The sequence below is a fragment of the Hypanus sabinus genome, chromosome 27 (genome assembly GCF_030144855.1).
Source record: "Hypanus sabinus isolate sHypSab1 chromosome 27, sHypSab1.hap1, whole genome shotgun sequence".
Taxonomy (NCBI): domain Eukaryota; kingdom Metazoa; phylum Chordata; class Chondrichthyes; order Myliobatiformes; family Dasyatidae; genus Hypanus; species Hypanus sabinus.
In genome coordinates, this window is record NC_082732.1 from 34,848,521 (window position 1) to 34,972,945 (window position 124,425).

General features: G+C 39.6%; 1 protein-coding gene across 7 annotated transcripts; it reads left to right on the forward strand.

Annotated features, from left to right (window-relative positions):
* The first annotated feature begins 45,498 nt into the window (after positions 1-45,498).
* ttc34 (tetratricopeptide repeat domain 34) lies at positions 45,499-119,638 on the forward strand. 7 transcript variants are annotated; one of them, XR_009508234.1, is made up of 10 exons: positions 45,499-45,702; positions 61,006-62,653; positions 67,196-67,421; positions 77,664-77,856; positions 90,450-90,616; positions 93,279-93,549; positions 95,848-96,062; positions 115,760-115,973; positions 117,858-118,030; positions 118,154-119,638. XR_009508234.1 is itself a non-coding variant. In XM_059952213.1 (9 exons), exons 2-8 carry the CDS (start codon positions 61,056-61,058, stop codon positions 115,964-115,966), a joined length of 2,877 nt encoding a protein of 958 aa, XP_059808196.1. In that variant the 5' UTR covers positions 45,499-45,702; positions 61,006-61,055; the 3' UTR covers positions 115,967-115,973; positions 117,858-119,638. The 7 variants fall into 7 exon arrangements, 5 of the variants coding, with proteins under 5 accessions (XP_059808196.1, XP_059808197.1, XP_059808198.1 ...); XR_009508235.1 differs by having other exon boundaries at positions 119,250-119,638; XM_059952213.1 differs by having other exon boundaries at positions 117,858-119,638.
* The last annotated feature ends 4,787 nt before the right edge of the window (positions 119,639-124,425 follow it).

Consider the following 124,425-nt stretch of genomic DNA (forward strand, 5'->3'; position numbering starts at 1 on the left):
AACCATTGAACCTTAACAGTTGATATTCTGACTCCTTATCACTTGATCTGTTTTAATCTAGCTTCCACTCTTTCTTCCAGCTCTGCTTTGAAATCTGTGAACCCTCCTTCCTGAGGAAAGGTCACTGACCAGGAACATTAACATGTTTCTCCTTCCACAGATGCTGCTTGACTGGCTGAGTTCTTCCAGCACTTGTGTTTTTGTTAGGCAAAAATAGAAATGAGCAATAAGTGTTGTCCTTTCCAGCAAGTCCACATCCATAGAAATAGATAAAACAATGGGTACACCTTCACTCAGCCGAATAATTCAATTTCCATTTCCTGTAGTCAAGTGTCAGTGGTATCAGAGAATGTAAATCTTACAGACAAGGGTTAACAGATTTTACCCATGAAAATTATTTGTTCTACTACAAATGGTAGAACTCCCTAAATTGTGAATTTTGTTGACTCTCAAAACATGTAACTCACTTGTCAACATCACAGAATGGCATAAAGCAATGTCATTTTGTGAGTACACACACTTACTTTTCACTTTAGATCAGCCTGTCATTGTAATAGAGTTATTCCACAAAGGTAAGTTGTTGGGCAGTTTCTTAGTGGACACCTGAGATCACCATTAAAGGAATTATGGTCTTGTGGTCGGTCACTGAGCATGCCATTGATGTGTTGATGCGGTATTAACAGATACTTAGTTAAATCTGAATTATTAGTCCAGAGCGACAATAACCACAAGACTAGCAAATCTGATCAGCGGTACAGGTTCACAGAAAAGGCAAGTTGGCCCATTGTACCTGCAACAACCTGCCAATACTAATCCTATTCATTTGGTTGATAACCACATCCTATTATTTAAGGAATTATTTAATTCCCCTTTAAAAGATTTGTTTGGGACATGGATATCAACATTCAACACACATGTGTCAGGGTATTTTTCTTACTGGTGCTTTTTAATTCTTTTTGTTGTGATCTGAAAAAAGCACTCTGTTGTCGCAGACCAATGATCCAAAAGAAATAATCTCACTTTTTAATTCATCAGGACACTTCATAACCTTGAAGACATCTATCAGAGCTTCTTTTGGTCGACTGAGACGCTACAGTTAAAGCTCTGGTACCCCCATCACCCCCAATTGCTATCCCCCATGCTTCATTCCTCTAGCCTCCAAGTAAATCTACACTGCTTACAACCTTCCAATCAAAGGACAGCAAAATATTGTACCCATGACATTTTCCAGTCCTGATGACAGGTTACTGACCTGAAACATTAACTTATTCCCTCCTCCTGCCACTCACTGACATGTCAGGATTTTCAGCAGGTTCTGGTTATCTATCAGATTATGTGTGTGGCATTTCAAAAAGACAACACTGTCAGCTCCTCCAAGACTATAAGCAATGACCACACCCACTGGATTTTTACCCTTGTCAAAATCTATCATTCCTTTATAGAAGATTCCCAAGTAATTTTAATCAATAATTTCAGTAACACCTCACTGATTAAAGAATCCCTTTCTGCAGCTGATAACACAATGCAATCCATCCAGCCAGGAAAAATAACCAAAGTATTAAAGACTGAAACATTCCTCCTCCTTCTCCTGACAACTTCAATGCACCAGTGCCCTCTGCAGGAGAGCCTAAATCGCATTATTTAAAAATTCAGATCCAAAGCTCTCTTCAATATGTCCATGAGATCCTACTTAATATGTTGGCTACCAGAAAACTGGCAGTATCAAGCTGCTGCTCCTTTATACGCCCTCGCTCAACTTCTTTATGTTTTATCAAAGCCAATGGAAAGACAGATCAAACAGGTGACATCTGGCTGCTCTAACGTTGCTGTTTCAAGCTAAATCAAGCTGTTTTCTTAATTAATAGCTTTCATACTTTGGAGGTTGACACCCTGGTTCTGACCATAAGACCAAAAGAGATAGGAACAAAATTAGACCATTCAGCCCCGAGTCTGCTCTGCCATTCCATCATGGCTGACTTATTATACACCTCAAACCAAACTGCTTTCTCCTTTGATGCTCTTACTAATCAAGAACCTCTACTTTAAATATATCCAATGACTTAATATCCCAGGATCTATCCTGGGCCCAACATACTGAGTTTGAGGAGAACTGGTATGTCACCAAATACACTCACAAATTTCTACTCATGGAGCGTTAAGCACATTCTAAATTGTTGCATTATCATCCGGTAGGGAGGGGGAAAGCTGCAGAAAATTGTAAACTCAGCCAGCTCCGTCATGAGCTCTAGCCTCTGCAGCTTTCAGGACACCTTCAAAAGACAATGCCTCAAAAAGGCAACGTCCATTAATAAGGATCCCTATCATCCAGGACATGCCCTCTTCATATTGCCACCACCAGGGAGGTGGTATAGGAGCCTGAACATTTCAGGAACAGGTTCTTCCCCTCCACCATCAAGTTTCTAAATTGACAATGAAACCATGAACATTTCCTCTGTATTTTTCCCTCCACAAAAACCACTACAAAACCACTACAAAAACAGATTAGAATCAAACCTTCACAAACCCACCCAGGTGTCAAAGTTCAGCGTCACCACCAGATGCCACATTCCTTTGTTACCATGCCTGAACTACACTGAACTGAGTCAAGGATACTTTGTCAAGGATGTCAGCATGACTTTGGACACAGAATATTTATGTGATAACTGTTTGCTCAGAACTTCCTGCCAGCAGCAGGCCAATTAGCCTAACAACCGACCTGCATGGAAAGTGTGAAATATCACTGCCAACTTGCTGCTCTTTACAGGGCTGATTCTTGGTGGCAAAACCCACATGGTAACAGGGCCGAGTGCAGTGTAATATGGTGGGGAGATGTAAAACAAGGGCCCACCAAACAGCTGGGAAAAAGATCTATCAGAGTTGGCTAAAAATCGTGAAATTATTCACAATTTTCCAAAAAGGCTAAAATGCCGCAAGAACATTAAAGAACACATCTACCTAAATTAAACATTTAATCAAACTCAATTAATTCAAACAAGTTATTGGCGAATTAAAAACTAGAGAGTTTAAGGTCAGAGGGCAAAGATTTAAAAATGACTGGATAGTACCTTCTTCATATAGAGGGTGGTGCATACATGGGATGAGCCACAGGGAAAGTAATTGATGCAATTACTATATCTACATTTAAAAGATATTTGGATAAATATATGAATAAGAAAGATTTAAAGCAGGGGTTCCTAACCTGGAGTTCATAGCCTCCTGGTTAATGGTAGGGGTCCATGGCATAGAAAAGGTTGGGACTCACTGGTTTAGAGGGATACAGGCTAAACACAGGCAAGTGGTACTAGCTTAGGTTGTTACCTTGATTGGTATGGACAAAGAAACTGTTTCCAAGCAGTACTATTCTGTCACTCTGTGCAAAATGTCCTTATACTCACCTTGTTCCTTCATCCTTTTTCCCTTCCTGTTCAAATGAGTGGAGGTGCCAGACTTGCAATTGATCTAACCAGACACAGGTTGAACAGGAAGGTTCTTAGCATAAGTACTGAGGGATTGCCTTTGCTCTCTACCATTGGATTCCAGGTGGAATTGAGTTAGGAAATTGTCCGCAGATTTGGGATTTCTGTTTTCGTATGGAAATACTGAACTTGATGACGCTTATGTGGAGATGTTCCAGCAGTTCCTCACAAAACTGCTGTTCTCTTTCCATTTGTGAGGCAAACTATTATTTCTCCTTTATTGTTTATCTTGGATTCCTTGAAATTTCTTTTCACTTTCTAGGAAAGGGCAGCTGTGGAAATGGAACAGTTGGATTCTGACTATCTTATTCAGTATGGCCAGCTTTGTACATTGGTTGCCAGGATTTAAAAAAAAACAGCTTTCTTCAGCTGAGATGTTCCTTTTTTATCTACTTCTGAATTGCAGTATAAATTAAAATTGTTTTCTATTCTAACATTATTTCACATAAATAATCATTCCAGTCATTAGCAAAGTCCAGAGGGTAAAGCCAAAAGTCCAAGTCAAGAGTCCAGAGGTAGTAACCTGAAAGTTGTAGAGGCTCAAGTGAGTCACATGGGCCTGGGACACCAGGGTCAGACATCCATGTGAGTCTGGAATACAAGGCCCAAAGGTCTAACCTGTGATTGGCAGGTGCTGGGATAAAGCCTGACGTTGGTGGGCAGATGTCTGCTAGTCTAAGAGTACAGGGCCAAGGACTGGAGGCCCAGGGGTGGCCTGTCCTGAGGCTGGAGGCTTGTCTGAGGGTGTTTGGGAGGGAAGGTGGGAAAGAGGTTGTTTTGATGTTGTCACCTTGTTTTATTTGTTGTTGTTTGTATTGTTCCGCTGCAAGTTGTAGGCATGTTATTTTGGCATCAGAATATGTGGTGAATTTTTCCTTGTATTTAAATTCCAGAATCATTTAATTGATTGAATTTAAATTCCCTGGTACCTTGGTGAGTTTGATATCTGGCTGCTATATCAACTACAGATTCTGCTTCTTCCCGGTTACAAACTCCTGACTTAAGTACAGCCCAAACATTAAACAAGGGTTTGGGAGCCAGGAGTTAGGATTTGCCCGCTGCTGTGGGGCTGCAGACACCTTCTGCTGCCAGAAAATTCAGCTCACAGCTGCATTTCCAACTTGCAGACTCTTGAAGTTATAAACAATTCACATAAGTTGAACCCTGTAGTGACCTAGGGAGGTCCTATCTTGGGCACTCACACTTTGGATTTCACACTATGAGAACCCATCTTGGCATTCCAGAATCTACATGCTATGGATTTAGGATAGATTTCCCATATTGTACATCACTCTCTTCAAAACCAACTGTATCAGTGTGACTTTCTATTTCCCACACAACATCATTTCAAAGTAAGAACAGTATCAAACTGTGCCAAATTTAAGGAAGTTTCATGTTACGCTATTGAGCTTAACAACAACCAGACAAACTGCTTCAAATCATTTAACAATCTAACAATGAGCCGAGTTAGTGCTGAGGGTCGAACTGAAGCTTGGTACCACCACCTCAAGGGCTCAGTGGGGGGGAAATACCGTATGGAGTTCTGCTACTGGGAAGAGAGGGGCCGGGTTGGGTGTGGATACCTCTCAATTATTGTTACATCTCAAGGATACCACTCCAGGGGGGCATATTAGTGACAGAAGTGCTATGGGCTTTAAGAAATATAAGTGGACACTGTATATAAGAATATTCTTATAGAATAGGGTTGAGAGGGATAATTTTGCTCATATGTCTTAGTGCTATTTATTTATTTATTTATTTATTTATTATTATTGATTCAATTCTGTTGTTATTATTATACAATGGATTTATTGAGTATGGCACAAGAAAATGAATCTCAGGGTTATATATGGTGACAAATAGCATATGTACTTTGATAATAAATTTACTCCGAACTTTGACTATGGTAACACATTATCTATGAAAGTAAGAATGAAAAAGGCATTGTACAGTTTATTCTTGTAAATAATTTTCAATTTCAAGCTTATTGTCATTTGACTGCAAATATACAATTGAATGAAACAACATTCTTCCAGACCATGGTGCACCCACAAAGCATATCACACACAGCAGATAAACCAAAATATTATAATCAATAAGTTAATCAAATATAATTTAAAATGAATTTAGTGTGTGGAATAGGTAAACAGTTTTATTTATCATGAATAAAGTTTATTTTGGTAAAAAAAATGCCTTCAACTCAAAGATCCAGACTGTAACTAAACCACAGAAGAAAAGTACATAGACTAACTGTGTCCTGGAAATTAACATATCCAGACACCAAACCAATCTGTTCATCCATATCTATACCTATTCTTACTATAAATTATCCATATGCTTTCCCATCTCTGTACTAAATCATCAATGTACTGAACTACAATATGTATAGAATTTTGCTCAAATGATCTGTCCTATTCTATGCAATTTTACCCATATTAGCTTCCTGTGGATGCATAAACTGCATATTTTAAATATGGAAATAATTTCATTTCTGTTTAAATGTTTTATTGAAAAATAAACATTAAACAACGGCCATTAGTCCCATTCTTTTCCATCGTAATGACTTGCTTTTTAAGTCAACCTAGAAGTTAAAGCACACAGGCAGTAATTATCTTATTTCAAACTCAATTCCAAAGAGCTATAATTATAATTTTTCTGATGACATTTTGTGATAATATGGGAGGGAGGGAGGGGGCAACAACTGTCTTTGCCAAGTGCCGCTAACCCCGCATCCTAGCTATCAGATCTATTATCTGATTGTGATTTAGCCTGGAATTTGCTCTTAGGCAGAATGGGAATTTGCCCTAGAATTTATTCCCTTTTCAAAGCTTATTGATATTGAAGCTTTGAGCAACCAATTATGAAAAGCTTCATTATGGCCAATTGCATGGAGCTGGCAGAGAAATGAACTTACTTTGCATGATCCTTTCGTGGCCTGACATGTAATGGAGCAGCGAGTTTTCAACAAATAAAACCATTGTTTTTACATCTACCTTGTGCTGTATCAGAGAGGCTGGCTCCTTTAATTAGGCTGAACGATATCCCTTTGATTGCTGCCAAGATTGCCTCGTTCAAACCTGAAAGACAGCCTGTTCATTTATTACCCAGAACTGGAGGCATCCTGTTCCTTCTGTTATTCATTATGATTAATACTTACTGATTCAGACTGCCATTTGGCGCAGAGAGGAAGGGTTAATTTTAACTCGAGCTGCATTTAAAATAAATAGCTTACTGCAAAAAAAAACAAACTATCACAAGTAAGATCTCTACACAGTACAGGAGAGGCTGGTGCAGTCAGTTTAAAACTCTATATTGGCTTCGACCAGATGATATTGGGAGTGTAGCTATCCAGCCATGACCTAGGTACTTTGACGAAATGACAGAGTTTATAGAGTGGGAATTGGATAGTGCCATTTACCAGTGCAGACCTGGGCTCACGCCAAGACTCCTGCATCAGAACAAGCAGGCTTGATCAAAATTGGGTCTCAGATCAGATTTAAGTTAAAGTGGTGAGTTGTGATATCTGCACCTGAGCAAAGCATCACATTTAGTCTCGTAGCAATTGCAGGTAAGTCTTGGAAGAAGGATTACCATGGACAAGAGATAATGAGTAAATGGCATTGTGATCACATCTAAGCTTATTTTTAGTTCACTGGCACTAACTAAACCCTTATCCAGTGTATAGCAATAACAAACATATGGTCCCTTCAATTAGTATTAGCCTCCAATTAAGATACAAAAGAGGCTAAATACTTGTTATAATCACCTGCATGGGACCTTGAAAGATTTAGAACTTGTATACTTTGCAATGGGATCAAAACTTGCAGAGATTAGATGTGGGTTATCCTGTTGCTAAATTCATAGACCTTTTAATTCATACCATCCTGCCCTCTAGATTCTCCAGAAGTCCTTCAAATTGCTTTGATTAGGAATAACAAAACCATTCTGACATGTAAGAGGGATTCACAGATGTTTTAATTCATGCCAAACTGCCATCCCAAGTTCTCATGAAGGGTCTCAGCTTGAAACATTGACTGTTTACTCTTTTCCAAATACGCTGCCTGAGTTCCACAAACATTTTGTGTGTGTAAGCATTTTAGTAGATAGGTTGAAAGAGTTCTCCATAAAGAAGCCATCGAGGTGCTTGGAGGAAGATGCCTGTGGCAACACACTAGTTATTGATTGCCATTCCAAAATTGACCCAGTTTTTCTTTTATGTAGTCAATCCTTGCCAATGTAGGACATCCATTTCCCTGCATTCTTAGCAGAGCAAGGGACTGGTTGATGCTCTCTCCTGGCAGAAATACTCAGGCTCGTGCGAACTAGTGCTCACCAGGTCCTGTTAAACTATCATTCCAATGTACACTGACCTACATAAGGTTCGAAGATCAAAGACAATTATTATTATCAAAGTACATATATGTCGCAGTATACACCCGAGATTTATTTTCTTGCGGATTTAAAAATTCTGAACCACATGCTCAAATCCTTCCATGGTTTCTACCATTATTACCATTTTTAGCACTATAAACTTACAAGGATTCAATATTCTTCCAAATATATCTTCTTTTCCAGCCTCCACTGTTGACAGATGTGCTTTTGGTTATTTAATCCTTCAGCTCTTAAATTTCCAATTCTCCAATACTTTCTTTATTTAATTTACTTCTTAAAATATGTGCCTTTTACTTGTTTATAACCATATAACAATTACAGCACGGAAACAGGCCATCTCAGCCCTTCTAGTCCATGCCGAACACTTACTCTGTTAGTCCCACTGACCTGCACCATTCCTTTCCTGTCCATATACTTATCCAATTTTACTTTAAATGACAATACCGAACCTGCCTCTACCACTTCCACTGGAAGCTTGTTCCATACAGCTACCATTCTCTGAGTAAAGAAATTCCCCCTCGTGTTACGCTTAATATTTTGCCCCCTAACTTTCAACTCGTGTCCTCTTGTTTGAATCTCCCCTTCTCTCAATGGAAAAAGCCTATCCATGTCAACTCTATCTATCCCCCTCATAATTTTAAATACCTCTATCAAGACCCCATCAACCTTCTATGCTCCTAAGAATAAAGACCCAACTTGTTCAATCTTTCCCTGTAACTTAGGTGCTGAAACCCAGGGAACGTTCTAGTAAATCTTCTCTGTACTCTCTCTATATTGTTGCCATCTTTCCTATAATTTGGTGACCAGAACTGTACACAATACTTCAAATTTGACCTTACCAATGCCTTGTACAATTTTAACATTACATCCCAACTCCTATACTCAATGCTCTGATTTATAAAGGCCAACATACCAAAAGCTTTCTTCACCACCCTATCCACATGAGATTCCACCTTCAGGGAACTATGCACCATTATTCCTAGATCACTCTGTTCTACTGCATTCCTCAATGCCTTACCATTTACCATGTATGTCCTATTTGGATTATTCCTACCAAAATGTAGCACCTCACACTTATCAGCATTAAACTCCATCTGCCATCATTCAGTCCACTCTTCTAACTGGCCTAAATCTCTCTGCAAACTTTGAAAACCTACTTCATTATCCACAACGCCACCTACCTTAGTATCATCTGCATACTTACTAATCCAATTTACCACCCCATCATCCAGATCATTAATGTATATGACAAACAACATTGGACCCAGTACAGATCTCTGAGGCACACCACTAGTCACCGGCCTCCAACCTGACAAACAGTTATCCACCACTACTCTCTGGCATCTCCTATCCAGCCACTGTTGAATCCATTTTACCACTTCAATATTAATACCTAACAATTGAACTTTCCTAACTAACCTTCCATGTGGAACCCTGTCAAAGGCCTTACTGAAGTCCATATAGACAACATCCACTGCTTTACCCTCAACTTTCCTCGTAACCTCTTCAAAAAATTCAATAAGATTTGTCAAACATGACCTTCCACGCACAAATCCATGTTGACTGTTCCTAATCAGACATTGTCTATCCAGATAATTATATATACCATCTCTAAGAATACTTTCTATTAATTTACCACCACTGATGTCAAACTGACAGGCCTATAATTGCTAGGTTTACTCTTAGAACCCTTTTTAAACAATGGAACAACATGAGCAATACACCAATCCTCTGGCACCATCCCCGTTTCTAATGACATTTGAAATATTTCTGTCAGAGCCCCTGCTATTTCTGCACTAACTTCCCTCAAGGTCCTAGGGAATATCCTGTCAGGACCCGGAGACTTCTCCACTTTTATATTCCTTAAAAGTGCCAGTACTTCCTCTTCTTTAATCATCATAGTTTCCATAACTTCCTTACTTGTTTCCCTTACCTTACACAATTCAATATCCTTCTCCTTAGTGAATACCAAAGAAAAAAAAATGTTCAAAATCTCCCCAATCTCTTTCGGCTCCACACATAGCTGTCCACTCTGATTCTCTAAGGGACCAATTTTATCCCTCACTATCCTTTTGCTATTAATATAACTGTAGAAGCCCTTTGGATTTATTTTCACCTTACTTGCCAAAGCAACCTTGTATCTTCTTTTAGCTTTTCTAATTTCTTTTTTAAGATTCTTCCTACATTCTGTATATTCCTCAAAAACCTTACTTATTCCATGCTGCCTATATTTATTGTAGATATCTCCCTTTGTCCTAACCAAGTTTCCAATATCCCTTGAAAACCATGGCTCCCTCAAACTCTTAACCTTTCCTTTCAACATAACAGGAACATAAAGATTCTGTACCCTCAAAATTTCACCTTTAAATGACCGCCATTTCTCTATTACATTCTTCCCATAAAACAGATTGTCCCAATCCACTCCTTCTAAATCCTTTTGCATCTCCTGAAAATTAGCCTTTCTCTAATCAAAAATCTCAACCCTGGGTCCAGTCCTATCCTTCTCCATAATTATATTGAAACTAATGGCATTGTGATCACTGGACCCGAAGTGCTCCCCAAAACTGAAGGTCAGTTAGAAATTAAGTTCAAGATTCAGCTACCATCTGTGGAAGGTATCCCACTGTGGTTATTGTCAACGGATCTACAGAGGTTTAATAAGATGGGTGTTAAACCTCAGAAAGATTAAGAAATAAAATTAGAACCACTGAGGTTATGCATTTCTAACTATCTTGTCCAACTGGTAAAAGATAGCAATAATTACTTCACAAGCAAGTAGCATTTGTGGTTTATATTGAGTGCAGTTTATTAATTATACAGTACATAGACAATCATTTGGTGGACATCATTTGGCAGACACCATTTCAGGTTATTCTTTAGAATAGGGACTTTTCACAAAAAGCATACCTCTCTATGCTGACCTATTGCTTGTAGTACAGTATATTCCCTTAGCTTAGAATAGGGGTAATATATGAGGTTTGAGGTGTATTACAACTACTTTGCAGTAATTCTTTTTTAAACTTTTGAAATTCAATCACTGCTAATCAGTCAGAAAGTATAGTCAGAGACCAGTTTATTAAGTACGTCTATAGCCATCCATTTCAAGGTTCGATGTGTTGTGCATTCAGAGATCCTCTTTTGCACACCACTATTGTAACACGTGGTTACTGTCACCTTCCTATCAGCTTAAACCACTCTGGCCATTCTCCTCTGACCTCTCTCAATAGCAAGTCATTTTCACCCACAGAACTGTTGCTTGTAGTGCATTTAATATTCCAGTAATATTTGAATAATATGGTAAATATATTATTTGATTAGCATTCTTTGTTTGCTTAAATAATTCATTACAGGTTATATGTAAAAGTATGTGAATGGCATACATAATTATGACACCACACCATAAGTGCGTGACTTGCTAAAAGTAAAATTGAAGTAGACACATTTATCCCTAGTTGCATGTTCTTCTTTTGATTAGTTTTGGAGTCACAATACATAACACCTCTCACTGGATGTTTGTTTTTGGCTTGCACATCATTCTCTGTAAATTCTAAAGACTTTTGTGCATGAAAATCCTAGATCAACAGTTTCTGAGATACTCAAACCACCCCATATGGCACCAACAATCATTCAAGTCAAAATCCCTTAGATCATATTTCTTCCCCATTCTGATGTTTGGTCAGAACCACAACATAACCTACTTACAATATCTGCATGCTTTTATGCATTGAGTTACTGCCACATTGTTGGTTGACAAGATATTTGCATTAATGAAAAAGTGTACTGGTGTACCTGATAAAGAGGACACTGACTGTATATCCGTCAATAGCACAGTTTGGTTTGGAATATTGGATAAGGATCACAAATATTCCAAGTAGAATTATGAGGTGAGCTATAATCAGTTAAACATGCAGGCAGAGTCTTTTTACGCAGCTCTGTTTTCCACAAGATAATTTAATTTTTAGTTCAAAGTAAATTGATCGTCAAAGTACATATATGTCACTATATACAACCCTGAAATTCATTTTCTTATGGGCATTCACATTAAATACAAGAAACACAACAGAATCAATAAAAGACCACACCCAAAAGGATGGACAACCAATGTGCAAAAGACAACTGGCTGTGAAATAATAATAATTAAGCAATAAATATTGATAATATAAGATAAAGAGTCCTTGAAAGTGAGTCTATAGTTTGTGGGAACAGTTCAGTGAAGAGATGAATAAGTTTGTGGTTTCCTCCTTCTGAAATCAATAATAAGCTCTCTGGTCTTGCTGATATTGACTGAGAGATTGATCTAGTGGCACCAATCAGCCAGATTTTCTATCTCCCTCCTAAATACTGATTTGTCACCACCCTTGATTTGGCCAATGACATTAGTGTCATCAGCAAACTTATGACACTGGATCTGTGTTTAGCCACACGGTCGTAAGTGTAAAGCAAGTAGAGTAGGAGGCTAAGCACACAGCTTAGAGGAGATGTTATTGCCAGACTGAACTGACTGTGGTCTGCAAGTGAGGAAACTGAGGATCTAATTGCATATGGAGGTACTGAGGCTTGGGTCTTGAAACTCATTGATTAGTTCTGAGGTGAAGATAGTATTGAATTCTGAGCTGTAATTGATCAAGAGCATGCTGATGTCCAGATGTTCAGGGTTGAGGGAAGAGCAAATGAAATGGCACCTGCTGTTGAACTGATGAGACAGTAGGCAAATTGGAGTAGATCCAAGTTACTTCTCAGGCAGGAGATGATATGCTTCATCATCAACCTCTCAAAGCACTTCATCACAGTGGATGTAAGTGCTACTGGATGATAGTCATTGAGGCAGGTTACCACATTCCTCTTAGGCACTAATAAAATTGAAGCCTCTTGAAGCAAGTGGGCACCTCAGACTGTCAAAGTGAGAGGTTAAAGATATCAGTGAACATTCCAGCCAATTGATCAGCACAGGTCTTTAGTACAGGGCTTTCTGTGGGTTTACCTTTCTGATGGATGCTCTCTTCTTTGCCTCAGAGATTGAAATCACATAATCCTTAGGGGCTTTGAGAGGTCATGAAGGTGCCTCCATATTTTGATGGTCAAAGTCAGCATAAAAGGCACTAAGCTGATCTGGGAGCAAAGCCTATGTTGCTTGGTTTCACTTGGTAGCATTCAAGCTGTTGAGCATCCTGCAACGAGTCAAGTTTGGTCTGGAAGTGCTTCTTTGCATGTGAGATGGCTTCCCAGAGATCATACCTGGACCTGTTGTGTCTTATTGGGTCACCAGACCTGAAAGCCACTAATCTGACCTTCAGCAAACTGCAAATCTCGGGGTTCTTCCAGGGCTCTGGTTGGAGAATATCTGAATGATATTGTGGGGACACCACGTCTGTGACTGTTTTTACAAAGTCCATGACAAATGTGGTGTATTCATTTAGATTCTCTGTGTCCTTGATCAGAGTCCAGTCTACTGACTTGAAGCAATCCTGTAGCCGCTCCTCTGCCTCACACAACGGCAACCACTTTGTTGTTGTCCTTACCTTTGGAGCCTTGTTCTTTAGCCTCTGCCTCTCTGCAGGTAGGTGTTAAGACAGCTAAGTGATCAGGTTTCCCAAGATGCAGTCTGGGAATGGAATGGTAGGCATTCCTTACCATAAGGCATTTGATAAGGTCCCACATAGAAGATTGGTGGGTAAAATCAAAGCTCAGGGCATTGGGGGGAAGGCATTGACATGGATTGAAAACTGGTTGGCAGATAGAAAGCAAAGGGTAGCGGTGAATGGGTGTTCCTCAGAATGGCAGGTGGTGACTAGTGGGGTGCCACAGGGCTCGGTATTGGGACCACAGCTGTTTACCATTTACGTTAACGATTTGGATGAAGGCATAAAAAATAACATCACCAAATTTGCTGATGATACTAAGCTGGGTGGCAGTGTGACATGTGATGGGGGTGTTAGGAGAATTCAGGGTGACATGGATGGGCTGGGTAAGTCGGCAGATACTTGGCAGATGGCGTTTAATGTGAATAAGTGTGAGGTTATCCACTTTGGGAGTAAGAACAGGAAGGCAGATTATTATCTGAACAGTGTAGAGTTGGGTAAGGGAAAAATACAAAGAGATCTTGGAGTCCTTGTTCATCAGTCACTGAAGGTGAATGAGCAAGTGCAGCAGGCAGTGAAGAAGGCTAATGGAATGTTGGCCTTTATTACAAAGGGAATTGAGTACAAGAGCAAGGACATCCTCTTGCATTTGTACAGAGCCCTGGTGAGACCACACCTGGAGTATTGTCTACAGTTTTGGTCTCCAGGGTTAAGGAAGGACATCCTGGCTATAGAGGAAGTGCAGCGTAGATTCACGAGGTTAATTCCTGGGATGTCTGGACTGTCTTATGCAGAGAGGTTAGAGAGACTGGGCTTGTACACACTGGAATTAAGGAGATTGAGAGGGGATCTGATTGAAACATATAAAATTATTAAGGGATTGGACAAGATAGAGGCAAGAAATATGTTCCAGATGCTGGGAAAGTCCAGTACCAGAGGGTATGGTTTGAGAATAAGGGGTAGGTCATTTAGGTCAGAGTTAAGGAAAAACTTCTTCTCCCAGAGAGTTGTGGGGGTCTGGAATGCACAGCCTCGGAAGGTAGTGGAGGCCAATTCTCTGGCTGCTTTCAAGAAGGAGCTAGATACGTATCTTATGGATAAGGGAATAAAGGGATATGGGGACAAGGCAGGAACCGGGTATTGATTGTAATTGATCAGCCATGATCTCAAAATGGCGGTGCAGGCTCAAAGGGCCGAATGGTCTACTTCTGCACCTATTGTCTATTGTCTATAATATAGCTGTGGTCTTCTATGTTGGGAGCCCTGATGCTGCAGGTGTTATGTTGCTGATAATTGGGCAGAGATTTCTTCAAACAACCCTGATTGAGGTCCCCAACAATGATTTGAAAGGGTAGGCTGTTTCTTGGTTGCTGATGGTAGCACTCGGTACATTGAGTGCCTACTTAATGTCAGCCTTTGGTGGTATGTAAACAGATGAGAACTCTCTTGGTAAGTTGAATTGCCTGTGTTAATCATTAGATATTCCAGGTCAGGGGAACAAGGGTATAGCAAGACCGCTGTGCCTGAGTACAACAAAGAGTTTACCATGAAACACAGCTGCCACCTTTTGCCTTCTCCAACAGCAGTCCAGTCCATTCAGTGCAGTGAGAAACCTTCAGGTATTACAGATATATCCAGTATGTCCAACGTAAGTCATGTCTCCCTAAAATATAGAACACAGCAATTCCTCATTTCCCTCTGATACAGCAATCTTGTCATTAGGTCCACAACCTTGTTCTCCAATGATTGTACATTGGCTAACAAGATGCTGAGTAGAGAGAGTTTCATCCTCCAGTGTTTTAGTCTAGCTTGAGTCATCCCTTCCTCCTCTTTTGGCCATGGCGATGTACATTTTTCCACTTATAGGTGCAGTACACATGCTTGAAAGTTAAGTCTGCCAAGTCCTTCAGAAGACTTTAAAATTGTTAGTTCATTAAGACTATTCAAAAGTATGTTACTTAAAGGAAAATTACAGGCTACAGATTGCAGTGAGAATATTTCAGAAGTAGATTTGGAAATTTTGTGACTTGCCTGCAACATGTCACAGAGTTTCACCAGTGCCATATTTTACAATTTTTTGGCCAGCTCTATACAGCTACAGTAGATGACTGGAAATCCAGATAACGCTGGGTATACTCTGCAGATCTGTCAGCATCCATGGTGAGGGAAACAGAGGTAATGTTGCAAATCAACTATTTTCATTCCTGAGCTGCTCATTTTGAATTATAATTGATGAAGAGCAGAGTTTATAATCTAATTCAGCATTGATAATTAATATTTTTCTTTGAACAGGTTGGTTCCATGTTTATTCTTTTTTTCATGACTGTCTGTGTGGAAGATATATTTTAGGGTTGTATACTTCATATATACTTTGATAATAAATGTACCTTGAAATCTTTTGTGCTAATCATTAAGGATTAAGGATTAGCAATATAAGATTTTAAAAATAAAATATGAAATTATTAGATTTTATTAAAATACTTGAACAAAGAGGAGTAAGCTGTAACAGAATAGTTGTAGTTAATATGTATTCTATATAATAAATGATTGATTTATCTTTGGATTCAATGATCTCTAAGCATTTCTCTCAATTGCTCAACATGCCAGGATGATATATATGCCCCATGTCTATAGCCCATACATAAAACTTCTAATTATCTGCTAAAATACAGGATTCTGCAATTATTATTTAAATGATGTTGCAGTGAAAGCTTTGTGGGTTGAGGCTTAGTCAGCCATCTTGTCACCTCAGCTCTACGCTGAGGATTTAACATGAGCGGCCATGCTGATCTGCTTAATTTTATGCATACTAATGTATCACTGTGCTTTGCAATTTCTTGTAAAAATGATTAAGCTGCTAATTAAAGCTGTTTATAACTTGTTTCTCCCGATCTAAGCCATCAGCCTCCATGATAATTAACATGCAAATTACCTCGGGGGAAAAAGTCACAGGGGTCCTCCGCTCTCAAGGATCGGCAAACTGATTTAATTATTGCCTGAATACCAAAACATCACAATTATGAATGGTGGCATTTATTTTAATGGGCAATCAGATTATTATCCAAATGACATTTTGGGAAAGAAAACTTTTTTTTAATTTTAATTTTTATAGCTAGTGGCTATGATGATGAAGTTACATCAAACATTGTGATGTGCAATTTGCTTTATCCAATGATGATAAAATTGGTAGTACTAATAATTGAGCCTTAGATAACATCCAAAGGGCAGACCTTGATTGAGATTAAAGACAACGCAGCTACATTTGGAATGAAAGGCACTTAACACTCCTCAGGCAGAAAAAAAACTATCCAAAGGTTGAAAATGATATCAAGCCCTATCAACGAAGCTGATAAACTCTGGAAGTAATTGTGGCCAGTGATAATTTTTGAGTATTTTTGTTTAAGTTTCTTGCTATTTATGAATACTGAATAAAATAAAAACATTACTGATTACCTTTGAACTCTGCAAAATCTGTTTTCTCTAGTCTTCACTTACATATTACATGTTGAAATTAAAATCTAAAAAATTCAACTTTAATCAGCCTTCAATCTGTGTGTGATTCCTAAATATGCATCAGAGAAGAATAATGTATTTTCAGTGCTTGTATAAAGCAGTAGAGAAGTAGCCAAGTCATAAACCAGAAACAGACTCAACACAAATTCAGTAAAGCCAGGGATCAATACCAAACTCAAGAGACAAATACTTTTTAGTTCCCCAAGCACATTGAAACAAATGTATCCCTATATAAAACTGTATAAAAATCCATCAGCTAACTTCTTTAATGTCTTTTTACAGCACATTAAGGCAAAAGCCAGATTTGATCTACAATGCTAAAAATGCAAAAACTGACTTCAACTTATAAGAGTCCAACCCAATGCTCATCACAATGCTTTTTCAGTGGCTAAGTTGAGAAACATACACCGAGGCACTGGAAATACAGGATTACTGAACATTTGGGAAATGGGTGTATAGAATAATTAGACTCAGCAGCATAAAAACAAGCCTCTTGGCTTGACCAGTCTATGTTTATGTGCCAAGCACAAGTCTCCTCCCACCATTTCTCATCAACTACAAACCCTCATCTCATCCTATCTGGCAGGCCTTTCACTTTTACCTTTCCCAAATACTTATCTAGATTTTCTTTAACTTAATCATTGTGTTTGCATCAGATATTTCCTTTGGCACTCTCTCCTTCACAACTTCCTCCAGAATTCTTAAATGGATTTATTGTATCTTTCATATGTTCTAGGTTCTTACTTTCAGACCCTCACATTACTGGAGCCATCTTATGAAACTCTATTTTTGGTTTATCATACCCTATAATGCCTTTAAATACCTCCATTGGATCACATCTCAGCCATCCCTTTCCCTTTCCAATCTGTTCTTCAGTTCCTGTTGTTTTATGGTATGAACAAAAAGCCAAGGTTAAAACAAATCCTTCAGCCTTACAGAATCAGATAAAGTTCACTTAGGCTGTATCTCTTTATAGCTCATTATTTATTTTTCTCAAATAATGTTAATTTGATCAGAACTTAATACTGACCTTGAATAAGATGAAGGTTAATACATTTGAATAAAAATATAAAGATGAATGAAAATAATGGTAACTTCCAGATTAGCTGTTTTTGTTTATTGGTCATTAGGAACCTGAGTCACCCCAACCACAAATTGTTCTAACTGCTACCATCCAGGAAACGGTATCGAGGCATAAAAGCCAGGACCAATAGGCTCCGGAACAGCTTCTTCCACCAGGCCATCAGACTGATTAATTCATGTTTGATACAAATATATTTCTATGTTACACTGACTGTCCTATTGTACATACTATTTATTATAAATGACTATAAATTTCAGATTCCACATTTAGACAGAGAAGTAACATAGAGATGTTTACTCCTCGTGTATATGAAGGATATAAGTAATAAAGTCAATTCAAATTCAAATTCAACTTGAGTGTCATTTATATTCTTCATTCTTCTACCAGTCAAAAGGTCATTCTTCATGTGAATCTACATTGGTTATTATATGATGGAGAGGGAGGGACAAAACATGAATGCTATATCTAAAGTTATGCTCACCTGATGTCCACATTTTCTAGCAATGAAGATGAATCCCAGTGAAACTTCCCTCCTTAGGAAAGTCTGGGGCCTGAAGCCAATCAATTCTTCACTGGTTGAGATCAACTAATTCTAGCTCCTTGGTATTTAGTGTCTGAGCAACTAGAAGAATTTCCATTAATGTGTTTAGTTAGATGATAGTACTTACACCTTTGATTAAAAAAAAAGCAGTGTTGCAAATGCTAAATGGGAGGGGTACCTCAAGATCAGAATCAGGGTTAATATCACCAACATAAGTCATGAAATTTGTTGTTATATGGCAGCTGTACATGGCAATACATTATAATAAAATGAATTCCAGTAAGAAGTGTGTGTGTGTAATATATAAAAATTTTAAAAGTAGTGAGGTAGTTTTGTGGATTCAAAGTCCATTCAGAAGGCAGAGGGAAGAAGCTGCTCCTGAATCTTTGACTGAAGGAATCTCTGATTTTGTGATGCCACATAAAGAAGCCTATGATGTCATCAAGCAAATGAATATGGTTCCAATGATGAAACAATCTTACATGGTGAACATGCATTAATTTAGATTTCTATATTGTAAGTCTCTGTAAACATCCTCATTGGACCAGCTCAATGGGATTGGCATTGGATTTTGGATAATGTAGATCCTCTCAGCAGGTGAGGTAAATCCCTAATACAGACAGCAGTGTATTTAAAGATTATAAGAGTTAATTAGCATTAGCAAAGTTAGGCAAGTATTTTACCTGAAGGGTGAAATTATGGTAGATTGAGGAAAAAAGTAGAAGAACATATCTTCAATGTGCAAATTTGATAGCTTATATGGAAATTATATAGATTATTCTTCTCCAAAAATTTCAATGGATGGTATGAAGTGGATTTTAAATCCTTCATCTTTGTGACCTATGTTCCATTTAGAGTTTGTGTTCAAGTGCTCTGAGCTTGAAATGTGAAATGGTAACACTTACCTGAGGAAAATGACAAGACAAGGCAATTGGAGTCAAAATAGTAAGAAGCATATCAGTTGGTATATATGGAAATTACAGGGCAGGCTTTATAACACCTGTTCTGAATGGTTTACAGCATCAGACTCAAACAGAAGATTTACATGGAATGATTTAACCAATGATGATGATTAAAAAAAGAAGAAAGTCCACAAAGAAACTTATGCTTCTCTTCCACCTCTTCACATGTATTCTTGCAGATGTCTCCTCCAGGATGTTCTTCTGCCCCATTCTCCTTCGCATTTCATCTTGTACAGTTTACTTCTTTTGATCAGATGAATCTAGTTGGACATTCGGAGTGAATTATGTTGTATTTAACTTCAACATAGCACTGGGGATTCACAGATGGGTTGGGATGAACCCATTTGCCAAAGGAGCCTAGGCTTCACTCATTTATCATGAGAACTTTTGTAAAAATAAGTTTCTCACATCAGTGGTTGTGCTTTCAGCTGTCTAGTCCTCAACTCCAGAAATCCTTTACTAAATCCTACCTTTCCAATTGGATTCCCTTTACAGCAACTTTTAATTTTTGGTCACCTCTCAAAATACATCTTCATGCATATATTCATGCAGCTTAAATTTGTTTGATAATGTTCCTGTGAAAGCCTGGGATATTTTTACCAGATACTAGATATAAGATACTAGATATAATGAAATCTGCAGTTGCTAGAAATCCAAGCAACACACACAAAATGCTGGAGGAACTCAGCAGGCCAGACAACATCTATGGATAAGAGTATAGTCGACGTTTTGGGCCGAGACCCTTCATCAGAACCAGTCCTGAATAGGTACAAGGAATTTGCCTGTGTTGATCTTTGTAGCTATATTCTGAGGTCAGTTTCTAAGGAAAGACAAGTTGGGTATAAAATAATTCTTGAGAAGTTGTGTTTACAAAGGAAATGTTGGTGGAAAATGCAGGAGATGTCAAATTCGAGAAACGTTCTTTGGCCTTCACAGAACCATCTTACAAAATGCAAATCTGGTGATAGCATGGAATAGAATATTCACCAACATTATTGGCATGTGAAACATGGCTCTCTTTTATGAATTTTTTTGAGATACAGGGACCATGTTGTTGATCAACAGAAACACAGATTTTGTGTCTAATGAAACGATGCCAGATAGAGTCCACATGCCTGATGCTATTATTTTTTAGGACTGCACTACATCAGGCCTCTCTGGCTTTCGCACAGGGCAGATCACCACCAGAACATGGGATGTGTTAGACTTCTGTGACTCCGAAACATAAAACTAATCAAAAGAAAAACAAAGGATAGAAAAAGATATGTGTAAACTTCACGTTTACTTTTAGGGAGGAGCATGCATATGATGTAGTGGTGTAATGACATATGCCATTCATGTACTTCTTACATATAACCCCTAATGAATTATGTAAACAACAGAATGTTGAATCAAACAATATATTTACAATATTACTCAAATATTACTGAAATACTAAATATACAACACTCCTCCAAGCTGAGCTTTAAATTCCAACTTGATATAGAATGCATCTCAACTTGTATTTACTATGTAATACAAATACTATATAGACATCCATAAAGAAAATTTTAAATTGTCCCATTCTCACTGTGATTTATGGTAGATTGAAGGAAAAAAATAGAAGAATATATCTTTAATGTGCAAATTTGATAGCTTTTATGGAAATTATATAGATTATTCTTCTCCAAAAACTTCCATGGATGGTATGAAGTGGATCTTAAATCCTTCATCTTTGTGACATATGTTCCATTTAGAGTTTTTGTTCATGTGCTCTGAGCTTGAAGTGATTTAATCACTGTGGAAGATTTCTTACTCTTGTGGGATAATGCCTTTCCTGACAGTGGTAGGGAAGGGTGTGTTGGCAAGTGAGACTTACAGCTGTGCAATAATCTTAGGTTCTGGGGTTATCTTCATGGTGGTTGTAGTAGTTGACTAAGATTGCAGGAAGTGGTTCCGACAGCTCTGGACACCACCCTATCAATTCTTCTTTCTTCTCCAAGATATTCTCGGCATCTTCTGGATTTGTTGGCATACCAAAAAGTGCATTGTAAATTGCTCGATTTGCTGATTTATACCAAACCACCAGACAAATCTTTGATGCTTTCATTTTGATCACACCTAGATGACCAGCATGTAGCTCCTCCAACACATTAGTTCTCAGCTTGGATGATACAATAACTCTCAATCCCCACATAAGGCAATGACCATCAAGGGCAAGTTCATCTTGGCACTGGTAAAAATCGGGGATCTGGAATTTCTGAAGCATGTTCCGTCCATTTTGAGTTGCCATGTTAATCTGAGACAGAGTAGCTCTTTCCTGGCTTCCCTTAGTGTAATTTCTGCCGTAATAGGGAGACTTTGATTTGTGTTAGGGAAAAGAAGAGTGTCCTCTTTTGTAAATTTTTCAGATATTTTGTTCTCCAAGGGCAAATGGAACAATCCGTCAGATTTCTATGATTAGTCATCCTTTTGAATTTGATCTTGAAATTATGTCCTCTAAGTAACAGAGCCCAGCTCTGCATCTGCGCTGCTGCAATTCTGAAATGTTTTACACCCCAAACCAGACTCATGGCCTCTCTATCAATCTCCGCATAATTTTTCTCTGTAGCAGTAAGGGGAATGTGATGCAAAGGTTATGAGGCCTTTATTTCCATTACTCAAAACATGTGATATGACTGCACTTATACCAGTAGGCACAGTGTCACAGGTAAGCATCGCTGGTTGGTATTGATCATAATGTGTGAGCACAGTTTCTGATGTCATCATTTCCTTTGTCTTTTGGAAAGCCACCTCACACTACTTTGTCCATTGCCATTTCTTCCTGATCTGTAGTAATGAGTACAAGGGTTGACAGGAATCTGTTATAGTGATTTGCAAATCCTAAAAACTGTGACATGACCTTTTGCTTTGGAGCATTCACCACTGCTTGAATTTTCTCAGTGCACTTGTTATTCCTTGTGCATCAATGGTATGAACATATTAAGTGATGCCTGTTTTAAAAGAATTCACACTTGTTGCCCTGTACTCTGAGCCCATAATCTTCTAATCTACACTGACTTGAAATCTGGAGATGTTCCTTGTCATTCTCGCAGGTAATAACAACATAATCCAGGTAACACTGAGTGCAGCCTTACAGCATCTGATCCATAGCTTTCTGCCAGAATTCAGGTGCAGCTGCTACTCCAAAAATAAGCCTTTTATAGCGATAAAAGCCTTAGTGAGTGTTTATGGACTTTGGACTCTTCTTCCATCTCCATCTCCAAGGTTTGTAAAGATATTCTCTATCCTCTATCCTGGGCAGAAGGTATTGATCTACTTTCAGTACTGGGTTGATAGTGACCTTAAAATCATCACAAATCCTGGCAGACCCATTCTTCTTGGCTATTAGGACCACTGGCCCATTGACTCCATTCAACCTTAGAAAGAATTTGTTAGCCCATATTTTTTCCCAATATTAATCCTATTTGTGATAGATATAATACTCAGGTGGTCACTTTAACTCACATGTTTTGGTCTTGCAGAAAGTTGGAGAATTTTTGGGAAGATGTTTTTAAAACCTTATCAAAAGTGCTGGATCTGGATTTCCATATTTGAGATTATTCCATCAGAAACAAGATATATTCATCAGTGGATATCATCAGCTATCATCAGCGGATGATAGTCTTTTCAACCTTATTGGCTAGGAAAGCCATTGTACTTAAATGGAAGGACCCTAGCCCTCTCACCACCTTTTATTGGCTTTCCTCTATCATGTCCTGTTTAAGTCTAGAGAAAATAAGAAGTCGGACATTGGATACATCCTTTAAATTTGAAGAAATCTGGTGACCTTTTATTCAATATTTTTATATGATTTGATTTTTGTACTGATTCTCTTCCAGTTATATTTTTCAGAACCTTGGATTTGATCAGAGAGTCTCTCTTCTCTTGGTTTTTCTCTCAGGATGGACTGCCCAGTCCTTTTTTTTATCAGCTTAGTGTTTTTTTTTCTTTTCTTTTATATGGAACTTTCTAATTGTTCTTTCTTTCTTCATAAATTGATGAAGAGAATTATACATTCTATATCAAATTTATACTTTGTAGATCAACATTATGTGTGATGCTGATATTGTTTATTTTACCTTCTGTATGTACTGCTATTGACATATATACCAGAGATATTCTCCTCCTGTTTGTATACACACTTTATTTTAAGATCAATAAAAAGACTGAAAAAGAGAGAAAAAGAATTCATTCAGCTTCCTTTGATCTAGCTCACTGGCTACATTAGCATGGATGATATAAGGAACCAGACGGACTTTGTAAAACTTTGGTGCAGCATTTTTATTTAGCACTATTTTACCCTTGGTATGTTTAAGTTTTCCACTGCCATCCTTGAACACTGCTGTGGTATCATCCAGTACCTTTCTTAATTCGCTTCCAGTTGACAGTATTGCAGGGATTGTGGCATGATAGGAAGTAAATTAGATTTTTTACCATGATGACATTTCCATGGTGGAGCTGGCTGCAGCTTACTGCTAGGAGCAGGATCTCAGGAGTCCGATACCCCTTTGAGAAAATTAAGTGAAGCCTCAAGTGTGGGATTTCTTGAGGAATATGCAAAATTAGTAACAATATTATTTGTTAGAGTTCCCTTTGGATGCTCCCGTTTTAAGTAGAAGGAGCACTAACTGCATGCAAGATAGTGAGATTCAAAAAGGAAATGGTTTAAGTAATGGTGCCAGTTTACTTAAAGGTTATGCTTACTCATGGAGTGATACAGAGCACTACACTGTGGACATGCTCTGGTTAAAACAAGAATGAGGAGTTTATCCTCTATGAGGATTTGAGGTAGAAAAATGTACTAAACACAAAAGCAGACTATATTAAGTGGAAGAGAACACTTCATCAACAAGAGGCTTTCAGAATTTCTTTGCAACATTCACTGAGGAGGGCCTTCTGAATAAAGGTCATCATCAACTTCTTCCCAGTTGGATGTTTGAAAGCTTTGCCTGTGTGAAAACTTCCGTGTTGGAACCTTTACTTTTCTATCTTATAATGGCACAGCAGGAGTCCATTTGCCCATAGGATCCATGCTGTGTCCCTAGAGAAGAATTTTATCAGTCCTATTCCCCCCTTCTTATTTCCATGTAACCCATGCTAGTTACTCCTTCTCACATATGTCTGTCAATTTCTCTTTGATTCTTTTTGCTGCTAAGCTACATTAAGGGATATACAGCAGCCGATTAACCTACCAACACATCTTTGGCACGTAACAGGAAAACTGAACCTACCACCAAAATCCCATCATTCCAAAAGGGCCATTCTCTGCAAGATCCTTTGGTCTATACGTACACAATCATAGAATTGTGGAATACAGTATTAAAAAAAAAACAGAATTTAGGGTTAAATTTGGGCCCCTGGAGCTCAAATTTAATCCCGACTTTCTGTACTGCAGAAGGAATCATACTGACTGCTGGCATTTTAAGCAATACACACAAAATGCTGGAGGAACTCAGCAGGCCAAGCAGCATCTATGGAAGAGTAAACACTCATCATTTTGGGCTGAGGCCCTTCATCAAGACTGGAGAAAACAGATGGACTTCATTCCATTTTTAATATGCACGGCACCTAATGCATGCCAAGGAGGATGTTTTTTCCCACTTCTTAAAGCTTTGGTCATTTCCTGTGATAGTATATTCCACATGAGACTTCCCTGTTTGAGCTCAATTAGTGAAAATGTACAAACTGTAAATGCAAAACAGATATTTGGAAGAATTTAGTTATTAAAAAGTGATGAATGGTCGATAAAATTTGCCAGAGATGATGAAAGGAGAAGAAAACAAAAGGAATATTGAAAATATGTTGGCAAATGAATAGGAAGATCCTAAGGAATTCCCCAAAATTCATTTTATTAAACTTGCCACTTAAAAGTCTCACACACAAAATGCTGGTGGAATGCAGCAGGCCAGGCAGCATCTATAGGAAGAAGCACTGTCAACGTTTCGGGCCGAGACCCTTCATCAGGACTGTTCGTAGAGTCCTAGAGTTCGTATGGATATGAATATACAATCAATGTTTCAGCCTGAGACCCTTCTTCAGGACTGAAAAGTAAGGAGTAGGGGGATAGATGCTGCCTGACCTGCTGACTCCACCAGCATTTTGTGTGTTGTTGAGAAGAAATATTTTGCAGCTTGTTAGACTCAGATATAGCACTTGAACAATAATCAATAAAGTAACATAATACTATACTGCAAATGAGAGGAACTTTGGTTCTACAGCACATCATACCTCTCTGTATCCAAATATTATTGAGAATATCATCCTCTCCCACTCTTCCAGACAACTATCACATAGTGCGTGAGAGAGTACTGCCTCTCCTACATTACTTAAAATCATGCTGTTGGATTTGATCTTCCCATTCAAAGAAATACGATATGGCCTTGGTTACTCCACTTGTCCCATCATAATTTTATGGATATAATTTAAGATTTCCCTTGGCCTTCTCCAAAAACTACTTTCCTTATAGTTTTAGTTTTATAGTGCCAAAAACATCTTCATGTACATCCACCGCAAGCTTTTCTATAATGTAATGACTGTAATCGTGTGTGGCACTCAAGCTGCAGCCTAACTAGTGTGGCATGCATTTCCAGCATAGCTCTCCTGTTCTTGCATTCTGTACCACTGATCAAAAAGAATAGTATCACACATGCCATGATTAAGCTGTTATCTACAGTGCCTATAAAAAGTATTCATCCACCCCCCTCCCCATTGGAAGTTTTCATGTTTTATTGTTTTACAATATTGAATCACAGTGGATTTCAAATCGTCTTTTTTTGACACTGATCAACAGAAAAAGACTCTTTTGTGTGAAAGTAAAAACAGATCTCTACAAAGTGATCTAAATTAATTCCAAATAATAAACACAAAATAATTGATTGCATAAGTACTCGCTGTCTTTAATGTGACACACCAAATCATCACCGGTAAAGCCAATTGGTATAGAAGTCATGTATCCTAGGTATATGTGTGCAGTCAAGGTGTTTCAATTGTTTGTAGTAAAAATATACTCGTACCTGGAAGGTACAACTGGTGGTGAGTCAGTATCTTGGCAAACACTACACCATGAAGACAAAAGAACACTCCAAGCAACTCCATGAATAGTTTATCGAAAAGCACAAGTCAGGAGATGGATACAAGAAAATTTCAAAGTCACTGAGTATGCTGTGGAGTACAGTTAAGTCAATCATCAAGAAATGGAAAGAATATGGCAGAGCTGTAAATCTGCCAAGAACAGGCCATCATCAAAAACTGAGTGACCGTGCAAGAAGGGGACTAGTGAGGGAGCTCACCAAGAGACCTCTGACAACTCTGGAGGAGTTACAAACTTCAGTAGCTAAGATGGGAGAAACTGTGCATGCAAAAACTGTTGCCTGGGTGCTTCACCAGTTGCAGCTTTATGGGAGATTGGCAAAAAGGAAGCCACTGATGAAAAGAACTCACATGAAATTTCAGCTAGAGTTTGGCAGTAGGCATGTGGGAGACCTTGAAGTCAGCTGTAAGAAGGTTCTATGGTCTGATGAAACCAAAATTGAGCTTTGCAGGCATCAAATAGAATGCTATGTTTGGCATAAGCCAAACACTGCACATCATCAAAAACACACCATCCCTCCCATGAAGCATGGTGGTGGCTGTATCACACTGTGGGAACTCTTCACTGCAGCAGACCCTGGAAGCCTTATGAAGGCAGTGGGTAAAATGAGTGAAGCAAAATACAGGGAAATCCTGGAGAAAAACATGATGCAGTCTGTAAGAGAACTGTGACTTGGGAGAAGATTTGTTTTCCAGCAAGACAATAACCCCAAACATAAAGCCAAGGCTTCACAGGTACAGCTTTAAACAACAAAGTAAATGTCCTAAAGTGGCAAAGTCAGAATCCAGACCTCAATACAATTGAGAATTTGTGGCTGGACTTAAAGGGCTGGTCACTCACGAACCCATGCAATCTGACAAAGATTGAGCACTCTTGTAAGAATGGGGAAAAATTGAGTTTCCAGATGTGCGAAACTGATAGAGACTTAAATACACAGACTCAAAACTGTAATTGCTGCCGAAGGTGCATCTACTAAATATTGACTTGAAGGTGGTGAATACATATGCAATTAATTATTTTGTTTTATATCTGTAATTTAGATCACTTTTTAGAGATTACTTTGACACAAAAGACACTTTATGTGTTGATCAGTATCAAAAATGCCAAACTAAATCCTCTGTGATTCAATGTTGTAAAACAATAAAATATGAAAACTTCCAATGGGGGTGAATCCTTTTTATAGGCACTGTACCTTTAATACATTCAGGGATACCCCTTTTGCTCAACATCACTCATTATCTTACCAAATATTGTATTTGTCTTTGCTTTGTGTAAATTTCAGCCAGCATTCAGTTGGACTCCATAAGACCATAAGGGCAGAATTAGGCCATTCAGCCTATCAAGTCTGCTCCACCATTCCATCATGGTTGATCCGGGATTCCACTCAATCCCATACACTTGCCTTCTCACCCTATCCTTTGATGCCCTGACCAATCAGGAAACGATAAACTTCCACCTTGAATACACCCATGGACTTGGCCTCCATCACAGTCTGTGGCAGAGCATTCCACAGGTTCACCACTCTCTGGCTAAGAATGTCCTGCTTACTTCTGTTCTAAAAGGGTCACCCCACAATTTTAAGGCTGTGTCGTTTAGTTCTAGATACCCCCACTATAGGAAACATTTTCTCCACATCCACCCTATCTAGTCCTTTCAACATTCGGTAGGTTTCGATGAGATCCCCCAAGCATTCTTTTAAATGTAGTGAATAAAGGCCCAAAGCTGCCAAATCCTGCTCATATGTTAACTCCTTTATTCCCAGAATCATCCTTGTGAACCTCCTTGGACTCTCTCCAATGACAACACATTCTTTCTGAGATACGGGGCCCAAAACTGTTGACAATACTCCAAGTGCAGCTTGACTAGTGTCTTATAAAGGCACAGCCTTATCTCCTTGCTTTTATATTCAATTCCCCTTGAAATAAATGCCAACATTGCATTTGCCTTCTTTACCACAGACTCAATCTGTAAATTAACCTTCTGGGAGTTTTGCACGAAGACTCCTAAGTCCCTCTGCACCTCTGATGTTTGAACTTTCTCCCCATTTAGATAGTTTGCACTATTGTTCATTTTATCAAAATGTATTATCATACATTCCCAACATTGTATTCCATCTGCAACTTTTTTGCCCATTCTTCCAAGTCCTACTGCAATCAGATTGCTTTCTCAGAACTACCTACCTCTCCAGCTATCTTCGTACTCATTGGCAAACTTTGCCACAAAGCCATCAATTCCATTATCCAAATTATTGACAAACAATATGAAAAGTAGCGACTCCTGAGGAACACCACTAGTCACTGGCAGCCAACCAAAAAAGGCCCCTTTTATTCCCACTCACGGCCTCCTGCCTGTCAGCCAATACTCCATCCATGCCAGTATCTTTCCTGTAATGCCTCAAACCATGGTGTTGTCTGTTTACTGCCACCGAGAGAGAAGCATTGGAGCCGGAGCACTCCACCAGTGGCAGTGTAGTGCATCATTCAGACTGGAGTCAGTGCCCCCCCCCCCCACCCCGTGCTCATTCGGCAAAATAGTGGACTCAGTGTCTGGACTATATACACATATATTTTGTGTGATTGTGTTTTGCTGATATACTATGTGTGCTTGCTGTCATCTATGTGTGAGGACTAGGCCTCAAGCCACAGTGTCTCCTGCTTCCAGCTGCCAGGGAAAGGCATCAGTGCACTCCACCTGGGTTTCTGTGGTGTGCTGTCCAGGCTGGAGTCAGTGCTGCCTTCCCCCTCCCCTACCCAGTGTTTGCTTGACAGAAGACAAGCTTTGTTGTGTTCAGTCTGCAGATTTTGGCAGTTTTGGATGGCTTGAGTTTGGATTCTTTCTTTGAGTGGCCATATCTTTCTATCTTATATGTGCTATGTGTGTTTTGTGCTGTGTGTGACTGTTGGTACTGTGTTTTGCAGCTTGACTCTAGAGTAAAGCTCAGTTGTTTGGCTGTATTCATGAGTATTCATGTATGGTTGAATGACAATTAAATTTGAATTGAATTGTATTTCTTCACTGTCAATCTCATGGCCAATTTTTGTATCTTTGCAAATATTCAGCCTGTAATTTGTTCAAAATTCTTTTGATTCTGCAAGCACAATATCAAAGTGTTGTATACTATACACGTTCTTGTCATTACATGTAGATGTTTTATGAATTTTACCAAAGAGATGATAAATAAAATCACCATTAGCTGGAATAAAGTGCTGGCCAAAATCTAAATAGAAGCAATATGTTGCTATCTGCTGCCTTTGCACAGATGTAACTGATTGTTAGGAGTGTGAAAGGCTGTTGCCTGGTTATAGTGCTGGAAATGGTGTTCAGTCTCACTTCATGTGGGTATGGGCTTGGTATGACATGGTGTTAGTGTGGTATCCTACAAGTGGAAATATTTTGCAGGACACCTGTTGCAGAGTTACACAATGGAGAATCAATAAGAGATTGGAATCCAGAGCAACCAAATGCTCGACCCACTGAGTTCCTCCAGCAGATTGTTTACTGTTGCATTATGGAGAGGTGGGGTGAGGCGAGCACCCAAAAGGCTCCAGAAAAGGTAAACAAGACTTTAGACTCCAATCATATCTTCAAGCAATGAGAGTTTGAAGTTATTGCAGAGAGAAACGTAGTCATTACCAAATGCATTCACTCCACTTAATGGGCCAGTTATCGATACTTCAACATAAGACCATACATAGGAGCAGAATTAGTCCACACAGCCTATCAAGTCTGCTCTGCCATTCGGTGCGCTTGTTAAACTGAGACTGTGGGGATTCCGCACCGTGCTCCCAGCGATACACCTCGCCAACGTTCGCTCTCTTCCTAATAAGTTGGACGAGCTGCTTCTTCTGACCGGAACCAGTAGAGACTTTGCGAATTCTGCGGCTCTTTGTTTCACTGAAACGTGGCTCGGTGATTCCATTCCGGACGGAGGTCTGCACGTCCCCGGCTTCCAGCTGCTGTGAGCGGACCGCGTCACGGAGTTATCGGGGAAATCAAGGTGTGGTGGACTCTTGTTTTTACATCCATGAAGGCTGGTGCACTGACGTTAAGGTTCTTCAGACACTGCGACCCGAACCTGGAGTTTCTCGTTCTGAACTGTAAGCCTTTCTATTCACCGCAAGAGTTTTCCTCATTTATCCTTGTCGGTGTTTATGTTCCACCTCAGGCCAACGTGAGCGAGGCCATTCGGCGGCTGGCTGATCATATTATGCGTTTAGAACAGGAACACACAGATTCGCTGTTGATCGTCCTAGGAGATTTCAAGAGCTAAACTGAATCACGAACTCCCGAAATACAGACATGTTAACTGCCCCACCCGGGATAGTAACACTCTGGACCACTGTTATACTATCCTAAATAATGCTTACCGTTCTATTCCCCGTGCAGCCTTAGGACTCTCTGACCACTGTCTGATCTACCTCATCCCAGTCTATAGGCAGAGACTTAAATCTGCTAAGCTTGTGGAGAGGACAGTGAAGAAGTGGACCAGTGAGGCAAAACAGCAACTTCAGGACTGTTTTGACACTGACTGGGGTGTCTTTGAAGCTGCAGCCACCAATATACATGAACTGACAGAGACTGTGACATCCTACATCAGTTTTGTGAGGATGCATGTGTACCCACAAAAACTTTCCGGACCTTGGCCAACAATAAGCCATGGTTTACCCCCAAACTCAGACATCTTCGCCAAGCTAAGGAGGACGCCCACAGGAGTGGGAATAGGGCCCTGTACAGGCTGGCCAGAAATGCACTGACCAGAGAAATCAGAGTGGCCAAGCGGCTCTCCTCCGAAAAGTTGAGGAATAATTTCTCAGCTAACGACTCATTGTCGGTGTGGAGAGGCCTGCAGGAGATCACTGGCTACAGGAGACGCACTGCCCCCCCTCCCCCCCCCCCCGCTGAGGTTAACAAAGCTTTGGCTGATGACCTTAATACCTTTTACTGTAGACTTGAGAGGGTCCATCTTACACCTGTCCCTCCCCCCTTCGGTCTCTCTTCCTGCCTTCCCTCGACCATCACTCACTGGCACTCATCCCCCAATCACTGCAATCACCTCCCCACCATCTCTGCCCAGCCCCCCTAGATCACAGTTTAGAATCAGAGAAGGAGAAGTATGTCGACTGTTCCAGCAACTTAAGACCCGAAAATCTCCAAGCCCAGATGGGGTCTCCCCCTCCTGTCTACGAGCCTGTGCTGATCATCTGGCTCCCATCTTCACTCAGCTCTTTAATAGATCTCTGGAGCTGAGTGAGGTTCCGACTTGCTTCAAGCGCTCTACCATCATCCCGGTCCCCAAGAAACCCACCATCGCAGGACTGAATGACTACAGACCTGTAGCATTGACACCTGTGGTCATGAAATCCTTTGAACGATTGGTGTTGAACCACCTGAAGACCCTCACCAGCAGCCTGCTGGATCCCCTGCAGTTTGCCTACTGGGCAAATAGGTCAGTAGACGATGCAGTCAACCTGGGACTGCACTATATCCTACAACATCTGGATCGTCCTGGGACCTATGCTCGGATGCTGTTTGTGGATTTCAGTTTGGCGTTTAACAGCATTGTCCATCATACCCTCTGCTCCAAATTGTCTCACCTGACTGTGCTACCTGATCTCTGCGATTGGATTTACAGCTTCCTGACCAACAGAAGTCAGCAGGTAAGGATGGGACAGGTCACCTCGGATACTCGAATCACCAACACCGGCGCCCCCCAGGGGTGTGTCCTCTCTCCACTGCTGTTCTCCCTCTACACCAATGACTGCACCTCCTCCAACACCTATGTGAAGCTTTTGAAGTTTGCAGACGACACCACCGTCATCGGACTCATCCAGAACAGTGATGAGTCTGCATATCAACATCAGGTGGCCCAACTGGCGTCTGGTGCAGTCGGAACAATGTGGAGCTGAACACACTCAAGAAAAAGGAGATGATAGTGGATTTCAGGAGACATCCCCCCGTTATGTCCCCCCTCACAGTCCTCAGCAGCCCTGTGTCCACCGTGGAGAACTTCAGGTTCCTGGAAACCACCATCTCTCAGGATCTGAAGTGGGAGCAGAACATCAGCTCCATCCTGAAGAAGGCCCAGCAGTGGATGTACTTCCTGCGGCTCTTGAGGAAATATGGTCTGCCTCACGAATTGCTGCTGCAGTTCCACACTGCAGTCATTGAGTCTGTCCTGTGCACCTCCATCACTGTGGTTTGGAGCCGCCACCAAGCAGGATAGAACCAGACTACAGTGCACAGTGAGGACTGCCGAGCACATCATTGGAGCCTCCCTGCCCTCTATTGTGGACCTGTACTCTTCCAGGTTGAAGAAGAGGGCGGGGAACATCATAAAGGACTCCTTCCATCCTGCGCACGGACTGTTTGAACTGCTTCCGTCTGGTAGGCGCTTCAGATCCCTCCAGACTAAGACTAATAGGCACTGGAGAAGTTTTTTCCCTACTGCGGTCACTTTGCTGAACAGTTTAACTGTCGGCTAACTATTACTTGGATTGCACTACCTGTATGTATAATCTATACTTTCATTTATATTTATCATTATTATTGTTATGAGCAGAGAGACAACATCTGCCGGAAGTAAATTCCTTGTATGTGCACAGGTACTTGGCGATTAAAGTCTGATTCTGATTCTATCGGAGCTGATTTATTATCCCTCTCAACCCTATTCTCCTGCCTTCTCCCCATATCCTTTGATGCCCTGACTAACCAAGAACCAATTAACCTCTGCTTCAAATATACTAAATGACTTGGCTTCCATAGCTCTCCATGACAAATTAATTCCACAGATTCACCACCCTCTGGCTAAAGAAATTCCTACTCATCTCTGTTTTAAATGGGTGTCCCTCTATTCTGAGGCTGTGCCCTCTGATGCTAGACCCACATATTGTAGGAAACATCCTCTCCACATCCATTCTATCTAGACCTCTCAATAGTTGGTCGATTCCAATGAGATTCCACCCCCCCACCCCATTCTTCTAAACTCCAGCACATACAGGACCAGAGCCATCAATGCTCTTTGTATGTTAACCCTTACATTCCCAGAATCATTCTTATGAACCTCTTCTGGGCTGTCTCCAAAGCCAGCACATCCTTTCTGAGATAAAGGGCCCAAAACTGCTCACAGTCATCTAAGTGCATTCTAACCAAATCCTTATAAAGTCTCAGCATCACATCCTTACTCTTATGTTCTAGTCCTCTTGAAATGAATGCTAACATCACATTTGCCTTCCTTACCACTAGCTGAAACTGCAAGTTAACCTTCAGGTAATCCTTCACATATGCTGCACCTATTCTTCCTATGGCGATAATGCTTTGTGATTGTATGAGACAGGAGTCAGATAGTTATCCAAGTCTTCCTTTAACTATTATTAAAACATACTGATATATGCTTGGGTCAAATATCACAATGCTGTTCTGTAACTTTGTAAAGGGTTGGAAGTGTAAAAAGGTAAATGTTACTTGGAGGAAAGTACAAGAAGATTATTTTAGCATGTGAGGATGGGTGAATGTTGTTGATTTTGGTTAATTAGCTTAAAGATTATTTATGAAGAAAAATCAAATGGGATCTTAAATTGATAGGATTGAATCTGTGATTACATACTTTGTTATGGGGAGTGGAAGCAGATTAATCATTTCAACAACTTTTTCTTCCTTGAGCTTTTTAATATTTTTAAAATAGTTTGTTATGTACACTCCTTTTAATTAAATTAATGACAAGTACAAGATTTCACTAACAGCCATGTTTATTTACAGGTGGAAAAGATGGGAAGTTAAAATTACAGCGGTGGACAGCATCATCGGTGCCACAAATACCAAAAGGATCATGAGACCCCTTCCAATTTTCTACCTTTATGCTTTGTATCAGTTGCCATACCTCAGAACCATAAGAGTTAAAATGTTAACTTCTCCCAAGTTCAAACACCAAGCAGTCGTAGGAGTGCAAGAAGGTCAACCATTCACGGCAATGTGCAACCTCAGCGAGGTGAGATCTGAATCAGGCTCCTTTGATGTTGAGTGGGAGCGAACCACAGATGGCTACACCTTAGAGAGGATCCTGCATCACTCCTTCAGTCCTAATGAGGAAACAGTCCAATATCTAACTGAGAAAGTCAAATCAAGAGTACGCAGCAGCTATCTCAATGCGAGTTTCTCCGTTTTGAAGATTGATCCAGCTTTGCTTGAGGACAGAGGGAAATACTTCTGCTCCATCAATGGAGTAAAGAGCCTCACTACAATTCTCATTGTTTGTATACCATTTAAAGATATTTTCATAGACTATGAACCCAAAGAAGTTGAAGAAGGAACTAATGTGTCAATAAATTGTGCAGCTAAGGAAGGGTACCCTGAACCTTACGTTCAGTGGATTGCTGCAGGTAATGACATTTCACAACAGGCAGTCACTGCAATGGAGGAACTACCCAATAAAACATTTGACGTGAAAAGTTCTATTGTGGTCAGGGTCCAGAAGGGTGTAAGATACGTTTGCAGCATTTGGAATAAGTACATTAAAAATTTACTGGTAGACTGGGTTTTACCTTTGCCAAGTATTAAGGTATACACACCATATAAGGATATAATGGGAATTGCTGGAAAAAGTGTAGAACTAATTTGTGATGTTTCCATTCCAGAAAGAGATCATGTTTCCATTGCTAGGTTGAGTTTCTATTGGTTCAATAAGGATATAAGAAGGAAAGAACATCTAATCTATTCTTTTGTAAACAAGGAAGAAAATTTAGTTGACCAAGATCCAAGATATGTAAACAGGGTTTTCCTGTATTGGGAGGACTTTCTGCATGGATCACCAGACCTGAAGATAAAGAATGTCTCAATTGATGACATGGGAGAGTATATCTGTCGAGTTAAAGACAAAGAAAAATTAATTGGAGAAGATGTTTTAGAACTTCGAGTAGCAGCACCCTACAGTAATCCAGTAATCACATATGGAAAACAGAATGCTACCAATTTCTACAACATATTTCTCATCTGTCATTCTGAAGGAGGTTTTCCTTTAGGAAGCATCAGGTGGCTAGCAAGAAATGGTAAAGATCTCACCTCTCGTTCAAAAACAGTCATGAATTTGTCAAATGGATTTTTCAGTTTCACGAGTGGGCTCCATGTTTCAATAGCTGAGGGTACTCAGTTCACTTGCATCATATCAAACCCTTGGCTTGCAAACAACGTAAGCTCAACAGTAACATTTATTGATGATAAAACCTAAGTTTAATGGCCTGTGAAATATGTGTCTGGAGAAATATTGTATGATGTTATTAAATAATTGAAAATGCTGTCTTTATATATAAGCCAATAAGCTTCCATGGTTCATTAATGCTCCACATTGCAATCCTTCAGAAGCTTCATGACAATGAACCAATGCACTGGCTGCATCACCACTTACCTTCCTCATGGTCTTTGAAGGATACATTCGTGCTTATCTCATCTTCCCGCTGCCTTAATAGTGATAGAATCCCCCTTGTCCTTACCTACCACCTCATCAGCCTCTGCATCTAACATGTTATCCTCCACAACTTCTCTCATCTCCAAAGGGATCCTACTACTAATGCAGGGATTGCTCCCTCCACAATTCCCTTGTCCATTCATCCCTCCCCACTAATTCTCCCTCCAGGCACTTATCCCTTCAAGTGCCTAAGTGCCTAAGTGCTACACCTGCCCAAACACCTCCTCCAACACATCCATTCAGGACTCCAGACAGCCTTCCCATGTGAGGCAACACATGGTAACCATTAATAACCCTGCTGGGGTTATCTATTGTGACCGGTGCTCCTGATGAGGCCTCCTCTGCGTTGGTGAAACCCGTTGTAAACTGCAAAACTGCTTCATCGAGAACTTCCGCACCATCTGCCACAAGTGGGACTTCCTGGTGGCCAAACATTTTAATTCCAATTCCCATTCCCATTCCAATGTGTTGATCCACAGCCTCCTTTTGTGCCAAGATGAGATTACACTCAGGGTGGAGGAACAAAACTTTATATTCTGTCTTGGTACCCTCCAACCTGCTGGCATGAACATTGATTTCTTCTTCACTCTCCTCTCTTGTCAGATTCTTTCCTCTCCAGCTCTTGACCTTTCCCACCCACATGGCTTCACCTATCACCTTTCTGCTAGCCTCCTTACCCCCTCCCCTACCTTTTTATTCTGGCATCTTCTCCTTTCCTTCTCTGTCCTGAAGAAGGGTCTCGAACCAAAATGCCTACTGTTTATTCTTTCCTTAGATGCTGCCTGATCTGCTGAGTTCCTCCATTATTTTGTGTGTGTGGCTTTGGGTTTCCAGCATCTGCAGACTTTCTCATGCTAATGGAAAACTTGTTTCAGATTTCCACAGAAAGTATGGTATATATTAAAATTGCCATCCAGTTGCAAAACCGGTATCAGTTCCTATTCAATGAAAATGCAAAGCTTGATGGATACTAAAAAAAAATAGGCAATCTGTAGCTCACACCCATTAGAGCTAAAAATCTAGACCCATTCCTTTTCATCATAAAGGCTATTAAACCCATACCTTATTTATGATGAATCCATTTTTCATTCTTCTTCAGAGATTACTATTTTTTGCTCTCACAGGTTTGCAAATAAGAAGCTTCTTATTCCTTCACAACACCTCTCAACTCTACATCAAAGAGAGGACAACAGTAAGGAATAACAGGGGGTAGTTCATGAAAAAATTGGTAACAATGGTTTAGAGAATGCAGTGGTAGCTGAAGTTGCCAGCTGAATGTTTGACGTGAGAGCAGGAGAAACTGTAGATAATTGTAAAAAATATGAATGACAAGTAAGTGTTGGAAAATACTGTAAAGGATGACCCCAATTATTGAAAGGAAATAATCTTCGACCATTCTGAGAATTTATTGACTTTTCAGAAGTCTAATTAATATATACTACTAATGGAATAACTTATTTGCAGATTCTTCATGACTATAGTACTGTGCAAAAGTCTTTGGCACATATATAGCCAGGGTGCCTAAGACTTTTGCACTGTACTGTTGAAATCTTATGTATTACACTGTACAGTTGCATAAAATAAACAAATTTCATGATGTATGTGAGTGATGATAAACCTGATTCTGATATGAGTCTCTATTATGGACTGAGAGTATGAATGGGGTAGGGAGCGGGGAAGGGAGAGAGGGAAGCACCAGAGAGACATTCTGTAATGATGAATAAACCAATTAAAGTATTTGGAATCAAAGGACCTTGCCTGGTGTCTCAGGGCAGAGTGTGTCTGCACCAGTGCCACCCACCAGCCCTGGCACTCCTTCCCTATCACTTGTCCCACAACCCTCCTGCAGCGCTGTGCAATTACCATTCCCAACATCCTTTTCTCCGGTCAGATATACAAATACAATACTGTTCAAAAGTCTCAGGCACTCTAGTTATATACTGTATATGTGCCTTAAACTTTTGCACAGTAACCAACCAATCCTGTTCCCTAATTCTTACTCGTACATTTTCTGACTGTTTCTCTCCCCTACCATTTTATGTTTACTGACAAGCACCTTCATCCATCAAGCTCTGCATTCTGGAAATCAATTCTTAACTTTCAGTTTTGCCACAATATTTTCAAGCATTGCACATCTCTATCCATCTCAGTAACCTGTCCTTGAATTACCTTTTCTAACAACTACTCATTATCAGTTCTTCTTATCATTTTATGATGCATTTTGGAGATGTTGTCAGATTAACTTTTGCACGTTTTTGAAATGTGATGCTTGACTAGGAACCAGATTTAAAGGTAGAGAATGTAGAATTGTCATGAAGGTATTACTCTAGGTACCACACTTATGTGTTTATTTTTAATGATTAGTTCTGCCTTTGTCTTGAAAGCAATGATTCCACAGACTGTTGCTTTTAGGATATAATAGATTATGTAAATTTTTCTGTGCTGGAACATTCATTTTATTTCATGAATGCATTTTGTTTTAGTAGAATAGGTAATAGCACACTGACCATAAAAATTATGGCTGAACAAGTAGGTTTGTTTATACCAAGTTCAAAGTAAATTATTATCAAAGTACATATATGTCATCATATACAACCCTGAGATTCATTTTCCTGCAGATACACTCAATAGATCCATTATAGAATAATAATAATGGATAGAAGCAATGAAAGACCCCACCAATTTGGGTATCCAACCACTGTGCAAAAGACAACAAACTGCAAGACCAAAAAGAAAGAAATAATAATAATAAATAAGTAAGCAATAAATATCAAGAACCTGAGATGAAAAGTCTCTGAAAGTGAGACTATAGGTTATGGAAACATCTGAATAATGGGGCAAGGGAAGCTGAGGAAAGTTATCCCCTTTGGTTCCAGAGTTTGATGCTGGAGGGTTAATAACTGTTCCTGAACCAGGCGGTGTGAGTCTTAAAAGCTCCTGTACCTTCTTCCTGATGGCAGCAGTATGAAGAAAGCATGACCTGGTTGGTGGGAATTGCTTAAGATACAACTTAGTATCTTTAACACTTCAGCGAGGGGGGGGCCTCAGGTGCTATACCTGTGGGGTTTCACAGCCAAATAAAGGAAATTTATATTTTTTATATTGCTAAAATATAGAACTACAATTGGACATTGAAAATGAGTAGAAAGATAAGGTAAGGTCAATTGTTCTTGTCTCTGAAGAAAGAAGACTGAGAAATAAATACATGATGAAGGGTATAGATTTTGGACTACCTTGTCTTAAATTTTGAAAGACCTTCAATTCTGAAAGTCCTAGGAACTCATTCTTCATAACTAAACATCACAGGTAAGAGTTTACATTAACAACACCTGCATGCTTTCAGCTACATTTGAACATGGAGGAGTACTTGCTCTAGGGCACTGATACTCAAACCAGTTATTGAACATGCAGACAGTAATTCTTCAGGACCTCTAATTCCTGCAATAAAATATATTTTATTATGATACTGTATTATAATTATACATTTCTCATTTTGCACTGTTAACACTAAGATACCAATTTAAAACAAAGCAATCAGAATTCTCTGAATTGTTGTAACAGCTCTTGCAGTTTGTATTGCACTGAAAATGTATTCAGTGAAAATTCACTGGGCTATTTACCAAAACAGCCTCACAGTTGTCATGTGACTCTTCTGATAAATGATGTTCATGAAAGTCATTCCAAAGTTACGTAGATGTGAACATAACAACTCTAAGGTTTGTTCCTATTCCATCCATGTGTCCAAAATGGACATGGCCAGAAATGGTGGACACTCTGGTTGCCCATATCTGCTTTTTGGCCTCGACCCACCAAATTTCCCAGGACAGTTATCATGTGGTTTTTAAAGCTTTCTGCAACTGGTGAATTCTTAAGGATGTTCTAAAAATTTAAACATAACTTCCATTTTTAATTTCTTATGAGAAAGAATGTAAATTTGTTTCTTTTTTTGCTTGATGACACTAATGGTACAAAATATCTCCATGAAAACTTATTAAGAAAATGCATTTTAACATAGTTCACAGTGACAATGTCTTGTTATTTTTTTTCCTATTTCACCATTAATTTTAAGTCAAATATATTCAATATTTGGTTTTATCAAGTGAGAAATTGATTCATGCAAATCAAAGCTAAAAATTTTATCTCAAGGCAGACAAAATTGTTAAAATTATTTATTTGAAGGTCAGGATATGCAAAGCATTGATTCATGACCCAGCTTGTTTTGTCACCAACTGGGAGAAAACTGATTTTAAACAAGAGAAAACCTGCTGATTCTGGAAATCCAAGCAACACACACAAAATGCTGGAGGAACTCTGCAGGCGAGGCAGCATCTATGGAAAAGAATACAGTTGATGTTTCGAGCTGAGACACTTCATCAGGACTGCAAAACTTATCTTGCCAGCTCTCTCCCAGTTAAAGAAAATTCCACATGTGTTTTTGGCTCTGTCTCTAATTCCATTTCAACCTTCTGCATTGAAAATACCTACGAGAATTAGCTTAAAGTGACAGAACACCAGGGTGTCAATGAAATCCTCATAGGAGACCTTTCATGGTTATGGAAGAATCTTATTGTACTGTAAACATGGAGAAGTGCTGCTGACTAATACAGAAACTTACTGCTGCTCAGGCTTTGTTTAATCTACATCATCTCAGTGAGAATCTATTCAAATTAGAAAGTAGCTTTCTATTCCAACCTTTACCTGATGGTGCTGACCAGAATATTAAGCAATCTTAAAGGGATGCCTTCCTTCATTCTGAAAACAGGAAATACTATTATTAATTTTCTCATGTTTTCTAATAAACATTTTGTAGTTTATCCACAGTTTTTTCTCAGTTTCTCCACCACCCTGTCCTGAGGCACAAGCACCTAGTGGAAAATGACATTAATGACAGATTTCAGGAAGTGGCCATTTGTCTATTCTGAGCTCATGGGATAAGTGCAGGTGAGCTATCTGAATCTGGATGGCATCTTAGCCAATCCTAACTCAACTGTCAGGCGCACAATCTTTAAATAGTTGTCCATAACACTTTCAATTAAAATACAGAATGTACATGAAAAATCATTTGGTAAGGCTCTTTTCTTCAAACAGTCATAATGTGTCAATGTCACAGAGTAATACCTACAAATATTTCACTGTGTCAAGTATACACAAGTGATTTGTTCTCTTTGGAAAATTATAGACTTGAAACTCAAATTCAGATTTAGAATATGGAAACATTGTTTAAATGGTTGTTGTATAATAATGAAAAATACATTTGTGCACAGTGCATTATGGAAAAGCATAGACATGATAGTAAAAAAATATTAGTTTGTGTGATTGACATCTCATTCCTACTTTGACCAATCAAATACATTCTCATAAAAATCAGTATTTTTGCACATTCCTCCTCTACTCTTTCAAAGCTGTGTGGCTTCATATTCCAAAAGCTGCAATCCATTTATCCCTTTCCAGAAGACAGTTTAGACATATATTTATATATATATACATACACACACACACACACAGAACATTGTAGCACAGTACAGGCTCTTTGGCCCACTTTTTTGTGCCAGCCTTTTAAGCTGCTCTAAGATCAGTCTATCCTTTCCCTCCTCCATTTTTCATCATCCATGTGCCTAACTTAAGAGTTTTGTAAATGTTCCAAAAATATCTGTCCCTACCTCCAAACCTGGAAGTGCACTCCATGCACCCAATACTCTCTGTGAAAACAACTTGCCTCTGACATCCCCCTATACTTTCCTCCAATCACCTTAAAATGATGTCCCCTTGTATGCGCCATTTCCAACCCGGGTGAAAAGTCACTGGCTCTCCACTCAGTGTATGCTCTTATCATCTTATACACATCCATCAAGTGGCCTCTCATTCTGCTTCCATTCATAGAAAGAAGCCCTCACTCGCTCAACCTATCCTCCAAGATGTTCTCTCTAATTCTAACAGCATCCTGGTTAATCTCCTCTGCACCCTCTCTAAAGCTTGCACATCCTTCCTATAATGTGGCATCCAAATTAGAACATAATATTCGGTGTGGTATTTCCAGGGCTTTATACAGTTGCTACATTACCTCACAGTTCTTGAACTCAAACCTCCGACTAATGAAGGCCAACACAACACATATCTTCTTAACCACATCTGCAACAAATTTGAGGAATCTATGGACATGGATCCCAATATTCCTCCGTTCCTCTGCTAAGAAACCCTGCTATTAACCCTGTACTCTGCCTTCATAATCAACCTTCCAAAGTGAATCACTTCATACTTTACAGGTTTGAACTCCATCTGCCACTTCTCAGCCCTGCTCTGCATCCTGTCAATGCCCTGTTGTAGCCTATGACAATGTTCTACACTACCTACAACACCGCTACTCTTCTTGTCATCTGCAAACTTACTAACCCACTCTTCCACTTCCTCATCCAAGCCATTTATAAAAATCCTTTGCTTAATGGTATTGGTTTGGAACACCTGGTCAAGAGGGTGGCATGGTAATATAGCAGTTAGTGCAACACTTTACAGCAGGGGTGTCAAACTCATTTTAGGTCACGAGCCGGATTGGGCAAAATGCAGCTTCATGCGGGCCAGATCAGTCGGGCGCATGCGAACGCAGCTTTCATTGCCTCCGTTTTTTCAGCCTGTTCTCGTGTGTCTCAGTCTCTGCTATAACTACAAAGTGTTTCACTTCACAAATTCTGTTTCTTATGAAGAAGACTGCTGAGCAAGCATTATTTTTATGATTGGTATTAACTTACAATCATAGGCTTCATATCGCCAGGCCATTAATAATTAAAATAATAGATCTAAAATGATCTCACGGGCCGGATATAATTGTACGCCGGGCCGGATATGGCCCGCGGGCCTTGAGTTTGACACCTATGCTTTACAGTGTCAGTGATCACCGAACAGTGTTTAACTTGCACCACTGTCTGTAAGGAGTTTGTGGGTTCCTCCCATGATGGTGTGGGCTTCCTCCCACATTCCAAAGATGTGTGGATTAGGGTTAGTAAGTGAGCATGTTATGCTGGTGCTAGAAGCATGGTGACACTTGCACACTGCCCCCAGCATGTATGTGATGGTTGTTGACACAAACAACACATTTCACTATGTGTTTTGATGTACGTGTGACAAATAAAGCAAATCTTTAATCATACAATCTGTCACTGACCTGACTCATGTAAGATTAATGGGGTAAGTGCAGGCAGTCTGCATTAAAAGTTGTGTCCTATAGGAGAGGGTGAGGAGTGAGATCTGTTAAGATTCTGGCTGAGTATACTTGGGAATGGAGCAGGAAATCTGTCCTGACAACCCTGAGAACTACTGATGGAGTTCTACATAGGTGAAGATGCTAGACTTTTGAAATGGGTGCTAATCAATGGCTCTGTTTTCTTTCATGAGTGGATTAGAAGAGCCCATGCCATTATTTCAAAGAGCAACGTGTTTTACATGTAGAAATAAAAATACTGTGGATGCTGGAAATTAGAAATAAAAACAAAAAATGGTGGAAGCACCAGCAGGTCAGACTGCAACTGTGGAATCAAGTGATATGGTCTTTTATGGAATTGTAAAAGGGGAAGGAAAAAGGGAGTTTAGTGTTGGAGGAGTGGTAACGAGAAATATCTCTTACAGAATGAGACCATATGGTGACAGTTACAGGCAGATTCTGATTCTTTGTGTCATCTGTTTCTACCAGCAGGGCCTGGTAGCGTTTCATTAGGCCTGGCTCTGCTATTGGTGTTCTGGTTCAACATAACAGAACAGAATTGAATTATTGGGTCATTTACATAATGTTACTTGTGAGATTTTGATGTACATAAATTGGTTGCTGTATTTTTCCTAAATAACAAGAGCACAATAACCAGAGCTGATGCCATTTCATTGGCTCCTCACTCTACCCTGGAAAATCTGAACAGCAAAGATGCATATTTCAGGATGCTCTTTATCAACTACAGCTCGGCATTAAATATTATCATCTCCACAAAACTAATCAGTAAGCTTGATTGACCTTGTCCACAATGCCTCCTTGAGCAACTGGATCCTCCGCTTCCTCATTTTCAGACCCCAGTCAGTTCAGATTGGCAATAACATCTCCTCCACAATCTCCATCAGCACAGGTGCATCACAAGGCTGTGTGCTTAGGCCCCTTCTCTACACGCTTTATGCAGAGCTCAAATGCCTTGTATAAGTTTGCTGATGACACCACTGTTTTGGCTGAATCACAAGCGGTGATGAATCAGCATATAGGAGTTTAAAAATCTGGCTGAATGGTGCCACAACAACCACCTCTCACTCAATGACATTAGGGCCGAGGAGCTGATAATTTACTTCAGAAGATGAAACCAGGAGTCCAGATTGGGGGATCAAAAGTGGAGAAAGTCTGCAACTTTGAATTCCTCTGTGTTATCATTTCAGAGATCCTGTCCTAGGTCCAACATGCAAGTGCAATTATGAAGATACATGGCAGCACCTATACTTTCTTAGTAGCTTGCAAAGATTTGGCATGATATGTTATACTTTGACAAACTTCTATAGATGCTGGTGGAGAATACATTGGCTAGTTGCAACATGGCTTGGTATGGAAACACCAATGCCCTTGAATGGAAGCTCCTACAAAAAGTAATAGATATGGCCATCACAGGTAAAGCCCTCTCCTCCACTGAGCGCATCAACACGGAGCATTGTCACAGGAAAGCAGCATCCATCATCAGGGACCCCCAACACCCAGGTTATACTCTCTTCTTGCCGTTGTCATCAGGAACAAGGTGTAGGAGCCTCAGGACTGACAGTACCAGGTCCAGGAACCATTATTACCCCTCAACCATCAGGCTCTTGAACCAAAGAGGATAACTTAATTCAACTTCACTTGCCCCATCACTGAACTGTCTCCACAACTAATGGAGTCACTTTCCAGGACTCTTCACCTCATGTTCTCGATATTTGTTGCTTCTTTATTTATTATTATTTTCTCATTTGCATTTACAGTTTGTTGTCTTTTGCATACTCCATTAGTTGCTTGTCTGCCCTTTTGGGTATAGTTTTTCATTGATTCAATTATGGCTCTTGGATTTATTGAGTATGCCAACAAGGAAACGAATCTCAGGCTTGAATATGGTGACATCTACGCATTTTGATATCAAGTTTACTTTGAACTTTGAGCAAGAGACATTTCCAAATTATTTTATTAAATATTCTGGGAGAAGTCAAGTGTTTGTGAAATGCATTACTTTTTCCCTCGTAATTAACATTTAACAGCTTTTAGTGCAACAAGTGAAGGGGAGCAAACATCTTGCGCTGTTTGGGATTGGCACGCTCTGAAATGGGCTCATATTGCATAGTCAGCGCTCCGTTGTGCTGGTTTGTAGCCTAGGCAACGAAAGGCACGTGATATTGAAATCGATCAGCTGGCTAGTTACGATTTTGTATCGGAGTAAAAGGGGTAAAGGGACAGGGGAAATCCCAGCAGCAAAGCACCTTACACAGATTAGATCTGGAATCGAGCCCATCGACTGCAATTACAAATGTGCACAGAAATTTTGTTGTAAGAATAAAGGTGGAGCTTATCTTATCAACGTCGATCTCAACTGATCTCCTCCGGAAAGGTAAGTGTTACTTCAGCAGCAGACGACAGAAAAGTTATACTGTTCAATCGGAATTCGAGGGACTTCAAAGTAGAACCAATTAGCCACTCAAAAAAAAATCATGATGATAAATTCGAGTTGTAAACGGAAATGTTACCCGGACATAATTGGAATATAAATGGAGGAGACGGTAATAGATTAATTTGCATATAAGCGAGTTATAATGATATGATGACTACTCACTCTGCTTTTTGAAGAGAGGTATTAGAATTCTAATTACGTTTTATACCGTTCGGCTGGTGTAGTGTGAAACTGAACTGATCCGTCCCTTTTAACCATTCAGGTTGGCCTGTTTTCAATTGGCTTTTTTAAAAAGACACGCCGTAAAATCAGCTGATAGTTGAGCTTCTCGCGAGGTTAATTGGAGGGCAATTGTGCATTCTTCCAAGCATTCCAGTGCTTTTAAATATACAACGGCTTCCCCACGGTTAGAAAAATAAACAGAAATACACATGGTGAATGAAATTATTGTAACAGTAAATATGTCAGTTTTATTAACTTTCTCCACAAGTAAGGAGTGCGCGGTCAGAAGAGTAACTTGGTCTCGCTGGAGAGCAGTTTCCATTGCTGATGTTTTTTTTTCTCACAAACAGAGAATAGCAGGATATTAATTTCAAGATCTGTTAGGATTATGATGACCATCTGTTCCAAAAGGTACTTGTGTGTCATGTTGGGGTGCACACTTTTTCTGTTGTAAACCCTCAATACAATGGATGAGCTATTCAGTGTCTTTAAAAAGCAAACACGAAGAAATCTGCAGATGCTGGAAATTCAAGCAACACACACAAAATGCTCGTGGAACGCAGCAGGCCAGGCAGCATCTATAGGGAGAAGCACTGTCGACGTTTTGGGCCGAGACCCCTGGTATTGTGTGTATTCCTGAGGGTGTGTTTACATTTAGATCGTGGAGGAAATCTATCAATTAACTGAAATGATAATAACGAGCAAATGAGCCCCATCTCTTCGCAAAATCAAATAAAGGTTCAAAGGTATGACTTGTAATTTTCTCCAAGCTAAGACACAGCATCACTTGAGAGAACCATTGTGACAAAGTAGGAGCTGATATATCCTTCCATTTCAACAAGATGGCCCTCCTAGCTATCAATGTAACCAAACATGTTGGTCAGACACAGAAATACCATGGATATTTTGCGGAATTATTCCAAAAAGCACAGTCAATGTATTAGGTTGTAAATTGATTCTGAGTGCTTTAGAAATTGTCGAAAAGACTGACTTCCAAAACTGTTTTAATATAGAACATGACCAGAACATATGTGTCAGTGTAGCTATCTCAGTTTTACATCTATCACAATACTTGTCAACATTGGGAAATATTTTAGAAAGTCTCTCCTTCGTCAAATGGTAACGATGTACAATTTTAAACTGAATCAGTGAATGACTAGCACAGATCAAAGAAGAGTTAACCAGCTTCAGAATCCGTGTCCAATCCTCCCATATAAAAGTCAAATTGAGTTCCTTCTCCCAATCCTGTTTAATCTTAAGTAAAGGATGCTTATCCCATTGTAATAATAAATTATAAATTCTTCCAATAGAAACTTTCAATGAGGGGTTCATATTCATAATAGTATCTAACAAGTCAATATGTAAGGAAAATTACTTAAATATTTTTGTAAAAAATGTCTAACTTGAAGATATTGTAAAAAGTGTGAATATGAGAGAGAATACTTATCGACTAATTGTTCAAAAGCCATCAATCTGCCTTTTTTAAATAAATCCAAAAAAGAATACCTTTTTTTCCAAAGTAAAAAAATTGGATCACTCCAAGAAGGTTTAAAAAAGTAATTACGATAAATTATACTACAAAGTTTAAATTTTATATTGAGAGCATCCTAAGCAGCTGCGTCACTGCCTGGTTTGGAAATTGCACAATCTCGGATCGCAAGACCCTGCAGCGGATAGTGAGGGCAGCTGAGAAGATCATCGGGGTCTCTCTTCCTGCCATTACAGATATTTACACTACACTACTGCATCTGCAAACAGCATTATGAAAGACCCCACGCACCCCTCTTACAAACTCTTCTCCCTCCTGCCACGACCAAACTATGTAACAGTTTCTTCCCCCAAGCTATCAGACTCCTCAATACCCAGAGCCTGGACTGACACCAACTTGCTGCCCTCTACTGTGCCCATTGTCTTGCTTATTATTTATTGTAATGCCTGTACTGTTTTGTGCACTTTATGCAGTCCTGGGTAGGTCTGTAGTCTAGTGTAGTCTTTTTTTGTCTGTTGTTTTTACGTAGTTCAGTGTAGTTTTTGTACTGTTTCATGTAGCACCATGATCCTGAAAAATGTCTCATTTTTACTGTGTACTGTACCAGCAGTTATGGTCGAAATGATGACTTGATATTCAAAATAAGTTTGCACAGCTCTGGGAGAAAGCAAAGTTCTTTTTAATTGGATTTCCTACCTCTTATCTAGTTCAATTATAATGGCTGCCTAAGAATACTGTGGTAATCTGCCTCAATGGCTATCATCCAGTAGTACCTACAACCAAAGTGATGAAGTATTTTGAAAGACTGGTGATGAAGCATATCAACTCTTGTCTCAGGAGCAACTTGGATCCGCTCCAATTTGCCTACCAGCACAACAGGTCCAGAGCACATGCCATTTCACAGGTTCTTAACTCAACCCTGAACATCTGAAGAACAAAGATGCATTCATCAAGATGCTCTTTAATGAATACAGCTCAGCATTCAATACTATCATCACCTCAAAGCTAATGAATAAGCTTCAAGGCCTTGGCCATAATGTCTCCTTGTGCAATTGGATCCTCAATTTCCTAATTTCCTCACTTGCAGACCCCAGTCAGTTCGATAGGCAACATGTCCTCCACAATTTCCATCAGCGCAGGTATACTACAAGGCTGTTCTACTCGCTCTACAAATCAAGGGTGGTAACAAATCAGCAAATAGGAGGGAGATTGAAAATTTGACGGAGTAGTGCCCCTCACTCAATGTCAGCAAGACCAAGAAGCTGATTATTGACATCAAGAGGAGGAAACTGGAGGTCCCTGAGCCAGTCCTCATTGGGGGCTTGAAGGTAGAGAGGGTCAGCAGCTTTGAATTCCTCAGTGTTATCATTTCAGAGGTCCTGTCCTGGGCCCAGCAAGTAAGAGCAATTATGAAGAAAGCACAGCAACAGCTCCAGTTCCTTACAAGTTGGTGTATATTCAGCGTGATATCTAAAACTTTGACAAACCTCTATAGATCTGTGGTGGAGGGTATATTGATTGGTTGCATCACAGCCTGGTATGGAAGCATCAATGCCTTTGAATGGAAAATCGTACAAAAATGCGGATTCACCACTGTCAATCAGGGGTAAATCCTCACTCCCCCCTCCCCACCATATCACATCTGCACTGAGTGCTATTGCAGAAAACAAGCATCCATCATCAGGGACCCCATCAACCAGGCCATGTCCTCATCTCACTACTGCCTTCAGGAAGAAGGTACAACAGCCCCAGGACTCACATCATCAGATTCAGGAAGTTTTTATCCCTCAAACATCAGACTTTTGAACCAGTGCGATGACTTCATCAACTTCACATGTCCCATCGCTGAATTGTTCCTATAACCTATGGACTCACTTTCAAGGAATCTCATGTTCTTGATATTTATTGCTTATTAACTTATTATTATTTCTACAGTTTGTAGTCTTTTGCACATTGGTTGCATGTCCGTCCTGAAGGGTGGTCTTTCTTTGATTCTATTATGGCTCTTGAATTTACTAAGTATGCCCACAAGAAAATGAATCTCAGGGTTATAAATGGTGACACAGTGGCATGCAAAAGTTTGGGCACCCCGATCAAAATTTCTGTTTCCGTGAATAGCTAAGTGAGTAAAAGATGACCTGATTTCCAAAAGGCGTAAAGTTAACGATGACACTTTTTAATATTTTAAGCAAGATTACTTTTTTATTTCCATCTTTTACAGTTTCAAAATAACAAAAAAGGAAAAGGGCCTGAAGCAAAAGTTTGGGCACCCTGCATGGTCAGTACTTAGTAACACCCCCTTTGACAAGTATCTCAGCTTGTAAATGCTTAATGTAGCCAGCTAAGTCTTTCAATTCTTGTTTGGGGGATTTTTGCCCATTCTTCCTTGCAAAAGGCTTCTAGTTCTGTGAGATTCTTGGCCGTCTTGCATACATTAATCTTTTGAGGTTTGAGGTCTATCTACATATTTTCAATAAGGTTTAGGTTGGGGGACCGTGGAGGCCATGGCTAAAACCTTCAGCATGCACCTCTTGAGGTAGTCCATTGTAGATTTTGAGGTGCGTTTAGGATCTTTATCCTGCTGTAGAAGCCATCCTCTTTTCATCTTCAGCTTTTTTTTTAAACAGATGGTGTGATGTTTGCTTCCAGAATTTGCTGGTATTTCTTCCCTTTACCAGTGAAATGTTCCCCGTGCCACTGGCTGCAACACAAGCCCAACGCATGATCGATCCACCCCCGTGCTTAACAGTTGGAAAGGTGCTCTTTTCATGAAATTCTGCACCTTTTTTTTCCAAAATATACCTTTGCTCATTGCAGCCAAGAAGTTCTATTTTAACTTCATCAGTCCACAGGACTTGTTTCCAAAATGCACAGGCTTGTTTAGATATTCCTTTGCAAACTTCTGATGCTGAATTTTGTGGTGATGACGCAGGGAAGGTTTTCTTCTGATGACTCTTCCATGAAGGTCATATTTGTGCAGGTGTCGCTGCACAGTAGAACAGTGCACCACCACTCCAGAGTCTACTAAATCTTCCTGAAGGTCTTTTGCAGTCAAACAGGGGTTTTTATTTCCCTTTCTAGAAATCCTACAAGCAGTTCTGGAAAGTTTTCTTGGTCTTCCAGACCTCAACTTGGCCTCCACCATTCCTGTTAACTGCCATTTCTTAATTACATTACAAACTGAGGAAACAGCTACCTGAAAACACTTTGCTATCTTCTTATAGCCTTCTCCTGCTTTGTGGGCATCATTTATTTTAATTTTCAGAGTGCGAGGCAGCTGCTTAGAGGAGCCCATGGCTGCTGATTGTTGGGACAAGGTTAGAGTCAGGGTATTTATAAAGCTTTGAAATTTGCATCACCTGGCCTTTACTAATGATGACTGTGAACAAGCCATAGTCCTAACAAGCTAATTAAGGTCTGAGACCTTGGTAAAAGTTATCTGAGAGCTCAAATCTCTTGGGGTGCCCAAACTTTTGCATGGTGCTCCTTTCCTTTTTTTTCCCCACTCTAAAATTGTACAAAACAAAAATAATACACTAATCTTGCTTAAAATGTTGAAAAGAATGTTTCATCTTTAACTTTATGACTTTTGAAGATCAGTTCATCTTCTACTCACTTAACTATTCACAGTAACAGAAATTTTGACTGGGGTGCCCGAACTTTTGCATGCCACTGTGACAATAAATTTACTTTGAACTTTGTGGCTTTATTCAAGCTCTTCACCTGTTATCAAAAGCTCTTAACTGTTTTGATATTGTGAAAAGAGGTGATCTTCAATTACTTTCAACCAAGTTGCAACCAGCTATTCAAAAACTTATTTGTATCAGTTGCAAGGATCTCACTAAATACCCAAAGTAACAATATTACACACTTTTTTCATTATTGGTTAGACAAACCTGTTCAGAGCTTTGAAATAGTTTTATTTTCCAAATACAACTGTAACATATTTAACATATAATACTTGTAACTGGTTAAATCATAAATTTTGACTGTACATTATAATTGTACAGTTAACAAACAAAGAACACTTCTGCTAGTAATGGAGACTATGGAGGGTGGAGGCCAGATTGGTAAATGAAAGTCACCAGTGGGCCATGAGTAGAAAAAGATTGAGAACCACTGATTTAAATCAATTGACTGATTGGAATATATCATCTCTAACAGGGTGTAAGTTATTATAACAGAATACAAACTCACTTTGGAAGCACCGTTGAGCATACTTACAAGGAGCACTATCAAAAGAAGACAAAATCCACCATTAAAGATCCTCTCCATCCAGCCCTCTTTTTGCTACTACCATTGGACAGGTGGTACAGAAGCCTGTTCAGGAACAGTTATTACCGTACAACCATCAGGTTCCTGGTAACTTGGATAACTTCAACTCTACAGCTGCAGACTTACTTTCAAGGATTCTTTATAACTCATGTTTTTATTTATACACAGTTTGTCTTCTTCTACACCCTAGTTATTTGTCTGTTTATGTATAGTTTTTGTAAAATACAATGATTTTTTTTTTGGAATCTGGAGAACAATCAATCTGATTGAGGAACCCAGTGGATTAAGCAGCAGCTGCAGGAGAAGTGTCTCATGCAGGGGTTTGGCCTGAAGTATCAACTATTTCTTTCCGTCCACAGATGTTGCTCAACTCATTGTCTTAATGCAGTAGATTTATATACATACACACACAAGCATGTATTACCTTATAAAATGTGAGGTTTGCCAAAGGACAAGGCTTAACACCAACAGAGCAATACCCCCTTTAAATCAGATCCCAAGGCATGTTTCTAATGATAGTATCCTCCTATGGTCTTGTTTTATCAGATCACAGGTTTGTTTCTGAAGGTGTTACTGTCCCATAGTCCTGTTTTCAAAATTTCTGGCAAGTTTCTGTTTTTTTAAAAAAAAGCATTTCACTTTCAATGGGTGTCTGTGCCAGTTGAAAAAGATGCTCAACTAATCCAACCTTCCAGCACTGGGTCTGTGAATCTATGGATTATGATTCTTTATGTATACATCCAAAACTGTTTAAACATGAGTTTCAGCACTTGCTTCTAGGCTAGTTGCTTGGCATTGAAGATGATTTACTTCTACTCCAGTGTTGCTGAGGTAATTAACGAAGACATGGGAACTGTAGTCTATTCCAGAATTGTGTCAGGTGATGCCTGGCCAGGGAAACAAGTTGGTAGCACATTACCTCTGTATCTTGTGGAGGGCTTCAGTGCTCTCCTGATTTGGGATTCAATAGTATCATGAATGCCCTGTTTGAGCAATCAGATGTGAGAGATTTCCAGGAGTCAGTGAAGACAATGCATTGTATTCCTAAGGTTTGAGCACATATATTCTCTCCCCCCACCCAAGTAATCCCTTGTATCAGACTTTGCAGTTGTATTAATTTAGGCAATCTGTGTCAGGCTTCTGAATGACCAAATGTAGCCAACTGAGTGTAACTTGGGAGCAGTGCATAGATGTTAGCCTGGGAAATGATGCTGGCAGTATTTTGTTTATCCCTCTAGTGAGGATTCTGAAGACAAGTATTGTGGGATTTTTCCTCTACCTGTTGTTGGCAGTCAAGGTCTCAGAAGCATATAGGAGAGCAGGGATTTTCTTACTATTCTTTATGGCAATCAGTTAGAGGTTCAACTTCAGGGTGAATTTATTTCGCCCCTTGCCCTATCTCATATAGTATCTATCTACCAAAGAATTTCTACCAAATACTTTAAATTACTGGTTCTAAGTTTTCACATCTCCTGTGAGAAATGAGTTACTCCATCTAGTCTTCTAATCTTGTGCACCTCAAATTAAGTCATCATTCAGCCTTCTAAGTTTGGACAAAACTGGCTTATCAAATCCTAACTCGGTGTGATTTTTTTTTTCCTGCCACTTTTCTCCTTTGCACATTTGCCAATTCAAATTCATCTTTGTAACATGGTGACCAGAACTGTATGCTGTAATGAGACTAGCATAACCTCTTTAGTATTCTATGGAGCTCCCCTTCGTGCCTTTGGCACATCAGGCAGCATTTGCCATTTCATTAGTGTTGGGTTTTTTTTTAAGGCCGAGTTCCTAGCTTGATGCTCAATCCAGCACAGATGGAAAGCATGCAAGGTGCCGGCCAGATTCGAAACCAGAACTATTCGCCTGAAAGGCCGCTGAGGATGCCTTTACACCACCGGCTGGCTTTCTAGTATTCTATGCATTGACTAAAATGGGAAAATACCCCTCAGGTCTTCTGTTTCTGTTTTTAAATGTCTCTTATTTTACTGAAATCTGGTGAGCCTTCTCATGTGAAAGCTGTATCTTGAACTTTATTTCCCACATTGAGTTACTACTGGATTTGGGCCACTTAAATCAATTATCAATCGACCTTGCCATCCCTAACAGGGTGGAAGCTTTTATACCAGGATATGAGGCACTTTGGCAACACAAGAGATTGCAAATGCTGGAATCTGGAGCATAAATAATTTGTTGGGGGAATTAAGCAGATTGAGCAGGATCAGGAGGAGGAGGGAAGAATCCTGATGGCATGGTTTCAATTCCATGACCACTTTTTCGGTTTCTACGTAGGTTTTGCTACTTCACTTCCCTCCTTATTTCCTACAATCTGAATCCTCTTAATCCCAATAAGGTAAAAATATAATTCCAACTCCAAGTTTATCTGGACATTCACTCAGCAATGGAGGTTAATTTAGTCTGGAAGATTTTGTCATCATATTTGTATAAATTGGAACAAGGGGATTCATCAGTGAATCTGTTAAAGTAAAAATCCCAAATGCATTTAAATCAGATGGTTTAATTTTATCACTGATCGTGTTTTCTACATGATCGGTGCTTGTGACTGAATACTCCTTTAGCAAATGAGCTGAGTTTTCACTCACCAATTTTCCTTCAAGAGAAGAACCTTTCCTGAAACAATAAATTCAACGCAAAGTGAAGCATCCTGACAACTCCTTTCATTCACGGGAAAGAATAGATTAATTCTACCTTACTTACAAGCCATCTGTTTCTTGTACAGCTTATCCAGTACTGTCTCAGACAGGTCTGCTATGCTTATAGGCAATATATTTTCATTTGCCTTACAAGTTAATGTATAGAATATGTGTGAGGTCAGTGCTCTATTAAAAGTTAATTAAATCTGTCTACTGCTAAACTGTGTTCTGGTATATTGTAGAAAGTTATTGTTCAAATTTGCATTAAATGAAATGATTGATTAAGCAGAGATGAACTTTGTATGAAGGGCATGACATTTTCATATGGGCCTCTCACTTTATTATGGTCCATTGTGCAACTTTAAAGAAATTGTCAATAAAATTGAGTGTCTGAGGAACTGACCACTTGGTTTAATGATTCAGCAACTTCCTCATAACCTTTTCTCTAGCCATCATTAGGTTTCACATTTGTTTGTAGCATTATCATTTGCAAAGGTGACAGGTTTAAAGTAATCACAGGTGCAGCACTTCCATGTTTTGGCATTCAGATTAGAATAGAGATGGGCAAACTGTACCCCACAAACTAAATTGGCTTAAATGACAATTTTATCTTGGCCTTTTAAAGGGGAAACAGACAATGTATCACATACAAGACTCAAGATATCATAAACAATGGGATATACACTTTAAAACGTTCAATATTGTGTGGATTGAGAGAAAGTTGAGAAATGGTAGAGATGGGAGGGTTTAGCCTGACAAAGGTGAGGAGTGACTAAGGAAAATAGCATCTCATATGGGTCTGAAGTTGTATGTTGGTGTGGTCAAAAACAATGTCGAAATGGAGAAGAACATCAACTTGGAGGGAACAGATGCTTCAAGTTAAGGTCTGTGTGGGGCTTAACCATGTAGTAGGATCTTGTGCAAGTGTATCAAACAAGCATCATACGGAACTGCCAGCAATAATTGGTGTTCCAATTTGAAAATGGCTCCTTAAATCCAAATAGTTTGGGCACTGCAGGATTATAGAACCATCATCGCATTAGCTGATTCTGTTGGTTGTTAGACTCGATACCACTTAACAGTATGGAGTTCTTAGTTTGCCAGGTAAGTAAGCAACGAAAATCTTTGGTCTCCCAAAAAAAACCTCATTCAGTGAATATTTGCACATATTTTTGGTAATTTAAGTAGCGACTAAATTCAATTAAATAGAGGGCTATGGTTAAGCCTAGGTAGTTCTAAGGTAAGGATATGTTCACCACAGGTTTGTGGGCTGAAGGGCCTGTATTGTGCTGTAGGTTTTCTATGTTTGTAAGTATGTATAAACTGCTTTTATTGCTTTCTTTTCTGTTATGTCAGTTCAAGGGCTTGTTAACAATTGATTGTGAAAACCACCCTAGTAGTATGTCTCTATCTGAACTCTACCCGTGACAGAAGGCAGTTAAAGCTGCTGCTTTAAGCTCTGAGGCCTCGTATTTGATCCTGACATCAGCCGTTTGGAGTTTTCATTTTGTTCCCATGACCACACGGGTTTTCTCTCTGTGCTTTAGTTTCCTCCCTCATTCCCAATTGGCTACAGGAATGCTTTGGTGAAGGTGATTGGCAATAGAACAAAAGGAGTGAATTGATGGACATGATAGACAAATCTACTCAGGAATTAAACAGAGGCATTTAATGATAGTTTTTCTTCTTTGTCAGCATGAACTTGAGGCAAATAGCAGCTTCCTGTACTGTAATATGTGGAACTAGGTATGCGGCATCATGTGCCTTAAATGGTATAGCACGGATATCTACTCCTGCATGAATACTATTAAATTGCATTGCTGGAATAAGACTGACTTAATATAACCCTTCAATAAATGACATCATGGGCTCAATATATTTAATGCAACTCTATAAACTTAACCAAAGCACTTTTTAACCTTTTCTACTCAAATTATCTCCTGGTGTCTCATACCTCTTTAGAACATATGAAAGTGGCTCAGGTTTATTTCCTGGAATCATAACTTGAAACCTCATTAGTTAGAGCTTGACAAAATGAGAGGTGAATGGCCTTGGAGGAATAAAAGCTTGATTAGTTAAAAGTGATGCCGGAGGTGACTTGATATTTATTGTTTGAAGATAGCCATGGCCAGTGGCATTTGATGGTACACTTGTCAGCTCTTCATATCTGAGGCTATTACAGAAACAACTGGAAACAGGTTCCAATCATGCCTAACATGCAGATGCTTGAAGATGATGTAGAATTTGATTACTGGCAAGGGCAATTGCACACATTTTGTGTACCTCCACGTAGTCAGTAACTGTGCATGGCTCATAGGAGCTACCAATAAATTTGGTAATTTGAGAGATGTAATTTACAAAACATTTTTTTTCTTTAAATGCAGAAATGCTTGAAGGTTGATGAGCTACTTTCAGCACATAGTAACAGAATTCTTAGTGTGACAAATATCATATACTTGTGACAGAAAATTGGTCCAAATTGATAACTTGTTTGACTCTTCCACTATGAACAGGCCCTTCCATCTGCTTGCCCATTCACTGCAGTTGTATTCAAGCTGATCTTCGCCTCAACTCCACTTTCCAGCCTGATTCCCATAATTACAGACTCCTTTACAATCTGCCCTTCCCAGCCTTTAAAGTATTTAGCCTTTATAGCATTCTGCAGTAGGAAGTTTCCAACTCTTGTGCATATACAACTATAAGGATTTCCCCCCATTTAATCTTAAATGGCAACCGTTTCTAAGAGCATAAGATACAGAAGTAGAACTAGGCCATTTGAATCATTGAGCCTGCTCTGCCATTTCATCATGGCTGATCCAATTTCCCTCTCAGCCCCAATTTCCATCCTTTGCTCCGTAACTCTTCATACCACGACTAATGAAGAATTTATCAACCTTTGCCTTAAATATATCTGATGACTTGCCCGCCACAGCTTCACCACTCTGGCTAAAAGAATTCCTCCTCATCTACATTCTAAATGGATGTCCCACTATTGAGGCTATGTTGAAAGTTTGGAGTGACTGGGCTTGTATACACTGGAATTTAGAAGGATGACAGTGGATCTGATTGAAACATGTAAGATTATTAAGGGATTGGGCACGCTGAAGGTAGGAAGCATGTTCCCGCTGATGGGTGAGTCCAGAACTAGAAGCCACAGTTTACATTTAGAACAGAGACGCAGAAAAACTTTTTCACCCAGAGAGTGAATATGTGGAATGCTCTGCCCCAGAAGGCAGTGAAGGCCAAGTCTCTGGATGCTTTCAAGAGAGTTAGATAGAGCTCTTATAGATAGCGGGGTCAAGGGATATGGGGAGAGGGCAGGAATGGGGTACTGATAGTGTATGATCAGCCATGATCACAGTGAATGGCGGTGCTGGCTAGAAGAGCCGAATGGCCTACTCCTGCACCTACTGTCTATTGTCTCTGGTTGTTGACTCCCCCACTATGGGGAACATCCATTCTACAAGGCCCTTCAACATTCGGTAGGTTTCATTGAGAACCCCACCCTCATTCTTCTGAATTCCAGGGAGTACAGGCCCAGAGCCATCAAAAACTCCTCACATAATAAGCCTTTCAACTCCGAATCATTTTCATGAACCTCCTTTGGATCCCCTCCAATGTCAGCACACCCTTTCATAGACAAGGGTCCCAAAACTGCTCACAATACTCAAATGAGACCTCACTAGTACTTTAAAACCTCAACATTACATCCATTCCTTTATATTCTAGTCCACTCAAAATGAATGTTAACATTGTATTTGCCTTCCTCACCACTGACTCAACCTGCAAATTAACCTTTAAGGAATCCTGCATGAGGACTCCCAAGTCCCTTTGCACCTCAGATTTTTGAATTTTCTCTTCATTTATGAAATAGTGTACATTTACTACTTCTACCAAATGGCATGAACATACATTTCCTGACACTGTATTCCACCTGCTACTTCTTTGCCGATTCTTCAAATCTGTCAAAGTCCTTCTGTAGCCTGTCTACTTCCTCAACACTACCTGTCCCTCCTCCTATATTTGTATTGTCTGCAAACTTAGCCACAAAGCCATCAATTCCATCATCTGGATTACTGGCATATAATGTAAAAAGCAGTCCCTACACAGAACCCCGTGGAACACTAGTCACCAGCAACCGACCAGAAAGGTTTCCTTTATTCCCACTCTTGGCTCCTGCCAATCAGCCAATGCTCCATCCATGGTAGTATCAATCCTATACCACCACCTGCTCTTAAAGTGTTAAGCAGCCTCATGTGTGGCATCTTGTCAAAGACCTCCAAGTTCCCCTAAAACTGCATCCTTAACAATCAACTCCAGTATCTTCCCAACCACTGAGGTCAGACTAACTGGCCTATAATTTGTTTTCTTCTATCTCATTCCCTTCTTGAAGAGTGGAGTGACATTTGCAATTTTCCAGTCCTGTGGAACCATGCCAGAATCTATTGATTCTTGAAAGACCAGTACTAATGCTTCCACAATCTCTTCACCCATCATTTTTAGAATCCTGAGGTGTAAACCATCTAGTCCAGGTGATTTATTTGCCTTCAGGCCTTTCAGTTTCCTGAGTGCCTTCTTCCTAGTATTGACAACTTCCTCATTTCTGCCTTCTGACACCCTTGAACTTCTGGCCTACTGCTAGTGTCTTCCATAGTGAAGACTGATGCAAAATCTGCCATCTCCTTGTGCCCCAATGCTACCTCTCCAGCATCACTTTCCAGCAGTCCAATATCTACTCTCTTTTACACTACATATATCTGAAGAAACTTTGGTATCCTTTTTAATATTATTGGCTAGCTTGCCTTTGAATTCAATCTTTTTTCTGACTTTTTTTAGTTGCCTTCTATAGGTTTTTAAAAGCTTCCCAATCCTCTAACTTCCCACTAATGTTTGATCTATTATATGCTGTCTTCAGCTTTTATGTTGGCTTTGTCTTCTCTTGTCCTCTGACAGTGCCCCTAAGTTCAATATTTCCCATGGAGGAAGCAATGCTTTTATGTTGTCTAGCCCTTTCAGAATCTTATCCATATCAGTATAATAATCAGAAAGGTAATCTAAACCCTTCATTGTAGGTAAAACCATCATTTTTATTGCCTATCACACCTGCCAAGGGATCAACATTTGTTTTTGCTACAATTGTCAACTATTTACAAGCTCAGGATGTTTTCATATTTACTCATTTAAATTTCCTTATCAATTTTTCAAACACTCTTTCCCCAATATTAATTTGGCTACCATATTTGTTATGAAACTGCCCTTTTCTAAGTTTTGTTTTCTTGAATTGGCAAGGATATTGATTTAAATTTGTAACAGAAGAGCTGGAATTCATTAAGATGCATGTTTCCCCCCCTCTCTTTCTTATCCCCCCCACTGCCACTAATGATAATATAGTAAGTTAATGGAGGAAGTTTTACCAATGTACTTGCTGAAGGATTGACAGATTAGGTTTGTTGTTTGTGTTCAAAAATTTTGATATTCTTGTGCTAGTGTATTAAACACTTTCCTTTCTCATTGTGAAGATAATTCAGAAAAGTAGAACAGAATTAAATAGAACTGAAGCAATGCACGTTAACAGATTTCCACTTTCACCCATAAAACTCAATTATTTTTCCCTGTTTAGGGACATTGAATAGCTTCTGAGACAAAAAAAATCTTAAATACTCATTTATTGAGGTAAAAGCGTGAAACAGATCTTTCCAGCCCCTTTTAAGACAATGGCCAGCAACCCTCTAACCCTAGCCAATTTACAATGACTATATATCCTACTAACCGGTACATCTCTAGACCATGCAAGGAAAATGGAGCACTGTGAGGAATCCCGCGCGGACATAGGGAGAATTTACAAACTCCTTACAGACAGCGGTGGGAACTGAACCTAGATCGCTGGTACTCTAAAAGCATTGTGCTAACCACTAAGCTATCATGATGCTCCTCTAGATCAGGCAGTATCTATGGCGAAAAACACTTTCTTGTCAATGGCTTCTATCACAACTAGGGAGAATGGGAAAACAAAGTTCTAGCGAATAGTGTGGGGGAATAAACAAACTGAATGTCTGTGCAAACTAAGAATATTCAAATGTCACAGTTTCAAGAGAGTTAATTTTGGAGTAATTTTGATTCTTGTGTCTGGAAATGACCACAAAACCATGAAATGATTGAGAAATAAATATGGACAGATGCAGTTGGGAAACAATGGCAGCATCCCTCACCCTCCCAAATCCATACAAAAAACGTCACTAACGGAAGTGAGGATGTGATGTCCACAGGAACCTAGCAAATGCATTGTCTCTGCATAATAATAGGCTTCTGAATCAGATGGTAATATTAATCCCTGGAGGAGCTATGGTTAACTCATTGGAGCATGTTGGAAACACACTCTAAAACTACTCAATCAGGTGTCAAGTTAAATCCAATATAAAACTATTTTGTCCAATGGTACTGTTAAGTGGTCAGTACAACTGCACAAAATGGTAAGTTTCTTACCTGTATCTTTAAAGTTTTGGCAAAGGTAAACTTTAAAGGTACAAGAAAGAAATTTAGTTGGGTTCATCCCGGTTGGAAATAATTAGAGAAACGTAACCTGGAATTTCAATGTTTCTTTTCCAGATGTGGTTTATTCGCTTGGCTTTGGGAGATGCCAGCTCGGAATCATCGTGATGTCTGAACAGAAGCTGTACGGCCAACCCTGCGCTGACGGTGACCGGCACCTGGCGTGCGGTGATCCAACCAGAGCCACCGCCTGTTACACTGCAGCTTTCCTTCGGGATGCCGAGTCGACAGTCCAGCATGTACACTCTCTGGGGGAATCCGGCCTGGCCAGCGTCGTTGCCGTGTTGGAGGGCTGGTGCGCCGGCCACACATGGGTGCCGCTCCAGGCTGGCATCGAGCCGGCCGGTGAGGCGCCCGTGAACACTGAGCTAGTCACCGATTTCCTCTTGTTATTGAACCCCAGCAACCTGATGGCCTCGATGTTTAGAATGGAAACTCTGCTGAGGAATGGGAGGCACGACGAGGCGGTGAGCCGCTGCAACGCCCTGCTCAACGCACATCCGAACCACTCGCTGGGCTTGCTGCTGACTCGGGCCCTGGCCTGGGTGCTGTCCGACGAGCACTCGGGCAACGGCGTCGTGGACTACCTTCAGGCCTTCGCCAAGCGCCGGGAAGAAACCGTAGCGTTCGTGACCACCGAGCAGAAGGCTGACGTGCCGCGAATCGTCCACGCCTTCAAACACTACCTGTCCCAACGAGAAAAGGCCGCGCAGAAAGACCGGTTGCTCGGCGACTGCCGCCGTTTTCTGGCGGCCGTGACAGCGGCTGGCAGCGCCGCGCGGCCCCGTGACGGCGACGTCCCTCGCGCGGGCGCCACGCGCCGGATGGAAGAAATCGCGGGAAGCGGCGCGCCGCCAGTGTCCGGCCTCGATGGCTCGAGCCCCCGGTACCGAACCTCCGGCCTCATCAGCCGGGCCGCCGCCCACTTCGTCATGGGCAGTGGTCTGAGGCGGGTTATTCGTGACCTGTCCTCGGCCTTCGAGAACGATCCGGTACTCGCCAGGAAACACTTCGAGCGGCTCTTCAATCCCGCCGCCTCCGCCTCCCTCCTCGAGCAGTGCAAGTCCATCATCAATGCCCAACTCGCCGACTACCGGGAGACGGTGCGCCGCCGGCCCGACCTCCGATCGGACGCCGGCGCCGACCTCCTCGTGCCTGTCCTCGAAGCCCTGCAGTTGCAAATCAACGTTGATGCCCAGGCTGACCGGGACACACGGATCCGGCTGGCCGACTGCAGGCTTCTGACCGGGGACGTGCGCGGCTCGCTCGAACTCTGCCGGAGTCTGGCTTCGTCCGGTGGGGCCGCCTACTCCAACTCCATCATGGCCCTCCGGGCCATCTGCCACCTGCACGCCGGCGATCACGGACAGGCACTCGCTGACTTCCAGGCCATCGTCGAGCAAGAGTTGCCGCATCCCGATAGCTGCGTCCGGGCCATGTGTGGCCGCGGCTTGCTGAGGTTGCTGGACGGTAAGCCCTATCTAGCGGCTTTGGACTACATCACTGCCAGCAGACTGCGGCTGGATGAAACCGCCTTCTTCGTTAAGGCCTACGTGCCGTGGAACCAGCGGGGCCTCTTGTATAAGGTGCTTCAGGAGGAAGGGGAGAAAATGGTGCGGAAGAAGCTATGCCGTCCACTGTCTGGTGCTGGACCCCGTAGGAAGATAGCAGAGTCCGGAGAGCAAGGCTCTTCCAACAAAGAAAAGTATGCCTCTCAGTAGAGTGTTTGCCATTACATCTAGCGTAGGTTAACTCAAATTCATTTACAAATTTCGCACTTTAATTTCAAAGTAACTTCAGACACTGTATGGAAGTTAATATTATTTTAGTAAATTGTTTATAGACGCTCCCTTTCTTGTTAGGTGGCATTCTTGAGTTCTAGAGATGGATTGTACTTTGGCATAATTCCATAAATCCTAGAGAGGTCCCAGGGAATTGGGAAACTAGGTGTAATCCAAGAATGATGGGAATCCAAAAGAAGGAATCCATAGTTTAAGATCTCAATGGGATATTGAGGGAATCTAATAAAAGATATAGTAGCAGAATAGTCACAAAATCATAAGGTAGTCAAGCAGAATAGCCATATCATGGAAATTTGATGGAGTTTTTGAGGATGTAATAACTTGTAACCAGTAGTTAAAGAACACACCACATATAAGGCACTGCTCATGAGAAAGAACCTCAGGATTGAGGATCACTGATTCCCACACTAGTTTGGTGGATTCCGAGGTGACCGAAACCAACATAGGAACCAAAGACTCCCCACAGTTGGGTGCAGGTTATAGCTGTCTGAGTGAGTGAGTTTGTGAGATGATCTGGAATTACTCAGGGCCCTGTGTATTCCCAGTGTAATGCCTTTAGTGTTCTTAATACCATAGTTACTATTTTGAGTAGTCGCAGACTAGGGATTCACAAATGGGAATGTGGCAATATTTTAAAAAATTTTGGGAGTATCATTGAATTATCTTCCACCTGTAACCTTTTTGTGACAGACCACAGTTGTAATTCTGTTTCAAGAAGTGGTGATGGTCGTGTAAATTGCCTGACCTGCACTGGGGAACCAATTGACTTTGTTGTTAAGTTGAGATTGAGTCTTCATGACTTCATAGACCATGGGGGTCCATAGGGTTTTCACGGCAAGAGACGGAAGTAGATGATTGCTGGGCCTTTTTTCCGCACGGATACTGCTGCTGCCCAGCTTAAGACTTGGCTGATTGACTACTAGGGCATAAATTGCCAGGAATGTTAACCTGGATCAGGACACTGTCAAGTTCTTTCCCTTGTGGTAAAATTGGAAGATTTTGCAGAAGTTTTAGTGATGTTTTTGCGGTGCCTTGAGATACTTGGAACGTAGAACATAGAAATCTACAGCACATTACAGGCCCTTCGGTCTGCCATGATGTGTCGACCATTTAACCTAGAAACTGCCTAGAATTTCCCCACTGCACAGTCCTTTATTTTACTAAGCTCCAGCTACCCATTGTATCTGCCCCTACCACCATCACTGACAGTGTATTCCATGCACCCACCACTATGTGAAAACTTGCCCCTGACATTCCACTTGTACCTACTTCCAAGCACCTTAAAACTATGCCCCTTTGTGTTGGCCATTTCAGCCCTGGGCCTTTGGCTATTCACACGATCAATGCCTCTCATCCTCTTGTACACCTCCATCAGGTCGTCACCAAGCCTCAGTTGTTCCAAGGAGAAAAAGCCTAGCTCACTCAACCTATTCTCATAAGGCATGCGCTTCAATCCAGGCAACATCCTGGCAAATCTCCTCTGCACACTTTCAAAAGTATCTTCATCCTTCCTGTAGTGAAGTGACAAAAACTGAACACAGTACCCCAAGTGAGGTCTAACTAAGGTCTTGACCAGCTTTAATATGAGCTCATGACTCTTGAATTCAATCCCACAGTTGATGAAGGCCATCACACCATAAGCGTTCTTAACAACGCTGTCAACCTGTTCAGCAGCTTGGAATGTCCTGTGGACACGGACCCCAAGATCTCTCTGATCCTCCACACTACCGAGAGTCTTACCATTGATATTAGAAACATAGAAAACCTACAGCACATTACAGGCCCTTCGGCCCACAAAGTCATGTCCCTATCTTAGAATTTACTAGGCTTACCTATAGCCCTCTATTTTTCTCAGCTCCATGTACCTATCCCAAAGACTCTTAAAAGACCCTATCATATCCGCTCCCACCACCATTGCTGGCAGCCCATTCCACGCACTCGCCACTCTCTGAGTAACAAAACTTACCCTTGACATCTCCTCTGTACCTACTCCCCGGCACCTTAAACCTATGTCCTCTTGTGGCAACCCTAGGAAAAAGCCTCTGACTATCCACACGACCAATGCCTCTCGTCATTAAAAATCACAAAAAGGAGCGGTCCCAGAACAGATCCTTGCAGTATATCACTGGTCACTGTACTCCATGCGGAATACGAACCATCTACAACCACCCTCTGCCTTCTGTGGGCAAGCCAATTCTGGATCCATAAAGCAAGGTCTCCTTGGACCCCATACCTCCTTACTTTCAGAATGAGCCTTGCATGGGGTACCTTATCAAATGCCTTGCTGAAATCCATATACACTAAATCCATTGCTCTACCTTTATCAAAGTGTTCTGTTACATCCTCAATGAATTCAATTTGGCTTGAAAGGCACCACCTGCCCTCGACAAAGCCACACTGACTATTTAATCAGATTATGTCTCTAAATGCTCATAAATTCTGCCTCTGAGGATCTTCTCCAATACCTTGCCCACCTTTGAAGTAAGACTCACTGGTCACTAATTTCCTGGGTTACCTCTGCTCCTTTTCTTGAACAAGGGGACAACGTTTGCAAAGTTGTAATCTTCTAGTGCTTATCATGTCCCTATTGATGATGCAAAGATCATCAGCACAGGCTCAGCAATCTCCTCCCATACTTCCCGTAACAGCTTGGGATATATCTCATCCAGTCCCGTCGACTTATCTAACTTAATACCTTTCTAAAGCTCCAGTACATCCTCTTTCTTAATGTTTATATACTCAAGTGTTTCAACCACTCCACCCTTGGAACATTTGCAACATTTCTGCTGTGCATTTCTCTGATAAAAATTAGAAGCAGAAGTTATTTTCCCAAGTTCCTGCCTAACAGCATCATATTTCCCCCTACCCCAATTAAATGTTTTACCAAATTGTCTGCTCCTACCCCTGTCCAGCACTATGGTAAAGGAAATAAAGTTGTGATCACTACCTCCAAATGCTATCCCACCAAGAGATCTGACACCTGACTAGGTTCATTTCCCAATATCAGATCAAGTACAGGCTCTCCTCTGGTTGGCTTATCTACATATTATGCTAGGAAACCTTCCTGAACACACCAAACAAAGTCCACCCCATCTAAACTGCTTGCTCTAAGCAGATGCCAGTCAATATTAGGAAAGTTAAAATTGCCCATCACAACAACCCTATTATTATTGCACTGTTACAGAATCTGCCTCCCTATCTGCTCCTCAATGTCTCTTGTTACTGTTTAGGGGGGAGGGGGTCTGTATACTTGCTGCAGGTGGTCCAGATTTTCAAACTACATAGAAACCAGGAAACACCATGTATACCATGAGGTTTGTTAGCATTGTCCTGTAGCATAGAAGCCAGGCTTTTTGGCCTCCTATGCCCATTCTAAAAATTAAGCACCTTGTTGCACTAAAGCTCTCAAATCCGCATCAAATGACACCCCTTTCCCTCCCCATAACAATTTTGCTACTCATTTATAGGTAGACCAAAGGGCAGTCTACAATGGTCAAATAAATAGCTAGCCAGTATATTTTTGACACTTGGGAGGAAAATGGAGTACTCAAGGTAACTCAGCGCAAGCTCCACAAAGACAGCAGTGAAAATCAAAATTGAATCTAGATCTCTGAAGCATCACAAACAGTTCACTGTCAGGTCAGAGGTCTTGATCTTCATATTATTCAACTCTGGTTATTAAAAGTATTAGTGATTTGGGTGTAGGGACTAAGTTGCTGATGATACAAAAAAACATTTCTACCCCTCTGATTTCTTGGTACGTTAAGATTTAGCAAATTATTTTTTCAGTTTTTTTATCATTCTTCAAAAGTGGATGCCTCATAATTTCATCTATCATACTCCATATCACAACTTCTTCCCCACTCAGTTTACATACAGTATATGTATCTCTTTATAGGCTCTAAGCACTTTTCACAACTTGCCAACATACCTATCTTTGTATCATGAGCAATATGTTTTGACCTTTCATCCAAATCATTAATGTAGATTAGTTTAGTGTTTTTCCCTTTTTAGGATAAGAATTTGGACAGAATGGGCATTTGACATTGGTTTCTTGAATCTTAAATAAAGCATGTACTGTACTAAGTCTCTGAAGGCATGTACAGAATCCTTTTTATGTGTCATTACCTCCTGGGGAACTGCTACTTAACATAGACAGTACTGTAGTGTTTACCAAGCTTTTAGTCTTGGCTGCTGGGAGAGCATTGAATATGTGCTGCTAATTAGTTACCACCCATTAAAAGGAAGAAAGTTACAGGGTTGTTTCTGTGAAGATTTTGTTTGTTCTTATGGCCAGTTAGGGTTCACACTTGCGTATTCAATCCAAATATTGGTTTTTAAAGGTAAAGGCATAGCGATACAGGGAAAAAAAGCACTAGTATGGCATTTGAGCTTTAAAAGAGAAAAACTAAACTAAATGCAAACAAATTTTCCTCTTTCTCTAGAGACGTACTGGCTGTTCATTACTTGGCCTTGCTGCTGTTAGAACTGGACCCAACAGATGAGGTTTCCCAGATTTTATACGCAGATGCTCTTTATCAACTAGGCCGAACAGAAGAGGCTCATAAAACGTTGCTGGTATCACTTGGCAAGAATTCTTGGTGTACTTCAGTCTTGGCTCGGCTAACTCTCTTTCAGTTGAAAAAAGGCTTTGTGTATGAATCTAACCAGGTACAATACTTGATGCTTAGGTCTCTACACATTAGAACAATCAAAGTTGCTATTTTTGCAATCAAAATTGCTCTTGCACCTTTCTCTTTATGCCTATGTTGATAGATACAGAAATGTACCTTGATCTCTGAATGTTCACTGCCTTGTTCACAAGATGCTCTGCAGTCAGTCAAACCAGAGGTCACGACGTGCCTTCTTGGAAGCTCTTCTTCACAGCTATAAAAACTCATGCAATTCAGATCATCAACATAATGTTTTTAATGGGAGAAGAATGAATGGAATTGTGGAATAGTATTTTGAACTTGGTTTAAAATCATTTGAAAATGTGAGTGATTAAATGTTTTATAGTTAGACAGGAGCTGGAGAGAGAGCCTGAGCAGTAAAGTGGTAACTCTTAGTGAAGAATAAGATCAGTGTACCAGTGAGAAATGATATTAACTTGGGAGATCATAATGTAGAATCAGTTGGGTGCAGATGAAAAATAGCCGGTGAAGAATCATTTTTGGATTGTTTTTCAGTCAAACAATAACTAAATTAAGAAATCTGTACATCTAAAAATAATTGGGATTTGTATGTATGATCATGGGCAACTAACCTTTATTTGAAGTTTGTTGAGTATTTATTTTCTTAAATATTAAAATAACCTTAAAAGCAAGCTTTCCCAAACTTTCTGATGGGATGATTAAGAATCTTTTAGAGTAGAGAGATCATAATATGGTAGATTTTCACATTCAGTTTAAGAACCTTTGCTTGAAAGCTGGTGCTCGTACTTAAAGGGAGATTTGGCTGAAGTGGAGTGAGCAAATGAATTAGAAGGTAAAATTACAATATGAGGTTTTGGATTCCCTTAAGAAATTAAAATTGACAAGGATAAAGCATCCATGGAAAGAGGTTAAATCATGTAAAAATAAAACCAAGCAAATAACATTCCAAACTGAAGTTCACAAAAGTGAGTTCACAGCCACAAAGACAGTAGCAGCAGATCTAGGAACCTGATATTTGCAGGCTGTAGCCTCAGTTCAGTGCAAAGATGAGTAAACCTTATGAAGCAGTGAGCTGAACACCAGCCCATCCCTTTCCTCCAGCCCCAGCACTCTAACCTTTTCAAAGTGGCCCAGTGCTTAAATCGGCTAAACAGCTCTTGTTCCTTGCTCTCAGACCAGGGCCCTGCCACTTCAATTCTGCCTTATCTTAACTTGAATTTGCCACTTTGAATTGCCTCAAGTCCACTCTAACAATGGCCAAATATTGGCTCATTCCCCACTCTTGGGCCTGGGCTCCACTGCCTCCATTTATGGTACGCCACAACCATCCTGCACCTTCAAGACTTCAATTCTCGCTGCAAAAATGCCAGGTCCTAGAGGCAATTCAAAAGCTCACCTTCTAAAGGGAAGTTATAGGCTATTGATTGCAACGATCATTTTTGAGAATAAGTATTAAGTGATTAATAAAGTAAATTGTAGTTTTGTTTGCTGCCAGCAAGTCGCTGCTGTGCTTCACCAGCACCATCTTAAACTGGACTTGATGGTTTATACCTTGATTCTGAAAAGGGGCTTCGTAGATAATAAATGCATTGTTTGTTTTTTTTTCCCCATTCTATTGGGGTTTCTCTGATTAGAAAACTGGAAAAGTTGTAAGTGTGACATTGTTATTCAAAAAAAGAGAGAAAGCAGGAGTATATAGACAAGCTAGCTGGAATCTGTTGGAGCAAATGCTGGAATTCATTATTAAGGAATTAGTAGCAGAACATTTAGAAAATTGTGTATGACAAGTTTATTAGAAGCTTTTGAGGATGTACCAGACAGGGTGGATAAATGGGAATGCCAAAAAGCAATTACATCTAAAAATACCTGAAGCCAAAGATAAGGGTTGGGGGGAGGGGGGAGGAGTGACTTGTGTAGAGAGAAGAAAAATGAAAACAGTTATCTAAAATAGTAAAATTTATCATACAGCTCCTAGTGCTGCAGTGTATTAAGAAAATGAGATCTGCTGATTTTTGGGTGTAAAATCAGAGGTCAGAGAAGGAATGGACAGGAAAATAAAGTGACAAGATACTATAAACTCATAGCTTTTCTTGCAGACTGGAGGTATTTTGCAAGCCATCACCCACTCTGCTTGGTTTCAAAACTGAATGCAATATATTAAATTAGAAGTGCAAGTAATTGCCTTTTCCACCTTGAAGAAATTTCAAGTCACTGGATAGTGGGAAAGGTAAAACAGCGGGGAATTTACCTCCCATTGTTTTGTGAGGTTGGCAGAGATGGAAGAGCAGATCAGAGAGTTAAGGAGGGAATTGTCATTTGGAATGCTGAAAGGGAGTTGGGGGGAGAGTTTGTGGAATCCTTTGGATAGTGGCAGTAGTTATAGAGAATGATTTATTGAGTGTAAAGGGTGAGCTGAGGATGAGAGCGTATGAGGGGTGATTGATAAGTTTGTGGCCTAAGGTAGGCGTCAATTTTAGAAATCCTAGCACATTTATTTTTTACTACATTTACACACTTAGTCCAGCGGTCATGGAGCATACAGATCCCTTCTTTGTAAAAGGCAGTGTCTTGGACTTCCAGAAGTAGTCTGCAGCAGGGGCGATTGATAAGTTCGTGGCCTAAGGTAGGCGGAGATGAGCTATAAATTTCAAACTTTCTGCATAATCACTCAGAGTTGAACTGCACGTGCATGTAATGAGAACTGTATAACATCTCCTTCTACCTTAGGCCATGAACTTATCAATCACCCCTGCTGCAGACCACTTCTGGAGGTCCAAGATGCCGACTTCTACAAAGAAGGGATCCATATGCTACACAACCGCTGGACTAACTGTGTAACTGTAGGATGGGACTATGTTGAAATGTAAATGTGCTAGGTTTTCTAAAATTGACTCCTTCCACCTTAGGCTACGAACTTATCAATCACCCCTCGTAAGAGTGCAAAATAGAAAAGCAATTCAGAGCACTGGCATGATGGCACAGTAGGAAACTATGGTTAGGTTAGTCTGACATCTGATGTTGGGAAAATGCTGGAATTCATTATTAAGGAAGAAGCTGTTTCACAGCTCCAGTGACCTTGTTTTGATCCCAATGACGTTTGCTTACAGTACAAATATTTATCAAACAGCATGCAAATAGGCCCATCTGCCAATTTACTCTGACCAGCAAGCACCCATATTATTCAGCTCACATTCTTATATTTTCCCCCAAGATTCCACTGCTCATCTGTACACTGACCTGTCAGTTGGCGTGTCTTTGGGATGTGGCAGGAGACCAGATGGCTTAGAAGAAACCTATGAAGCCGTAGGGAGAACGTTCAAAGTTTGCACAGACGGCCTTTAAGGCTATGATTGAACCCTACTAGCTGCAGCTGCAAGAGTGATAGCTCTGTTATCTATGTGATCATGTGAGTTTTTTTCCAATTGCTCTGGTTTTCTCTCTCAGATCAAAGATCTGTTTAGTAGCTTAGTGAGTTACACTCTAAATTATCTGTAGTATAAGTGGGCTGTTGGAGAATCGAGAGAGAATTGATAGGCATGTGAGAAAATAGGATTCAGGAAATAAATGGTGGGGGGGAAGCAAGGAGATTGATGCAATTTGTCTGAGAGCTGCCATAGATTCTGGGCCAAGTAGCTTGTATGTCTGAAATATGGAAAGATATAAACAATGGTAATAGTAGACAATGTAAGGCATTGATGTAGAAATACCCAGAAAAATTGGCAGGATGGTATGAAGACTTCATAGAAGGCAGTGTAAAAGGAGGTACTTTGAAGATGGCTGTGGAATTTGGGCCTTTACTTAACGTCAGTTGAAAATAGGGAAGAGTCAGAAATGTTACTGAAAGTGAGAGAAGGGTGGAAATTGACTGCAAAGATAATGAAACTTTTGAGTTCCGTACAAGTGCAGAAAGCAGTATGTATTCAACTATCAATGTCATGGAGAAAGGGTAGAGGGAAGGGATCTGATTGGACTAAAACAAAAACTCTTCCATATGTCAAATCTGTGAAGAGAATAAAATTTGCATTTGGATCAAGATGGGTTAAGTTTGAGGATAAAAAATTGACACATGGAGTATTATAGAAGGAAATTGGGCTTTTGGAGAGAGATTACAGAATATTGCTGCGCATAAGTTTGGGGATTTTCACATATGCAGCAAATACAATTAGGAAGGCAAATGGAACATTGTAATGAAAGTCAAAAAGTATGGTGTATACCTGAGTATGTCTTGCTGCAATTATTGGTGAGAATGAACCTGTAATGGGATAGTCTTGGTCAATTAAGGTAAGATATAAATTGTACCTCAGATCACTTCTTTACACCAATCCACTTAAGTAGTATAGGGGAAAGCAATAACAGAATGCAGAGTAAAGTGTTAAGTTTACAGAGAAATTGCATGGCAGGCAGGCAATAAACCAACAGTTCAAAGAAGGGTCATTTAGTTGATCCCTGGAATGGAGGGGAATGAAATGACAACTCTCAGTAGATTGGACATTTATTTGGGGAACTTAGAAGAATTTAGCCATCATCTTGAAATATTTAAGATTATCGGTTATCTTGACATGGTTGAGATTGAAGGAATGTTTCTGCTTTAGTGAGGAGAGATGACTATAACTAGGGGATCATAATTTTAAAATAAGGAATTATCTGCTTAAAATGGAGCTAATGAAGACTTTTAAGATTATATTTTGAGTTTCTAATCTAGAAAGCTGTCATTGAATCAATGGAGAAATTGGGGGCAAAGTTGAAGATTATGGAGCTAACACCAAGATTTTTTTTAATGATGAGAAAGGCTCAAGGGAGCATATGGTTGACCATATTAGGAGCTGATGGAGTCATGTAGATGGGATGTGTGTGTGTGTGTGTGTGTGTGTGTGTGTGTATATTCTAACCAAGATTTGGTTGGGTTTGTGCTGTTGCTAGACTTGCTTAATTTCTCAATCATGAGAGCAAGATATGCTTATTAGTGATTTGATACTTGTTCTGTTTATGTGCCACATGGAAAGTCAGTTTCCCACAAATACATCTTTGCTAATTCTTTGGCCATGAGGTGGCAGCAAATCTCTAGTTATATCTTCAGGCAGTAGGAAATACTGTTTTAGACTGTTGAGACACTGGTTATTTATTTATTTATTGAGATATTTCACAGAATAGGCACTTCAAGTTGCACCCCCCACAGCAACCCCCCCCCCCCAATTTAAATCACATCTGGCATCTATGTTGATATTGGTTTAAAAATGTCACATGTACGGACATTAACTATAGTTGTCATGTGTCAATTTGGAGCCAGCGAACAATGATTCCTCAGGCGACATCTTCCAGATAGTCAATTATTTCACCTTTTCTATACCTTTTATTTACTCTCTTTATCTTAATTGTGTTTTGGAAACTGTTGGAGCCTGTGTCTTACAGTTTGGCATTCAATTCAGAGAACTACTTCTTTGCTGTTCCCAAGAAAATTCCAGGAGAGGAACATGAGCTGTCCTGAACAAGAGCCCAGAGATGGGTGTGGGGCCATGATCAACTCAATTTCTCATCATTTGAAGCATTGAGGAAGATTGAGGCAAATGCCGAGGCAACTGGGTCAGCAGACATCCTTAACGAGTCGGGCCAGGGGTCAAGAGGCCAAGTTGGGCCACAGATCATGCGGGAGGAGGGTCTCAACTGCTTGCACGATTTTTTTTCAATATTTCATGGTTATCTAGAGAAGATTAATCTCAGAGTTGTATTTTGCGTACATACAACCTTATCAGTAAAAAAAAACTTGTCTTGCATATTGTTCCTACAGATCAAATCATTACACAGTGTACTGAGGTAAAACAAGATAATACAATACTAGAATAAACAATGCAGAATAAGATGTGAGAGCTACAAAGAAAATGCAGTGTGAGTATACAATAAAGTGCCAGATCATACAGAGGTAGTTTGTAGATCAAAAGTCCACCTTAATGCCAAGAGGTCTATTCAAGAGTTTGATAATAGTTGGATATAAGCTGTCCTTGACCCCCTAACTCCCTGTGCTGTTCCCAGAACCATCCCCATGAACCCAAAAATTAACTGAGCGACAATCTCAATAGATGTAGCTTGGCACCATCTTCTCCAGAAGCATTTTCCATTTCAAGCTGGTACGCATCCAGATAGTAATTGATCCTAATGTTCTCTTTTCCATTGGGCATATTTTGTTGAACCTAGATGGCTTTAGTTTCCCCAAGTCTTGGGGTGTGTAGTGGCAAGTCGTTTAATGGAATGGACAGTTAGAACAAGGCTTGTCAGTGAAACTCCTCATAGATGGTTAAGAGTCGGCAGCCTCCACTCCTATATCTCCATTTTATTGCTGTTACAGCAGCCAAGATTTTTTCCCAAATTTCTTGCCTGTATGATAAGGGAACTTTTGAACTGGAGCCAGTGAAGGTAAAGGAATGGTGTTCTATTTCCAAGCGTCTGCTATGCTTAATCTTGGTAAATGTTGCAATTTTGGTAACCATATAACATATAACAATCACAGCACGGCAACAGGCCATCTCGGCCCTCCTAGTCTGTGCCGAACTCTTAATCTCACCTAGTCCCACCTACCCACACTCAGCCCATAACCCTCCACTTCTTTCCTGTCCATATACCTATCCAATTTTACCTTAAATGTCACAACTGAACTGGCCTCTACTACTTCTACAGGAAGCTCATTCCACACAGCTATCACTCTCTGAGTAAAAAAATACCCCCTCGTGTTTCCCTTAAACTTCTGCCCCTTAACTCTCAAATCATGTCCTCTGGTTTGAATCTCCCCTACTCTCAATGGAAACAGCCTATTCACGTCAACTGTATCTATCCCTCTCAAAATTTTAAATACCTAGATCAAATCCCCCCTCAACCTTCTACGCTCCAATGAATAGAGACCTAACTTGTTCAACCTTTCTCTGTAACTTAAGTGCTGAAACCCAGGTAACATCCTAGTAAATCGTCTCTGCACCTTCTCTAATTTATTTATATCTTTCCTATAATTCGGTGACCAGAACTGTACACAATTAAGTGCTAATGAAGGAGCCTTGGTGAATAACTAGTGCATTTTGTTAAATTGCAGCCTTTGTCTGGTTCACTGTAAGTGGGATGTTTTGTTCTGTAAGATATCACGTTTCTTGAATACAGGAGCAGTTTTCTTGTGTTGGAAATTATTGTTCTGAGGTTATACACATATCAGGCTGAATTGAATTGTGTTTGTGCTAGCACATGGAATTTGAGCACCTATCCCAGATGTTTACAAGGATGATTCTGGGCTGGGAGTGATGTCCCTACAAATTTAATGATTAAGTTGATCAATGGATGATCACTTTTTTAAAACTTATTGTGATTTAATAAAGCATCTGTGATACAGCTCAGTAATTTTCTATGAAATTTTTAAGAGTCATTTTACCATGGACCTGGAATTCTACAATGGTCAAACAGGATAAGGATCTAATATTTCCTTTCCAGATGGAGATTGGTGAACTAGATATTCTTATGGTAATCCTGATAGTTTTATGATATTTAAAATTCCAATTTAATTAATTGAACATAAATTCCCTGAGGAAGGATTCAGCACCAGCTAAATTTGATCTATTTCTGGGTTCTTCCAGAATGTTGCATGATGCACTGGCAACCTGTTCTTCAATCCTCTATATACCAAATCATTATTTCTGTACCAAACTGGAAATTGAATTTGCTTCATCAAATTGCTCTGCCTACTGAGGTAGGCAAACTACTCTCCTATCTGTATCGATGATATTGATGTGAAGATGATTGATGGCTTCAAGTTCCTAGGTGTAAGATATAACTAACAATTTGTCCTGATTCAACTATGGCCCAGAAAGTACACCAACACCTCTATTTCCTCAGAAGGTTAAGGAAATTCAGCATTACTTTCACCAATTGGGTCAGAAGGATCATAGAAAGCATCTTAAATAGATGCATCACTGCTTGGTAAGGCATCTGCTCTGCCCAAGACTGCAAGAAATTGCAGAGCTGTGAACAAAGCTCGATCCATCATACAAAAACAGCTCTCCATTGACACCATTTACACTTCCTCCTGACTTGGGAAGACAGCCAACATTTTCAGGGGTCCCTCCTGTCCCGGTCATGTGGTCTTTTCCCCCTCCCATCAGGCAGAGTATACAAAAGTTTCAACGCATACCACCAGGCCCAAGGACAACTTCTGTTCCACTAGACCCTTGATTGGACCTTTCCTATGCTAAAAGGTTAAATTTTGATCTCTCAATCTACCTTGTTATGACCTTTGCATTTTTATTTGTCTACCTACATTGCAATTTTTCTGTATGTGCAACACCACATGCTTAATTTTGTTTTTCCTTTTTGTACCACCTTTATATACTTGTCATGGAATAATCTGGATGACTTTTAAACAGAAATGTTTCACTCTATCTTGACTCATGTGACAATAATAAAATAACTGCCAATTTTGTTAGGGCATCCTGTCTTAAAAGCAGTTCTTTGAGCCTACTGTGTCAATTGCTGTGTCCAATTTGAACTATTGTCAACTGGCAGTTAGCTTTATTTGAACTTCTAATTGCAAAGGCAAATTTCTTTGACAGCTTACACTCTGTACTATCAAGACATGAAGTGATCAGTATCAGTGAGGCTCATAACTTCCCTTTGTTCTCTCAATTTGAGATCTAAAGTTACTCCTTACTGAATGCTAGTCTTAGGTTCACGCTGCAATCCCAGGTTCTTGTATCATTCCAGGGATCTGAAAGGAGTTAAATCCTGTTTCCAGTACAGGACTGCCTTGTTTATCCAATTTTGTCCATTGCAGCTGAGCTACTTGTTACACTTATATGTTTGTTTTCCATTTTACCATTTGTGTAGCATCCTAGCAAGGGAGGTAGAGCCATTCAGCCTCAGAAATGCTGAGTTAATTGTTCTTGACGACTTCCCTGCATGGGAAGTCATGACTTCAGAGTAGACTCATTGTTTCGTATTTCCCTACAAACAGATGGTTGCTGTCATAAAGTTTCATTTTGTTAGCCCTTTGAGTTCCAATAGTAAACAATTGGAGAGTAATGATAATGAGAGGATGTTGCTTTCTGGCCTGGTTCCTTTTATCTGATTAAGGTCAATTTCAGTCTGTAGTTGGTTCCATTTTGTAATTTAACTGCCATCCATGGCTTCTCAAAACAGATCTTGATTCCTAATTCTATGATCAATCAATCATTACTGGGAGTTTCAGTCTTTCAAGTATGCTGTAATTGGTCTCCTTATATTTTCTTGACATTTTTACACTTAATGGATCATTAACCACGCTTTCATGTAACAAATGATTGTTCAAACTGAAAACACTGTCCATTCTTTTGCTACAGTCTGCTGATTTTTTTAACCCCACAATTGCATCATTGCAGCAATCATCAAGTGCCTATCTATAATAATCCATTTTTTCAGTCCTCAGCAAGGAGTCTTTTATGCTTGATGCATTCCAGATTCCCTGTAGGTGAAAAGTTCCTTCCTCCAATCCCCCTCAAAGTATGCTATTTACCATTTACCCTTTGGTTACAGACATTTTTTTTTAAAAGTCACCTTTGAACCTATTGACACCCTTTATAATTTTATGCTCTTCAATCAAGTTCTTTCCTCCCCCTTCTCTTAGCTTGTCATGGAAAGCAAAAATTCAGCCTATCCAATATCTTCTCATAGTTGAGATGCCCCATCACTGACAGAAACATGGTGGATCTCCTGTGGAATGATATCTGTGGTCTTGTCATTTCACAACCTGGATCGAAAACTTCAAATCAACACACATTACCTTGAACAGCCCCAGCAATTACTCCTTTGAGGAGGATTTGGATGGGCATTGTTGAAAGCAAAAGATACAAAACAGTCCACTTTTAGAGGAGCTTCTGTTTTCACAGCAGTTGATGTCAGTCATAAACTAGGATTTTTAAAAATTCTATCCTGCTAATTGGGATAGGATATGAACTCTTGAGGCTAAATGTGAAATTGTAAATAGCTTTATGGGTTACTTGCATGTGTATTAAGATCTTCAGCAGATGAATGGTTCAGAAAGGAAAAACAATGTCTTTCTTCCTCTTGTTTTTTGCTAATTCAATAAAATAAAGATTTGATTAGTGGACAAAGTATAATAGGATACAATAAATCTTAGACACTGGGGCTAGCCTGATACTTCAGTGATGTTTTTAAAATGATCCTATAAAGGTGCTGTTTTGGTGAAGTATGAATTGTTCACAATGCTGTCTCAGTGTTTATTTTCTTCTTACAGCTAATAAAGAAAATTATTGAGATTGGGGATACTTCCTGTCTTCTGCCTATAATGGACATCTTTAAAGCAGAAGATCGAGACCTACTGCAGCAGCATTGTTATTCCATTGCCATGTCAATCCTACAAAGTAAAGAAGGAGACACATATGTAAAGGAAGCAGTGGCCTATCTGTCCTTGGCTATCATAATATCAGGTTAGTGGCAGTTGCATGTTTTATTTGAAAAAGAATATATGTTTAGTAATAACCAAATAACAATGTAGGAATGACTAGGTGAGAGCCAGTATGTGGCATTGGGGACAAAAATTCATTAATCCACAATGAATTTTAAAGAAGAGTGGAAACTTAAGGATCCAAAATGCATGTAGTTCAACCAATCCAGTAATTGTTGAGTCCTTATTGAGTAGTTTATTTGGTAGCCTACTTGGAAGGATGGCATTTGTGCTATTTATTTAATCTTGGTCATTGTAAAATGATGCATTTTGAGAACATTAGACCTGAAGTGATCATTCATCTCCTTGATTAACCACTGTTCAGTTGGTTCAAGATTGAATTGTTTAAAGCTAACCAAGAGTTATTGATTTAAGTTTTAATTTTCATTTGTCACAGCCTCTAGCTGGTGAATGGGATTGGAATTCTTGATTTTTTTATTACCGTTGTTACAGAAAGTCACCCTTGATATTGGATGCATATCAGCTACGACAGGATTTGCAAGGCATTACTTCTTTTAAGGTGAAATCTAACTTCGCAAATAATTGTAATTCTTCACTCCCCAAATGAGCTGGACTCCTTTTCTACATGCTTTGAAAGGGAGAAATAAACTATATCTGTGCGAATCCCTCCAGCATTTGACAACCCTGAGATACCATTCTCAGAGATCAAAGTCTTCTATGAGGGTGAACCCTCGCCAGCTGTCAGGACCCAAAGGAGTACGTGGCAGGCACTGACAATCTATTCCCGTCAACCCATGGGAGTATTCAAAGAGATCTTCAATCTCTCACTACTGAAGTCAGTGGTTCCCATATGCTTCAAAAGAGCATCACTCATACTGGTGCCAAAGAGGAGCAGGATAAGCAGTTGAATAATTATCACCCAGTTACATTTACATCTACAGTGAAGAAGTGCTTTGACAGGTTGGTCATGGTTGGAAATAATTCCTGCCTAACCAAGGACCTGGACCTATGTGCAATTTGCCTATTGTTACAACAAGTCTACTGTGGCTGCAATCTCCCTGGCTTTCCACTGACCTTGGACCAGCTGGACCAATGTATATCAAGCTGTTGTTTATTAATTACAACTCGGCGTTCAACACCATCATTCTCTCAATGTTAATGAACAAGCTGTAATACTTGTTTCTGCCTATACAACTGGACCTTTGACTTCCTCATTGGGCAGCCACAGTCTGAGGATCAGAAGTAATATCTTCTCCTTGCTAACAATCAACATAGGTGCACCTCAATGATGTGCGCTTAGCCCACAGCTCTAGTTACTCTGCAGTCATGACTATGTGGCTAGGCATAGCTCAAACATCATCTATAAATTCACTGATGACACAACTGTTGTTGACAAGAATTTCAGATGGTGACAAGGGGGTGTGCAGGACTAAGATGGTTCTGCTGGTTGAGAGGTGTCACAAGAACAACCGTAAAGAAATTGATTGTGGGCTTCAGGAAAGGGAAATCAGAAGAACACACTACAGCGCTCATCAAAGGGTCAGCATTGGATAGGGTAAGCAACTTCAGTTCCTTCAATTCTGAAGACCTACTCTGGGCCAACATATTGATGCAACTATGAAGAAAGCACTCTGTGACTATATTCTGAGTTTATCAAAGACTGGCAGGTTTCTACAGGTGGACCATGGAAAGTATTCTGATTGGTTGTATCATCATCCGGTATGGAAGTGCCAATGCACAGGATCAGAAAAAATTGGTAAATTCAGCCAGCGCCATCTTGGTGACTAGTCTCCCCACCGTCGAAGATGTCTCCAAAAGGCAATGCCTCAAGAAGGCGACATCCTTCATGAAAGACCCTCATCTAATAGGATATACCCACTTCTCATTGCTATCATCAGTGAGGAGGTACGGGAGCCTGAGGACAGCCACTCACCCAATGTTTTCAGTACATCACTATTTTGCTCTTTTTTTGCATCATTTATTGATTTTGTATATATACTGTAATTTATAGTATATTTTTGTATTCTACTGTACTGCTGCCAGAAAACAAATTTCACAACATATAGTATGTCACTGCTAATAAACCTGATTTAGCTTCTGAAAGTGTACTTCCTCAGGGTTAGGAAATATGCTGCAGTTCTCTTTTTTTCCTCCAAGTTTGGAATTTTAAGTTCCTTTGAACACTGGCATTGACCGAATCGAAGTGGTGATGAATCAGCATATAGGAGGGAGAGTGAAAATCTGGCTGACTCGTACCACAGCAACAACCTCTCACTCAATGTCAGTAAGGCCAGGGAGATAATTATGACTTTAGCAGGAGGAAACCAGAGGCCCATGAGTCATGTGTTCGTCAGGAGAATCAGGTGGAGAGGGCCAACAACTTTAAATTCATTGGTCACAAACAAGAGAAAATCTGCAGATGCTGGCAATTCAAGCAAAATGCACAAATTGCCAGCATGTCATGTCTTACAAACCTGATTGAATTCTCTGAGGATGTAACAAAACACTTTGAAGGTAGAACAGTGGATTAGTGTACGTGGATTTCAGTGAGGCAGTTGTTAAGATTCCCAATGAAAGGCTTATTCAGAAAGTAATGAGGCCTGGGATCCAAGGAGACCTATGTGGTAGGGAAATTCTAGGCAGTTTCTAGAGTAGGTTACATGGTCAGCACAACATTGTAGGCCAAAGGGCCTGTAATGTGCTGTAGATTTATATGTCTCTATGTTAACTCAGTTTCTTTTGACTCAGTATATTTTATTCACTGCAAATGAAGAGAATAGTATTCTGTCATTATGCTGTTTGGAAATTGAAATATACCAAATAAGTCTGCAGAAGTGTTCCAGGCAATGTCTTGGCTGAGATAATTTCTTTTATAGGAACTATTTAGTCAGCACCTCTAAACCCTTGATCCCGTAGCACCAAGAGCAGCAAGTGTATGGAAGCTCTGCCACCTGTGTTCCATCCCAAAACATAGACTGATAGGAAATTGTATTGTTATGTACCGTCTCTGGAATTCCATGTCCAACCATGATGTGGGAATGTAATATGCAAAAATGTTGGTAAGGATTTGAAATATTTTGCAAGTGATAAGGAACGGGTAAATGTTGATTTACAGGGGGATCTGTGTTTCCAGGTTAATGGAATACAGGAGGTTAACATGGTACAGCGAGGAGTTATGGAAGAAAATTGTATGTTGGCCTTCATGGAAAAGTTCTGGATTACAAAACAAAGGAAGTCTTGCTGTAGTTGACAGTATATCTGCACTGAAGCATTATGTTCAATTTGGCTCTCTCATAATCTATACTCATTGCCTTAATGATTGTCAATATAGTTTGACTAGATTTATTCCATGGATCAAAGAGCTGTGCAATAAAGAGAACTTAAGTAAGATTGGCTTTTTCTTGTGGCATTTAGAGAATAAAAAATGGTCTCATTGAAACAGAAGGATTGATAGGACAGATATTGAGAATTGATTTCTCTGAAATGGAAAGTATAGAAGTGGAGCACAGTGTTACAGAATGATTGACAAGCCATCCAGGACCATGAAGAGGAGAAATTTCAGTGGTTTAAATTTTCATAATTTTTTTTTCCCAGAGAACTGTTGATGTTTAGACATTGAGTACATTCAAACCCTTAGAAAATTATAAGAGGGGTTATTGAGAGGGGGTGGGATCTTCAAGGGCCCCTGCAGCTGCTCTCTTTCTTTCTCTCTGACTTTTTGTATTAAACACATATTAACATGTTCAAGCTGAAATTTGTAGGTATTAAGTAATATGAACATTTAACAGAGCCTTCTAGTTGTCTTGCATGGTTAGAAGTACAAAATATGTTCTGAGCAAAATGAATACAAATTACATAAGAGCTCTAAAGTGGGTGGTTGAATGCAGCTGGTTGAACTACAATTAGTGGATTACAGACTGTTCCATTGGGCTGAGGATAAGCAGTTCGACATTATCAGCAATAGCAGACTGGATTTTAAACAGCTAAGATGTACATTAATGGGCAGTAGTAGCATCAAACTAAAGTTCAAAGTAAAATTATTATCAAGATGTATGTATGTCACCATATACAACCCTGAGATTCATTTTCTTGTGGGTAATCATAGTAAATACAAGAAACTCAGTAGAATCAAAGACCACACCCAACAGGGCAGGCAACAATGAAAGTGCTTAAAAAAACTGCAAATACAAAAAAGGGGGGAAAAACAAATAATAATAAATAAGTAACCAATAAATACCAAAAAACAGGAGATGGAGAGTCCGTGAAAGTGAGTCCATACATTGTGGGAACTGTTCAGTGATGAGGTAAGTGAATTTGTCCTCTCTGGTTCAAGAGCCTGATGATTGAGGGGTAATACCTGTTTTGAACCTGGTAGTGGTGATCCTGAGGCTCCTGTACCTTTTGGATGGCATCAGCGAGAAGAGAGCATGACTTGGAATGTGAGGGTCCTTGATGATGGATGCTGATTTCCCATGATAGTACGCTGTGTAGATGTGCTCAGTGGTGGGGATGGCTTTACCTATGATGGACTGAGCTATATCCACTAATTTTTGTAGACTTTTCCATACCAGGCCGTGTTGCAATCAGTCAATATATTCTCCACCACACATCTCTAGAAGTTTGCCAAGGTTTTAGATCATGTACCAAATCTTCACAAACTTATATGGAAGTAGAGATACTGACATCTTTTTTTTTCCAAGACTCTCTGAAATGATGATCAGAATCAGGTTTATTATCACCAGCATATGTTGTGAAATTTGTTAACTTAGTAGCAGCAGTTCAGTACAATACATAATATAGAAGAAAAAATGTGGAAGTAAATCAGCTACAGTACATATATATTGAATAGATTAAAAACTGCAAAAACAGAAATGATATATATTAAAGTGAGGTAGTGTTCATGGGTTCAATGTCAATTTAGGGATCAGATGGCAGAGGGGAAGAAGCTGTTCCTGAATCACCGAGTGTGTGCTTTCAGGCGTCTGTACCCCCTACCTGATGGTAACAGTGAGAATAAGGCATGCCCTGGGTGCTGAGGGTCCGTAATAATGGATGCTACCTTTCTGGGACACCGCTCCTTGAAGATGTCTTGGGTACTTTGTAGGTTAGTACCCAAGATGGAGCCAACTAAATTTCGACCCTCTGCAGCTGCTTTCAGTCCTGCGCAGCCACCCCCATACCAGACAATGATGCAGCCTGTCAGAGTGCATCTAGAAGTTTTGGAGTGTTTTTGTTGACATACCAAATCTGTTCAAACTCTTAATGAAGTATAGTCGCTGTCTTGCCTTCTTTATGGCTGCATTGATATGTTGGGACCAGGTTCGGTCTTGACACCCAGGAACTTGAAACTGCTTATTCTCTCAACTTCTGATCCTACTATGAGGATTGGTATGTGTTCCTTCATCTTGCCGTTCCCAAGGTCCACAATCAGCTCTTTTGTCTTATTGACATTGAGCGCAAGGTTGTTGCTATGACACCACTCTACTAGTTATATCTCGCTCCTGTACACCCTCTCATCTCCATCTGTGATTCTGCCAACAATGGTTGTATCTTCTGAAAATCTATAAGATGGTATTTGAGCTATGCTTAGCCATACAGTCATGGGTATAGCGAGGAGAGCAGTGGGCTAAGCACACACCCCTGAGGTGCGGCAGTGTTGATCATTAGCTAGAAGAAATATCACTAATCCACACAGATTGTTGTCTTTCAGTTAGGAAGTTGAGGATACAATTGTAGAGGAAGATATAGAGGTCCAGGTTCTGTAACTTATCAATCAGGGTAACACCAATGAAGTTAAAGCTACTGACCCTCTCCACCTCTAATATGATGAGGACGAGGCTCATGGACCTTCAGATTCATCCTCTTGAAGTCAAAAGTCAGCTCCTTGGTCTTGCTGACATTGAGCAAAAGATTGTTGTGGCACCACTTTGCTGGATTTTCAATCTTCCTCCTACAGTGCCTATATAAAGTATTCACCCCCTTGGAAGTTTGTTTTACAACATTGAATCTCAGTGGATTTAATTTGGGTTTTTTTTTACACTGATCAACAGAAAAAGACTATTTGTGTCAAAGTGAAAACTGATCGCTACAAAGTGATCGAAATTAATTACAAATATAAAACACAAAATAATTGCATAAATATTCACCCCCTTTAGTATGATGCACCAAATCAACACAGGTTCTGCCAGTTGGTTTTCAAAGTCACGTAATTAGTTAAATGGAGATCTGTTCTTGGAGACCTGTGTGTAGTCAAAGTGTTTCAATTGTAGTAAAAATACACCTGTATCTGTAAGGTCCAACTGCTGGTGAGTCAGTATCCTGGCAAAAACTAAACCAGGAAGACAAAAGAACACCCCATGCATCTCTGAGAAGAGGTTATTGAAAAGCACAAGTCAGCAGATGGATGCAAGAAAAATTACAAGTCACTGAATACCCCTTGGAGTACAGTTAAGTCAGTCATATGCAATGGAAAGAATATGGCAGAGCTGTAAATTTGCCTAGAGCAGGCAGTCCTCAAAAACAGAGTGACTGTGCAATAAGGGGACTAGTGAGGGAGGCCACCAAGAGACCTATGATGAGTCTGGAGGAATTACAAGCTTCAGTGGCTGAGATGGGAGAGATGGTGCATACAACAACTGTTGCCCGGGTGCTTAAACAGTCTCAGCTTTATGGAGGAGTGGCAAAGAGAAAGCCACTGTTGGGGGGAAAAAAACTCTCATAAATTCTTAGCTACAATTTACCAGAAGGCACGTGAGAAACTCTGAAGTCAGTTGGAAGAAAGTCCTATGGTCTGATGAAACCAAAATTGAGATATTTGGCCAACAGACTAAACGCTGTGTTTGGCACAAGCCAAACACCGCACATCATCAAAAACACACCATCCCATGGTGAAGCATGGTGGTGACTGCCTGGAAGGCTTGTGAAGGTAGAGGGTAAAATGAATGCAGCAAAGTGCAGGGAAATCCTGAAAGAAAACTTGACTCAGTCTGCAAGAGAACTGCGATTTGGGAGAAGATTTGTTTCCCAGCAAGACAGTGACCCCAAGCATAAAGCCAAAGTTACACAGGAATGGCTTAGAAGCAACAAAATTAATGTCCTGGCGTGGCCAACCTAATTGAGAATTTGTGGCTGGACTTGAAAAGGGCCATTCATTCATGATCTCCATGCAGTCGGACAGAGCTTGAGCAGTTTTGTAAAGAAGAATGGGGAAAAATTGCAGTGTTGAGATGTGCAAAGCTGATAGAGACCTATCCACACAGCTGTAATTACTGCCAAAGGTGAACCTACTAAATACTGACTTGAAGGGGGTGAATACTTATGCAGTTATTCTGTGTTCAGTAACTGTAATAAATTTAGACCAATTTGTAGAAATTCATTTTCACTTTGATATGAGTCTTTTCTGTTGATCAATGTCTAAAAAGCCAAATTAAAACCATTGTGATTCAGCGTTGTAAAATAATAAAACATTCAGGCTTCGGTTCTTTGCGGAAATTAGACCCGTTCTCAGGGTTCCACAACTGGCCATTATTCGAAATGCCAAGGGTTTGGCCTGAGAGTCTCAATCACGTTCAGAAGCTTAAGATCTTGGGACTTTGGAGACAGGCGGACCGAGAGTTGGTGTCATGGCAGGAGACTCGTGTGTCATTGAGGAGGCCAGAAAATCTTTAGCTGTGGGCCCTAAAACCCGAGGTCTTCGCGCTCTTCAGACACAGAGCTTGAAAAAAACAAAATGGATTTTTAACATCCTAAACCAGTGGGTTGTTATGTCTCACGCTCGCTGTGATAATGTGGGACACCTCACTCTCCCTTGCCAGGGAGAGAGAGAACCTGTGATTTGTCGAATGTTGGATGAAATATGAAACCTTTGGGGTAACTTTGGTCTGTGTCTTTGCTATTGCTTAGCACACGCTTGGGCTTGGTGATGGTATTGATGTGTTTTTTTTTGCTGGTGAAGGGTGTGGGTATCGTTGCTTGCTGCCACTTGCGTGCGGGAGGGGGGAGCTGGGGGAACTTTGGGGTTCTCATGTTTAACTTGTTCATTCTATGGGGCACATCTGTTTTTGTGGATGTTTGTGAAGCAAAAACATTTCAGGATGTGTATTGTATACATTTCTCTGATAGTAAATTTGACATTTGAAACTTTTAAGGGGGGGTGAATACTTTTTATAGGCGCTGTATATACTGACTTGTCACCACCTGTGATTCAGCCAATGATGGTGTCATCAGCAAACTTAAATATGGGTTCGGAGCTGCTCTTAGCTTCAGTCATGAGCATAAAGCGAGTAGAGCGGGGGCATAGCACACAGCCTTATGGTGCACTGATACTGAATTTTAGCTGGAAATAGATCCAGTAAATTGAGTTTTAATCTATTCTAATCAGCATGAAGAAGAGAGTGGGAAACCAGAAGTCTGAGAACAGTTGGTGAGAGTGGACTAAAGGAGATAGGAATGCATTAGAGGCTGAACATAAGAGTGTTAAAGGGCTTGGGGATAAGTTTAAGAGGTTCGGACTGGAGAAGGTTGAGTCAGGCTGCAGAGAGTTTTGAGCATGAGGATAATTACACAAAGATTAAGGCATTGATAGATGGGGAGTGTTTCTGGTCACTGAACACACAGGGATCATGGGTGAATATGTCAAGGCTTAGGGAGCAAAATTTGGATGAGTTCACATTTATGGAAGGTGAGGGACTAGCCTGGGAAGTGTGGGAATAATTGGGTCACTATCCTTATTGTTTTAATCAGAGCAATAAATCACTTTTTTTTGTGACTGGGTCACAGTCTAATTGCTAGCTGTACATAGCATTTGAATTGAAAGCATTTAATCAAAACAAAACGGAAGCCAATATTATGGAAATGGAATTGTTCTCCTATCTGCCAATGCCAGTGATTATGGCTTTGTTTAAATCTGAGTAATTTTTAACAGCTGGCTAATGAGAGAAATGTGTTTGGTTTTCTGAAATGCATCTCAGCTGTCCTATATGTGTCTAAACACTGATAAATTAGCCACATTTAATTATGGAATTATAAGCATCTAAATTTTTGTATAGCTGTAGGCTTGAACATAATCAACACACACAAAATGATGGTGGAACACAACAGGCCAGGCAGCATCTATAGGAAGAAGTATAGTTGACATTTCGGGCTGAGACCCTTCGTCAGGACTAACTGAAAGAAGAGATAGTAAGAGATTTGAAAGGGGGGAGGGGCAGATCCGAAATGATAGGAGAAGACAGGAGGGGGAGGGATGAAGCTAAGAGCTGGAAAGTTGATTGGGAAAAGGGATACAGAGTTGGAGAAGGGAGAGGATCATGGGATGGGAGGCCTAGGGAGAAAGAAAGGGGGAGGGGAGCACCAGAGGAAGATGGAGAGCGAGCAAGGAGTGACTGTAAGAGGGAGAGAAAGAGAGAAAAAAAGGGACAAAATAATAAATAAATAGATAAATAAGGGATGGGGTAAGAAGGGGAGGAGAGGCATTAACGGAAGTTAGAGAAATCAATGTTCATGCCATCAGGTTGGAGGCTAACCAGACAGAATATAAGGTGTTGTTCCTCTAGCCTGGTGTGGCTTCATCTTGACAGTAGAAGAGGCCATGGATTGACATATCAGAATGGGAATGGGACGTGGAATTAAAATGTGTGGCCACTGGGAGATCCTTTGGGCCCGATGCAGACTGGGAGACAGTTTTGCTGAACACCTACGCTCTGTCCACCAGAGAAAGCTGTCTCCATTCCCCCTGTAGTCCACAAACAGCTCAGTTGTTCTTATGACATTAAGGGAGAGTTTGTTTCCTTGACATCACTGTATCAAGGTGATGACCTGTTCTCTGTCAGCTGCCTCGTTATTATTTGAGATTAGGCCAATCAATGTAGTATTGTCATCAAATTTAATTAGAAGATTGGAGCTGTGGGTGGCGTCACCATCATGGGTATACAGGGAGTAAAGGAGGGGGCTTAGGACACAGCCCTGAGGGGCACCTGTGTTGAGGGTCAGAGGGACAGAGGTGGGGGAGCCCACTCTTACCACCTGCCAGAACTCTGACGGGAAGTCCAGAATCCAGCTGCACAATGCAGGGTGAAGGCTGAGGTCTCTGAGCTTCTTGTCAAGCCTGGAGAGAATTATGGTGTTGAATGCTGAACTATAGTCCAAGAACAGCATTCTCACATAAGCATCCTTCTTCTCTGGAAGTGTAGTGATGGTATGGCTATTGTGTCACTGTCGATCAGTTGTGTCGGTAGATGAATTGTAAGGGGTCCAGTGTGGGTGGTAGCATGCTGCAGATGTAGTCCTTGACCAGCCTCTCAAAGCATTTGCTTATTATTGAGGTGAGTGTGACAAGATGCCAGTCGTTCAGACATGTTACCCTGGTCTTTTTAGTTACAGGGTCAATAGTGGATGTTTTGAGGCAGGAGGGCACTCTATACTGGGTGAAGGAGAGATTAACAATGTCTGTAAACACACCTGCCAGTTGTGCCGCGCACATCTTGAGTACCCGCCCTGGGGTGCTGTCTGGTCCCATAGCCTTGCGACTGTCCACTCGTTGGAAATGCCTGCGTACTTCAGCCTCAGAGATGACCAAGGTGCACCTTGTTGGGGTCTCAGTGTTGGCGATAGAGAACCGAACATAAGAATGATTTAGCTCATCAGGGAGAGAGGCAGTGATGTTGGCAGCACCACTGCGCTTAGTTTTGAAGAGACCTTGCCATAAGCTGCATGTGTTGTTGGTGGAAAGTTGTGTCTGGACCTTGTCCTTGTATTGTCATTTCGCTGTCTTGATGACTCTGCGTAGATCGTAGCTGTATTTCTTGAGTTCCTGTTGGTTACCAGCAATGTAAGCTCTACCTTGCACGGTAAGTGCTGCTCACATGGAACTATTGATCCTGACCCTGACCTATTTTGGGGGGACAAATCCACAATGCACTTCCGGATTAAGTTCATGACTCCATCCATGAACTCGGAGACATCCTCATGAAAGAGATTCCAGTTGACGTCATCAAAGCAGCCCTGTAGCATGGAGACTGATTGGTCAGACCAACAGTGGACGGTTTTACCTTTGGCTGCCTCGTGTTGCAGCTTCTGCCTGGACATCAGCAGAAGCATGATGAAGCAGTGATCCAACTTTCCAAACGACAGATGGAGGAGTGCTATGTAAGTGTTGCAGAAGGGAGAGTAGCAGTGGTTGAGTATGCTATCTCCCTATGTGCTCACCTGGATGTGTTGACAAAGCAAGACTCTAGTGATGCTCTTTTAAAGTCTCTGGCAGCAATGAAGGCAGCCTCTGGGTGTACAGTCCCCAGGGTGCTGATGGTCTCGTACAGTTCCTTAAGAGCCTGTGGCAGAAAATACATAGCTGTGATGTTAACAGCCATAAACTTCTTGGGCAGCCAGAACGATCTACACAGTAGGACAAGGTTCTCCAGATCGGGTGAACAAAAGGATTTGAGGTCATGCACATTCCAGGGGTCCCACTAAGCATTATTGACCAAGAAGCATACCCCATCTCCTTTATTCTTCCCAGAGAGGTTTTTAGACCTGTCACCCAGAACAGGGAGAACCTAGAGGGCTCAATGGCATGATCCAGTATCTCCTCTGTCAGCCAGATCTCCATGAAGCACAAACTGTTACATTCCTTTGTTTCCTGCAGTTAGGATATTCTGGCTCTCAGTTTGTACAACTCACTGTCCAGGGACTGAATGTTAGTCAGGAGTATGCTGGGGAGTGGCAGCTGATTAGCACGCTGTCTCAACCTCACCAGGATGCTGGCCCTTCTCCCTCGCCTCTGGCGCCGCTTCTGAGGTAGTGGCAGTGTAATAAATGAGCCTTTCCTGGATTGCATAAGCAGGGCTTCCCGGTGTAGAAAAGATGGCAAGCTGCTGGTGAATGCCATCTTCACGATGTTCAGAAGAGTCAGTCTATCATATCGGATGTGATTCTCAGCTTCTTGAACAGGAAATGCAAAGAAAGTTGCAGAAATTAGCAGTACACTGTAAAGTTGGTACGGAGCTCACAATACGGCCGCTATACATGGCACCATCTTGGATAAAACCTCTTAATTATTGTCATTGCAAAAAGAATGTTTGAAAGGTCTTTTAGCCTACACTTTCTGAAATCTATAGAAGATACAATGTATTCATTATTTATATTATAAATAATTACATTATTTATAATATATATTGTAATCAAATCATTTTATCTTACACATTATAATCAAGTCATTTCATAAATACCCATAAATGAGACAGACACAAAGTCCAAAAGAAATGAATGAGCTTTGGTGATTCCCTTCCATGATTTAATGATCATTTTGGTAGATGTTTAAAAATTGCAGGGTGGTGCAGAAAGAATATTCTTCTGGCAACTTACTGCACTTTTAAAAGTCACGTTTTCTATTTCTTTAAATATCCATGTTCCCACAATTGCACTGTAAAAGCAACATACACTATCTACAGGTTGCTTGGCACCAAAATCTTTTTGATGATGTCTTCTAAACTGAGCCACTACAACAACAAATTTTGGCCTTGCTTGTAATGTCTGTATTCTAAAATTTTTTATAAGAAGTACTATTCTTTAAAATCTGATCTTGTGAAGCTCTGAATTATTCTAAATTTATTATTCTAGGGGGTGTTGATGAAGCCTCATTACTCACTAGAGCTCGGTGTTATGCACATCTTAATCAGAAGAAAACAGCAATATTTGACTTTGCTACCATTTTAAAGGCAAACCCAGCTCATGTGCGTGCACGATGTGGACGTGCTTTCATATATGTAGTCCTGAATAAGCAAAAGGTAAGCTGCATTTTTTATTGGCTGTAATTATTGAATATAATCCTGATCAACTACACCAGCTTTTGTTTCCTAAAATCTATACAGCAAATATTTTTCTTGATATGTGGATATAGCATTTTATATCTGATGGGAAGGATTACTGTTGTACCATATTTTTGAGGGTATTCTTTAGGGCAAATTAATTAATTAGTGCTTGTTCTGACTATTCCACTACCCTTTACTGTCTTGCTTGCACTTTCATTTGCTCTTTAATATATCTAAATCATGTCTACTATATTACATACTCCAGCAAAAATAATTTTAATTATGTAATCTGTTTTCATAACTGAACATTTTCAGAATCCACAAGCATTCACTTTGAGCCATTGCTATTATAATCATATTTTTTTGACCTAAGAGAAAGATAACTATGCTATCCTTTGTCTAGTTACTCTCGCTCCCAATCTATTCATAAAACACTTTGGGATTCATAAAATTCTTTGAGATTCTCCTAATTTTTAGCTGCCAAGGATATTTCGTGTCCCTTTTAGCTTCTTTAATTCATTGTTTAAGTTCTTTCTGCTTCCTTTGTCCAATGTTAGCATTCTAAACCTTAGATTTGCTTTGTTTTTCTTTCTGACTAAGCTTGAGGTTCCTGAATTCTTGCATATCAAATGTGGATTTACCACCCCACTCCCCCCCCCCCACAGCTGCTTCCAATCTGTTTTTGCCAGTTCCAGTTTAATACTTTTACTGTTATCCTTACCCCAATTTAACAATCCTATTTATAAATTTAATGAAGGCTTTTGGAATTAGATTTAAGAAAGTTTAGTTGAAATCAGTTCCCAAAATGCTCCCCTACTCTTATTTGGCCAGGTTCATTCCAATGTGCAAGGTCTAGTGCAGTGCAGTGCCTCTTCTGGAATATTTAAATATATTTTCAAGAAACTCTTGTGGCTGCACCAAAAAATCGTGCCCCATCTAAGCTCCTTGCACTGGGGGAGTGCTATGGAAAATTGTAATGTAGACTGTATGTTAGAAATGCAAAATTTGTAATGCGGGGTCTTCTGTTCAGAGAAGATAGAAATGCTTTCATTGTTTTTGTTTCTGTTTCATATGGTTCCAGATGCTGCTTTATTTGTAATGTTACCTTGACAACTTTGGTTAGCACCCTGTCACAGCCATTCTCTCGATCATCCTCCACCCTCTGCAGTTTAAAGCACCCATATCTTCTCACTTTCCATTTTTGATGAAGTGTGCTTGAGCCAAAACAATCATGTTTCCCTCTCCACTGGTGCTGCTTGACCTGATTGCTGCTTGCATTCCCTGGTTTTGTTGTATAACAGAAAAAAAAGCACTGTGCTTATTAAAACAAATCGCTGCTTTAACACAATTTCTAGGGAGAGTAAAAATTTCAGTTTTTATTGTCTAAGACTGTTTTAGATTGATACAGCATGAACTCTATAATTCAGTATTCTTTGATCTTCAAGTATCAGTATATTGGCTTCATTTTCTTTTACCATAAAGAAGAGGTCATTCAGACCATTTAATCTGTGCTTGCTTTTGTAGCAATTCTATCAATTCATTCCTCAGTTATTCCCTATTATCTACTCTCATACATGGTGTTAATGTCCCCCTTCCTCTGTTTTTTCCTTACTGACTTCCTTTACTTGCCAATTTGCAGTAGCCAATTTAACTAAGAACCTGCAAGTCTTTGATAAACAGTATGGGATGCAGTCATGGGGAATATGCATGCACACACACAAAATATTGAAACTGGGTCATTGGAGCTCTGACGGTTCTACTGCATACAATGGCACTGTGACACCTGTGTGAAGACATGATTACTCTGAATTCATTTCTCCTTTATTCATTAGTTATTCCTTGATAATTTAAACCATAGGTGTCAAACTCAAGGCCCGCGGGCCATATCCGGCCCGCGAGATCATTTCAGATAGATCTATTATTTTAATTATTAATGGCCCGGCGATATGAAGCCTATGATTGTAAGTTAATACCAATCATAAAAATAATGCTTGCTCAGCAGTCTTCTTCATAAGAAACGGAAATTGTGAAGTGAAACACTTTGTAGTTATAGCAGAGACTGAGACACATGAGAACAGGCTGAAAAAACGGAGGCAGTGAAAGCTGCGTTCGCACGCGCCCGACTGATCTGGCCTGCATGAAGCTGCACTTTGCCCAATCCGGCCCATGACCTAAAATGAGTTTGACACCCCTGATTTAAACCTTTTGTGAGGTGAAAATAGCTGAGTTGCTATGAAAAACATTTTGAAACCCAGAATATAATATAGATAGAATAAGAAGAACATATCCCTGTTAAAGATGCTGATTGAATGTTGAGGCGCTGTAGTAGAGTGACATTTTGGCAGTTACTTTAAATCTTTGAGTTCTTTCACTTGTCAAAAATAACTGAGGAAGACATAATTTAGTTTGGTTGAACATTTTTTAAATGAATGCTTAATTGCTCACACTTTCTTCCTACATTGTGGCAGTACATTCTCAATTCTCAAGAAAATTTGCTTCTATAAATCTAATGTACAAATGTAAGTTGCAACAACATTTAACAATGATATATAAATTATGTGAACTGTTATAATTTTAATTTCCTAAGCTTTTGAATATAGTAGATCCACCACCTGTCCTCTTTTCTTTAAACTAATAGGAAGCCGTAGAAGACATTGCAGCTGCCCTACAGACAGATCAAGAGCTGGCATTGCAAGAAATTTTATCTCTGAAGCATGAAGCTCAAAATCTGATTTGTAGCTGGCTGTATGATCATTGTGTTAATGCCTTAACTGGAATAGTAGATACAAAAGGAAAGATCTTCACTGAAGAACATGTTATTCTTCCTACAATTGGTCAATCACTGTTGTTGATCAATGGGAAAAATTCAACCTGGCACATCTTGTACATTGATATATTGATTGCAAAAGGTAATAAATTCTTTTCTCTGTTATTGGCATTGATAATAGGGATTGTTTATTCCTTTCCGTAGATGCTGCCTGAACTGCTGAGTTCCTCCAACTTGTTAGACCATAAGACATAGGAGCAGAATTAGGCCATTTGGCCCATTGTGTCTGCTCTGCCATTCAATCATGGTTGATCCTTTTTTCTCTTCCTCAACCCAATTTCCTGGCTTTCTCCCTGTTATCTCCAATAAAAAAAAACCTTCAATCTCTGCCTTAAACACACCCAATGAATGACCAGGCCTCAGCAACTGCATGTGGCAACAATTTCCACAAATTCACCACCCTCTGGCTAAAGAAATTTCTGTACATCTCTATCTTGAATGGATGCCCCTCTAACCTGAGGTTATGCCTTCGTGTCCTAGACTTTCCCATCATGGGAAACATCCTTTCCACATCTACTCTGTCTAGTCCTTTCAACTTTCAAAAGGTTTCAATGAGATCCCCCCTCATCCTTCTAAATTGCAGCAAATACAGACCCAAAGCTATCCTTGTATGATAACCCTTTCATTCCTAGAAATATCCTTGTGAACCTCCTCTGGACCCTCTCCAATGCCAGCACATCTCTTCTAAGATGAGAAGCCCAAAACTGTACACAAAAGGTGAGGCCTCACCAGTGCCTTATAAAGCCTCAGTCAATCTTAGTAACTTTCTTGTAATACCACGGGCTCTTAACTTGGTAGGCAGCCTCATGTGTGGCACTTTGTCAAAGGCCTTCTGAAAGTCCAGTTATACAACATCCACTGCTTCCCCTTTATCCTACTTGTAATCTCCTCAAAGAATTCCAACAGGTTTGTCAGGCAGGATTTTCCCTTAGGGAAACCCTGCTGACTTTGTCCTATCTTGTCCTTTGTCACCAAGTCCTCCATCACCTCACCTTTAACAATTGACTCTTTGTGTCAATTGTGTTACTGATAATAGGGATCACTTTATATAAAACAACACTAAGACTGGGCAAAAAAACATTGAAGTGTGTTGCACAGAAATGGACTCTGTTGGCCTATGTCAGTCATACTGATCTTAATGCCTACACTAATCCCATTTGCCCACATTTGGACAATGTATCTTGCCTTTCCTATTGAGGTACCCTCTAAATGCCAATTTAATAATTGTAGTAGTTTTTGCCATCTCTGCCATCTGGTTCCAGCTATTCACCACCCTCTTTAGGGAAAAATATATCCCTCAATTCACCTTTAAATTTCTGTCCTTTCACATTAAACAGTGCCCTCTAGTTTCTAGGTTCCTCTAACCTAGCAACATTCTGACTAGCCTCATCATTTTGTAAACCTCTGCAAGGTCACCAAGCAGCCTTCTACAAAGTGAAAATAAACCCAGCCTATCTAATTGCCCCTTTTAAATAAAGCCTCCAGTCCAGGCCACATCTGGTGAATTTCTTCTAAACTGTGTTACCTCATTGTTCTTGTAGTGTGCCTACCAAAACTGTACACAATGCTCCAAGAGCAGTCTAGCCAATGCTTTGTACAACTGCAGTGTGACATCCAAATTCTCGCACATTATGAAACTATGGATTTATACCCAAGTTTTTGCATCAGCACTGGTAAAGTCCCTGCCATTTGCCTTGTATATCCTAACAGAATTTGACCTCACACTTGTTAGAATTGAATTCCATCTTCCAGTGCTCTGCCCAACTTTCTAAGTGAATTTCTAGTTATCTACTGTATATCCTGCTGTATGCTTACTTGGCCCAAAAAGTTGACTGTTTATTTCCCTCAATAAATGCTGCTTGACCCTGTTGAGTTCCTTTAGCATTTTGTGTGTTGCTCTGTATGGTTAAACAATCATCTTTACTATTTACGAATATACCAATTTTCATATTGTCTGCAAATTTACTAATCATGAGAAAAGAACTTAGGACTTTCATGAACTTTGCTCATTCTTCAGAAACCCTTGCTTAAGAATCAAATTTTTATTCCATTAAATTTTCACAAAATAACAAGCTGTGTGAGTAATGGTATTTTCAGGTCAGTCTAAGTTAGGCCTCCAAGTCGTGGAGTGGGGTTTGGGAATAAAGTGCAAGTGATCAAAAATTTAAAGCAAGCTAATACAGTGGTATACAAATTGCAGCAAATTGATCACAAAAGCTTAATTGGAACTTTCAGTTCTTGTCTAGGTTTCTTTTTAAAGCTGTTTTATCAGATTTAAAACTTTCAAGGTTATCTTTGATTAGATTGGTGATTTTAAATGTACTGGCGTGATATAAATTATTATCACTGCTGGAATCACAGGAATATTTCCTTCCTGTAGGAATGTATGAAGATGCCTCAAAACATATGCAGGAGAATTTTGGGCAACCTCCTAATGACATTGCTGCCATGTCCAGGTATGCGCTCATTCAGATGAAGATGAAGAATGCACAACATGCTGTTGAGAATTTGAGCATCCTTGCTGAAAAGCATAACAAAGATTTGGAATTTTTGTTAAAATTTCTGGATAATAAACAACTTCAGACTGTGGTTCAGGTAATGGTTTTACTTAAGCAAAAATGTTTTTTTCTTGAAGAGTTGTGATATACAAAACAACATAAGCAAAGTTTAGCAGCTATTAAAGTAATGTCATTTTGTTTGGACTTAACATTATTAATAAGACAATCAGTGTCCAAATTGTCAGTGAGAAATTTGGAATGTAGTTCCCAATTCATCAATTGTTGCCTAAATTGATTAACTCTACTCGGCTAGTTGAGAATCATTCCACTGGAAAGGTCTTTTGCCCTCCTTTTTCCAATATGATGGACTGCACAGTATGAGGTTTGCATTTTGATTGGATTTCTAACTTTGAATAATATCTAATTTTAAGTTTCATTGTTCATGTCCATCCATGCACATTCTAGTAATAATTAGGCAGCAAAATATTTTGGTAATTTTGTTACCGAATTTTTTCATTTTATCTTTTTAGCCTGTCCTGGTTTCTGATTCAGCATAGTCCAATTAATATAGGTTGTGGGTAGTCTCAATCTATTTAATTATACAGAATGATGTATTAGAACTGATGGAATGAAGTGCTCAGCCTTGCTGTGGTTTCAAGATTATAAGAAATGTATGCAATTCAAAGTAAAATAGTTTATTAACACTTAAACTGAGAAGTTGATATTAAGTGTGCTGTTCCTTGTCAATAGCAAAAGAAAGCAAAATTCTTTTGGATATGGTGAACATTAGGAGGATGCATATCCATAATGAATAATCCAAAAATTGGACTATAATTTTATAACACATACCAATCCTCATGGACCAGAAGTGGAGAGAGTGAGCAGCTTCAAGTTCCTGGGTGTCAAGATCTCTGAGGATCTAACTTGATCCCAACACATTGATGTCATAAATAAGGCAAGACAGCAGCTATACTTTACTAGGAGTTTGAAGAGATTTGGCATTTCAACAAGTACACTCAAAAACTTCTATGGTTGTACCGCAGAGAGCATTCTGACAGGCTGCATCACTGTCTGGTATGGAGGGGCTACTGCACAGGACTGAAAAAAGCTGCCGAAGTTTGTAAATCTAGTCAGCTCCATCTTGGGCACTAGCCTACAAAGTACCCAGGACATCTTTAGGGAGCAGTGTCTCAGAAAGGCAGCATCCATTATTAAAGACCTCCAGCATGCCTTTTTCTCACTTTTGCCATCAGGTAGGAGATACAGAAGCCTGAAGACATACACTCAGCTATTCAGGAACAGCTTTTTCCCCTCTGCCATCCGATTCCGAAATGGACATTGAAGCTTTGGACACTACCTCACTTTTTTTAATATACAGTATTTCTGTTATTGCACATTTAAAACAAATCTATTCAGTATATGTAATTGATTTACTTGTTATTTATTATTGTTTTATTTTACTTATTTTTTTCTTCCTTTCTCTGTTAGATTATGTATTGCATTGAACTGCTGCTGCTAAGTTAACAAATTTCACATCACATGCCAATGATAATAAACCTGATTCTGATAATCTATAGATTGAGGTACTGAAGGCTGGTATTTAAACAAAAGCAATTAGGGTCATGCCCTTCATGCCCTGATCAATCAAGACACTATCAACCTCTGTATTTGGCCTCCTCAGTTGCATGTGGTAAAGAATTCCACAGTATCTCCATTCTGACTAAAGAAATTCTTGGTCTTCTCTGTTCTAAATGGATGCCCCTCTATTCTGAGGCTGTGTCCTCTGGTCTTGGACACTCACCATGAGAAACATCCTCTCCACATCCACTCAAGGCCTTTCACCATTTGATAAGTTTCAATGAGGTCATCCTTATTCTTCTGAATTCTAATGAATACAGGCCCAGAGCCATCAAACACTCTTCATATGATATGCCATGCAATCCTTCATGAACCTCTCCAGTTTCAGCACGTCCTTTCTAAGATAAGGGGCCCCAAACCTGCTCACAATACTCCATGTGGCCTCAACAGTGCTTTATAAAATCTCAACACTACATCCTTCCTTTCATATTCTAGTCCTCTTGAAATGAATGCTAACATTGCATTTGCCTTCCTCACCACAGACTCAACCTGCAAATTAACGTTTAGGGAATTCTGCACAAGGACCCCCAAGTCCCTTTGCACCTCAGTGTTTTGTATTTTCTCTCCATTTTGAAAATAGTCAACCCTTTCATTTCTTCTACTTAAGTGCATGACCCTGCACTTGCCAACACTGTATGCCATCTGCCATTTCTTTGTCCATTCTGTCCAATTCCTTCTGCAGCCTCTCTACTTCCTCAAATTATTCACCTCTCCACCTATCTTCATATCATCTGTAAACTCTACAACAAAGCCATCAATTCCATCATCCAAATTCATTGACATATAATGACTTTTTTTAGTTGCCTACTGTTTGTTTTTAAAAGCTTCCCAATCCTCTACCTTCCCACTATTTTTGCCCTATTATATGCCCTCTCTGCAGCTTTTATGTTGGTTTTAATTTCTCTTGAAAGCCATGGTTGTGTCATCTTTCCTATAGAATACTTCTTCCTCTTTGGGAGATATATATATATATATATATCCTGTGCCTTCCAAGTTGCTTCCAGAAATTCCAGCTGTTGCTGCTCTATCATCATCCTGCCATTGTTCTTTTCCCAGCAACACACTTCGGTGAGTCCTGCTGAAGGGTCTTGGCCCAAAACGTCAACTGTATTCTTTTTCCATAGATGCTGCCTGGCCTGCTGAGTTCCTCCAGCATTTTGTGTGTGTTGCCTGGATTTTCAGCATCTGCAGATTTTCTCTGGTTAGTGTTCTTTCCGAACAATTCTGGCCAACGTCTCTCTCTCATGCCTCTGTATTTCCCTTTATCACTGTAATACTGATACAACCCTAAATTTGAGATTCCAAGGATGAAGTCATTCATTTTTGAAGATAGCTTTTGCACATTGGGCACACACTTAATGGGAAAATAAGAGATTTATTTTTTTGAAATGTCAGTTTGAAGAAAATTGACAAGTTGGGTGCTGAGAATGTGTTTTTTTTTCTAACCAGGTTAGTTGTAAAATAAAGGGATTAGCCATATACTGTAGGTCTGAGATGAGAAATTAGTTCTTTTTTGATTGTGAGGGACTAATTGACTGGCTTGTACTCTGCCTTTTTTGTGCTTTTGTTCTTTTTTGAGAGGCTAAGCTTAAGGCTTTGGAAACTAAACAAACTGCTTGTGACACCATTGGCTGAGCCAATTACCAGTAACCAATTAAATAGTCTCCATGGGCAAGACTGATGGCATCGAATGATAATCTTTGAAGAATATTGATAATTTAACATATTAAATCAAGCAGAGCAATGTTCTACTTTCTGCATATCGGAGACCAAGGAAATTGGAGACAGGCAAAATACTTTTTTTTACATTTAATCATGTCAGTCAAATAACTTGTTTTCCATTGTGCCGCTGAGGTAAACATATCCTTTTGCTTTCAGAATTTTTTCCCCACATTAAATAGGAATCCTACAAGCGATTCTAAAATTAAGGTAATATAATGGAAAGATTGTCATATTGTCAGTCATATACATCTCTGGGCTCTTTATGAAAACATTTTCTTCTATTTCATGAAATCCAGTCTTCAAATTAGGTTGACTAATTAACATCTTCAAGTAATGTTAAATCCAGTAACTAGCAGAAAACTCTTCCAGACTACATTGTCAAGAAACTCTTCTTATTTTGTATATTGTTTTATCGTGACAGTGAGCACAAATACCAAAAAAAAAGCATGAGGCTAGCTTTATAAAGTCTGAAGCTGGTGCTTTAACCTTAAAATGAATTGCTTTTTTTTTGCTCTCATTGCAGTGCTTTCTGTTAACAACTTGTAATGAACAGAAATAATGAAAAGTGCATTATCTAGCATAGTAGCTCAGTACCTTAATGGAAAAGCTGGCATAGATTTGTTTTCCATAGTTAGTAACTCTTTAAGAGCTATATTCTATTATTACATTGCATCAATTGTTTTTGCTTTTCCACCACTGAATCTGTGTTAAAATATATTCTAGGCTTCCTTTCCCTTTACAGCTGGGGTGGTAGCTTATAAGTAGTTGTCTGAGTGATGGTATTGATTACTTTGCACTTTGTTGAAGGGATGTTAGTCACTAGGTAAAAATGAGCAGGGTATTTATCAAAGGGAGCTGCTGGGCCCACAATGTGTTGAAAGTCAAGAATGTTATGTTTGAGCCAGTTATGTATATAGTAAATTGAATTTGTTTTTTTTTGTCATTAAATGTTTCTCAAGTTGGTGGGAAGGGTAGATGGGAAAAAAGTATGGAAAATTTATTTAATTCCTTGTCTTAATACTTAAGCTGTAGATGGCAGAGGTGCCTGATGAGCTGCTCTCTCCACTACAATTTATCAGTTGATGCTTGTTAATCTGGAGTTAAGCCATTACCTAAAACAACCAGATATTTATCTTAACAATAAAATAAAACTATAACACTCTTCAACCATAATTGCATAAATATGATTTCTGTTTCTTGTATAATGCAAGATGTTTATCTGGAGAACTATTCCATATCTTAAGGGAATGATAATCTTGTTGATGTTAAACATTGCTGAGATTGAAGGAAGATTGGATTTTTAAGGCAACTCAAAATTATTTCAATATTTTGTATCAGTAAAGAAGAGAAATATTGCCCTTAAAGTATTTCTAATGGCTTAAAATACTGATGTGAAGTAATTTAGTAAAGATTAACACATGAGAGCTAACTTTTGACACCATAGGAACATCTGCCACTGATTTTGGTATCAGTGTTTTTGTGCTTTCACCATGGACCATTAATCATGAAATGTGTAGTAAACTCACAAGCTCTTGTTCTCAGTAGGAAGCTTAGCTAGCTTGGAGAATAGACCTGAGAATTGTGACTCCAATATTGGAACCTTACTGTAGACTTGTCAGCAGCTCAGTTGTTGCAAGTCATTTATATGCAATATTGGCTCAGTTTTTCTCTCTCCATAAACATAATCCAAACTATTGAGCTTGTCTTACAGCCATGCATTTCACAACGTTTAAGTCTCTTTGGTAGTATTCAAAATCTTTAACCATTTCATAGTACAGTGGATTCCAGTTAATTGGGACCATTGCACTTTGGCCCAATTGATAGATTTGCCCCAGTTAGCCAAAATTTCATGGAAATAGTTAAAAACTATGAAAAAAGCAAACTACCATTTAATTGTGTATTAAATAAAATAAAAATAAATTAGAACACAATCAATGCCACCACAGTACTGTAAAACATATGTTTTAGTTCTTAATAGTTATTTACAGAGGAATTCATCCACAGTTTCCTGTTAAGCGGCTTAGTGTCCAAATGAACAAAGGGCTATTTTCACAATTAGTTTTTGTTGTTTAAAAGTTGTCCTAAATAAGTGGCTGGCCTCATTGACTGTTAACCAACTAACCAGAACCCACTGTATTTGCTAATTTTCTCCCTTCCTAACTCCCACCATTAATCCCTTAACTGGATTTCCCTACAACAACCTTGCCCTTACTCTGTCAGGGATATTTCCTTTGTCCTATTTATTTCACCTGCCATATTTGCTTCAACTTAAAACCAGCCTGTTTCATTAGTTTCCCAATTCTAACAAAGGATCTTTGCCCTAAAACATTAACTGCATTTCTTTTTCTACAACAGCATTTTCTATTTTTATTTCTAATTTTAATCTCTACAGTTTTTTTTATTTTCCAAATTGTCAGCTCATTTTTTTTCACTGCGAATATGCAATTATATAGAATCATTACTGCAAAACTCTAGTTCAATTGTAATATTTAGGGTATAACCATGAATTATAATTTATGTTTATAAACAGTCTATTTCGCAGAGAATGAGTTTGACCTCCATTACTTTCAGTATCATGTAGGTGTGTGTTTACTGATGCTCAGCATGGGACAGTAAGCTTCAAAATTCTTACTGCCCAGAAGCAATAAATTACTTGACAGCCAAGCCCCCACCTCCCAATCATCCTTTCAGGATTTCTCAATACTGACTGACTGCAGAAACTGGAATCTGGAGCAACAGACAGCTGGAGAAACCCAGTTGAGTAGCACCTCAATGAAATGTTTTGACATGAAGCATTGACAATTCTCCACAGTTTCTGTCAGCACAGGTGCACCATAAGACTGTATGCCTAGCTTTCTACTGTACTCACTTTATACTTATGACTCTGAAGCTAAACACATCTCCAATGCCATATTTAAGTTTGCTGACAACACCACTGTCATTGGACGAAATAAAGATGGTTTTGTATCAGCATATAGAAGGAAGATTGAAAATCTGGCTAAGTGGTGTCACAACAACAACCTCTTAATGTCAACAAGACCAAGGAGCAATTGACTTCAGGAAGAGGAAGCCAGAGGTCCATGAGCCAGTCCTACACGGGAAATCAGGCAGAGAGGTCAATAATTTTAAATTTCTCCGTGTTATCATTTCAGAGGATCTGCCCTGGGCCCAGCATATGAGTACAACTACAAAGAAAGCACGGCAGCATCTCCACTTCCTTAGAAGTTTGCAAGGAAATCTAAATATTTGGCATGACATCTAAAACTTTGACGAACTTCTATAATTGTGTGCTGAAGAATTTATTAACAGTTTGCATCATAGTCTGGTATGGAAATACCAATGCTCTTGAATGGAAAATCCTACAAAAAGTAGATATGTCCCAGTCCATCTTGAGTAAAGCCATCCCGTCACTGAGTACAGTCGATTCCGCATGCGCAGATTCAACCAACCACGGATCGGGAAAACCTGGAAGTTTTCTCTCCAGCACTCGTTGTTTGAGCATGTACAGACTATTTTTTCTTGTCATTATTCCCTAAACAATACAGTATAACAACTATTTACATAGCATTTACATTGTATTAGGTATTATAAGTAATCTAGAAATGACTTAAAAGTACAGGTAGTCCCTGGGTTATGAATGAGTTCTGTTCCTGAGTCTGTCTTTAAGTTGGATTTGAAGTCGGAGCAGGTACATCCAGTATTATTTAGCAACAGTTAGTAAAACGTTTTTCCTAGTATATAGTACATGTTTGGAGTAAACTAAGTAGAGCTATCCTAGAGTAATGGACAATGAGCATTTCTGGACCAAACTGTAACACGCCCAAGAATTGGTTCTCAAGTCTACACTGTCAATAGCAGGCAGAATAAGAAAATGTCAGAATTTCAATTGTTGTAAAGGTAGATAAAGGCTGCAGTACAATTTTATTGGTCTTTTTGTCACTGGACTAAAGCCCTTTACTCTTCAGCATCATATGAAAGTAAGTACACAACAGCATCTCCATGTAAACTCAAGCACTAACATTTTCAAAGGATTGACACTTCTGAACATTTCTTCATACCTTCATTGATCTGCTATGATTGGAGCAGGATTGAGAGTACAGATGTTGCTGATCACAAATGTCACGATGGAAGAAGCTTGCTTAACATTTGGGGTGAGTTACCAGCTGTATTTGCAACTGAGCTGGTCTCTTCAGGATCCTTTCTGAAGACTGCAAGCAAGTATGGTAGTAAATAACTATAGTCTCGATTTTTTTCTGGCTGGTTAGCCACCTCAAATGAGATTAATTCTTCTGTCATCATCTGTGGGGCTTTGAAAACCAGGACCCTCATGGGCATATATCCAGAGTGCTGTACAGCAGTAATGCTAAGAGCTAGAACGATAAAGCAGTGATGATGTTGCCTTGAATAAGACCCCTGTAAGCATGGCAGAAAGAAAATGACAGATATACCTTTGGAAATTGGGGAAATTTGTTTTTTGCAATCTAGAATTGACTCAGATTGGCTAAGTGAGTTTCTGGTTGTAATTAACAAATGCCTCATGGTTTACCATCTCAGGCTGGTGAGCATCTGATACGTCTCTTGCCACTACATGTGCTCCTGCTCTTGATTTCTATGCAATTGAGAAGAAACTTTATTCTAACCTCGATGTTGTGGTCTGCATTTCAGAGGAAGATAGACTGATAATTTTTGAAAGCTTCATTGCCAAAATTGAAAAATGCTAATCCTTCTGGAATAGAATCATTGGTAAGGATAAAGCAAAAAACTTGACTCTAGTGTGGCACCCTATTCCTTGCCAAATATGAATAACAAGAACTTTATCAACATTCATGTTCCACAAGAAAAATAAAAACAAGGCATCAGGCCAAGAACCTGAATTCTGGCACTCGATTAATAATGTAACAATTCAGGCCTGAGATCACTTGAGGTGTTACACCAACTATTGCTCTGACAGTTCAAATTATTTGGGAAACCCTTAAGAAAATTCTGCATTGTTTATATTACATAAGACTTTTCTTACATGGTTGTTATAGACCAGTGGTCCCCAACCACCAGGCTGTGGACTGGTACCGGGCCGCAAAGCATGTGTTACCGGGCCGCAAGGAAATAATATGATTCAGCTTTGAAACGACCAGGCTGCACCTTTGCTCGTTCCCTGTCACGCCCACTGTTGAACTTGAACACACGCGAGATCATCAGTCTCCTAAACCCAGTGAAACCCTCGCGCCAGGGATCACTGATTGGTCTTGAGTAACAGGCCGCCTCGCGCGGCCGGCAAGAAGTGCCATTGCTACTGGCCTGGAGCTCGGACAGATGGGCGCCGTCTCTAAACCTGTTTACCGCACTGAATGTTCGTGGGGAACCTGGTGCTGAAATATTCGCAGACAACCTAATTCGGGCTCAGAGTTTCAAAGTAGCAGAGCAGCTACCTTGCTACGATCTACTGAAAGTCATTCCTCGAGCCAAACTTTTGTCGGCCAATAGATCCTAGCTACCTGCAAGGGGGGCGGGTGCGCGCCCTGTCGCACTCCTCCTCGCTCTACGGACTGCGACTGCTGCGGCCCCGGCACGGGGACCTCCGGCCATTATCTTGTTCTCTTGCCCCACCCACAACCAGCCACACCTGCCCAAGGCGTCTAGTGGCGGGCGGACAGGAGGCTGGAATTCGGGCCCGGAGGCTGTCTAATGAGGCAATGAAGCACTCAATACTGCTTCAGCATCTTGAGTCCTAGCACCCTGCACTTAAAGAAAAACCTGATGAGTTTTTTGAGCGGAAAAAATGTAAGCAAACAGGACAGAAGCAAGTGCTGAGAGCCACGAAAGCTAAATTGCGGAATAGATTAGACATAAGGAACCCCCTTCGAGTATCACTGTTTCTCATCACCCCTGTATGGAACCGTCTTGTTGCACAGAAACAAGCCCAGGGCTGCCACTGATTCAGCGATATTGGTGTGTTGCAATGATTTTATATGTTCATATGAGGAAAATATGCGCTGTGTGTTTTAATATCCAAACGTTACTTAAAATGTTATGCTATTGACTTATAAATGACTTATAATTGACTTATCACTATATTCATGCGAGGAAAATATGTGCTGTGTGTTTAATGTTAAATACATTAGATAAACCCTTTTAGAAACAAAATTGAGTGTACTAGCCACTTTTAAGTGACTTATAGTTGACTTATCACCTATATTCCGGTCGTGACTAACACCCCCCCCCCCCCCACCCCCGTTGGCAGGTCTGCAAGAATATTGTCAATATTAAACCGGTCCACAGTGCAAAAAAGGTCGGTGACCCCTGTCTTAGACAAAAGACAAAATCTACCAGTATAGTCACCAGCCTCCTGGGGAAACGGGATTTGATTTTTATGACATCAGAACCAAATGCAAGCTCGTTGACTTACAAGATAATGATGACTTCATTTGTTGTACAGTACTAAGACACACAGAAAGAAAGCATCTCAACGTTCTGAAGAAACATCAACAGGCCTTCCTGCTAAAGATTTTTCTTACATATACTTGGGTCCTTTGTTGTTTATCCTGTGTGTTCATGATTTGGAAGAGAATGTTGATGGTATGAAAAGTAAATTTGCAAATGACATAAAAATTGGAAGTGTGGTGGACGGTTAAGAAGATTGACCAAGTTTACACACGATCAAGATCAGCTGGGAAAGTGGGCAATGGAGTGACAGATGGAATTTAATTCAGACAAATGTAAAGTGATGGGTTTTGGGAAATTAAACAAGGGCAGATATACACAGAACCTTGGACTGTTGAACAGAGAGACTTCCCTCAGGTACATGTGCACAGTTTCCTGATAAGGGGAACACAGACACGATAGTGAGGAAGATGTACAGTATGCTTCCCATATTTACACAATGCATTGAGCATGAGAGTTGGGATATCATAAATGTTAGTTAATCTGCAATTGGAGTAGTGTGTGTAGTTCTGGTCACCACTTTGTAGGTAAGATCTGATTTAGCTAGAGAGAGTACAGAAAAGACCTGGTTTAGAGTGTTTAAATTATGCGGAAAGAGGGGATAAACTGTAACTGTTTTCCCAGGGGCAAAGGAGATTGAGGTATATAAAATGATGACAGCATGAATAGGACACTTAGCCATTGTTTATTTCCTACTTTCTCGTGTCTAAAACTAGAGTGCATTGGTTTGAAGTGAGAGGGAGGAGGTTCAAAGGAGATCTGAGAGGTAAAAATTTTACAGAAAGAGTAATCGGCATTTGGAGTAATCTGCCAATGGAGGCAGGATCAGTGCAAATTTAACATGTAGCCTGACAGGTACTTGAATGAGCAGGGTGTAGAAGTTCATGGAACTAATGCAGGCAAGTAGAATTAGTATAGATAAGCTTAATGGTCTGGGTTTAGATATAATGGTCGAAAGGGCCTGTTTCTATCTTTTACAATTCTATGGCTCATATAGAGGTATAAGCAACATTAACATTCTCTTCCAATTAAGTACAAACATTGAAACAGTGTTCATCCTTCACTCATTTTTCTGATCAGCTGTTCTCCAGACCAGTGGATCTTTTTTTACAAATCATAGTCAATTTGAAAAGAGTGAATTTTGATATGGATCCCAACGTATACATAGGATATTATTACCCATGACTTTCCTGGGCAGACAGCAAGTGCAGAGACAAGTGCAACATCTTGAAACATGTATGACAGAAATAGTGTGAATTAAGTTCTAAGCTATCCTGCTGACTTAAAGAAAAAAATAGTTCAAGTCACATCAAATGCTGGAAAGCTCAGATCAGCCTTTGCAGCTGCAAATGAAATATTCCTTGAGAGTTCACAAGGAATTTCTGTTGAAAATTTGTGATCTGGAGTGCACAGCCTAAATGGCCTTTGGGAGCAAAATTGGTAGTAACTTTTAAAAGTGAAACATAAATACAGGAAAAGACTGCGAGAGTGAGCCTTCTTGAAGTGCATTTTATCAAGAGTTTCAATCTATCCTGTGGTATTTAAATTAAGATTTATTATAATTCTAATTTTACACTTAATTCTTTTGTTGAACATTTCATTATTATCCTCTTGTCCTCACCTACTACCCCACCAGCATGAATGTCCAGCACAATTCAATGAAACCTCCACCACCTCTGACTGGATCCCACTCCCAAATACATCTTTCCCTCCTCTCGAACTCCCCCCCCCCCCCCCACTTTCTGCTTTCCACAGGGATTGCTCTCTACGTGACTCCCTGTCAATTCATCTCTCCCCACTGATCTCCCTCCTGGTACTTATCCTTGCAAGCGAAACAAGTGCTACGCCTGCCACTACATCTCCTCCCTCACTACCAGTCAGGGCCCCAAGCACTCCTGGTGTGGCCTCTTGTATATCAGTGAGACCCAATGTAGATTGGGAGACCACTTCACTGAGTATCTGCACTCCATCCACCAGTACAAGTGGGATCTCCCAGTGGCCACCCACTTTAATACCACTTCACATTCCGATATGTCCATCCGTGGCCTCCTCCGCTCTCAGGATAAGGCCACGCTTAGGTTGGAGGAACACCACCTTGTATTCCGTTTGGGTAGCCTCCAATCTGATGACATGAGCATCAATTTCTCAAACCTTCAGTAATGCCTCCTCCCCCGCCCCCCCATTCACCATTTCCTATCCCCTTGCCCCTCTCTCATGTTATCTCCTTGCCCACCCATCGCCTCCCTCCGGCGCTCTTTCACCAATCAACTTCCTAGCTCTTTGCTTCATCCCTTCCCCTCAAGTTTCACCTATCGCCTGGCATTTCCCTCTCTCTTACCCCCTACCTTTCAAATCTACTCCTTCTCAGATTTTTTTCTCCAGTCCTGCAGTGGGGTTTCAGCCTGAAACATCGACTGTACTTTTTTCCATAGCTGCTGCCTGGCCTGCTGAGCTCCTCCAGCATTTTGTGTTTGTTGCTTGGATTTCCAGCATCGGCAGATTTTCTCTTGTTTGTGTCATTATTATTGGTGATGCTGTTATTTATTTTTAATTTTGAGGCACCAATTGTTTATATATTGCTGACCTATTTGGTGAATAGGTACCTGGCTTGTACCTATTCACCAAATTGCCAAAAGGGAGACGCTACAAGTACATCACAAGGACTACACGCCACCTCCAAAGCTTCTTGCCTGTAGCTGTCCAGCTTCTCAACAAAACTCATCCAGGTATAATACTCCAACTCTTCATTGCACAACATCCATTAAATGGTCTTTCCTGCTCTCCTTGTTCCATTGATAATTATTGAGTCTGTTCATATGTTCCCACCTATTTAAGCTTGATTATTATTTGCGCATGTGACTGTTCTGCTAATGGTTGATTGCTCATGGCTCTTTGCACTATTGTCTTGTAAGCTGTTGGTTTCTATTGTGTTGTCTGTTATGGTATTATCCTGTGTTTTATGCTTGGCACCAAACCGCAATCAATTCTGGCATGTTTCATATGCTAGCAATGAAGTGATTCTGATTTTGCTGAAAGACTTGAAGACAGATTGCTGCCCAGCATTAAAAACAAGAGCGACACAAAGAATTATAAAGTCATCCTTGTTTGGAGAAATGTAACCTTTATTCTCTTCAATTTTTAAACATGATGGTATCCTTTGGCAGGAAGATGCAAATTTGTAGAATTGATTAGCCCCTGGACAGTAATTACATGATGCAGTAATAGACTGTAGTTAACTAACTTAATATAAATATTGTACTAGAGCTGCAGCTGGTTACTTCGTGATTTAGAAAATGTATAAAAGACTTCTATGTGATGGTGCTGATAGCCATGTTCCTATATTTTCAGTTTGTGCTCTGTAGGATAATGGATAACAGCTGCACCTATAGTTCCCTGCTGTTCAGTTGTCCTAGGGGAACAAATAGCATAGACTTCAAGAAGTCTGTTAGAGTAGTGCTGCCCTCTGAAGATTTTGTGCTTCATTGATCATTATCAGCATACCTTTAGCTAAATTTCTAGCTTGTTAATAGAGCAACATCTAGCTGTTCTAATTACACAGGAACTTTGGGACTTAAATAGAGTCATGGTTTTCTGTAGAAACTAGTTTTTTTACTGAGACTAACAGAATTCTAATGTGGGAAGAATGTAAAATCACAATCTTTATATTGCTTCAATTTAAATTCTGCTTGAATTTAATAGTGCTATGTTGTAGCAGACTGCATCATCATGATGAGTGAAAACTACATTCCTACAACCTCCCTTTTCTATCATACAGTGAGACGATCACAACCTCTCTACTGTTATACAGGATTACATCAGTGGAGAAGTTGATATTGTGATCATCACACAGTAGCATGGAAATGGGAGGATGTAGGAAAGTGTAGAATTCCAAGGAAAGGCTGCATGAATAAATAATTTTGTCCTGTTTAGAGGAATATTTCCAACAAAAAGGCAAGATAATTGCAGATCTTTGGAGAAGATCCTTATTGACACAGCATATCTCTTCCAAACACAGATAAACTTAACTGTTTGTTGCATTATTGTCTGGTGTTACTGAGAATGAATGCTTACTGCCAAGATCATTCTCTACTATATTTCAAAGTGGCTTACTGCACAGAAATGATTTTGACATATTTAAATCAGTGCAAAATAAATACCTTTTATTTGTTAATTATTTCTCTTTGTACCAAGAGCTGTAATATTGACTTAAAAGATCACACCAAATATATCAGGTTGAAAATTCTATTTACAAATAACGTTGTGGCCTCTTCAGGAAACAATGCATTTTCTGGTTATTAAATGGTCACCTAGGCTTCAAATGCGGCAGGCAAAATCTTTTCATCCAGCTAACTTGATACCTCTTCAGAGTAAAAGGATTTTTTTTCCCTTTTACCTGTCAATAAATTCTCTTTTGTGAGAAAGTAATGGTGCTTTTTTTTGCCATTTTCTTTCATAGATAGCTTCACAGGAGGCCAGTGCTTTGGCTAAAGGGAATCAGGAGGAGAAAGCACTGAAATACTACACGCTAGCTGTTCTTGCAAGTAAAAATAAAGCCAAATATATTCGTCTTCGTGCAATATGTCTGACTAAACTGAAACAGTATGTGAGGGCACTAGAGGACCTACAAGAGGTCATCAAACGAAGCATCAACAAAAACTCTGCAGACCTGGTTGAAGATTATTGCTTTATGGGACATATCCAGCTTCTTGCACTGAGGGATGACGAGGCTTGTAAAAACTACATAAAGGCCTTACAGTTGGACAAGTCTTTGGCATTAACTAGTATCTCCAGTAGGCCAGGACAGGCTAGTTTGTCTCAACACTTCCAGCGAAGTGCTCTCCGCTACTTTGAACAACAGCTTTATGAAGAAGCTTGGAACTTAGCAGAATATGGACTAATACTTGATGAAAGTAACACCAAATTAAAGAAACTGAGAACTAGGATTAAGCGTGAGGCATCGGGGTGTATAGTTCATTAGATTTGTATACTTAAGAAAATATGTGGACTAAGTGCCTTTGTGGTGGCAGACTTGCACCCTATGATAGAGGCAGAGGCCAACACGGGATTTACAAAAATTATATTTCAGGCATAGAGTGCAGATTGAACTGGAACTTGACAGTAACAAGGATCAGTCCTGTGAACATGATCTAAGAAAACAGGAATATTTAAAAGTATATTGCCAGCTTTACCTTTCTGTAAAGTGCCAGCTCAGAATGTGTTTTCAGCAAACTCACTAAATGAAATTTTCCTCCAAACTGCTTTGGATAGTATGTCTAAATATTGTTTGGTGGTGTACCTTTGGTGAGATTATGGGAGTAGAATGCCAAGGAAATTACCCATGTTTTGTTGCATTTATATTCTTAAGATGTTTTAATCTTCATTCATAGGAAATGGGGTGTGAGTTGAAGTCAATGTTTATAGAAATGTATACCCAAATAGTTAATGGACAAGAGAAATCTGTTTCTGACCCCCTCCAAACCCCCAAGAGGCTAGTTTCTTTTCCAGCTAGCTCCTTTGGGATGCCATCCAAGGTCTATTGACTTGTCAGATTTGTGGTACCATCGTTTTTAAAATATTACTTAAGGCTTTTTTAATTTGATAATTTTATTTGTTCTATGTAAAAATGCTTGATGTACTGAAAAGAGGAGTTTAATGGCACTCAAACATGTTGATGAAAAAGTAGAGACAGGAGAATAATTGATGAGCAACATTGGTGTTTGGAGAAGGACCCTTCATTAAAAATGATTCCTTCTAGCATACGTTCACTGGCTTCTTTTTGACATTGTTTGACAGTCTTTTGTCAGTTCAATTGGAATTTTTTGTTTGTGGCTGCTTGTAAGAAAGGAGACAAATCCCAAGGTTATATACGGTATATATACTTTGATAATAAATGTACTTTAAACGCCGAACTTTTGTCTTAACATGGGGAATAAATTGTGAATATTGCTAATACAAATGTACAAACTTCTATTATAAGTACCACAAACTGCAAATTTAATTTATTTTAGTTTAAATTATAACTTTACAGGATTTGTAATTAGATTTGGAAATCCAGCAAAAGCATTAAGAATAAATATGTACCAAATTAACTGCTGGAAAGTAAGTTTCTAGTACAAATAATTAAAGTGCAAAATATATATGCTAACATGGCTGTTGATTAATCTCGTATTTGGTTTTCAATAAAACAACTCTTTATCATCATAAAATGTACAAATTTGTTTCTATGTTTTTCTTCATCGGTTCCTTCTTTCCTTTCACTGGCCTTCTATTACATTGCTGTTTTTGATTTTTGTTGTGTGAGATCTAGTTTTAGTAGGCTGTCCAGTGGTCAGAAATATTTCAGCAGGCTAAATCCCAGCCTTGCTAGGATGTTCCTGGAGTGGTCACTGGTCTACAATTAGTTATTCAGTTGGTTCTAGGAGAGAAACTTCAAAGTAAATTGCCTTGAAAATTTTACCCTGAATTGTTTTATTCCAACCTTAGCAATAAAAAAATGTCAATGATAAAATCCAGAGTGTATTGTAAATGGTCAGTGGAAGAGTCTTAAGGACCTAACAGCTTTTCATATGTTGATGAGACCAGAGGCAGGTTTTGTTGGTTTACATTTTTTTGCCACCATTCCCTGATTATATTGCCACTAAAATTTCCTGACACACAGAATTTGATGGCAGTATTTGTTATAGATAGGGATATAAATCATACTTTTATTTAAGATAAAAATGTATCTAACTTTAATAATAATCCTAGTGAGTCTAACACTCCCATCTGCATTTAATTTTTTTTAATGGATATAACATAATCCTATATCTAATCCATTGATTCCCTGAAAGAGTTTGGTCATTTATTCCAAAAGACTAAGTACATTACAAATCTTAATTTCTTTTAAACCTGGTATAGAAATGATCCATATTAGGAAATATGTGAGCATTTTATTCTGTCGATCCAGAATTTATTTTTATTTCCAAGAGCTGTTAGTTCCATTAAAAAGCAATGTTTCTTCAGCTTGTCTTCATATGTAAAAACAATCATTTAGAATATATTATTATAAGGCAATTATTTTGAATATTATCTACTTAATTGTCTATTTCTTATGTTTTAAATTCTCTGACATTTTAATTTGTTTCTGGTCTGTTGTGGCCCTTAGTCTTATCCACTACTGTTATATATTCATAAGGTAAACTCTTCCATTTTGCCCCACAGAATTTGTAAAGAGCTTTTCACATCTAAACAGGATTACATTCCTTTGCAATATGCATGGAAATTTTATGTATTTTGTCCATATTCAGCATTTTACCTTTTAATTTTTCTTCCTATCTCTGCTGATGTTGAATAAAAATGTCTGCAAAATTCTGCATGAGTGTGGTTTATTTTCCCTATCCTGCTACCTTTGTCCTTACAACCTTTAACGCCCTTACTAATCAAGAACCTATTAACCCCTTCTTCAGAAGGACTACAAACACTTAAGTAGGTAGTTCACTACCATCTTCTCAAGGAAGTAGGGATAAATGATCAACACTGGCCTAGTCACTTAAGCTGCTGTCTTGAAAAAAAAGTTAAGTACAGAAAAACAAATAAATAAAAAGTCGCCAAGGTAGATGTTGGAAAACAAACAAACCTTTGAATTACTTTTGGAGAGATGGAAAGTAAAAGATTTGTACTGAATTCTTGTTTGACGGCACAAGTGCTATACGTTGTTCTGGTTTGCATTTGTTAGAAGTTGAGTCAATTAAGGGAATGATAGCAGACTGGGAGGTTTTGTATACCAGGGAACAGTTCAACAGGCTGGGCTCGTATCCCTTGAAATAAGAAAGGTGAAGGTAGCCTTAGGAGGAACTTGAATTGCTGTTCCCTCTAAGCTGCACAGGTATACAGATGCAGAGTACCTGAAATGCTCTCGCGCATGTAGCCTTTTTTGCCGTTCAGCTAATATTTTATTTTATATAATGTTAATATAATTTTGAAATGCTAATATAATTTAGCATAAAGTTAAGACTGGCTCAATTAAGGTGCTCACTGATATGTGAATTACATGCTTAGAAACAAAGAATTTGAAGAGTAGTCAATTCTTGATATTGTTGGAACATTTCAAGCTTCCAGTGCTGTCTGCAGACGTGGATTCAGTCATATGAATTCAATCAAATGTAAATCCAGAAACAGACTAAAAGAGCAACATTTGGATGATCTAATGAGGACTAAGACTTTCATCTGAATGCAAAATTAATCTGGACAGTGTTTACAGACAATGGATTTTTAATAAACACAGATGAGAAAAAGTTTACAAAATGAAGATTTTCTTTGGTGTATTGTATTTCATGACACCCTTCAATTAAAGATAAAATCAAAAGTATATGATTTTTCAACTTTCTAAATATTTATAGAATGCATAATACTGAAGAAAAAACATTTAATGTGCTGTGCAGTTCTTAGGGCATATAAAAATTTCCTGCAATGGTTGGTCCGTGCAGCTGTGAAAAAAAAGAGGGAACGTTGACTTTAACATGTCTGTGATGAAGTAGCTGTTGGGAAGATATTTTCCTAAATGGGGCATCAGTGCTATAGCTTAGCCAAATTCAATCAGAACCGTGGGGGAAAGTTCTTCAAATGATGAGAACTAATCTCACTATCACAAGGAGGAGATGAAACAAATACAGATGTGGTTAAAGAGGAAGTTAAATAAAGACAGGAGGGTAAAAAGTAATGCTATTGTTCTCTATGCCATGTGGCACATCGGGTGGCATTCCTGTTTCTTTAGCATTTTGTCCGTTTTTCTTAACGAGGCCAAGTTACTTGCTCAATGTTCAACTCAGCACGGATGGAAAGTGTGCAAGGAGCTGGTTGGATTCAAACCTGCCACCACTCTGCTCGAAGTCCAGTGCTGATGCCACTAACCACAGCTGGCAAGGAAAAAAGTAAATTCTGCCTTTATATGATTAGGCACAGGGGCAAGTGATGGCTTCAGAACATACAGTAGGTTGGCACTAAAGATAATTGGTAAGTAATGATCTTTATTCAACCAGCTCTTCTGTATAATTATGTTTGTTAAAATATATCTACATATATGTCATGTTGCTCAAATTTATTGAGTCCTGATCTTTAATTGATTGCCTTAATCACAGGCAGCTGTGGTGCCTCTGTAATGCAATCTAATTACAATGTGTGGTAAATGGGGCTAATGAATTTCATAGCCTCACCATAGCAGAAGAAAGGGCAAATCAGTCACAGTATTGCCAGCAAATGCGCTGATAATTCAGTATTTTTTTTCTGCTTGTTTGTTAGGGGTAGGAAAACAGACAGAATGATCTTTATCCAAAATGACTTTTATCAAGATGAAACATGCAAAGTTACAAAACAGCTCCGATGAGCCTTGAGTTATTTTGATTATTTTGGATTGTATCAAAGCCATGCATGTTAGACATCAACAGCTTTACAATTTTACAATATTTGGGTGTGATCCCAAGAAATGTAAGACCAAAGTTTATAAGCAAGCAGGACTTTAATGTAGTGCCATTCTCAAACATGTAAAGCAGCAACATTTTGTTTCGTGGTTACAAAAAAGTAGGGGTCTCCTATCCACCCGTTCTCTCTGACCAAAGGAAGATAGTTATGAGTTTTTAATAGATGAATATACATTTCCTTGCAAAGTCATGATGAGTAAATACAATTTTCTGTCCTGTACATACAGGTTCCATTATTTGGGTCACTCACAGACAGCTGTCCATATTTGACAAATGGTTCTAGTTAATTGCCATTCAGTAGATTATGTAGATACCTTATTATATATTAAAGCATTGGCTATTTTGAGCTGTTAGTTAAATTCTTCAACCAGTCTTGAAGAATAACAAATGATGATTCACTTAGCAAGAACAACTTAAAGTTTTTTAAAGGATTGCAAGAAGCAAAATTGGCCCTCTGGAAGATCAGAATCATAATCATGCATGGAGCCATAAGAGATGGGGGAGAGCTTCAGTAATTTTTTTTGTATCTGTATTTACTCAGGAGACCGGCATAGGGTCTGCAGAAGTAAGGCAAAGCAGCATTTACTTCGTGGACGTTATACAAATTACAGAGGAGGAGGTGTTTGCTGTCCTGAGGAAATTTGGGGTGGATAAATCCCCAGAGCCTGATGAGATGTTCCCTCAGACCCTGCAGGAGGCAAGTGCAGAAATTGCTGGCGCTCTAGAAGAGATATTTAAATCATTCTGAATGACAGGTAAGGTTCTAGAGGATTGGAGGATATTCAAAGTTGTTTTGCTGCTCAAGAAAGGTGCTAACAATAAACCAGGAAATTATAGGCTAGTGAGTGTGACATCATTAGTGGGAAAGTTATTGGAAGATATTCTGAGGGACTGGATTTATAAATATTTGGATAGACATGGACTGATTAAGGATGGTCAGCATGGCCTCGTGCATGGTAGGTCATGTCTAACCAAACGTAAGAGTTTTTTTTCTTGGAAGTTACCAGGAAGGTTGAAGGAGGCAGGACAGTGGATGCATGGATTGTCTACATGGATTGTAGTAAGCCGTTTGACAAGATCCCACGTGGGTGGTTGGTCAAGAAGATTTAGTTGCTCAGCATTTAAGATGAGATGGTAAATTGGATTACACATTGGCTTTGTGGGAGAAGCCAGAGAGTGGTAGTAAGTGGTTGCCCCTCTGACTAGCGGAGTGTCGCAGGGATCGGTGCTGAGTCTGTTGTTGTTTGTCATCTATATCAATGATCTGGATGATAATGTGATTAACTGGATTATCAGATTTGAGGATGACACCAAGATTGGGGGTGTAGTGGACAGCAAGGAAAGCTATCGTGGCTTGCAGCAGGATGTGGTCCAGCTAGAAAAATAGGTTGAAAAATGGCAGATGGAATTTAATGCAGATAAGTATAAGGTGTTGCTCTTCAGTAGGACCAGCCAAGGTAGGTCTTGCACAGTGAATGGTAGGACACTGGGGAATGTGGTAGAACAAAAGGATCTGGGAATACGTGTCCATAATTAATTGAAAGTGGCATCACAGGTAAATAGGGTCGTAAAGAAGACTTTTGGCACATTGGCCTTCATAAATCAAACTAAGAGTACAGGAAATGGGATGTTCTGTTGAAGTTGTATAAGACATTAGTGAAGCCTAATTTGGAGTATTGTGTGCAGTTTTGTTCACCTACCTACAGTAATGATATGAATAAGGTTGAAGGAGTACTGAGAAAATTTACGAGGATGTTGCTGGGTCCGGAGGATCTGTTTTATAAGTAAAGATTGAATAGGTTGAGACTTTATTCCTTAGAACATAGAAGACTGAGAGGAGATTTGATAGAGTTATACAAAATTGAGGGGTATAGGTAGGGTAAATACAAGCAGGCTTTTTCTACTGAAGTTGGGACTCTTATCAGTGATCATGGGTTAAGGGTGAAAGGTGCGAAGTTTAAGAGGAATATGAGGGGGAAACTTCTTCACTCAGGAGTGTGAAAGTGGAATGAGCTACCAGCACAAGTGGTACCTGCAAGCTTGATTTCAATTTTCAAGAGAAGTTTAGATAGGTACATGTATGGTCGGGGTATGGAAGGCTATGGTCTCCATGTAGGTTGATGAGAGTAGGCAGTTTAAATGGTTCAGCATGGACAAGATGGGCTGAATTACCTCTGTGCTGTACTTTTGACTATTGTATCTTTACTGAGGTATTTCACTGGTTTAACTTGGGGCAACACGGTAGCGTAACTGCGCAATGCCTTTACAGCTTCGGTGCTGGAGTTCGGCATTCATTTCTGTAAGTAGGTTTGCACGTTCCTTCTTGTGTGTGCATGGGTTTCCGCTGAGTGCTCCAGTTTCCTCCCACAGTCCAGTTAGTAGGTTAACTTGGTCATTATCCACTGATTAGACTTGGGCTGCTGGGCAATGCAGATTGAAGGGCCAGAGGGCCTGTTTGCACTGTATCTTTAGATAAATAAACTTTGGGCCATGTACAAAGATAGTGGGATAAATTAAGAAGGTGGTTTTTAAGAGCATTTGGGGGGAAAAAAGAAAGAGGCACAGAGAGTAGTCCATTGGAGAAGGGAAAATGAATTAATCAATTTATTTAATTATTACATGTATATTGAAACATATAGCAAAAAGCATCATTTATGTGAACAGCCAACACACATCAAGAATGTGCTGGAGACAGCCCACAAGTGTCACGACACATTCCAGCGCCAGCATAGCATGCCCATAATGTTCAGCAGACCAACAAGCAACAAGAGCAACGGATCAATCAGCAACAGCAAAACAGCAGTTGACAAAGGTACATACTCTGAGATAAGAGAGATTGAGATTGAAATTATTCATGCTTATGTAATGGATATGTGAACCATCATTTATGTTTGGGGTTATATATGGCTCTGAGAATGCGAACACCCTGATTCAGTTCCAGGGAAAGAATGAAGTCAGACAGAAGGGAACAGCTTGCGGCAAGAGTAAAAGACAATGGGCTTGGACGCACTGAAAGATCATGAACATTCATCAGTAGAGACTGAGTAAATTGCTTCTTCATTTCAAACTTGTCCAGACAGGTGTGTGGCACAATCAAAGCTTAATCATTTTCTATGAATGAAGAGCAATAATTTAGAAAACGTTAATTTTTAAAATACTTTGCTTTACTTGGGCACAAATGTTTTTGTGTGATTTCAGATAATATTTTCTTTTTTTTTTGTTATTTATGATATGGGCCAAGTCATACCACTTAAATGGATGGCTTCAGTAGTATCAAAAGCTGCAGAAGGGCAAGGACATTTTGTTGCAAGTAAACATGCACTCAGTTGCCACTTTATTAGGTACAGGAATAGAACCTGGTGTGGTCTTCTGCTGCTGTAGCCCATCCACTTCAAGGTTTGATATGTTGTGCTTTCAGAGATGTTCTTCTACACACCACTGTTGTAACATGGTTACTTGAGTTCTTGGCAGCTTCCTGTTAACCTGAACCAGTCTGGTTCTCCTCTGACCTCTTCATTAGCAAAGTTTTTCTGCCCACATGTTTTTATTCGCAACTGTTGTGTGTGAAAATCGAAGGAGATCAGTTTCTGATATGCTCAAACTACACGGTCTGGCACCAATTACACTGGACAACAAAGATTTTACTTTCCAAATATTTTTGCATGTATCTTTTGGATTTTGGGCTACTGATCGTGAAAATCACAGTGAAATTTCCCTATCATGCACCATTTTGTTGAAATGGCCTATATTTGTTCTTTCAATTCATGATTCAAGTCAAAATAACTGATGCCAAGGTTAAAGAAGATGTTTTTGTTGGTCCACAAATCAAACAGTTATCAGTGACAGGCAAATCAAAGAATGGCTAATGAAACCAGAGAAAATCACATGGAAGGCATTCAAGGATGTTGTTGAAAACTTTCTTGGCAACTACAGAACACCAAACTGTGCAGCTGGTTGACAACATGCAGCAAGTATAGGAAAACCATGGTGTAACATGTCACTCAAGATTCATTTTCTGCATTCCCATTTAGCCGCCTTTCATGCAAATCTGGCACCTTCAGTGACGAGCATGGTTAAAGATTTCACCAGGACATTGCAGTCATGGAGAAATTGTATCAGAGCAACTGGAGTCCATCAATGCTGGCAATTATTGTTGGACACAAGTGAGAAGCCTCAGACATAGTGTACAAATGGAAATCATCAACAAAACATTTTTGGCTTAGTTGAACTATTACAAAGCATCACCATTATGCAATTAAACACATTATATTCAATAAAAGTTAATTTCTTGTTTCTCAAAATTCCTATGTGATACAAGTAGTCTGAAATTATATTTGTGTTCAGATAAATGTAGTTTTATCTTAAACAAAATAAATTTCCAAAGAAGCAACACTTCCCAAAAGTTTGTTGTCCAGTACAATCATTCCACAGTCAAAGTCACTTAGATCACATTTCTTCCCCATTCTGATGTTTAGTCTGAAACCAACTGAATCTTTTTACCATACCTACATACTTTTATGCATTGAGTTGCTGCCAGGTGATTGGCTAATTAGATAATAACATTAACGAGTAGGTGTATAGGTGTAAAGGGCCACTGAGTCTATAGTTGATCTGGGTGTTCATTTACCTTTTCTTTTCCTGAAACTTCCTAGGACACTATCTTAGCCTTGTCTGCTTCAACATCCATTGTGTAAAACACCATGTCCTCAGCTTTAATTAGTTTGCTTTTCTTGCAATGAGAATTATGCATCTGTATTAATATTGCAATGTAGAGATGAAACGCTCAACTTCCAAAGTATCTATTTAGCTGTACAACAAAGTTATAGTACTCATGACACAGGGGATGTGAAACAAGTAGATAAACTAGAAATGAACCAGAACTAACTGCTGACCACTATCCACAACTCTTGGAGTGAATGGATATTACCTCCATCATCATCATCATCAACATCTGCTGTGTCATATGATGTTGTCGATCATGGTCTCTTGACCACGATTGTTCTTGGAAAGTATTTTTACAGAAGAGGTTTGCCATTGCCTTCTGGGCAGTGTCATTACAAAACGGATGACCCTAGCCATTATCAACACTCTTCAGAGATTGTCTGTCTGGCGTTGGTGGTCTCATAATCAGGACGTGATATGCACCAGCTGCTCATAAAACCATCCACCACCTGCTCCCATGGCTTCATGTGACCCTGATCAGGGTGAAGAGGGGGCTAAGCAGATGCTACACCTTGCCCAAGGGAGACCTATAAACTAACAGGTTAGGAGTGCCTTACACCTCCTTTGGTAGAAGCATATCTCCAACCCACCACCCTATATTAGTATACTAATATTGAGTAGAAATCGAATTGGGCTTGACTGTAGTCAAGTACAGTCAAATAATCAGCTAAATCTCATTCTTCAACATCGCCCCTCAATAATGACCACTGATAAGGATTACTTAGTCTTGTTAAATAAAATTACGGTCTGAATCAGCCACTTCAGGAGTTAAAATTGAGCTAATATTGAAATAAACAACATTAAAAACTCCAAACAATTCACAACATAATGTTGCTTTATATTAGTAAATGTGTTTGGCACTTTAATAATAAGGCTCTAAATATGTGCAGGCAAGTGTGACAGACACAAAGCCACTGTACTCATTACCATATGTGTGTATCATTTCAACCCATCAGCTGAGCCCACAGTCATTACACCCGGAGTTCACTCCGCATTTTGAGCCACCTGAACTGAGTAGCAAATTCCCTCTCCCTCAGTATAACTTGTTCAGGCAAGGTTGTTAGGGAAATTTACATTTCAAGGCTTCTGCCTAATTCATCACCATTTGTGAACAACATCAAAGAGTACTGGACAGATGAATTGAACACTCGGAGAGCATTGCGTTGGAACATATCTCCATCCCTATCTGCAGATCCCTTCTACAGGCAACAAACACAAAGGCAGTCCATGTGAGTACAGAGATTTTTTTCTATTGTAGTTTTTATCTTCCTCCCCCATCCCATTTTTCCTTTTTTCTAATCCACTGCTGCAGAACTGTAGATCTCTTTATGCCTTGTTTTGCACATTGCATTAAACAGTATGCCTGTTAAATTTTTTACAATATTGCACAAGTTAAAAAATGAATTGTTGCAAACTGTGTAGAAAAAATATTGCTATTACTGTATATTAGTGACTCCAGAGAGGTATTTAATCATAAAAATTTTCATCCACAATGAAACTAGACGAAAATATGTTTGAAATGTACAGTAGTAAAAATACAGCTTTTGATGGCTCCGATCATTGTGCAGCACAGTTTCTCTGACAGGTGCATTAATAAGCTAAAGTATATTATAGCAAGCAGAACTATATTTAGCATGAATGATGTGACTTAAGATGGTCCATTAAATTGTATAATTCAATATCTTTTAGTTGGTTTGGTTCTCATCTTTGGAAATATGCCGTCAGTTTAACTCTGTACAGGGGATAAAAATGTTCTGTTCATATAGTGTTCAACAAACAGAGGGGAAATATCCTTAGGCAATGGCTTATTTTTGGTGTAAAGCATTTAGACCACACAGCTGCAGTTACTGCAAGAACATCAATGTCAAGAAGAAAGTTTTCAATAAAACAACAAAGGAGGAGACCATTTGGCCCATTCTCCCTCCTTATTTCTCAGTATCCCTATAATTGGTTCTCTCTATTCAACTATCTCTTGATTCTTTCTGGTGATAACCTGCAAGGAAGGGTCATTTACAGTAGCCAGTTACACTAGCAACACAACTTTGGGAATGTGGAAAGACAGCAGAGCACCTGATGAAAGCGTGTATGGTCCAAGCGAACAGCACCCCAGTCATGATTAAACCTGGCTCTCCAACAGCCGCTTTCATGATCTGAGCAGTTGTGGCACTTTGAGTCAAAAAATTGTTGGTTCAAGTCCCAGACAAAGTATAAAATTCAATCTGTCATTGGTGTAGCCCTATCAAAAGTCCAGGATGAATCCTATGGTGGGAGAGCCTAACGCCAGAGGACACAGTCTCAGAATAGAGGAACACTATTTTAGAATGGTAATGAGAAGCAATTTCTTTAGCCAGAGAGTGGTGAATCTGTGGAATTTGTTGCCACGTGCGGTATATTTAAAGCAGAGGTTGATAGATGCTTGATTATTCAGGGCATGAAGGGATATGGGAAGAAGGCAGATTGGGGCTGAGAGGGAAAAAACAAGCCATAATGAAATAGTGGAGCAGACTCAATGGGCCAAATGGCATAATTCTGCTCCTATATTTTATGGTCTAAGAAGATAAACTGAAGACATTAATATTTATTCCTCAACCAATATCAACATAAATAGGTAATCTGTTGATTATCGTGTTACTATTAGTGAAATCTTGAAAGTGGTTGTTGATGACTTCAAAAATATCTAATTAGTTTTGTCATTTTCAGATGTCCTGAGGTTCTGAAAGGCACTAAATAAATTCAATTCTTTCGTTCAGCCATATTCTTCATTTCACAGCACTCCCTACAAAGATCAAAGTAGGTAACATGGTACACAACCTTTAATAATCCAGAAAGTGTTTCTGCCTGTATGTTCTTGCTCATTGTGGCAAGATTAATTGACTCAAATGGTTTTACACTGAACAGTAGCTTTACTATGCTTTCAGACAATATATGCCTTGATATTTAATTGAATAAAAGGTATGCTTAATAACTAAGGCTATTCAATCACAATATTCAAGGTAACCAGAATAATGCTAATTTTCATCAATGGCTTTTTCTTTTATGTTGTTTGTTACAATGTCTGCACTTGAAAACATTTTAAGCAAGCTTTTTAGTCCATTACCTTGATGAACAGATCAGGAGCAAATTTAAAAATATATATATAAAACCACTGCAACAGCTTACATACAGTCTAGTAAAGCATCACAAGACACTTCACAATGGTGAAAGTTCAACAGATGATTTTCAAACTGAAACATTTGCTCTGTTTCTCTTTCCATTGATGTGCATGACCTGCTTTGTGTTTCCAGCAGTTTCTGATTTTGCTTTAGTCTTCACAGGAGCTGTTAGGGAACAAAGTTTTATTCTTTGTGGGAAGCAGTCTGACTGGTTGCATCACCGTCTGGAATGGAGGCACCAATGCACAGGATTGGGAAAAGCTCAGGGACTTGTAACTTAGCTAGCTTCATTGCAGGCATTAGCCTCCCCATCATTGAGGACATCTTCAAAACGCTGTGCCTCTAGAAGGTGGCATCCTTGCCATCCAAGATATGCTCTCTTCTCATTATTATTATCAGGGATGAGGTACAAAACCACAATGATGCATTCTCAATGCTTTAAGAACAGTTTCTTCCCTCTCTCGTCAGATTTCTGAACACCACCTCACTATTTTGCTCTCTTTTTGCACAACTTAATTATTTTAATAAATTTCTTATTGTTATTTATAATAATTGTATGTATTGTACTGTACTGCTGCTATAAAACAATAAATATCATGATATATGTCAGTGTTACTAAACCTGATTCTGATTCTAACCCATGTGAAGAAACAATCAGATAAGTAGTCACAGAACTGCATTTAAAGGAAAGAGTGAGATAGAGAGGTTCAAGCAGCAGGAATACAATGCCTCTATTTCACAGAAGAACTAAGTAATTACTTATTGTACCCAGGAAGAGTTCCAATTATTCATTTAATGATAGGCAATAGCCAGAGTTCTATGCGGTTGATGCAATTATATCTAATTATTGTGAATAGCTAGGAACCTTCCTTAAACAGTCCTTTGGAATTAAGAGTGACTTGTTTGGTTATATGTATTTAGAGATGGCTGATAAAGCTGATGTGGGCTTGAACAGGAGGTTCTGGACCTGAGTCATTTGGGAGGTGGTGGACTCCTTGTGCTGTTTACGCCAGGATATCATGTGCTTCCAGTCCATGGATCTGAACTCTCAAACCTATTCTAAATGTTCCTCTACTTTGATCAATCATGGACCAAAGGTTTCCAAGAGTCAATGGGAATGAAGAAGGCTTGAACACAGCTTTGAATCGTTTCCTCTGCTGGTAATCTCTCCTGCTGACAGAATAGAGATTTAATTTAGGTTTCTGATGTTGGTCATATCTGCCCAGTACAGGTGATTGAGTGTAAGTGGGACTCTATAGTTAGGAGGTCAGACAGGCAATCCTGTGGACACAGGAAAGAAATGTGGATGGTAGTTTGCTTCCAGGTGCCAGGG

Bases quoted from the DNA above. Each gene is read 5' to 3' on its own strand.
- ttc34 (XM_059952212.1), top strand. From the start codon at position 61,056: ATGTCTGAACAGAAGCTGTACGGCCAACCCTGCGCTGACGGTGACCGG. The intron at 67,422-77,663 runs GTACAATACTTG...TTCTTCTTACAG, and splicing joins TTGTGTATGAATCTAACCAG to CTAATAAAGAAAATTATTGA. The intron at 96,063-110,219 runs GTAATGGTTTTA...TTTCTTTCATAG, and splicing joins AACTTCAGACTGTGGTTCAG to ATAGCTTCACAGGAGGCCAG.